At 40.1% G+C, this 144,179-nt stretch overlaps 1 protein-coding gene across 4 annotated transcripts; it reads left to right on the top strand.

Moving 5' to 3' along the window:
• The first annotated feature begins 24,379 nt into the window (after window positions 1-24,379).
• mio (GATOR complex protein mio) lies at window positions 24,380-130,446 on the top strand. Of its 4 annotated transcripts, none has more exons than XM_071661756.1 (18): window positions 24,380-24,471; window positions 30,702-30,870; window positions 35,431-35,634; window positions 43,107-43,278; window positions 49,209-49,339; window positions 53,768-53,865; window positions 60,219-60,310; window positions 62,169-62,365; window positions 68,385-68,569; window positions 71,358-71,503; window positions 72,864-72,959; window positions 86,406-86,629; window positions 94,664-94,794; window positions 102,978-103,116; window positions 107,074-107,212; window positions 111,770-111,983; window positions 117,119-117,375; window positions 122,253-130,446. In XM_071661756.1, the coding sequence occupies exons 2-18, from the start codon at window positions 30,744-30,746 to the stop codon at window positions 122,353-122,355; spliced, it is 2,655 nt and encodes an 884-aa protein (XP_071517857.1). In that variant the 5' UTR covers window positions 24,380-24,471; window positions 30,702-30,743; the 3' UTR covers window positions 122,356-130,446. The 4 variants fall into 4 exon arrangements, with proteins under 4 accessions (XP_071517857.1, XP_071517855.1, XP_071517854.1 ...); XM_071661754.1 differs by having other exon boundaries at window positions 30,698-30,870; XM_071661753.1 differs by having other exon boundaries at window positions 24,393-24,502; window positions 30,698-30,870.
• The last annotated feature ends 13,733 nt before the right edge of the window (window positions 130,447-144,179 follow it).

Raw genomic sequence — 144,179 nt, 5'->3', positions numbered from 1 at the left:
AAGGAGATGGAATGAGTATTTTGAAGGTTTGTTGAATGTGTCTGATGACAGAGTGGCAGATATAGGGTGTTTTGGTCGAGGTGGTGTGCAAAGTGAGAGGGTTAGGGAAAATGATTTGGTAAACAGAGAAGAGGTAGTAAAAGCTTTGCGGAAGATGAAAGCCGGCAAGGCAGCAGGTTTAGATGGTATTGCAGTGGAATTTATGAAAAAAGGGGGTGACTGTATTGTTGACTGGTTGGTAAGGTTATTTAATGTATGTATGACTCATGGTGAGGTGCCTGAGGATTGGCGGAATGCGTGCATAGTGCCATTGTACAAAGGCAAAGGGGATAAGAGTGAGTGCTCAAATTACAGAGGTATAAGTTTGTTGAGTATTCCTGGTAAATTATATGGGAGGGTATTGATTGAGAGGGTGAAGGCATGTACAGAGCATCAGATTGGGGAAGAGCAGTGCGGTTTCAGAAGTGGTAGAGGATGTGTGGATCAGGTGTTTGCTTTGAAGAATGTATGTGAGAAATACTTAGAAAAGCAAATGGATTTGTATGTAGCATTTATGGATCTGGAGAAGGCATATGATAGAGTTGATAGAGATGCTGTGTGGAAGGTATTAAGAATATATGGTGTGGGAGGCAAGTTGTTAGAAGCAGTGAAAAGTTTTTATCGAGGATGTAAGGCATGTGTACGTGTAGGAAGAGAGGAAAGTGATTGGTTCTCAGTGAATGTAGGTTTGCGGCAGGGGTGTGTGATGTCTCCATGGTTGTTTAATTTGTTTATGGATGGGGTTGTTAGGGAGGTAAATGCAAGAGTCCTGGAAAGAGGGGCAAGTATGAAGTCTGTTGGGGATGAGAGAGCTTGGGAAGTGAGTCAGTTGTTGTTCGCTGATGATACAGCGCTGGTGGCTGATTCATGTGAGAAACTGCAGAAGCTGGTGACTGAGTTTGGTAAAGTGTGTGGAAGAAGAAAGTTAAGAGTAAATGTGAATAAGAGCAAGGTTATTAGGTACAGTAGGGTTGAGGGTCAAGTCAATTGGGAGGTGAGTTTGAATGGAGAAAAACTGGAGGAAGTGAAGTGTTTTAGATATCTGGGAGTGGATCTGTCAGCGGATGGAACCATGGAAGCGGAAGTGGATCATAGGGTGGGGGAGGGGGCGAAAATTTTGGGAGCCTTGAAAAATGTGTGGAAGTCGAGAACATTATCTCGGAAAGCAAAAATGGGTATGTTTGAAGGAATAGTGGTTCCAACAATGTTGTATGGTTGCGAGGCGTGGGCTATGGATAGAGTTGTGCGCAGGAGGATGGACGTGCTGGAAATGAGATGTTTGAGGAAAATGTGTGGTGTGAGGTGGTTTGATCGAGTAAGTAATGTAAGGGTAAGAGAGATGTGTGGAAATAAAAAGAGCGTGGTTGAGAGAGCAGAAGAGGGTGTTTTGAAATGGTTTGGGCACATGGAGAGAACGAGTGAGGAAAGATTGACCAAGAGGATATATGTGTCGGAGGTGGAGGGAACGAGGAGAAGAGGGAGACTAAATTGGAGGTGGAAAGATGGAGTGAAAAAGATTTTGTGTGATCGGGGCCTGAACATGCAGGAGGGTGAAAGGAGGGCAAGGAATAGAGTGAATTGGAGCGATGTGGTATACAGGGGTTGACGTGCTGTCAGTGGATTGAATCAAGGCATGTGAAGCGTCTGGGGTAAACCATGGAAAGCTGTGTAGGTATGTATATTTGCGTGTGTGGACGTGTGTATGTACATGTGTATGGGGGGGGTTGGGCCATTTCTTTCGTCTGTTTCCTTGCGCTACCTCGCAAACGCGGGAGACAGCTACAAAGTATAAAAAAAAAAAAAAATATATATATATATATATATTTTTTCTTTTCTTTCAAACTATTCGCCATTTCCCGCATTAGCGAGGTAGCGTTAAGAACAGAGGACTGGGCCTTGAGGGAATACCCTCACCTGGCCCAATTCTCTGTTCCTTCTTTTGGAAAATTAAAAAAAAAACGAGAGGGGAGGATTTCCAGCCCCCCGCTCCCTCCCCTTTTAGTCGCCTTCTACGACACGCAGGGAATACGTGGGAAGTATTCTTTCTCCCCTATCCCCAGGGATAATATATATATATATATATATATATATATATATATATATATATATATATTTTTTTTTTTATACTTTGTCGCTGTCTCCCGCGTTTGCGAGGTAGCGCAAGGAAACAGACGAAAGAAATGGCCCAACCCCCCCCATACACATGTATATACATACGTCCACACACGCAAATATACATACCTACACAGCTTTCCATGCCTTGATTCAATCCACTGACAGCACGTCAACCCCTGTATACCACATCGCTCCAATTCACTCTATTCCTTGCCCTCCTTTCACCCTCCTGCATGTTCAGGCCCCGATCACACAAAATCTTTTTCACTCCATCTTTCCACCTCCAATTTGGTCTCCCACTTCTCCTCGTTCCCTCCACCTCCGACACATATATCCTCTTGGTCAATCTTTCCTCACTCATTCTCTCCATGTGCCCAAACCATTTCAAAACACCCTCTTCTGCTCTCTCAACCACGCTCTTTTTATTTCCACACATCTCTCTTACCCTTACGTTACTTACTCGATCAAACCACCTCACACCACACATTGTCCTCAAACATCTTATTTCCAGCACATCCATCCTCCTGCGCACAACTCTATCCATACCCCACGCCTCGCAACCATACAACATTGTTGGAACCACTATTCCTTCAAACATACCCATTTTTGCTTTCCGAGATAATGTTCTCGACTTCCACACATTCATCAAGGCTCCCAGGATTTTCGCCCCCTCCCCCACCCTATGATCCACTTCCGCTTCCATGGTTCCATCCGCTGCCAGATCCACTCCCAGATATCTAAAACACTTTACGTCCTGCAGTTTTTCTCCATTCAAACTTACCTCCCAATTGACTTGACCCTCAACCCTACTGTACCTAATAACCTTGCTCTTATTCACATTTACTCTTAACTTTCTTCTTTCACACACTTTACCAAACTCAGTCACCAGCTTCTGCAGTTTCTCACATGAATCAGCCACCAGCGCTGTATCAGCAGCAAACAACAACTGACTCACTTCCCAAGCTCTCTCATCCCCAACAGACTTCATACTTGCCCCTCTTTCCAAAACTCTTGCATTCATCTCCCTAACAACTCCATCCATAAACAAATTAAACAACCATGGAGGCATCACACACCCCTGCCGCAAACCTACATTCACTGAGAACCAATCACTTTCCTCTCTTCCTACACGTATATATATATATATATATATATATATATAAAAATGATTATTTTATTATACTTAATCGCCATCTCCTGCATTAGCAAGGTAGTGCAAGAATACACAAGGAATGGTCCAACCCACCCACATACACATGTATATACATAAACGCCCACACACGCACATATATATACAGTTCAACATATATATACATACACAGACATATACATATATACACATTCATACTTGCTGCCTTCATCCATTCCCATCGCCACCCTGACACACATGAAATAGCAAACCCTCCCCCCATGCACACATGCGAGGTAGCACCAGGGAAAGAAAAAAAAGGCCATATTTGTTCACAGTCTCTAGCTGTCATGTGTAATGCACTGAAACCACAGCTCCCTTTCCACATTCAGGCCCCACAGACCTTTCCATGCTTTACCATAGACTCTTCACATGCCCTGGTTCAGTCCATTGATAGCACGTTGACCCCTGTATACCACATCGTTCTAATTCACTCTGTTCCTTGCATGCCTTTCACCCTCCTGTATGTTCAGGCCTCAGTCTCTCAAAATCTTTTTCACTCCATCCTTCCACCTCCAGTTTGGTTTTCCACTTCTTGTTTCCTCCACCTCTGAAACAAATATCTTCTTTGTCAATCTTTCTTCAATTATTCTCTCCATATGTGCAAACCATTTGTGTGCTGAAAAAAGACTGGTGATTGGGAATACCTAGTTTATGAAGAGAGATATACATAAGTATATGTATGTGAGTAGTAGAGATGGTCAAAGTGCATTATTGGATTACGTTTTAACTGATAGGCATGTAAAAGAGACTTTTGGATATTAATGTGCTGAGAGGGGCAGCTGGAGGGATATCTGATCACTATCTTTTGAAGGCAAAGGTAAATATTTGTAGAGGTTTTCAAAAAAGAAGAGAGAACGCTGGGGAGAAGAGAGTGGTGAGAGTGAGCGAGTTTGGAAAGAGACTTGTGTGAGGAAGTCCCAGGAGAGATTGAGTGTAGAATAGCAAAAGGCAGGAGCAAATGATGTGAGGGGAGTGGGTGAGGAATGGGATGTATTTAGGGAAGCAGTGTGCAAAAGATGCATGTGGCATGAGAGAGGTGGGAGGTGGGCAGATTAGAAAGTGAGTGGTGAGATGAAGAAGTAAAGTTGTTAGTGAAAGAGAAAAGAGAGGCGTTTGGACAATACTTGCAAGGAAGGAGTGCAAATGACTGGGAGATGTATAAAAGAAAGCACCAGGGGGTCAAAAGGAAGATGCAAGGGTTGAAAAAGAGGGCAAATGAGAGTTGGGATGAGAGAGTATCATTAAATTTTAGGGAGACTGAAAATATGTTTTGGAAGGAGGTAAATAACGTGTGTAAGACTAGAGAACAAATGGGAACATCGATGAAGGGGGCAAGCAGGAAAGTAATAACAGGTAGTGATGAGGTGAAAATGAATTGGAGTGATTATTTTGAAGGTATGCTGAATGTGTTTGATAATAGAGTGGCAGATATAGGGTGTTTTGGTCAGAGTGGTGTGTGAAGTGAGAGGGTCTGGGAGAATGGTTTGGTTAAGAAGGAAGAGGTAGTGAAAGCTTTGTGGAAGATGAAATTCAGCAAGGCAGCAGGTTTGGATGGTATTGTAGTGGAATTTATCAAAAAAGGGGGTGACTGTGTTGTTGATTGGTTGGCAAAGATATTCATTGTACGTATGGACCATGGTGAAGTGCCTGAGGACTGGCAGAATGCATAAGAGGCATAAGTTTGTTGAGTATTCCTGGGGAATTATATGGGAGGGTATTGATTGGGAGGGTGAAGGCATGTACAGAGCATCAGATTGGGGAAGGGCAGTGTGGTTTCAGAAGTGGTAGAGGATGTATGGATCAGATGTTTGCTTTGAAGAAAGTGTGTGAGAAATATTTAGAAAAACATACGGATTTGCATGTAGCATTTATGGATCTGGAGAAGGCTTATTATAGGGTTGATAGAGATGCTTTGTGGTAGGCCTTAAAGAGTATATGGTATGGGAGGTAAGCTGCTAGAAGCAGTGAAAAGTTTTTACCAAAGATGTAATGCATGTGTACGAGTAGGAAGAGAGGAGAGTGATTGGTTCTCAGTGATTGTCAGTCAGTGGTAGGGGTGTGTGATGTCCCCATGTTTGTTTGATTTGTTTATGGATGGGGTGTTTAGGGAGGCAAATGCAAGAGTCAACTCAATTGTTCTTCCATTTTTAGGGGTTGATTGAAGAAATGGGTACCTGGCTTTTCCAAAAGGAGGAACAGAGAAGGAGGCCAAGTGAGGATTTTCCTCTAAGGCTGTCACCTGTTCTTAATGCTACCTCACTAATGTGGAAAATGGTGAATATGTGTGGTTGAGAGAGCAGAAGAGGATGTATTGAAATGGTATGGTCACACGGAGAGAATGAGTGAGGAAAGATTGACAAAGAGGATATATGTGTCAGAGGTGGAGGGAACAAGGAGAAGTGGGAGACCAAATTGGAGGTGGAAAGATGCAATGAAAAAATTTTGAGCGATCGGGGCCTGAACATGCAGAAGGGTGAAAGGCGTGCAAGGAATAGAGTGAATTGGAACAATGTGGTATACCGGGGTTGACTTGTTGTCAATGGATTGAACCAGGGCATGTGAAGCGTGTGGGGTAAACCATGGAAAGTTTTGTGGGGCCTGGATGTGGAAAGGAAGATTTGGTTTCAGTGCATTATACATGATAGCTAGAGACTGAGTGTGAACGAATGTGGCCTTTGTTGTCATTTCCTAGCGCAACCTCAATGCATGTGGGGGGAGGGAGTTGTCATTTCATATGTGGCAGGGTGGCGATGGGAATGAATAAAGGCAGCAAGTATGAATTATGTACATGTGTATATATGTATATGTCTGTGTATGTATATATATGTATATGTTGAAATGTATAGGTATGTATATGTGCATGTGTGGACGTGTATGTATATACATGTGTATGTGGGTGGGTTGGGCCATTCTTTCGTCTGTTTCCTTGCGCTACCTCGCTAACGCAGGAGACAGGGACAAAGTATAATAAATAAATAAGTAAATGTTAATGAGATGGCCTTGATTAGAGCTGTTTCAGGAAAAAAATAATAGCTATTGGAGCCAAAAATAAACAGAAGTAAAAAAAGGATTATTTCTTTCATGAAACAATTCACTTACATGCAAAATTAGTAGAGAGTACACCAAAGGTATTATTAGTTTTTGTATTAGCCTAGTCTGTTACAAAGTGAGCTTTGGAAAGGATGTGAATGACTCCTTCAACAACTTCCTGATAAGAAAGGAAGACACAGAGATAATGTTTCTTTATTTCTGTTGATTTTTTTCCCACTGCAGGTCTTTGTTTCTTACATGTACACTGATAAATAACAATGTATATAGAAACATTACACTTTTTGCACCGATATTCATTATGAGAGAAATTGGCCGGCAAGAGCAGGGATGATTATGTAGGATGTTTATTCATATTAAACACTTGTTACACATTTATTTCATTCATACTCATATTTCAGGTGTTACAGAACTGCTTGTTTGGGGTTACACATCATGTGAAATGTCACCTTTGGCAAGGCTGTATTATCAGTCGACCAAATAGAGTATGTGCAGTCTTTTCAATGAACTTCTCTTCAAAGATGTCCATCATATCTCTGCTACTGAGTGTATCTCTGGCTTGGAACTGCAGAAGCCCTTGAAAGAAGGGCTCTGGAATAAGACTAGGAACCTTTCAGAAAGGCATCCTCAGATAGTTTTGAATAAATAGATTCTCATTTCATACAGAGGCACAGCATTGGTGGCACATAGCATGAATAAATCTAGAAATATTACACCTCTCATACAAGCATGAGAAGGACATTGTGTATCTGGCATATATTGAGAGGATATTGGAGGTTTTATTTTCCATAGAAATATTCTAGTTCACTTATCATCTCTTATGAGTCTTCAGTTACCCCATGATGACATGCTACAGATGGTATGATTAGTTGGCTGGATACTTAAGCCAAGGTGGGAAAAGTTTAATAGACATGTAACAATGGGAGTAGGTCCTTAAGGATTATTAGATGACAATGTGAGCAGATGAAGGGTTAATGAATCAGAAAAATAAAAGCAATATTTTTTTGCACTGTGGGTTGACCTCCCCAAAACATTACACACTGAAAGGGTTAAATGTATGACTTTCATAATATGCCACAGGCTTTATCAAGTACTTTGGTGAGAAACTTTGGTTAGCAGAGTATACAGCAAAAAATCTTTGGTTGTTGTTTGAAACATGACAATCATTCAAATATTCATATATTTTTCTAAAACTCCCTCTTATGTTTTGCCACAGCTCACCTTCCCTGTGAATTGTTTTTTCCCCCTTAGGTGAGCATGTAAGTACACATTGTCTTCTGATGTGTCTTGTTTTTAGATACATAGGCTTATGTATGTGGGTGTGGTCAAGCTTTTTGCCAATATCCTACATTAAAAATTTCTGAGTTAAGGTTCACATTTATTTTTTTGTGTGTGTACACTGGTTTGATAATATATTAATCCCATACTTACGTGATTTTTTTCTCCTGTAAAGATGTATTACCATAGGCTATTTTAGTCATTCTGAGAGAGATGATGTTAGCTGTTTTCTTAATGGAAATGAATTAATTAATTTTGTAGATTATGCTGAAACCAAGCAGTAGAGCCCGAAAGCCATTACTGAAGAATTGTTTACAATTTTTTTCCTCTGAAATATGAAACATGATTAGTTTCATTCCTTGGCTCTATCAATATTTTTTTTCTGAATTATTTTCAGTGATGAAGATGCAGCTGTATCCATGTATTATGGATTACAGTAAACATTCAAGAAGGCTAGATTATCCATGAGTAAGACATCAAAAAATCCAGTACCTTGAAAATTTATCTAAGAAATTGTGTCTCATTCTCATAAGGATATACAGTAAGCCATTGATCACAAAGAATACTGTACCTGCTATCTGTTGAAACACTGATCTGATCTAAACTTTCTTTTTCGTACAGATTCATGTTTACAGGGAGATTAAGATGCCATTTTACAGTACCCCCCAAAATTCTACAAGGATTTCACCCTTGTCGACCACCAGCTTTAAATAAACATTTGCTGTAAGTTGATGTGAAGCCAGCAAATGCTTATCCACAGAGATGTAATAACTGAACAGCAACATGCCCAGGTCTATGATGTCATTGGCATGGTGCTGAAGTGGCACATTCAGGCCTGCAACTCTCATGATTCAATTATGTCTCTGCAGTGCAAACCTGTTGACCGTTGCTTTCTCTCTGCTGGTTTTGTTTTCACCTTGGTGATATTGCTTTATTATTCTTGTGTGTAACTCCAGAACTGTGTAAATGTTTGCTTTCTTAGTATCCTATCTCTCTGTATTTCAGCTGTGTGGAATTCATTTTTGAGAGACAACTATGGTACCAACAGAATGGAAAAGTGAAAGAAAGGTAGAGTGACAGAAGTTGTTGGAAATGCCTTTAGCTAAAGACCAGAAAAACCCATCAGTGGATGATGAGAGATTATTGCACTTCCTTTAAATACAAGAATGCTTTGCCTGATGAATAACATGCTTGCAATGAGTATGGACAGGGATAAAAGCTGAATGGAAGTCAAAGGAAGGAGAGTTTTTCCAAGCCTGATATTTGTTCACATGGCCAAACTACCCCTAGTATGAGGCACAGTTTTTTCATTTTCTGTACTCTGATTTGGACTCTAGTCACACATGAAAGTTGGATTTAACTTAGATGAGCTTTCCTATGCAAAAGCACTTACAAGAACATAATTCAAATTGGATAGCAATAATAAATTATCAAGTAGATGTCTCTGAAAAGTTCAGATATGCCAAAACTGATTTTAGATTCAGATTCTTTGTGTATATATCTTTAGAGTAAAGAAAATTATTGAAATAAAAAAGGAAATGACATGCCAGCGTGAATAAGTGCTATATTTCTTATTTATTTTGCTTTGTCGCTGTCTCCCGCATTAGCGAGGTAGCGCAAGGAAACAGACGAAAGAATGGCCCAACCCACCCACATACACATGTATATACATACACGTCCACACACGCAAATATACATACCTATACATCTCAATGTATACATATAAATACACACACAGACATACACATATATACACCTGTACATAATTCATACTGTCTGCCTTTATCTATTCCCATCGCCACCTCACCACACATGGAATAACAACCCCCTCCCCCTCATGTGTGCGAGGTAGCGCTAGGAAAAAACAACAAAGGCCCCATCCATTCACACTCGGTCTCTAGCTATCATGTAATAATGCACCGAAACCACAGCTCCCTTTCCACATCCAGGTCCCACAGAACTTTCCATGGTTTACCCCACACGCTTCACATGCCCTGGTTCAATCCATTGACAGCACGTCGACCCCGGTACCACATCGTTCCAATTCACTCTATTCCTTGCACGCCTTTCACCCTCCTGCATGTTCAGGCCCTGATCACTCAAAATCTTTTTCACTCCATCTTTCCACCTCCAATTTGGTCTTCTACTTCTCTTCGTTCCCTCCACCTCTGACACATATATCCTCTTGGTCAATCTTTCCTCACTCATTCTCTCCATGTGACCAAACCATTTCAAAACACCCTCTTCTGCTCTCTCAACCACACTCTTTTTATTTCTACACATCTCTCTTACCCTATTATTACTTACTCGATCAAACCACCTCACACCACATATTGTCCTCAAACATCTCATTTCCAGCACATCCACCCTCCTGCGCACAACTCTATCCATAGCCCACGCCTCGCAACCCAAACCATACAACATTGTTGGAACCACCATTCCTTCAAACATAATCATTTTTGCTTTCGGAGATAATGTTCTCGACTTCCAAACATTCTTCAAGGCTCCCAGAATTTTCGCCCCCTCCCCCCACCCTATGATGCCCTATGCTATGCTCCCTAACCTCCATAAAACCTTCAAAATTAACTGGAATATGGCAATGAAATTCCATATGCAGCCAGCCATCATTTCCAAAGATATGCACAAGTGTGAAATTTCATAGAACTCAATGTGGTCACCCAGGAACTTTTGAGTGAGGCGTGCAAGGAACAGAGTGAATTAAAATGATGTGGTATAACGGGGTCAATGTGCTGTCAATGGACTGAACCAGGGCATATGAAACGTCAGGGGTAAACCATGGAATTGTCTGTGAGGCCTGGATGTGGATAGGGAATGGTGGTTTTGGTACATTACACATAGCATTTAGAGACTTGAGTGGGAATGAATGTGGCCTTTTTTGTCTATTTTCCTGGTGCTACCTATTGAAGCAGGGGGTGGCAAAGCTATTTCCTGTGGGGCGGGATAGCACCAGGAATGGATGAAGGCAAGCAAGTATGAATATGTGCATGTGTATGTATGTATATGTATGTGTATATTTTTTTCATACATATTCGCCATTTCCCACATCAGCAAGGTTGCGCCAAGAAACATAGGACTGAGCCTTGGAGGGAATATCTCACTTGGCCCCCTTCTCCGTTCCTACTTCTGGAAAAAAAAGAATGGGAGGAGATCACTTCCAGCCCCCTGCTCCCCCCCCCCCTTTTAGTTGCCTTCTATGACCTGCATCTTGTCTTTACACAGCTTCCTTAATAACCTTAGACTTTGTTGGGATATTTCAATGGGTTAGATGAAACCTAGTTAGATTTAATGCCTCCAAGACCCATTTCTATCTATCTCTATCGAAAACCCCTCATAGCTCTCGTATCTCTTTTGACAGTTCTGTATTTCCTCCTCTTAACTTACTGAACATAACTGATATTACTGTAACATCCACTCTTTCTTAGAAATCCCTCATTATGGAAATAGCTAAGTCTGGCTGTACGAAATTTGATGTCCTGTTTAGATGTTGAAATTTCATATATTCTGAGTGGTTGCCCTAATATATACAAAGAACTAAGCACTGCTCTTACATCCAGGTTGGTTCTAGCTCTGCATCCTTACTTGACAGAGTTGAGTCGACAGCGGTCCAACTTATAAAGTGTCCCAGGGCAACGTCCAAACTTGACATTCTTGCCCTCCACCACAATGTTGGTTCACTTTACCTCTTTTATGGGTATTACTTTGGTCTTTACTCCTTGACTGCTCATGTGCCCCCATCATTAGCTAGACCCACAATGAGAGGGTGGTGCAAAAGGTACATCATACCTGGGCCCAGGGATCAAAAAGGGGGCCCAGGAATTTCCTTGGATACAAGAAAATATTTGCATATACTGAAGACTAGCATTCTTACCCTCTCTCATTTTCCATGCCCTTTTTGGCCGTACAGCTCATGGCATAAAACTGTAGTGGATAAAAACAGGATGACTAACAAAGACGGGAAGTGGACCTGAAAGAAACTTTGGAACCCAATAAAATTCTCAGAGGCCCTGGCTAGACCACATAATATTCGGCAAGCTGCTGCGTCACATGATTACTGTGGCCGTTGGCAACTCAAGGGTGGGCCGTTTTGATAACTGTTTCTTTCCTCACACCTCGAAGCTTTGGAACTCTAACTTTCCACGTCTTTCCCAATAACTATGGCCTGGTACATTTTAAAAGACAGGTTTTCCACTTCCTCCAAAGTTCTTAAATACTTTCCCTTGTCTTTTCTTTTCATTTTCGTATTCCCCTCTATATTTCAATCATGGCCAGCCTTGATGTGGAATTTTGTCCGTAACAGGAGCCTCCAACATGAATAAAAAATGATCATGAGCTTTGTATGTAATGAATGTACATACATCCACTGTGTTTGCACTACTTTCTAAGTTCTTTCAACCTTTGATGATTCCAAAATCTGTTCCCTAATCTAGTGATTGTGACCAAGCTAAGTGGTAAGCTAAGTGGTTAACTCAATTACGAAAATAATTTTGAGCATCAAGATATATTGATTTATGTTTATATAGAAACTAGTTTTGAGAACAAAAATGTAAAAAAAAAAGTTACTATTCCTTCAACACAGGATTTCATACGTGATACACAAATGAATAACTTCACAAAATGCTTAAAAGTCCGCTTTACAAAATTGTCAGTACTTCCTCTTGAATCCAAGTGACATCTTGCAGTCAAGGAGCTGCAATACGAACACAAGCAAACGTTCCCTTGATGATACAAACGTTCCCTGATGATCCAAACATTTCCCTGGGAAGATGAATGTTCATGATGATGCGAACATTTCCCTAACTAAAACAAAAACGTTCCCATGGTAACACATGCATCGCCATGAATATTGAAACACCTCACAGTTCATTGCAAAATAGACAAAGACACGGTGCATAATTGATTAAACTTGTCTCACAGTGACCCTCATATTTAACACACAAAAAAAAAAAATGCATTTTTTGGAATATTTGGATCAGGGAATACTTTGTAAGCGTTTATTTTTTTCTCATTAAAAGCGAAAGCCGGTGTTGAATGAATGTTATTTAGCATTTACAACTATGTCAATATATTCATATAATCAGTTTTTGGTTAAAATGTCGTAATATCCTAGTAAAGTGCTTAGCCACACAGTCAGAACTTGGGACATGGATAGCTAACAAATGTAAATGATATTCAAAAACTCACGTTGCTAGGTAATTAATTACATGTTCGAACCATCCTTGAAATGAGACAAAAAGATTTGCATTTTCCCGCCTAATATTTGAAATTAAGACAATGACATGCCTGCGATTTTTGACTGGCGCCATATTGTTGGTTCACAGTGGAATGTGTACATAGAAGGCAACTTTCGTAATGAGTGTTCAGTGAGGAATCCAGTGTTGTACATACAAGTGAGTATTACAGAAATGGTGCAATATTCATTTTCAAATCTGTCATTACTAAGCTCACACAACGAAGTAGTTGGTACTTGTCATTATGTAAGGTTACTTCAAGAATTAAGGTTGGAAAACTTATGTCAAACTTACGTCTTGCTTCTGCATTTGTTATTTCTGGCTAAACTCTCATCAAAACCAAAAAAGAAAATAAAAGGGCATGCAACAACTCAAACCTGGTCGAGAAATAAGACTTACAATAGGTGTGCAGTTATAAACCTATCATGTCTATGTAAATATCAGACAGCCGAGGAAATTAGTTGATCCCACTAATAATCATAGTGCACATTAGGACCCAACAATTCATAAATTTAATCAATAATCAAAATGGTGTTCAAGTTCAAAGAACACCATTTCTTTTTCATCCAACCGCTTCGTTAGACCTCGTCAGTTCGTTCCCACGTGCTAAAATACTGAAAATTGCTTCAAAAATCTTGAATTCGTACAATGGCACTGAAGAGATTCTCAGTAAAGAAAATACAAGCCTTTAATGCATAAATCTTTCCTGTGAGACTAGTAGTAGTGTGGAAGAATTGGATCAATATTTTAGCAGGTTAAGGGGAAATGATAGTAGTATATATTACAAAACTTGTCAAAAGACTATAGACATAGATATTAACATGGAGTCTTACTGTACTTGTAGATAGGAAAACATTATTATCACATAACTAAACAGTTTGCGACAGATGTTCACAGACAACCCCAGCTTTACCGTACATACGTAAGAGCCCATGTAAACCATACACAAAACCAATCCGAGGGTCATACATGTAGTGGAGGTCTGCAGTATTTTTGATTGATTACAATTACGATGTTGAGGGTCTATTAAAGTTCTTGATGCTTGGATTGGCTTGAAGCTTGTATGACCATCCCACCAAGTCATTCGTTAGTACAGATAGATGTGTTGTATGCAAGTGGATTTGGTCAAATTGTAATCATTTGGGATTTCTCAAGACTGGTTTGTTAATTTGGCTTGAAGGTCTATTAGTTGCCAGGGTCGCTGAAGCCGTAACCAGATAATAATAGTAACCACCAGATAATAATAATAAAAAAAACTGACACCCTCCTACTACATATATTATCCTTAGTTTTCTCGACATTTGTGACATTATCAAAACTTGGCTCAATGAATGCAGTTTTTACATTCGCTTTTTGTATTAAGCTCCTCCATGTTTCATTGTCCGAGTGTGTTAAAGGAGAAAATTGAGTAAATGTAAATAAATGAAAGGTTATTAGGTTCAGCAGGGTTGAGGGACAAGTTAGTTAGGATGCAAGTTTGAATGAAGAAAAAAAAAAGTTGGAAGAAGTGAAGTGTTTTAGATATCTGGGAGTGGACTTGGCAGCCGATGGAACCATGGAAGCGGAAGTGTCATAGGGTGGGGTAGGGGGCGAAGGTTCTGGAAGCTATGAAAAAAGGGTATGTTTGAAGGAATGGTAGTTCCAGCAATATCATTGCTGGAAGGCATGGGCTTTGGATAGGGTTGTGCAGAGGAGGGTGGATGGATGTGTTGGAAATGAAATGTTTGAGGACAATGTCGTGTAATGTGGTTTGAGCGAATGAGTAATGAAAGAGTAAGAGAAATATGTAGTAATAAAAAAGTATAATTGAGAGCAGAAGAGGGTGTGTTGAAATGGTTTGGACGTATGGAAAGAGTGAAGAAAACTTGACAAAGAGGATATATGTGTCAGAAGGAGGGAACAAGGAGAACCAGAAGACCAAATTGGAGGTGGAAGGATGGAAAGAAAAATATTTTGAGTGATCGGGGCCTGAACATGCAGGAGGATGAAAGGCGTGCATACAATAGAGTGAATTGGAACGGTGTGGTACACTGGGGTCGACGTGCTGTCAGTGGACTGAACATGTGAAACGTCTGGGGTAAACCATGGAAAGGTCTCTGGGGCCTGGATGTGAATAGGGAGCTGTGGTTTCGGTGCATTACACACGACAGATCGTGCATGGATATGGCATTTCTTTGTCTGTTTCTTGGCGCTACCTCGCTGACGCAGGGGTTGGCGATGTTTCCTGTAGAGCAGAGTGGCGTCGGAATGGATGAAGGTAAACAAGTATATATATATATATATATATATATATATATATATATATATATATATATATATATATATATATATATATATATATATTTCTTTCATACTATTCGCCATTTCCCGCATTAGCGAGGTAGCGTTGAGAACAGAGGACTGGGCCCTTGAGGGAATATCCTCACCTGGGCCCCTTCTCTGTTCCCTCTTTTGGAAAATTAAAAAAAAAAAGTGAGAGGGGAGGATTTCCAGCCCCCCGCTCCCTCCCCTTTTAGTCGCCTTCTAAGACACGCAGGGAATACGTGGGAAGTATTCTTTCTCCCCTATCCCCAGGGATATATATATATATATATATACATATATATACTATATATATACACATACATATATATATATATAATATATATATATATATATATATATATATATATATATATATATATACATATACATATATATATATATATATATTCCCACTGCCACCCCGCCACACCTGAAATGACGAGCCCCTCCCCCCGCATGCGTGCGAGGTAGCGCTAGGAAAAGACAACAAAGGCCACATTCGTTCACACTCGCTTTCCAGCTGTCATGTATAATGCACGAAAACCACAGATCCCTTTCCACATCCCGACCCCACAAAACTTTCCATGCTTTACCCCAGACGCCCCACACGCCCCGGTTCAATCCGTTAACAGCACGACGACCCCGGCATACCACACTATTCCAATTCACTCCATTCCCCGCATGCCCCTCACCCTCCTGCATGTTCAGGCCGCAATTGCTCAATCTCCCTCACTCCACCTCTCCACCCCCAACCCGGCCCCCCACCCCTCCTCATTCCCCCCACCCCCGACACACACATCCTCCCTGTCAATCTCTCCTCACTCACTCCCTCCACGCGACCAAACCACCTCAAAACACCATCCTCTGCTCTCTCAACCACACTCTCCCCATTACCACACATCTCTCTTACCCTGTCATTACTTACTCAAACCACCCCACAGCACACATCGTCCTCAAACATCTCACCTCCAACATTGCCAACACATCCCCCCTCCCCCGCACAACTCAATCCATAGCCCACGCCTCACAACCATAAACAGTGTAGGAACCACCATTCCTTCAATCACACCCACCTCTGCCTTCCGAGACAATGTTCTCACCCTCCACACACCTTTCAACGCTCCCAGAACTTTCACCCCAGCTTCTGCAGTTTCCCACCAAAATCAGCCACCAAGCGCTGCATCATCAGCGAACAACTGACTCACATCCCAAGCTCTCTCATCCACAACATACTGCATACTTGACCCTCCCTCCAAAACTCCCGCATTCACCTCCCCAACAACCCCATCCACAAACAAACCAAACAACCATGGAGACATCACACACCCCCGCCGCAAACCCACACTCACCCAGAACCAATCACTTTCCTCTCTTCCCACTCGCACACATGCCCCACATCCCCAACAAAAACTTTTCACTGCTTCCAACAACTTGCCTCCCACACCATATATTCTTAATACCTTCCACAGAGCATCTCTATCAACTCTATCATATGCCTTCTCCAGATCCATAAATGCTACATACAAATCCATTTGCTTTTCTAAGTATTTCTCACATACATTCTTCAAAGCAAACACCTGATCCACACATCCTCTACCACCTCACCATGAGTCATACATACATTAAATAACCTTACCAACCAGTCAATAATACAGTCACCCCCTTTTTTAATAAATTCCACTGCAATACCATCCAAACCTGCTGCCTTGCCGGCTTTCATCTTCCGCAAAGCTTTCACTACCTCCTCTCTGCCCACCAAACCATTTTCCCTAACCCTCTCACTTTGCACACCACCTCGACCAAAACACCCTATATCTGCCACTCTATCATCAAACACATTCAACAAACCTTCAAAATACTCACTCCATCTCCTTCTCACATCACCACTACTTGTTATCACCTCCCTATTTGCGCCCTTCACTGAAGTTCCCATTTGCTCCCTCGTCTTACGCACTTTATTTACCTCCTTCCAGAACATCGTTTTATTCTCCCTAAAATTTAATGATACTCTCTCACCCCAACTCTCATTTGCCCTCTTTTTCACCTCTTGCACCTTTCTCTTGACCTCCTGTCTCTTTCTTTTATACATCTCCCACTCAATTGCATTTTTTCCCTGCAAAAATCGTCCAAATGCCTCTCTCTTCTCTTTCACTAATAATCTTACTTCTTCATCCCACCACTCACTACCCTTTCTAATCAACCCACCTCCCACTCTTCTCATGCCACAAGCATCTTTTGCGCAATCCATCACTGATTCCCTAAATACATCCCATTCCTCCCCCACTCCCCTTACTTCCATTGTTCTCACCTTTTTCCATTCTGTACTCAGTCTCTCCTGGTACTTCCTCACACAAGTCTCCTTCCCAAGCTCACTTACTCTCACCACCCTCTTCACCCCAACATTCACTCTTCTTTTCTGAAAACCCACAGTGCATAGTGTCATTGTACAAAGGCAAAGGGGATAAGAGTGAGTGCTCAAATTACAGAGGTATAAGTTTGTTGAGTATTCCTGGTAAATTATATGGGAGGGTATTGATTGAGAGGGTGAAGGCATGTACAGAGCATCAGATTGGGGAAGAGCAGTGTGGTTTCAGAAGTGGTAGAGGATGTGTGGATCAGGTGTTTGCTTTGAAGAATGTATGTGAGAAAAACTTAGAAAAGCAAATGGATTTGTATGTAGCATTTATGGATCTGGAGAAGGCATATGATAGAGTTGATAGAGATGCTGTGTGGAAGGTATTAAGAATATATGGTGTGGGAGGCAAGTTGTTAGAAGCAGTGAAAAGTTTTTATCGAGGATGTAAGGCATGTGTACGTGTAGGAAGAGAGGAAAGTGATTGGTTCTCAGTGAATGTAGGTTTGCGGCAGGGGTGTGTGATGTCTCCATGGTTGTTTAATTTGTTTATGGATGGGGTTGTTAGGGAGGTAAATGCAAGAGTCCTGGAAAGAGGGGCAAGTATGAAGTCTGTTGGGGATGAGAGAGCTTGGGAAGTGAGTCAGTTGTTGTTCGCTGATGATACAGCGCTGGTGGCTGATTCATGTGAGAAACTGCAGAAGCTGGTGACTGAGTTTGGTAAAGTGTGTGAAAGAAGAAAGTTAAGAGTAAATGTGAATAAGAGCAAGGTTATTAGGTACAGTAGGGTTGAGGGTCAAGTCAATTGGGAGGTAAGTTTGAATGGAGCAAAACTGGAGGGAGTAAAGTGTTTTAGATATCTGGGAGTGGATCTGGCAGCGGATGGAACCATGGAAGCGGAAGTGGATCATAGGGTGGGGGAGGGGGCGAAAATCCTGGGAGCCTTGAAGAATGTGTTGAAGTCGAGAACATTATCTCGGAAAGCAAAAATGGGTATGTTTGAAGGAATAGTGGTTCCAACAATGTTGTATGGATGCGAGGCGTGAGCTATGGATAGAGTTGTGCGCAGGAGGATGGATGTGCTGGAAATGAGATGTTTGAGGACAATGTGTGGTGTGAGGTGGTTTGATCGAGTAAGTAACGTAAGGGTAAGAGAGATGTGTGGAAATAAAAAGAGCGTGGTTGAGAGAGCAGAAGAGGGTGTTTTGAAATGGTTTGGGCACATGGAGAGAATGAGTGAGGAAAGATTGACCAAGAGGATATATGTGTCGGAGGTGGAGGGAACGAGGAGAAGTGGGAGACCAAATTGGAGGTGGAAAGATCGAGTGAAAAAGATTTTGTGTGATCGGGGCCTGAACATGCAGGAGGGTGAAAGGAGGGCAAGGAATAGAGTGAATTGGATCGATGTGGTATACCGGGGTTGACGTGCTGTCAGTGGATTGAATCAAGGCATGTTAAGCGTCTGGGGTAAACCATGGAAAGCTGTGTAGGTATGTATATTTGCGTGTGTGGATGTATGTATATACATGTGTTTTGGGGGTGGGTTGGGCCATTTCTTTCGTCTGTTTCCTTGCGCTACCTCGCAAACGCGGGAGACAGCGACAAAGCAAAAAAAAAAAAAAAATATATATATATATATGGGAGCGTTGAAGAATGTGTGGAAGTCGGGAACATTATCCCGGAAAGCAAAAATGGGTATGTTTGAAGGAATAGTGGTTCCAACAATGTTATATGGTTGCGAGGCGTGGGCTATGGATAGAGTTGTGCTGAGGAGGGTGGATGTGCTGGAAATGAGATGTTTGAGGACAATATGTGGTGTGAGGTGGTTTGATCGAGTAAGTAATAATAGGGTAAGAGAGATGTGTGGTAATAAAAAGAGTGTGGTTGAGAGAGCAGAAGAGGGTGTTTTGAAATGGTTTGGTCACATGGAGAGAATGAGTGAGGAAAGATTGACCAAGAGGATATATATGTCAGAGGTGGAGGGAACGAGGAGAAGTGGGAGACCAAATTGGAGGTGGAAAGATGGAGTGAAAAAGATTTTGAGTGATCGGGGCCTGGACATGCAGAAGGGTGAAAGGCGTGCAAGGAATAGAGTGAATTGGAACGATGTGGTATACCGGGGTCGACGTGCTGTCAATGGATTGAACAAGGGCATGTGAAGCGTGTGGGGTAAACCATGGAAAGTTGTGTGGGGCCTGGATGTGGAAAGGGAGCTGTGGTTTCGGTGCATTATTACATGACAGCTAGAGACTGAGTGTGAACGAATGTGGCCTTTGTTGTCTTTTCCTAGCGCTACCTCGCGCACATTTGGGGGGGAGAGGGTTGTTATTTCATGTGTGGCGGGGTAGCGATGGGATTGAATAAAAGCAGACTATGAATAATGTACATGTGTATATATGTATGTTGACGTGCTGTCATTAGACTGAACCGGAGCAAGTGAAATGTTTGGGGCAAACCATGGAAAGTTCTGTGCACGTGGACAGGGAGCCGTGGACCCAACGCAACGCAAACGACGGCCAGAGACTGTGTGAACGACTGTGGTCTTTCTTGTCTGTTTTCTATATTCCCTTACTTGATCGCCGTTTCCTGCGATAGCGAGGTTCAGTGAGATGGAGTGAGTATTTTGAAGGATAGTTGAGTGTGACTGATAATTATGATGTATGGAAAGTTGTTTCGGTGATGAGGGAAGAGGTGGTGGAAACCTTGTTTAAAATGAAATCCGGCAAGGTGACTAGAAAGGAAGATGCTGGATTTAAATACTTAAGAAATATTGTGACGGTGTTGTTGATTGGTTAACTGGCGGAGTGCAGCAGTCACGGTGTCTTTGTATAAAGGCAAAGGAGAGAAAGCTGAGTGATTGAACTAAAGGGATATAAGATTGAGTGAACCACCTGGTAGAATTTATAGGAGGGTATTGATTGAGAGGGCGAAGGCATGTACAGAGGATCAGCTTGGGATGGAACAACGTGGTGTCAGGAGTGGTAGAGGATGTGTGGATGCTCAGGTCTTTGTTTTAACGAATGTATGTTTGAGAAATACTTAGTAACAAATGAATTAAAAGTTCTTATAAAAGTAGATGGATTTTTATTTGATATTTATGGATCATGAGAAAGTAGAAGAGAGGGTTGACGAAAGAGATGCCTTGTGGATGGTCTGACGAATGGTAAATGGTGTGGGAAGAAAGCGACTAAGAGCAGTGAGTTTTTATGAAGACTGTTATGCGTGTGTGCGAGAACGTAATGTTTTATATTGGGCAGAATGATAAGGATCTCTGTGTTAGACTTAAGCGGCATGAATATACTGTTAGAACAGGACAAGAATCAAATACTTTGTTTAATCATGTTAAAAATCATGACCACGGTATTGGCTGGAGTAACGCTAATTCGATTATCAACTGTAACTCCTTGACCAAGAGAAATATCACTGAATCTTCTCTTAGTAGATACACATAGAATTGTGACATGAATTTTTGTGAAGGTCTATACAACCTGGATAGATTTGTTTGTCGGCAAAATTGATAAACGGTTGCCAGTTCTGTCTACATAATAAAGTTTTATGACAGGGATGGTGACACACACGAACACCACCAATCCGAACACGACCAACCGGAAACGCTTGTTTGCGAACGGCGTCTTCGCTGCGCCTCTTCTTTGTATATCAATTGAAGGTCGTTAGTCTTCTGTCTCATTATTCTCTGCCTCCTCTGACGATAGTGGTAATTTCACGACAGTGCAGTTAGGAACTTATCGTGTTTCATTTTCCTCGAGGTTATCAATAAGTACTAGATCACGCGCACCATTGTGACCTGTTGCAATATATATATATATATATATATATATATATATATATATATATATATATATATATATATATATATATATATATAATATTTTAGGGAGAATAAAAAGATGTTCTGCAAGGAGGTAAATAAAGTGCGTAAGACAAGGGAGCAAATGGGCACTTCAGTGAAGGGCGCAAATGGGGAGGTGATAACAAGTAGTGGTGATGTGAGAAGGAGATGGAGTGAGTATTTTGAAGGTTTGTTGAATGTGTTTGATGATAGAATGGCAGATATAGGGTGTTTTGGTCGAGGTGGTGTGCAAAGTGAGAGGGTTACGGAAAATGATTTGGTAAACAGAGAAGAGGTAGTAAAAGCTTTGCGGAAGATGAAAGCCGGCAAGGCAGCAGGTTTGGATGGTATTGCAGTGGAATTTATTAAAAAAGGGGGTGACTGTATTATTGACTGGTTGGTAAGGTTATTCAATGTATGTATGACTCATGGTGAGGTGGGTGAGGATTGGCGGAATGCGTGCATAGTGCCTTTGTACAAAGGCAAAGGGGATAAGAGTGAGTGCTCAAATTAGAGAGCTATAAGTTTGTTGAGTATTCCTGGTAAATTATATGGGAGGGTATTGATTGAGAAGGTGAAGGCATGTACAGCGCATCAGATTGGGGAAGAGCAGTGTGGTTTTAGAAGTGGTAGAGGATGTGTGGATCAGGTGTTTACTTTGAAGAATGTATGTGAGAAATACTTAGAAAAGCAAATGGATTTGTATGTAGCATTTATGGATCTGGAGAAGGCATATGATAGAGTTGATAGAGATGCTCTGTGGAAGGTATTAAGAATATATGGTGTGGGAGGCAAGTTGTTAGAAGCAGTGAAAAGTTTTTATCGAGGATGTAAGGCATGTGTACGTGTAGGAAGAGAGGAAAGTGATTGGTTCTCAGTGAATGTAGGTGTGCGGCAGGGATGTGTGATGTCTCCATGGTTGTTTAATTTGTTTATGGATGGGGTTGTTAGGGAGGTGAATGCAAGAGTTTTGGAAAGAGGGGCAAGTATGAAGTCTGTTGGGGATGAGAGAGCTTGGGAAGTAAGTCAGTTGTTGTTCGCTGATGATACATCGCTGGTGGCTGATTCATGTGAGAAACTGCAGAAGCTGGTGACTGAATTTGGTAAAGTGTGTGAAAGAAGAAAGTTAAGAGTAAATGTGAATAAGAGCAAGGTAATTAGGTACAGTAGGGTTGAGGGCCAAGTCAATTGGAAGGTAAGTTTGAATGGAGAAACACTGGAGGAAGTAAAGTGTTTTAGATATCTGGGAGTGGATCTGGCAGTGGATGGAACCATGGAAGCGGAAGTGGATCATAGGGTGGGGGAGGGGGCGAAAATCCTGGGAGCCTTGAAGAATGTGTGGAAGTCGAGAACATTATCTCGGAAAGCAAAAATGGGTATGTTTGAAGGAATAGTGGTTCCAACAATGTTGTATGGTTGCGAGGCGTGGGCTATGGATAGAGTTGTGCGCAGGAGGATGGATGTGCTGGAAATGAGATGTTTGAGGACAATGTGTGGTGTGAGGTGGTTTGATCGAGTAAGTAACGTAAGGGTAAGAGAGATGTGTGGAAATAAAAAGAGCGTGGTTGAGAGAGCAGAAGAGGGTGTTTTGAAATGGTTTGGGCACATGGAGAGAATGAGTGAAGAAAGATTGACCAAGTGGATATATGTGTAGGAGGTGGAGGGAACGAGGAGAAGTGGGAGACCAAATTGGAGGTGGAAAGATGGAGTGAAAAAGATTTTGTGTGATCGGGGCCTGAACATGCAGGAGGGTGAAAGGCGGGCAAGGAATAGAGTGAAGTAGTCGATGTGGTATACCGGGGTTGACGTGCTGTCAGTGGATTGAATCAGGGCGTGTGAAGCGTCTGGGGTAAAGCATGGAAAGCTGCGTAGGTATGTATATTTGCGTGTGTGGACGTATGTATATACATGTGTATGGGGGTGGGTTGGGCCATTTCTTTCGTCTGTTTCCTTGCGCTACCTCGCAAACGCGGGAGACAGCGACAAAGCAAAAAAAAAAAAAAAAAAAAATATATATATATATATATATATATATATATATATATATATATATATATATATATATATATATAAGATTATTTGAGGGACATAAGATGATAGATAAGTCAAACTTACTGTATTGGGTAATGTCTTTAACCCAGTTTTTCTTTAATATTAGACAGTATACACTTACTGCCATACACTTAAATACAATTAATTCAGCTACTCACAACTCGATATCGAGTACATTCAACTGTTCATGTATGAGATGTAATATTAAACTTTTAATTTTTTTGCCCAAGTAAAGCATTTGACCACATAATGTGATGGGCAGCATGGTAAGGTAAGACAAGCACAAGAACAACCTACTGACAAGCAAACAAAGAAAAGCATGATGGAGTGAATCGGTTAATAAGAATGAGGAACTATTCATTCTAATGAAAGACACCGTTGAAGATAAACACCAAAGTTGTAATTCTTCTAATGTGTAGAATTTCAGTCATCAGAGAACACGAGACATGTAAGTACAGTGGTACACCAGTAGAGAATTTGACACATGTAACAAACAGGACTTTTTGTGCAGAATTGCACTTCCAAAGCCATGCAGCACAAGTAAGAATACAGGATAATAATAATAATAATAATGATAATAATAATAATAATAATAATAATAATGATAATAATAATGATAATTTTCATTATCATTATTATAATGACAAATTCTAGTAGGTTTAGTAATGCGGAGAAATAAACAGCTTCAAATGCGTTCGTTACATCGTTACAGTACATTAACTAGTTAAGATCCAGCAACCGATGAAGATTTCTCATCCCGACATTTATTATTAGTATTTAATTTGAAATCATAGGAAATTTTGTTTATATATATATTTAAATTCTATGTATCTATACTTGGTGTTTCTTAAGTTGTCATAAAAGTGTCTACAGGGTTAAAGCTATATTTTCTGCTGGATTGGTGACGAGGGTGGAGGAGGTGGTGGAGGAGGAGGAGCAGCTTGTGGGATCAGCTGATCAAATGTAAACAACGGACTTCAAACCAGAAGCGGTCTGTTGCTATTGGTTACAACTTATTTCGGGTACAGTAGAAATTGACTTTTAAAATTTGGTGGTTGATTTACCCGTGTATCGCCGCTGCGTCATTCGTTCTGGATTGTGGAACAGTTTGTTGGATCGGGGCTGTGTTGTGTGTAGAGTGCAGAATGAAGAGGAGCTGCGTCATGAGGGAACCTCGCAATCTTAGGATGATAGATAACTTGGTAGTGACGAGGGTTATAAGACGAGGAAATTGTGCGGTTGAATAACGTCAAAGGGTAAAGTTCCGATTTATTGGCACCCCAGAAATAACTTGGAGATTTGGTTAAAACTCATTTCACAGGCTTTTCATATGGTATTTATTAGGCCTGAACTATAGTGGTGGAGCTCTTGTATTACTGCTCTAAGTGACACAAGGTTATGTATCCACAGAGGGGGAGGGCATGGAAGTGAGGAATATTGTAAGGTTAAGACAAGTAAAGTATATGTATAGATTTAGCACATGTTAATCAGACCATAAATTCTCAAGTACTTTCCCTAGTCCTTTTTTTCCCTTGATCAAGTTCCCTTTATTTCATTTCAACCCCGGCCGTGATGTGGACTTTTCTCCATAACAGGAGCTTCCACCATAAAAAAAAGCATAGTATGGCATGGCATAGCATAGTATAGTATAACAGCATAGCTTAGATTAATCTAAAAAAGATCACGGATTGAATATGAATGGTTGTAATGTCCTGTACAGCTGTTCAACCTGGAGAAGGAAGTGGTGGATTTGGTCTGTAGTATTCTTTTAAGGTCTTTTAAAGATGAACCTTTCAAAGCTTTTTTTATAAATGCACAATATAATGATCCACCTCGAGATCTCTCACTGTGGTCATTCTCATATTACACCTAATTGTAAAGTGTTGTAATCAGTCAAGATTGACACTGGAAGCATATAAGCATGGCAAAAGTTTTATAATTTTACAGCAAGAATGCGGTCAGTTTATCTGGTCTTTTTCATTAGTGTTCTGTTCTGCTCAAAACCCATTGTTTCAAGAAAATAGGTAATTGAATATGAGAAAAGATCATTTACAGGAGACAGTAATTATCCATCAATGAATGTAATATCTTTTTACAGACTTCTAATAATGAAAGAGATTAAGTAACAAGAGATAGTAATTATCCATCAATGAATGTAATACTTTTTACAGACATCTAATAATGACGTGTATGTTTATACATGTGTATGTGGGTGGGTTGGGCCATCCTTTCGTCTGTTTCCTTGCGCTACCTTGCTAACGCGGGAGACAGCGACAAAGGAAAATAAATAAATAAAATAAAATCTAATAATGAAAGATATTAAGTAACAATGATGTCAAATTGTGTACATTTCAGTGACTTCAAACTTAATTACTCCTTTTAGTATTGTCATAAACCTCATTGTTAATCAGAAGAATGTACTAGAGTACATTTCAGGTAAAGCATCAGACCTTACAGCAGAATATTATATATTAAAAACATAATGATATGAACAGTGTTTTAGTTTGTAACTTAATGCAGCTGTATTTTGAAACTTTACCAAACATTTTGGCATCCACTGGATGAAACAAGAAAAAATCCAGTTGGAAAAGAATGTTTAGTTTATGGCCTTATTGCATACAATGGACATAATAGATTATATTTTCAGTAAGTTTCAAGTTTACTGCTGCCACCTTTCTAGAAGATAGAAATCACCAAAATTTTCAGGAATTCATCTTTACAGTGTGTAGAAGTGGCATAAGGTGTGCGATTTCAGGTGTAACACCATCTGTTTCAACCTTTTGTAAAGTGGGCAGGGCTTTGAGGTATAGGGGAATCTTGGGGAAAAACTCAATCAACATTGGACAGTTTGAATGATGCATAGGGGAATCTTAGGGAAAAAACTCAATCACCATTGGACAATTTGAATGGTGCATTCATAACACTTTCATTAAAATCTTGCATGGAATAAACAGTGGCATCCCGACATGATTTTCTAATTGCAGATGGTTGACCAAAAACATTGTCCTGGTGCTTGTTCAGATTCTTTAGAGCATTAATTGGTTCATATAGTTGTATATAAAGCAATTGATGTGTAGCAAAACAGGCAAACTTGCCTGTAGAGTGTAGAAATGCCTATTATCCTTTATCATTTATGCATTCCAGTGAATGCCTCCATGCCGTCTAACATTTGAATCTGAATTAATCCGAGTTCTGCGAATGTGATAGGTGAGTTCAGATGTCTACATTAGTTTAAGGTTCTAAATAATCCTTATGAGACCTGTCCACACAAGTTCCGATTCTTATATCACTGTAGACATCTGTATTTACTACTTACATTGTCAACCAAATGAAAGAACATGGGGATATAACTGGAATACAGGAAAATTTTCAAAGAATTTATATTGATATTTAGATCATCACATGCAGTCATTAAACATTGAAAGTGCATATTATTTGATTTCCATATTTTACAGTTTTATATTATCACTTATCCCCACATTTTCTGTCCCTCATGACTGTACCACTAATGAGTTAATTTGATATCAAAATATAATTTTAAAGGGTACTAAAGCAAAATCCTACACTCTTATATCATTCCTTACCATTACAACAAAGATACCATAACATAAACTAATATATCAGACCTGTTGTAGACTTTTACCATATTTCAAAGGTTATATGAATTCCAATGTTTTCAGGAAAGTTTCATTAATGTCACAGTTTTCCAAATACTCGTATTTTTTTGTTGTTGTTGGGGAGGGGGGTATCTATAAGTTTAGGTTGCTGAAGTATGAATTAGGGTAAAGCATTTCACTTCTACTTGAGGATTTATGGTGGTTATGAAATGGTTTCATTTGGAAGGGTTAAGTTCTTTGGCAAAAGATTGATTATGAGCATATTAAGATTTTATTAGAAGTATTAAGTATTTTTTCCTTGTACAGATGAATGTTCGTGGCTGGTGATTGTATTTTTTCTTTGTACAGATGACTGTTTATGGCTGGTGATTGTTCTCATTGTTTTTTTTTTTTTTTTTTTTTTTTATGATTTGCAGGTGTTGTATTTGCTTTTGGCAGGTAGGATGACCAGTCAGGCGATGCTCAGTTTAAGTAAGAGTAGATGAAGTATTTGTGGAGAATACTAAGGTTTTCTGTCTGTATATATCTCTGGTGCCTGTTCCTTTCTGCAATAGTCTCAATACCTAGTAAACTCTAGTGCCACTTCTTATCCTTTAGTACCTCACCCTTGATAGGCTGCGGCTTCTACCTGTGTTCGTACTGACTACTTCTACCTAATGCTCCTGCCTAATGTTCCTACCTACTACTTCTTATTAATGCTCCTACCTAAATGTTCTTACCTACTGCTACTGTCTGTTGCTCCTATCATTTTCCCAAAAAGCAGGGCTTGCACATAACACTTACCACATTACAAAGAATGTTATGTGTGACAAGGAGAGATTGTATGTTTGTGGAAAGAGTGCCAGTAGTCCTCATGTGGGTAAGGCAGAAAAAAAGACAGCTACTTGGGTTACAGGAATGCAACTTGACAACCAGTGAAGTGCTAACTTACTGCATACCCGTCACTAACCCTCCCAATGCCCAGGCTGGTCGTGGTCATTGGCTGCTTAGCAACTAATACCTACAAAGGTTTTTCTTTTTCTTCTCAAAATCTGGTGCTAATAGGTGTTATGAGGATGTGTAGTTTGTTCATGCAGTTTATGTATGCTCTTATACATGTTATACATGCTAATTTATTTCATACATATTTGCCATTTCCCAAATTAGCAAGGTAGTATTAAGAACAGAGGACTGTGCCTTAGAGGGAATATCCTCACTTGACCCCCTTCTCTGTTCCTTCTTTTGGAAAAATAAAAAATGGAAGGGGAGGATTTCCAGCCTCACGCTCCCTCCCCTTTAAGTTGCCTTCTTCAACATGCAGGGAATACATGGGAAGTATTCTTTCTCCCCATCCCCTAATATTTATTTATTTTATTTATTTTGCTTTGTCACTGTCTCCCGCGTTTGCGAGGTAGCGCGAGGAAACAGACAAAAGAAATGGCACAACCCACCCCCATACACAATGTACACACACACACACACGCCCACACACGCAAATATACATACCTATACATCTCAATGTACACATATATATACACACACAGACACATACATATATACCCATGCACACAATTTACACTGCCTGCCCCTATTCATTCCCATCGCCACCTCGCCACACATGGACTACCATCCCCCTCCCCCCTCATGTGTGCGAGGTAGCACTAGGAAAAGACAACAAAGGCCCCATTCGTTCACACTCAGTCTCCAGCTGTCACGCAATAATGCCCAAAACCACAGCTCCCTTTCCACATCAAGGCCCCACACAACTTTCCATGGTTTACCCCAGACGCTTCACATGCCCTGATTCAATCCACTGACAGCACGTCGACCCCGGTATACCACATCGATCCAATTCACTCTATTCCTTGCCCGCCTTTCACCCTCCTGCATGTTCAGGCCCCGATCACTCAAAATCTTTTTCACTCCATCTTTCCACCTCCAATTTGGTCTCCCACTTCTCCTTGTTCCCTCCACCTCCGACACATATATCCTCTTTGTCAATCTTTCCTCACTCATTCTCTCCATGTGCCCAAACCATTTCAAAACACCCTCTTCTGCTCTCTCAACCACGCTCTTTTTATTTCCACACATCTCTCTTACCCTTACATTACTTACTCGATCAAACCACCTCACACCACACATTGTCCTCAAACATCTCATTTCCAGCACATCCACCCTCCTGCGCACAACTCTATCCATAGCCCATGCCTCGCAACCATACAACATTGTTGAAACCACTATTCCTTCAAACATACCCATTTATGCTTTCCGAGATAATGTTCTCGACTTCCACACATTCTTCAAGGCTCCCAGGATTTTGCCCCCTCCCCCACCCTATGATTCACTTCCACTTCCATGGTTCCATCCGCTACCAGATCCACTCCCAGATGTCTAAAACACTTTACTTCCTCCAGTTTTTCTCCATTCAAACTTACCTCCCAATTGACTTGACCCTCAACCCTACTGTACCTAATAACCTTGCTCTTATTCACATTTACTCTTAACTTTCTTCTTTCACACACTTTACCAAACTCAGTCACCAGCTTCTGCAGTTTCTCACATGAATCCGCCACCAGCGCTGTATCATCAGCGAACAACAACTGACTCACTTCCCAAGCTCTCTCATCCACAACAGACTGGATACTTGCCCCTCTTTCCAAAACTCTTGCATTCACCTCCCTAACAACCCCATCCATAAACAAATTAAACAACCATGGAGACATCACACACCCCTGCCGCAAACCTACATTCACTGAGAACCAATCACTTTCCTCTCTTCCTACACGTACACATGCCTTACATCCTCGATAAAAACTTTTCACTGCTTCTAACAACTTGCCTCCCACACCATATATTCTAAATACCTTCCACAGAGCATCTCTATCAATTCTATCATATGCCTTCTCCAGATCCATAAGTGCTACATACAAAATCCATTTGCTTTTCTAAGTATTTCTCACATACATTCTTCAAAGCAAACACCTGATCCACACATCCTTTACCACTTCTGAAACCACACTGCTCTTCCCCAGTCTGATGCTCTGTACATGCCTTCACCCTCTCAATCAATACCCTCCCATATAATTTACCAGGAATACTCAACAAACTCATACCTCTGTAATTTGAGCACTCACTCTTATCCCCTTTGCCTTTGTACAGTGGCACTATGCATGCATTCCACCAATCCTCAGGCACCTCACCATGAGTCATACATACATTAAATAACCTTACCAACCAGTCAACAATACAGTCACACCCTTTTTTAATAAATTCCACTGCAATACCATCCAAACCTGCTGCCTTGCCGGCTTTCATCTTCCACAAAGCTTTTACTACCTCTTCTCTGTTTACCAAATCATTTTCCCTAACCCTCTCACTTTGCACACCACCTCGACCAAAACACCCTATATCTGCCACTCTATCATCAAACACATTCAACAAACCTTCAAAATACTCACTCCATCTCTTTCTCACATCACCACTACTTGTTATCACCTCCCCATTTGCGCCCTTCACTGAAGTTCCCATTTGCTCCCTTGTCTTACACACTTTATTTACCTCCTTCCAGAACATCTTTTTATTCTCCCTAAAATTTATTCTTCCTAAATTTATATTTTTCAGCTAGAATGCACTTCTGATGATCTATGTACATCGCTGAAGACTTGCTATGAGTAGCGTGAGGGTGGATGTGCAGTGGTCGCCGATTGCGGCTGATCAGTTTCTCACTTGGGGCTCTGATTTGCAGCTGTACCAAGTTCAGGATGTCTCTCCCACAGAAATTGTTGAATTGCCTCGTAAGTTTGTCACTAAAGTCCACAGTTTGCCTTTCCTAATTAATGTTGGCAGAAATGATTATGTTTCTGGCATTATCAAAGTTTGTGGGATTATTAGATGAATGTAACAAATTTAAGTCTAGACTTTGTTGCTGTAAACTGATAGAATTTATTTGCTTTAGCTACTGTAAACTTAAAAAAAATCTGTTTGTAGTTTTCCCTCTGTAAGTGGTTTTTTGATTAACCTTGATAAATTTGTGTTTCTGACTTTTGATCTCAATGAATTATGCTATAGCCAGCAAAATATTATTTTTTTTTTTTTTTTTTTTTTTTTTTTGTCTCCCGTGTTTGCGAGGTAGCGCAAGGAAACAGACGAAAGAAATGGCCCAATCCACCCCCATACACATGTATATACATACGTCCACACACTGCAAAATATACATACCTACACAGCTTTCCATGGTTTACCCCAGACGCTTCACATGCCCCGATTCAATCCACTGACAGCACGTCAACCCCGGTATACCACATCGCTCCAATTCACTCTATTCCTTGCCCTCCTTTCACCCTCCTGCATGTTCAGGCCCCGATCACACAAAATCTTTTTCACTCCATCTTTCCACCTCCAATTTGGTCTCCCTCTTCTCCTCGTTCCCTCCACCTCCGACACATATATCCTCTTGGTCAATCTTTCCTCACTCATTCTCTCCATGTGCCCAAACCATTTCAAAACACCCTCTTCTGCTCTCTCAACCATGCTCTTTTTATTTCCACACATCTCTCTTACCCTTACGTTACTTACTCGATCAAACCACCTCACACCACACATTGTCCTCAAACATCTCATTTCCAGCACATCCATCCTCCTGCGCACAACTCTGTGAATGTTGGGGTGAAGAGGGTGGTGAGAGTAAGTGAGCTTGGGAAGGAGACTTGTGTGAGGAAGTACCAGGAGAGACTGAGTACAGAATGGAAAAAGGTGAGAACAATGGAAGTAAGGGGAGTGGGGGAGGAATGGGATGTATTTAGGGAATCAGTGATGGATTGCACAAAAGATGCTTGTGGCATGAGAAGAGTGGGAGGTGGGTTGATTAGAAAGGGTAGTGAGTGGTGGGATGAAGAAGTAAGAGTATTAGTGAAAGAGAAGAGAGAGGCATTTGGACGATTTTTGCAGGGAAAAAATGCAGTTGAGTGGGAGACGTATAAAAGAAAGAGACAGGAGGTCAAGAGAAAGGTGCAAGAGGTGAAAAAAAGGGCAAATGAGAGTTGGGGTGAGAGAGTATCATTAAATTTTAGGGAGAATAAAAAGATGTTCTGGAAGGAGGTAAATAAAGTGCGTAAGACAAGGGAGCAAATGGGAACTTCAGTGAAGGGTGCAAATGGGGAGGTGATAACAAGTAGTGGTGATGTGAGAAGGAGATGGAGTGAGTATTTTGAAGGTTTGTTGAATGTGTTTGATGATAGAGTGGCAGATATAGGGTGTTTTGGTCGAGGTGGTGTGCAAGAGGGTTAGGGAAAATGATTTGGTAAACAAAATATTAATATTTTAAGTAATTTGCAGACAGCAACTGACTCACCTCCCAGGTACCCCACCTTCAAAAGACTGCAGACTTGCCCCCCTTCTCCAAAACCTTCACATTTATCTCACATTACCCCATTCATAAACAGATTAAACAGCCATGGTGGCATCACACATCCTTGATGCAGATCCACCTTTACCTTGAACTGTTCACCCTCCACTCTTCTTACTTGCAGACATTTCTTATTCTCTTAACAAAAGCTCCTCACTGTTTCTAGTAGCTTTTCATACTCCATATGTTTGTAGCACATTCCTTTATGCATCTCTGTCACACCCATTCTCAAGCTGCCGTGTGCAGTTCACTGAAATCCACAGTCCCCTATCCACAACTAGGCTCCACAGACATTTCCACAGTTTCCATGATTGCTTTACATGCCCTTGTTCAGTCCATTAACAGCATGTTGCTCCCTGTATACCACATCATTCCAGGTCACCTGTTCCTGTGCATGCCTTCACTCTTTTGCATGCTCAGACCCCCTGTTACTCAAAATCTTTTCAGTCCATCCCTCCCTCTCCAGTTTGGTCTCCCCATTCTCTTTGACCCCTCCACGGCTGACAAATGTATTGTCTTTGTCAAATTTGTCATCACTTACTCTCTCCTTATGTCCAGAACATTTCAACACACCCTCCTCAGCTTTCTCATCCATACTCTTATTAACCACACCTCTCTCTTACCCTTTTATTACATTTTCAGTCAAACCACCTCACTCCACATATTGTCCTCAAACATTTCATATCCAGCACATCCACTCTACTCCACTCATCCTAGTTTGTAGCCCATGCTTTGCATCCATACAACATCATTGGAACTACTATACCAACATTATACCAGTGTAACAGTCTTTCAAAGAGGTCTCGGTACCTTCCTGGTATTCTAACAGACTAGGAGGGGTATCTCCACTGTCAAAGGCCTTCACCATGTTATTTGCTCTGTTGATTGGTGAGTGATTTAATTAGCAATCTGCTACAGTGCCATAAAGTCACATTACTGACTGTAGATGATGGCTGCTGTCTGAGTCCCTTGCAAGTGCTTGCTAGCAAGGATGATGCTCTTAAGGTTTCTGTGTGGAATGAAGTAAGCACTGATGCTGATGAATCCCTGCACTCAATGGTAACACAAGTTCAGGGTACTATGGATTCCCCAAGCTCACTTTCGCTAGATCTGGATTCTTATCATGATGAACTTGATCTTGGCTTAGAAGCAGCTCCTTGAGAACTTGTGGTCTTGAAGTTGGTAGTGGGGCTCAAGTGTGTAAAGAAACTGCTTGATGTTGCTGAAGGGTGTGAGATCCTCACTCATGAACATGACTAGCTGTTCTTGATCTTAGCTTGGTAAGGTTCAGATGGCTTGTGCATGTGGGCAACAGTCTTTTAAGATTTGCTAAGGGTTGGAAGGCAGACTTCTTGGACTGGTCATCAGCAGTCTGGCTCAGCAGGCTTTCATGCTTACTTTTGGGGTAAAAGAAGGAAAAAGAAAAGAAAATTGTCTTAGAAAGTTAGATGTGCCACACATTTTTAACTGATATACCAGTGTAAACTGTAGCAGTCATAGAATCAGCATTATGTTGTTTTATATGTATTTAATAGGCTAATTTAAAGTGATATTGTGACATGTTAACTGCATTTTCAGTCTTATGTTGGTTAGTGTTTTGGGCCTATTATTTAATCTTGTCAGTAGTGTGTAATGGCAGTTTTTGTTCAGTTCAATATGGAATAGCTTGTGAGGTGTAGACTGTATTAATATCAGATATTCTAATAGTGGTATGGAGTTTGCCAAGCTTTCATCTTTCAGACACTGATGATGAAACAGATTTAGGTGAGATACAGTTAATATAAAAAGTAAAAATTATTCAGATGAAAATAACAGATGATTGGATGAGATATGGGGAGAAGAGAAATCCATTTCCTTTTATGGCTAATTCAGATTTAAATATTAGCAATGATATTTTGATAGGTGATGTATTAGAAATCTTTGAGTACATTTTGATTAAACAGTTGAGGTGTCAAAGACTATCTGCTCTTCTTGTTATATGAAAGTTATATGAATATTTCCCCTGCTTTTTTTGAGATTATGATTTTTTTCTTTTAGATTTGTGTGACAAAGGAGAAGGTGGTCTTACCATGTTCAGTGACCTTTGTGCCACTCTCTGCACCTTAACTTGAACGTTAGTCTTGTCAATGATATTGCTTGGTAACTCAAAGAATCTTACTTCACTGGATAAGATCCTGCTTTGACGGTTGAGCCACAGCAATTGATTAGTCATACCGGTTCAAAAATCAGTTGATTTCTGCATAAAAAAGTTATCATAAGAAGTGAATTCTTTGGGGATACAGTTTTCCCAGCTCTGCAGTATTTGAAAAAATCTTATCTTTTATCTTCCCTGAAAATTTTCATGCAAAGGATGTATTTTGGAAAAAAGAATTCATATCCTTGAATTTATGAATTTTGAATTCTCTAAGTAAAAGCAGAAGCCAGCTATCATTGAATTCATGAATTTGAAGCCAAAGTCTACAAAACCTGGCTTTGAGAGGCTGAAACGAAAGCCAACTTCCCTTACATCTGTTTCTCTTTGTTTTTTCTCTTTTTGTCTCATTCAAGGCCTAGCTTTAATAAGGACTTCTGCCTGTGCCTGGGGCCTTTGATATTTAAAAGGTGAATGCCTGGTAAATCAGAAGAATTGGATTAAGAGGTATATGCATCAGAGGAGAGTATTGATTTTAGAATTTTTGAAAGTATTTTGAGATCATGATGTGTAGAAGAAACTATGCTCATGCCTTCATACTCTGTGTTAGGAAAAGGCCTAGATAGAGAAATGGACAAACCTTTTGACCAGATAACAATAGTTTTTTCATTATAGAATAGAATTAATGAAACTTTGATGACATAGTAGTGTATAACTCATGTGATTATTGATTGGGGAGGAATTAATGTTACCCTGCTACTGTTTGTAGAAAGTACAGAAGTTATTATTCATTCATGTTAATGAACTTTACTTTAACAGGTTTACGTTTAGGTCCTAAAACTGCTGCGTCTCTTTTGTCTACAAACAATGACCTCCAGTACATCAAGTGTGTGGCTTGGTGCCCTGGACTTGAAACAGACCCAACTAATCAGCTTCTTGCCGTGGGACAAGCCAATGGAAAAGTTGCTCTTACGACTTTCAGCAAGGTTCCTGATCCACGTGGAATAAAGGGGAGAGAATTCAGTAAGTGAATATCAGCACTTTGTTTTGTGTTAAATATTTCAAATATATTACAGTACCCAGTAAGGTATGCCATTGCTTTAAAATGTAACATTCTTGAATGTAAAGTGGTAATGATATTGACACAAACACTTTGGGTATATGGTAGTTTATATGTGTTTTTTCATACTTGATTGCCGTTTACTACATTGGATCGAAGTGATGCAAGGAACAGATATAGAAAGGCCACCATCCATTCTCATCCATTCCCTTGCTGTCTTGTGTAATGCAATGAAATCACAGCTTTCTATCCACAACTAGGATCCACAGACCTCTCCATGGTTCACCATGGATGCTTTACATTTGCTGGTTCAGTCCAGTGACAGTGCATCAACCCGTTTATCACATTGTTCTGGTTGTCTCTATCCCATGCATGCCTTCCACTCTCCTGCATGTTTAAGCCACGATCACTCAAAGTATTTTTCATTCCATCCTTCCATCTCCAATTTAGTCTCCCCATTCTCCTTATTCCCTTCACTTCTGACAGATGTATCCTCTTTGCCATGCTTTCTTTACACATTTTTCCATGTGTTTAGACCATTTCAGCACACCCTTTTCTCTCTCAACCACACTTTTTATTATCATACCTCTCTCTTACCCTTTCATAACTTATTTGATTAAACCACCTTACACCAGATATTGTCCGTAGACATTTTATTTCCAACACATCCATCTTCCTCCACACAAACTCATCAAAAGCCATGCCTAGCATCCATATGATAATGTTGGGACTGCTATTCCTTTAAATATATCCGTTTTTGCCCTCCCAGACAATGATCTGTCTTTCCACACTTTCTTCAGCTCTTCCAGAACCTTCCGTCCGACCCCACCCAATGATCCACTTCCACTTCCATGGTTTCATTCATTGTAATGTCCACTCCCAGATATTGAAAACACCACTTTTTTCAATTCTTCTCTGTTAAAACTCACACCCCCAACTAACCAGGCCTTCAACCCTGCTAATTTTAATAACATTGCTTTTATTCACATTTACTCTCCATTTTCTTCACATACTTCCAAAGAGAAAGGTGCAAGAGGTGAAAAAGAGGGCAAATGAGAGTTGGGGTGAGAGAGTATCATTAAATTTTAGGGAGAATAAAAAGATGTTGTGGAAGGAGGTAAATAAAGTGCGTAAGACAAGGGAGCAAATGGGAACTTCAGTGAAGGGGGCTAATGGGGAGGTGATAACAAGTAGTGGTGATGTGAGAAGGAGATGGAGTGAGTATTTTGAAGGTTTGTTGAATGTGTATGATGATAGAGTGGCAGATATAGGGTGTTTTGGTCGAGGTGGTGTGCAAAGTGAGAGGGTTAGGGAAAATGATTTGGTAAATAGAGAAGAGGTAGTAAAAGCTTTGCAGAAGATGAAAGCCAGCAAGGCAGCAGGTTTGGATGGTAATGCAGTGGAATTTATTAAAAAAAGGGGGTGACTTTATTGTTGACTGATTGGTAAGGTTATTTAATGTATGTATGATTCATGGTGGGTGGGTGATTATTGGTGCATATGCACCTGGGCATGAGAAGAAAGATCATGAGAGGCAAGTGTTTTGGGAGCAGCTAAATGGGTGTGTTAGCGGTTTTGATGCACGAGACCGGGTTATAGTGATGGGTGATTTGAATGCGAAGGTGAGTAATGTGGCAGTTGAGGGAATAATTGGTATGCATGGGGTGTTCAGTGTTGTAAATGGAAATGGTGAAGAGCTTGTAGATTTATGTGCTGAAAAAGGACTGATGATTGGGAATACCTGGTTTAAAAAGCGAGATATACATAAGTATACTTATGTAAGTAGGAGAGATGGCCAGAGAGCGTTATTGGATTACGTGTTAATTGACAGGCGTGCGAAAGAGAGACTTTTGGATGTTAATGTGCTGAGAGGTGCAACTGGAGGGATGTCTGATCATTATCTTGTGGAGGCTAAGGTGAAGATTAGTATGGGTTTTCAGAAAAGAGGAGTGAATGTTGGGGTGAAGAAGGTGGTGAGAGTAAGTGAGCTTGGGAAGGAGACCTGTGTGGGGAAGTACCAGGAGAGACTGTGTACAGAATGGAAAAAGGTGAGAACAATGGAAGTAAGGGGAGTGGGGGATGAATGGGATGTATTTAGGGAATCAGTGATGGATTGCGCAAAAGATGCTTGTGGCATGAGAAGAGTGGGAGGTGGGCTGTTTAGAAAGGGTAGTGAGTGGTGGGATGAAGAAGTAAGAGTATTAGTGAAAGAGAAGAGAGAGGCATTTGGACGATTTTTGCAGGGAAAAAATGCATTTGAGTGGGAGAAGTATAAAAGAAAGAGACAGGAGGTCAAGAGAAAGGTGCAAGAGGTGAAAAAAAGGGCAAATGAGAGTTGGGGTGAGAGACTATCAGTAAATTTTAGGGAGAATAAAAAGATGTTCTGGAAGGAGGTAAATAGGGTGCGTAAGACAAGGGAGCAAATGGGAACTTCAGTGAAGGGCGTAAATGGGGAGGTGATAACAAGTAGCGGTGATGTGAGAAGGAGATGGAATGAGTATTTTGAAGGTTTGTTGAATGTGTCTGATGACAGAGTGGCAGATATAGGGTGTTTGGGTCGAGGTGGTGTGCAAAGTGAGAGGGTTAGGGAAAATGATTTGGTAAACAGAGAAGAGGTAGTAAAAGCTTTGCGGAAGATGAAAGCCGGCAAGGCAGCAGGTTTGGATGGCATTGCAGTGGAATTTATTAAGAAAGGGGGTGACTGTATTGTTGACTGGTTGGTAAGGTTATTTAATGTATGTATGACTCATGGTGAGGTGCCTGAGGATTGGCGGAATGCGTGCATAGTGCCATTGTACAAAGGCAAAGGGGATAAGAGTGAGTGCTCAAATTACAGAGGTATAAGTTTGTTGAGTATTCCTGGTAAATTATATGGGAGGGTATTGATTGAGAGGGTGAAGGCATGTACAGAGCATCAGATTGGGGAAGAGCAGTGCGGTTTCAGAAGTGGTAGAGGATGTGTGGATCAGGTATTTGCTTTGAAGAATGTATGTGAGAAATACTTAGAAAAGCAAATGGATTTGTATGTAGCATTTATGGATCTGGAGAAGGCATATGATAGAGTTGATAGAGATGCTCTGTGGAAGGTATTAAGAATATATGGTGTGGGAGGCAAGTTGTTAGAAGCAGTGAAAAGTTTTTATCGAGGATGTAAGGCATGTGTACGTGTAGGAAGAGAGGAAAGTGATTGGTTCTCAGTGAATGTAGGTTTGCGGCAGGGGTGTGTGATGTCTCCATGGTTGTTTAATTTGTTTATGGATGGGGTTGTAAGGGAGGTAAATGCAAGAGTCCTGGAAAGAGGGGCAAGTATGAAGTCTGTTGGGGATGAGAGAGCTTGGGAAGTGAGTCAGTTGTTGTTCGCTGATGATACAGCGCTGGTGGCTGATTCATGTGAGAAACTGCAGAAGCTGGTGACTGAGTTTGGTAAAGTGTGTGGAAGAAGAAAGTTGAGAGTAAATGTGAATAAGAGCAAGGTTATTAGGTACAGTAGGGGTGAGGGTCAAGTCAATTGGGAGGTGAGTTTGAATGGAGAAAAACTGGAGGAAGTGAAGTGTTTTAGATATCTGGGAGTGGATCTGTCAGCGGATGGAACCATGGAAGCGGAAGTGGATCATAGGGTGGGGGAGGGGGCGAAAATTTTGGGAGCCTTGAAAAATGTGTGGAAGTCGAGAACATTATCTCGGAAAGCAAAAATGGGTATGTTTGAGGGAATAGTGGTTCCAACAATGTTGTATGGTTGCGAGGCGTGGGCTATGGATAGAGATGTGCGCAGGAGGATGGATGTGCTGGAAATGAGATGTTTGAGGACAATGTGTGGTGTGAGGTGGTTTGATCGAGTAAGTAACGTAAGGGTAAGAGAGAGGTGTGGAAATAAAAAGAGCGTGGTTGAGAGAGCAGAAGAGGGTGTTTTGAAATGGTTTGGGCACATGGAGAGAATGAGTGAGGAGAGATTGACCAAGAGGATATATGTGTCGGAGGTGGAGGGAACGAGGAGAAGAGGGAGACCAAATTGGAGGTGGAAAGATGGAGTGAAAAAGATTTTGTGTGATCGGGGCCTGAACATGCAGGAGGGTGAAAGGAGGGCAAGAAATAGAGTGAATTGGAGTCATGTGGTATACAGGGGTTGACGTGCTGTCAGTGGATTGAAGCAAGGCATGTGAAGCGTCTGGGGTAAACCATGGAAAGCTGTGTAGGTATGTATATTTGCGTGTGTGGACGTGTGTATGTACATGTGTATGGGGGGGGGGGGTTGGGCCATTTCTTTCGTCTGTTTCCTTGCGCTACCTCGCAAACGCGGGAGACAGCGACAAAGTATAAAAAAAAAAAAAAAAAAAAAAAAAAATGATTCATGGTGAGGTGCCTGAGGATTGGCGGAATGCGTGCATAGTGCCATTGTACAAAGGCAAAGGGGATAAGAGTGAGTGCTCAAATTACAGAGGTATAAGCTTGTTGAGTATTCCTGGTAAATTATATGGGAGGGTATTGATTGAGAGGGTGAAGGCATGTACAGAGCATCAGATTGGGGAAGAGCAGTGTGGTTTCAGAAGTGGTAGAGGATGTGTGGATCAGGTGTTTGCTTTGAAGAATGTATGTGAGAAATACTTAGAAAAGCAACTGGATTTGTATGTAACATTTATGGATCTGGAGAAGGCATATGATAGAGTTGATAGAGATGCTTTGTGGAAGGTACTAAGAATATATGGTGTGGGAGGCAAGTTGTTAGAAGCAGTGAAAAGTTTTTATCGAGAATGTAAGGCATGTGTATGTGTAGGAAGAGAGGAAAGTGATTGGTTCTCAGTGAATGTAGGCTTGCGGCAGGGGTGTGTGATGTCACCATGGTTGTTTAATTTGTTTATGGATGGGGTTGTTAGGGAGGTGAATGCAAGAGGTTTGGAAAGAGGGGCAAGTATGAAGTCTGTTGTGGATGAGAGAGCTTGGGAAGTGAGTCAGTTGTTGTTCGCTGATGATACAGCGCTGGTGGCTGATTCATGTGAGAAACTGCAGAAACTGGTGACTGAGTTTGGTAAAGTGTGTGAAAGAAGAAAGTTAAGAGTAAATGTGAATAAGAGCAAGGTTATTAGGTACAGTAGGGTTGAGGGTCAAGTCAATTGGGAGGTAAGTTTGAATAGAGAAAAACTGGAGGAAGTAAAGTGTTTTAGATATCTGGGAGTGGATCTGGTAGTGGATGTAACCATGGAAGCAGAAGTGAATCATAGGGTGGGGGAGGGGGCAAAAATCCTAGGAGCCTTGAAGAATGTGTGGAAGTCGAGAACATTATCTCGGAAAGCAAAAATGGGTATGTTTGAAGGAATAGTGGTTCCAACAATGTTGTATGGTTGTGAGGCATGGGCTATGGATAGAGTTGTGTGCAGGAGGATGGATGTGCTGGAAATGAGATGTTTGAGGACAATATGTGGTGTGAGGTGGTTTGATCAAGTAAGTAATGTAAGGGTAAGAGAGATGTGTGGAAATAAAAAGAGCATGGTTGAGAGAGCAGAAGAGGGTGCTTTGAAATGGTTTGGGTACATGGAGAGAATGAGAGAGGAAAGATTGACCAAGAGGATATATGTGTCGGAGGTGGAGGGAACAAGGAGAAGTGGGAGACCAAATTGGAGGTGGAAAGATGGAGTGAAAAAGATTTTGAGTGATTGGAGCCTGAACATGCAGGAGGGTGAAAGGCGGGCAAGGAATAGAGTGAAGTAGATCGATGTAGTATACCGGGGTCGACGTGCTGTCAATGGATTGAATCAGGGCATGTGAAGCATCTGGGGTAAACCATGGAAAGTTGTGTGGGGCCTTGATGTGGAAAGGGAGCTGTGGTTTCGGGCATTATTGCATGACAGCTAGAGACTGAGTGTGAACGAATGGGGCCTTTGTTGTCTTTTCCTAGCGCTACCTCGCTTACATGAGGGGGGAGAGGGATGTATTCCATGTGTGGCGAGGTGGCAATGGAAATGAATAAAGGCAGACAGTGTGAATTGTGTGCATGTGTTTATATGTATGTGTTTGTGTGTGTGTATATATGTGTACATTGAGATGTATAGGTATGTATATTTGCGTGTGTGGACGTGTATGTATGTACATGTGTATGGGGGTGGGTTGGGCCATTTCTTTTGTCTGTTTCCTTGCGCTACCTCGCAAATGCGGGAGACAGCGACAAAGCAATATAAATATAAATATACTTCCAAACTCAGTCAGCAATTTTTGCAGTTTCTCAACAGTGCTGTATCTTCAGAAAACAACAGCTGACTCACTTCCTAAGCCCTCTCTTCTACAGACTGAATACTCACCCTTCTCTGCAAAACTCTTGCATTTACCTCCCTCACCACCACATCCATAAACAAATTGAACAACCATGGTGACATCATGCACCTTGCTGAAGAGCAACCTTCACTTAGAACTATTCTCTCCTCTCTTCATACTCATATATAGGCCTCTTACCCTTCATAAAACTTCTCACTCTTTGTAACATCTTTCTTCCCACACATTATATTCTTAAGACCTTCCGCAAAGCATCTCTTATCAGCTCTATCATATGCATTCCCAAGATCCATAAATGCCACTTACAAATACATCTGTTTTTCTAAGTATTCGTCACACATTCTTTAATGCAAATACCTGATCCACACATCCTCACCACTTCTGAAACAACACTGCTCCTCCCCAATCTGATGCTCTGTACTTGACTTCACCGTCTCAGTCAGTACCCTCCCATTCAACTTACCAGGTATAGTTAACAAACATACCTCTGTAGTTTGAACAGTTACCTTAATCCCCCTGTCCTTTATATAATGGCACTGTACATGCATTCTGCCAGTCCTTAAACACCATAGATACATAGATCCTTATCATTCCATCATTAGCACAGTCCCCCATCTATCTTTTAACTTGAGATGACACAGGCAACTGAGTTGTCAGTGGCATGGTATAACTCATGTGGAGGCATGCAAGCAGCCAGTTTTCAGATGAAGAAACCCATGTAATGTTTACAGAAGATAGAAGGAAATCCAGCAGTATAGAGAAAGTAGGTCAAATTCTGAGGTCAGACTGAGAGAGTTAAAAAGTTGGTTTGCTATAGCATCGGGGGAAACTGTTCAGAAGAGAAGAATCTCTGACACCTTATCAGAACTTACAGTTTTTTAAGAGGCAGCAATAAACATTGTATGTAATTTGAGATTTCCAAGATGGATTTGGTGTTTCAATGATATTTTGTATGTTTATTTTCCTGAGTGATGGAAAGATTATGAGGAGTTTTAGAAATAGACTTTGAGGAGTTTTAGAAATTGAAATAAGGAAAATTCAGACATCAAACTTAAGAATTTTGTTCATTTAGATCTTGCATAGGGGAGTTGAGATACTGTATGTATGTTTTACATATACTGTCACAGTACAAGCAGATGATTTTAGTTATCAAGACTACTTCTCTTTCGCACAGGTCCTAAGCATTCTCGGCCGGTCAACTCTTTGGCATGGAGTACTCAAGAACCTCATCTGCTTGCTGCAGGCTTAGACAAAGCTCGCACTGATCATTCTGTTGTTGTTTGTGATGTCACTCGCACTAGTCAGCCACCTTCATATACTTTTGATCAGAGGAACTCCAGTGCTGGGTTAGTATGATATTTCTTATTAATGTTTGATTTAGTTTTATGAAGTTATGATAATGAAGATGCAATGTGTATATACTGTGTGTACATATCCTGTGTATACGTACACTGTGTATATACATCTCCCAGATATTTGCACTCCTTCCTTTTAATTATTGTCCAAGTGCTCTCTTTTCTCTTTCAGTAACAACTTTACTTCTTCATCCCACCACTCATTACCCTTTCTAATCTGCCCACCTCCCACCTTTCTCATGCCACATGCATCTTTTGCACATACCATCACTGCTTCCCTAAATACATCCCATTCCTCACCCATACCCCTCATGTCATTTGCTCTCACCTTTTGCCATTCTACGTTTAATCTCTCCTGGTACTTCCTCTCACAAGTGTCCTTTCCAGGCTCACTTACTCTCACCACTCTCTTCTCCCCAACATTCTCTCTGTTTTTGAAAGCCTCTACAAATCTTCACCTTCCTTCAAAAGATAGTGATCAGACATCCCTCCAGCTGCCCCTCTCAGCACATTAACATCCAAAATCTCTCTTTACAAGCCTGTCAATTAACATGTAATCTAACAATGCCCTTTGACCATCTCTCTTACTTGCACATGTATACTTAGATGTATATCTCTTTTTATTTTTTCGTCCCTCATATTTGGTCAACTCTCTAGCTGTCTGATGCAATATACTGAAACCACAACTCCATATCCATAACCAGGCCCCATAGACCTTTCCATGGTTTACTCCAGATGCTTCACATATTATTTTTTTTTTTTATTATACTTTGTCGCTGTCTCCCGCGTTTGCGAGGTAGCGCAAGGAAACAGACGAAAGAAATGGCCCAACCCCCCCCCATACACATGTATATACATACGTCCACACACGCAAATATACATACCTACACAGCTTTCCATGGTTTACCCCAGACGCTTCACATGCCTTGATTCAATCCACTGACAGCACGTCAACCCCGGTATACCACATCGCTCCAATTCACTCTATTCCTTGCCCTCCTTTCACCCTCCTGCATGTTCAGGCCCCGATCACACAAAATCTTTTTCACTCCATCTTTCCACCTCCAATTTGGTCTCCCTCTTCTCCTCGTTCCCTCCACCTCCGACACATATATCCTCTTGGTCAATCTTTCCTCACTCATTCTCTCCATGTGCCCAAACCACTTCAAAACACCCTCTTCTGCTCTCTCAACCACGCTCTTTTTATTTCCACACATCTCTCTTACCCTTACATTACTCACTCGATCAAACCACCTCACACCACACATTGTCCTCAAGCATCTCATTTCCAGCACATCCATCCTCCTGCGCACAACTCTATCCATAGCCCACGCCTCGCAACCATACAACATTGTTGGAACCACTATTCCTTCAAACATACCCATTTTTGCTTTCCGAGATAATGTTCTCGACTTCCACACATTCTTCAAGGCCCCCAGAATTTTCGCCCCCTCCCCCACCCTATGATCCACTTCCACTTCCATGGTTCCATCCGCTGCCAGATCCACTCCCAGATATCTAAAACACTTCACTTCCTCCAGTTTTTCTCCATTCAAACTCACCTCCCAATTGACTTGACCCTCAACCCTACTGTACCTAATAACCTTGCTCTTATTCACATTTACTCTTAGCTTTCTTCTTCCACACACTTTACCAAACTCAGTCACCAGCTTCTGCAGTTTCTCACATGAATCAGCCACCAGCGCTGTATCATCAGCGAACAACAACTGACTCACTTCCAAGCTCTCTCATCCCCAACAGACTTCATACTTGCCCCTCTTTCCAAAACTCTTGCATTTACCTCCCTAACAACCCCATCCATAAACAAATTAAACAACCATGGAGACATCACACACCCCTGCCGCAAACCTACATTCACTGAGAACCAATCACTTTCCTCTCTTCCTACACGCACACATGCCTTACATCCTCGATAAAAACTTTTCACTGCTTTTAACAACTTTCCTCCCAGACCATATATTCTTAATACCTTCCACAGAGCATCTCTATCAACTCTATCATATGCCTTCTCCAGATCCATAAATGCTACATACAAATCCATTTGCTTTTCTAAGTATTTCTCACATACATTCTTCAAAGCAAACACCTGATCCACACATCCTCTACCACTTCTGAAACCACACTGCTCTTCCCCAATCTGATGCTTTGTACATGCCTTCACCCTCTCAATCAATACCCTCCCATATAATTTACCAGGAATACTCAACAAACTTATACCTCTGTAATTTGAGCACTCACTCTTATCCCCTTTGCCTTTGTACAATGGCACTATGCACGCATTCCGCCAATCCTTAGGCACCTCACCATGAGTCATACATACATTAAATAACCTTACCAACCAGTCAACAATACAGTCACCCCCTTTTTTAATAAATTCCACTGCAATACCATCCAAACCTGCTGCCTTGCCGGCTTTCATCTTCCGCAAAGCTTTCACTACCTCTTCTCTGTTTACCAAATCATTTTCCCTAACCCTCTCACTTTGCACACCACCTCGACCAAAACACCCTATATCTGCCACTCTATCATCAAACACATTCAACAAACCTTCAAAATACTCACTCCATCTCCTTCTCACATCACCACTACTTGTTATCACCTCCCCATTTGCGCCCTTCACTGAAGTTCCCATTTGCTCCCTTGTCTTACGCACTTTATTTACCTCCTTCCAAAACATCTTTTTATTCTCCCTAAAATTTAATGATACTCTCTCACCCCAACTCTCATTTGCCCTTTTTTTCACCTCTTGCACCTTTCTCTTGACCTCCTGTCTCTTTCTTTTATACATCTCCCACTCAATTGCATTTTTTCCCTGCAAAAATTGTCCAAATGCCTCTCTCTTCTCTTTCACTAATACTCTTACTTCTTCATCCCACCACTCACTACCCTTTCTAATCAACCCACCTCCCACTCTTCTCATGCCACAAGCATCTTTTGCGCAATCCATCACTGATTCCCTAAATACATCCCATTCCTCCCCCACTCCCCTTACTTCCATTGTTCTCACCTTTTTCCATTCTGTACTCAGTCTCTCCTGGTACTTCCTCACACAGGTCTCCCTCCCAAGCTCACTTACTCTCACCACCCTCTTCACCCCAACATTCACTCTTCTTTTCTGAAAACCCATACAAATCTTCACCTTAGCCTCCACAAGATAATGATCAGACATCCCTCCAGTTGCACCTCTCAGCACATTAACATCCAAAAGTCTCTCTTTCGCATGCCTGTCAATTAACACGTAATCCAATAACGCTCTCTGGCCATCTCTCCTACTTACATAAGTATACTTATGTATATCTTGCTTTTTAAACCAAGTATTCCCAATCGTCAGTCCTTTTTCAGCACATAAATCTACAAGCTCTTCACCATTTCCATTTACAACACTGAACACCCCATGTATACCAATTATTCCCTCAACTGCCACATTACTCACCTTTGCATTCAAATCACCCATCACTATAACCTGGTCTCGTGCATCAAAACCACTAACACACTCATTCAGCTGCTCCCAAAACACTTGCCTCTCATGATCTTTCTTCTCATGCCCAGGTGCATATGCACCAATAATCACCCACCTCTCTCCATCAACTTTCAGTTTTACCCATATTAATCGAGAATTTACTTTCTTACATTCTATCACATACTCCCACAACTCCTGTTTCAGGAGTATTGCTACTCCTTCCCTTGCTCTTGTCCTCTCACTAACCCCTGACTTTACTCCCCAGACATTCCCAAACCACTCTTCCCCTTTACCCTTGAGCTTCGTTTCACTCAGAGCCAAAACATCCAGGTTCCTTTCCTCAAACATACTACCTATCTCTCCTTTTTTCACATCTTGGTTTCATCCACACACATTTAGGCACCCCACTCTGAGCCTTCGAGGAGGATGACTCCTTCTTCTGTTTCCCATTTTAGAAAGTTAATACAAGGAGGGGAGGATTTCTGGCCCCCCGCTCCCGTCCCCTCTAGTCGCTTTCTACGACACGCGAGGAATACGTGGGAAGTATTCTTTCACCCCTATCCCCAGGGATAATATACATATATATATACATATACACATACACATACATACGCACATATACACACACACACACATACATATATATACATATGAAAAATGTAAGAAACAATTTAGAAAACTGAAACTTCTAGCTTGAAATGAATGAAAAAATGAATGTCACATAATGGTTCAACCTCTGGCTATGGAAAAAGGAAATGTATAATTTATTTACACAAACGTCAGTAGCAGTTCTCATCAATTTAACCACTGTATCAATAAGCTTCAATGTCTAAGCTACATTTTTCTCCAATTTCACTATTTTCTTGTCAAAACACCATGTATGAAAACTATCACTCCAGTAACACAACTATAAACATTTACTTCCCCTTTAAAAAAGTTCTGGGGAAGTCTGTCTCGATACACTGCGGGAAACTCTACCACCTGGCGAGGTTTGTGTTGCAATGGTTCCCGATTCACAAACGTAGTAGCATCACTGGTGGGCCAAGGTAGTTCCGTTTGCGAAGAGGCGCTTTATATGATGTCTTGACACACGATGATCTTAACGAGGTGATGATAGAGGTCCAGTGGAAGTGTTGTTCAGCGATGGGCAATTTCCTTGCCATGCTGAAGGACACAGTTCCCGTCACGGCGATTCTCTTCCACCGTCTGAGGACCTGCCGATTACTGAGGTGTTGGCAAACCAGCTGTGTATCAGCGTGGAGAAATTCTTCAGGTATGATGGGGTGTGTGTTCATACCGGGGGCGTCATCCTCAGGTTCAGCATGACGATGATGGCAGAACATAAGCATCGCTCACTCACTCACTCGTCTCTCGCGGGACCGACGCGACCACGCACATGTGTCAATTCTCTCTCGTCGAGGTCATCCAACATGCTCAGCGTAGCGTGTTTACCTAAATGTACAACACTGTAATTCCTGTCCTCCATTTGATGCCTTGCTTGGGACAGACGCTTGTGATCATGCCAGTCAAAAACTGAATGTTTACACTTTATAAAATGACTGTACACCACTAGATCTCAATGGTTAATGATCATTACCCATCGTTTTTATAGTCACCGGTATGTAAACATATATATATATATTTTAGCAGCAATTTCATATCTACAGGGGTTTTACTCATCCTATTAAGGAGTAATACTCACATATCTGATGTGGATATTCTTACACTTTCCTTATAGCAAGAGTGGAATTATGAGCCTTCTCTCATTGATTTTTTTGTACATTGCCTACCTTCAACCATCCCTTTATGTTTGTTGTGAAGTTGATGTCCTCTCCCTTTTCTACAGGTATTATTGCAGCTACTTCTCTTGTGAGCCATCTGCATGTGTCTATGCCATCATGGCTTGGACTTAATGCATGCATCTGGCTGGAGCGTCCCATAGTTTCTGTGTGGAGAGTGGCCACTTGAGGATTGACCGTTATGATACCTCCTTCTTGGAAATCCTTATCCTCTTTTCTTTCTATCTGCCTGTAGTCTTTCTACCTTTCTACCTTTAAGTAGAGCCCTGATGAATTTCTTCATTCACTATTTCTTACTTTTTTCCTCTTAAGATGGCCTTGATTGGTGCATGTTTTGCCCGTGCCATGTTGGTCTTTTTAAGAAAGAATTATCCTGTGGCATTACTTCCATGAATGACCCATACCAAACAAGACTACATTCTGCCTATGTCATGTTTATTAGGCATGAATTATGATAAATAAAAAAATGCCAGATTCTGTTATTGAGAGAAAATAAGTCTTATCTGTTGTAGTTATGGTGTGAGACGTGGATGAATTTTATTGCCAGAAATATTTAAGAAATTTTTGCATAATCCCTGTGGACAGATGTTTGACTTTTTTAATGTCATATAATCTGTTACCTCATTTGCCTTATGTTACAGGGATATCATGAAGCCATTGATTGAGTTTGGTCTAGCGGAGACAACTCATAGTGTTGCATTCTCACTGCATGCCAGTCATACACTTATCACAGGAATAAACAACAAACACATCAAAGTTTTTGATCTAAGAGGTAAGTGAAAGTTTTTCTTCTGTTTGTGATGTGCTAAAAGAGGTATACCGTATTTCTCACCATAGTGGATTCTCTGACGTTTTAGACACACCTCTATTTTAGCAGGAAATATCTAGGGAAATAATATTGTTTCCCAATTACACCATGGTACTCTCATCAGTACTGCTTAATCCTAGCTTGCCTTACATATGAAATTACCGTATATAGACAGTTCCATTATTTTTTCATACTAAAGGAACAATGATCATTGAACTGGATGGTTTTATCCATTTTAGCTGAGATTTCATGAAGATTTTATTTTCATACTTTTTGCCACTTCCTGCATTATAGAGATAGCACCAGGAACAGTTGAAAGAATGGCCCCATTCACTCTCATACACTCTCTGGCTGTCATATGAAATACACTGAAATCATACTCTTTTATCCACAGCCAGGCTACACAGACCATGCTGTGATTTCTCCTGAGCACTTCATACACCTTGGTACAGTCCATTGACAGCAAGTCACCCTTTGTATACCACATCACTCCAGTTTACTTTCTCCCATGCATGCCTTACGCCCTTATATATTTTCAGGCACTAGGCACTCAAGACCTTTTCCATTCTGTCCTTCCATCTCCAGTTTGGTGCCCCCTGTCACTTTTTCCCCTCCCCTTTTCACACATATATCTTCATTGTCAACATTTCCTCACCATTCTATCCATTTGTCTAAACCATTGCAGCATATCCTCTTCAACTATCTCAACCATGCTCTTCTTATTACAATGCCTCTCTTCTATCCTATCATTTCTTACTCAATCAACCCTTTTTGCACCACAAATTGTCCTGAAATATTTGATTTCCAATATGTTCACCCTCTTATGTATATTCTCATCCAGAGCCCATGCCTCACATCCATACAACACCATTGGGACTACTGTACTTTCAAACAAGGTTATTTTTCTCCTTCCAGATAGTGACCTTTTTATCCACACATTCTTCAGTGCGTCCAGGACCTTCACCCCCTCACCCACCCTATGACTCTCGTCAGCTCCCACAGTTCCATTTTCTGCCATGTCCACTCCATTCGTAGTGTCCCCATACAACCTGAATCTTTGCGCTGCTAAACCCAATAACGGCTTTTATTCTCATTTAAAATGTATTCTTTTCTTTCATACACTCTTGTGGACTCAGAAGCCAATATCTGCCATTCCAAACTCGAGACTTCCAACAGGTTCATGTCATAAGCAAACCATAACAGACTCTCCTCCTATTTACCCTAACCCCTAATAGACTATAGACCTTTCCCCAAGACACTTATAGTCACTTCCCACACCATCTCATCATAAAAAGATTAAACTACCATTTTGACATCACACACCTTTGCCATTGACCCACCCACACATGAAACCACTTTTCCTCTTCTCTGTTAGCTTGCACCCATGCCTTGCTTTCTTGAATAAAGCTCCATACTATTTCTAATAGCTGGCCTCCCACACCACATATTCATAACATAAAGCAACTGTCAAACCAAGTCATCTGCTGTCTCCAGATCCATGATATTCAGATACAAATCCTTCTGTTTCTATAAGTATTTCTCTCACAAATTCTTTATAGCAAGCACCTGATCCACACATCCTCTGCCATTCTTGATACCACATTTTTTCCTCCTCAGTCTGTTGCTCTGTGGAAGCCCCACCCTCCCATTCATCACTGCTTCCCTAAATACATCCCATTCCTCCCCCACTCCCCTTACCTCCTTTGTTCTCACCTTTTTCCATTCTGTACTCAGTCTCTCCTGGTACTTCCTCACATAAGTCTCCTTCCCAAGCTCACTTACTCTCACCACTCTCTTCACCCCAACATTCTCTCTTCTTTAAACCTCTACAAATCTTCACCTTTGCCTCCACAAGAAAATGATCAGACATCCTCCAGTTGCACCTCTCAGCACATTAACATCCAAAAGTCTCTCTTTCATGTGCCTATCAATTAACACGTGATCCAATAACGCTCTCTGGCCATCTCTCCTACTTACATAAACATATTTATGTATATCTCTCTTTTGAAACCAGGTATTCCCAATCACCAGTCCTTTTTCGGGTTTGTTGAATGTGTTTGATGATAGAGTGGCAGATATAGGGTGTTTTGGTTGAGGAGGTGTGCAAAGTGAGAGGGTTAGGGAAAATGATTTGGTAAACAGAGAAGAGGCAGTAAAAGCTTTGCGGAAGATGAAAGCCGGCAAGGCAGCGGCTTTGGATGGTATTGCAGTGGAATTTATTAAAAAAGGGGTTGACTGTATTGTTGACTGGTTGGTAAGGTTGTTTAATGTATGTATGATTCATGGTGAGGTGCCTGAGGATTGGCAGAATGCTTGCATAGTGCCATTGTACAGAGGCAAAGGGGACAAAGGTGAGTGCTCAAATTACAGAGGTATAAGTTTGTTGAGTATTCCTGGTAAATTATATGGGAGGGTACTGATTGAGAGGGTGAAGGCATGTCCAGAGCATCAGATTGGGGAAGAGCAGTGTGGTTTCAGAAGTGGTAGAGGATGTGTGGATCAGGTGTTTGCTTTGAAGAATGTATGTGAGAAATACTTAGAAAAGCACATGGATTTGTATGTAGCATTTATGGATCTGGAGAAGGCATATGATAGAGTTGATAGAGATACTCTGTGGAAGGTATTAAGGATATATGGTGTGGGAGGCAAGTTGTTAGAAGCAGTGAAAAGTTTTTATCACGGATGCAAGGCATGTGTACGTGTAGGAAGAGAGGAAAGTGATTGGTTCTCAGTGAATGTAGGTTTGCAGCAGGGGTGTGTGATGTCACCTGGTTGTTTAATTTGTTTATGGATGGAGTTGTTAAGGAAGTGAATGCAAGAGTTTTGGAAAGAGGGGCAAGTATGCAGTCTGTTGTGGATGAGAGAGCTTGGGAAGTGAGTCAGTTGGTGTTTGCTGATGATACAGTGCTGGTGGCTGATTCATGTGAAAAACTGCAGAAGCTGGTGACTGAGTTTGGTAAAGTGTGTGAAAGAAGAAAGCTGAGAGTAAATGTGAATAAGAGCAAGGTTATTAGGTACAGTAGGGTTGAGGGTCAAGTCAATTGGGAGGTAAGTTTGAATGGAGAAGAACTGGAGGAAGTAAAGTGTTTTAGATATCTGGGAGTGGATCTGGCAGCGGATGAAACCATGGAAGCGGAAGTGAATCATAGGGTGGGAGAGGGGGCGAAAATTCTGGGAGCGTTGAAGAATGTGTGGAAGTCGAAAGCATTATCTCGGAAAGCAAAAATGGGTATGTTTGAGGGAATAGTGGTTCCAACAATGTTATATGGTTGTGAGGCATGGGCTGTGAATAGAGTTGTGCGCAGGAGGGTGGATGTGCTGGAAATAGATGTTTGAGGACAATATGGGGTGTGAGGTGGTTTGATCGAGTAAGTAATGTAAGGGTAAGAGAGATGTGTGGTAATAAAAAGAGTGTGGTTGAGAGAGCGGAAGAGGGTGTTTTGAAATGGTTTGGTCACATGGAGAGAATGAATGAGGAAAGATTGACCAAGAGGATATATGTGTCAGAGGTGGAGGGAACAAGGAGAAGTGGGAGACCAAATTGGAGGTGGAAAGATGGAGTGGAAAGATTTTTAGTGATCGGAGCCTGAACATGCAGGAGGGTGAAAGGTGTGCAAGGAAAAGAGTGAATTGGAACGATGTGGTATACCGGGGTCGACGTGCAACAAAGTCTTTCCACACAAGGAACATGCCATTGGAGATGATGGACAGCAGCAAAGCATCACAGACAACTTCAGAGTTTATGTTTGTTTTTTCACATTCATGGTTCAACCCATTCACAGGACATAACACACACACACACATGCTCGCACACACACACACACACAACACACACACACACACACACACACACACACACACACACACACACAAACACCAATCTTCCATCTCGTATCCAATATATGCCTCTTACCCTCACCTGTCCTCTCTATGTTTGAACCATTTCAGCACATCATGGTTGGCTCCCTGAGTCGGACTTATGCTTTCTACCATACCAGTCTTTAACAATATAATTTCTTCCATGATCAGCCTGCCTTTTGCCACTTACAGAACTGAATCATTAATGATAAAAGAATAATAGAATGATAAATGAAGGTGATATGGATATGCAGAGAGTGAATGTGAAAGTTATCATTAAAGTTTTTCAGTTAGATGAATGGGAATATGTGCTAGATAAGTCCAGAGGTAGTTGGATAAAAAGAATGAAGGATTGTATGTGTATGAGAAGGATGCGACAATGGAGGAATGTTAAGAAATGTGCATAACCATGGTGTGTATGGTATTTTATGCATGTTCCACTCAACTGCATGGCAGAAACAGGTGATAAGTCTGTCTTAGCTGTTTAGCATACATTATTTTGTATATTTGTGCAATATTTATTTTACCTTTCAGAAAGTAAATTAAGTGCAACAGCAAACACCAAAGCTGTGTATGGAATCTGCACTGACATCCACAATGAACACCGCTTGGCTTCATTTTTTGAAAATCAGGCAAGTTATTCCTTTTGAAAATTGATAATTTAGGGTCCAGTTAGTTTAACCTAAGAAAACCTGTATTGTCACATATGTTTGCTCTTTTGTAAATGACTGGCTAAATATAGTGCACTGTGACCCTACTTATAATGAAAATATGATGGCATTTTTAATGACCTGAATGCTACTTATTTATTCGAATTGAAAAATCTGACTCTTGCACATGAAATACATTATTTTGTATTTTACCATGAAATAACCCATCTTCAAGATCATTGAAATCTGGAAGCAAGACTCATACTTCAGTCTTCAAAATTCACATTTGCTTTTCCCTTCCACCTCAACCTAGTTTCCTTTTACATTATCTTATGACTTCAATTTGATGGCCTTTGTTTTCCCCAATTTTCTTTTTTTCAATTCCCCATTTACCTTTACATATATTTTCCCTGTGATATAGCAACGTTTGTTAGATTAGATACAGTTCATGGATTCTTCAGTTAATGCTACAGATGCATTTCTAGAAACTTCTGTGTTAAATGAAAATGATTTAAACTGAGGAATTTATAGGTGGCCAAGCATTGCGGTACTAGTATTTATTTTCATGACCAGGTGGCAATCTGCTTAATGAACATGGGTTCAGCTACAGACCCTTCCTAATATTATTTTTTTTTTGTTATTATTTTGCTTTGTCGCTGTCTCCCGCGTTTGCGAGGTAGCGCAAGGAAACAGATGAAAGAAATGGCCCAATCCACCCCCATACACATGTATATATATACACGTCGACATGCGCAAATATACATACCTATACATCTCAATGTACACATATATATACACACATACACACACAGACACATACATATATACCCATGCACACAATTCACACTGTCTGCCTTTATTCATTCCCATCGCCACCTCGCCACATATGGAATACCATCCCCCTCCCCCTCATGTGTGCGAGGTAGCGCTAGGAAAAGACAACAAAGGCCCCATTCGTTCACACTCAGTCTCTAGCTGTCATGCAATAATGCCCGAAACCACAGCTCCCTTTCCACCTGTCTGTATTCTACAGAAAATACTTTATCATGCATTTTTATTATTATTAATTTGCTTTGTCACTGTCTCCTGCATTAGCAAGGTAGCGCAAGGAAACAGACGAAGGAATGGCCCACCCCACCCACATACACATGTATATACATACACGTCCACACATGCAAATATACACACCTATACATCTCAACGTATACATATATATACACACACAGACATATACATATATACACATGTACATAATTCATACTGTCTGCCCGTACTCATTCCCACCGCCACCCCACCACACATGAAATAACAACCCCCTCCCCCCCTCATGTGTGCGAGGTATTGCTAGGAAAAAAAACAAAGGCCACATTCATTCATACTCAGTCTCTAGCTGTCATGTAATGATGCACCGAAACCACAGCTCCCTTTCCACATCCAGGCCCCACAGAACTTTCCATGGTTTACCCCAGAAGCTTCCCATGCCCTGGTTCAATCCACTGACAGCACGTAGACCCCAGTATACCACATCGTTCCAATTCACTCTATTTCTTGCATGTCTTTCACCCTCCTGTATGTTCAGGCCCCGATCATTCAAAATCTTTTTCACTCCATCTTTCCACCTCCAATTTGGTCTCCCATCTCTCCTTGTTCCCTCCACCTTTGACACATATATCCTCTTGGTCAGTCTTTCCTCACTCATCCTCTCCATGTGACCAAACCATTTCAAAACACCCTCTTCTGTTCTCTCAACCACACTTTTTATTACCACACATCTCTCTTACCCTATTATTACTTACTCAAGCAAACCACCTCATACCACACATTGCCCTCAAACATCTCATTTCCAGCACATCCATCCTCCTGCGCACAACTCTATCCATAGCCCACACCTCGCAACCATATAACATTGTTGGAACCACTATTCCCTCAAGCATACCCATTTTTGCTTTCTGAGATAATGTTCTCGACTTCCACCACACATTCTTCAATGCTTCCAGAATTTTCACCCCCTCCCCCACCCTATGATTCACTTCCGCTTCCATGGTTCCATCCACTGCCAGATCCACTCCCAGATATCTAAAACACTTCCCTTCCTCCAGTTCTTCTCCATTCAAACTTACCTCCCAATTGACTTGACCCTCAACCCTACTGTACCTAATAACCTTGTTCTTATTCACCTTTACTCTCAACTTTCATCTTTCACACACTTTACCAAACTCAGTCACCAGCTTCTGCAGTTTCTCACATGAATCAGCCACCAGTGCTGTATCATCAGCGAACAACAACTGACTCACTTCCCAAGCTCTCTCATCCACAACAGACTGCATACTTGCCCCTCTTTCCAAAACTCTTGCATTTACCTTCCTAACAACCCCATCCATAAACAAACTAAACAACCATGGAGACATCACACACCCCTGCCACAAACTTACATTCACTGAGAATCAATCGCTTTCCTCTCTTCCTACACGTACACATGCCTTACATCCTTGATAAAAACTTTTCACTGCTTCTAACAACTTGCCTCCCACACCATATATTCTTAATACCTTCCACAGAGCATCTCTATCAACTCTATCATATGCCTTCTCCAGATCCATAAATGCTACATTCAAATCCATGTGCTTTTCTAAGTATTTCTCACATACATTCTTTAAAGCAAACACCTGATCCACACATCCTCTACCACTTCTGAAACCACACTACTCTTCCCCAATCTGTTGCTCTGTACATGCCTTCACCCTCTCAATCAATACCCTCCCATATGATTTACCAGGAATACTCAACAAACTTATACCTCTGTAATTTGAGCACTCACTTTTATCCCCTTTACCTTTGTACAGTGGCACTATGCAAGCATTCCGCCAATCCTCAGGCACCTCACCATGAGTCATACATATATTAAATAACCTTACCAACCAGTCAACAATACAGTCACCCCCTTTTTTAATGAATTCCACTGCAATACCATCCAAAGCCGCTTTCTTGCCGGCTTTCATCTTCCACAAAGCTTTTACCACCTCTTCTCTGTTTACCAAATCATTCTCCCTAACCCTCTTACTTTGCACACCACCTTGACCAAAACACCCTATATCTGCCACTCTATCATCAAACACATTCAACAAACCTCCAAAATACTCACTCCATCTCCTTCTCACATCACCACTACTTGTTATCACCTCCCCATTAGCCCCCTTCACTGATGTTCCCATTTGTTCCCTTGTCTTACGCACTTTATTTACCTCCTTCCAAAACATCTTTTTATTCTCTCTAAAATTTAATGATACTCTCTCACCCCAACTCTCATTTGCCCTCTTTTTCACCTCTTGCACCTTTCTCTTGACCTCCTGCCTCTTTCTTTTATATATCTCCCAGTCATTTGTATTATTTCCCTGCAAAAATCGTCCAAATGCCTCTCTCTTCTCTTTCACTAATAATCTTACTTCTTCATCCTACCACTCACTATCCTTTCTAATCTGCCCACCTCCCATGCTTCTCATACCACAAGCATCTTTTGCGCAAGCCATCACTGCTTCCCTAGATACATCCCATTCCTCCCCCACTCCCCTTACATTATTTGCTCTCACCTTTTTCCATTCTGTACTCAGTCTCTCCTGGTACTTCCTACACAAGTCTCCTTCCCAAGCTCACTTACTCTCACCACTCTCTTCATCCCAACATTTTCTCTTTTTTTCTGAAAACCTCTACAAATCTTCACCTTCGCCTCCACAAGATAATGATCAGACATCCCTCCAGTTGCATCTCTCAGCACAGTAACATCCAAAAGTCTCTCTTTCGTGCACCTATCAATTAACACGTAATCCAATAACACTCTCTGGCCATGTCTCCTACTTACATACGTATACTTATGTATATCTCTCTTTTTAAACCAGGTATTCCCAATCACCAGTCCTTTTTCAGCACATAAATCTACAAGCTCTTCACCATTTCCGTTTACAACACTGAACACCCCTTGTACACCAATTATTCCCTCAACTGCCACATTACTCACCTTTGCATTCAAATCACCCATCACTATAACCTGGTCTCGAGCATCAAAAGTACTAACTAACACACTCACTCAGCTGCTCCCAGAACACTTGCCTCTCATGATCTTTCTTCTCATGCCCAGGTGCATATGCACCAATAATCACCCATCTCTCTCCATCCACTTTCAGTTTTACCCATATCAATCTAGAGTTTACTTTCTTACACTCCATCACATACTCCCACCACTCCTGTTTCAGGAGTAGTGCTACTCCTTCCCTTGTTCTTGTCCTCTCACTAACCCCTGACTTTACTCCCAAGACATTCCCAAACCTCTCTTCCCCTTTACCCTTGAGGTTCGTTTCACTCAGAGCCAAAACATCCAGGTTCCTTTCCTCAAAGATACTACCTATCTCTCCTTTTTTCTCATGTTGGTTACATCCACACACATTTAGACATCCCAGTCTGAGCCTTCGAGGAGGATGAGCACTCCCCGCGTGACTCCTTCTTCTGTTTCCCCTTTTAGAAAGTTAAAATACAAGGGGAGGGTTTCCAGCCCCCCCAGTCCCGTCCCCTTTAGTCGCTTTCTATGACACCTGAGGAATGCGTGGGAATCATGTATTTATATCATATATATATATATTTTTACATAGTAAATACAAGGAGAATGATTTGAATTATTAAAGAGAAAAGTAAGTGGGTCTCTTCACCAGTTACATTTGATACAACACCCAGAAATATACTGAAGTACACCATCCAGATTGTTATTGCTCAGCCTGAGCCATTTTTTTTTTATTAGCATTCCTTACTTGGCCCTTTCTCATGTTCCAGTTTTGTAAATCAAAATATAAGAAGTGAAGGGTTTCCTAACCCCTTTAGTCACCTTCTATGACATGCAGGCTATTTGTGGGAAGTATTCTTTTGTCCTTATCCCAAAAATGTTTAATAATTGAAAATGTTGTATAGAAAGTCTTATTATAGTGATTGTATGCCAAAACAGTCACCACCAATTGATTCTTGGTTAATTTGAAGAATATTAGAGCTTTTTGTTGATTGGCTGAATTTGCAGCTAGTGTTTGAAAGTGTGAAAAGTCAAGCAGCCTGAACTTCTTCAATCATACTTGATCATTGTTTTGGATACTTGCATGCAGTTTCATTATGTTTTCTTTCATTTAGAGTCATCAGTGACCTCACAACACAATGAGTTTGTAGATTTTGTACTCTTTTTTACATAATTTTTGGTGGACTTTTTTGTTAAACTTATTTTTAGTAAGTGCCAGAAAGATATTAATGTTTCATTACTGATATGTTAGAATAACTATTTTTGGAGATATCCATATTTAGAGAAATTGTGTGGTAATTATTTGGTGGAGGAAGGGTATCTGAATTACTCCAAAAGGTGCACACACACACACACACACACACACACACACACACACACACATGAAAGCTGCCTTGATATTATATCTGGTATTTTTTTTTCTCGGAAAGCAAAAATGGGTATGTTTGAAGGAATAGTGGTTCCAACAATGTTGTATGGTTGCGAGGCGTGGGCTATGGATAGAGTGGTGCGCAGGAGGATGGATGTGCTGGAAATGAGATGTTTGAGGACAATGTGTGGTGTGAGGTGGTTTGATCGAGTAAGTAACGTAAGGGTAAGAGAGATGTGTGGAAATAAAAAGAGCGTGGTTGAGAGAGCAGAAGAGGGTGTTTTGAAATGGTTTGGGCACATGGAGAGAATGAGTGAGGAAAGATTGACCAAGAGGATATATGTGTCGGAGGTGGAGGGAACGAGGAGAAGAGGGAGACCAAATTGGAGGTGGAAAGATGGAGTGAAGAAGATTTTATGTGATCGGGGCCTGAACATGCAGGAGGGTGAAAGGAGGGCAAGGAATAGAGTGAATTGGAGCGATGTGGTATACCGGGGTTGACGTGCTGTCAGTGGATTGAATCAGGGCATGTGAAGCGTCTGGGGTAAACCATGGAAAGCTGTGTAGGTATGTATATTTGCATGTGTGGACGTATGTATATACATGTGTATGGGGGGGGTTGGGCCATTTCTTTCGTCTGTTTCCTTGCGCTACCTCGCAAACGCGGGAGACAGCGACAAAGCAAAAAAGAAAAAAAGAAAAAAAAATTTTTAAGGGAAACCTTTAATGATTTAACTTATAATGATCCCCCCCCTCCCGGTTATATTTTCTTTTCATCTCCTTTAGATTAGTATATTCGTGAAGGCATGAAAACAGAAATCTGTTATCTCCTGTGCCTCAAGTTAATGACTTGTCTCTAAAGCGTATGAAACGATAACACTTAGAACACTTAGCCACAAAATTCCTTTTCAATTTCAGGTTTCTATTTGGGATTTACGGAGCATAGAGAGACCAGTACTCTACCTTGATGCAACCAAACCCATTACCAAGTTGGCATGGTGTCCTTCTAGGTAAATGTTGATTGTATTTTTGTAAGATTTTTTCTTTCATGCTTGTTTGCTGTTTCCCGCATTAGTGAGGTAACACCAAGAACAGACAAAGTAAAGGCCTCATTCACTTGCATCCATTCTCTAGCTTTCATGTTTAATGCACTGAAATCACAGCCCCCTATCCACATCCAGGTCTAACAGACCTTTCCATGGTTCATTAATAGCATGTCAGCCTCTGTATACCACATTACTCAAGTTCACTCTGTCCCATTCACACCTTTCACCCTTCTGTATGTTCAGGCCCCTCCTGCATATTCATTCTATTCCATGCACACTTCTGACCATCCTGAATGTTCTGGCTCAGATACCTTATGTCCTCCTTTGCTGTATTCTTCCGTGTCCCCCTTCCTTCCTCTACATCTGAAATGCAGATCCTCTGAGTCAGTCAGCTTTCTCAGTTAGACCACACTTACTACTGAAACCTCTCTTACAGTATCATTCCTTATATCAACTTCCAGCCTGAACGAGGGCACATAATGTTTTCAGGAGAAACCACAGAAAGGTCTTTGGGGCTTGGCTATGAATAGCAGGCTATGGTTGCAGTGCATCATACCTTACTGCATGACAGCTGGAGAGTATATTATATTTTAGCAAATGAGGCCATTCTTTATGTTATTACCACTACTCAGCCAACTTTGGAAAAGGCATATTAGTTAAAAAGAAGTTGACAGAAATTAAGTACAATTTGGTCAGTGTATTATGGGTCAAGTACTTGTTTTTTATTGTGATTGTAGTATTTTAAGGGATTTCATATCAAATGATTTTCTGGAAATATATTAAAAAGTTGATCACCACAATAAGAAAAATGAAGCTTTGTATGAATGAAGCCTGCTATCTTTTTAGATGCATCCATTACAGTAGGACACTTGTAATTTTTTATTTCAGTGAATTTCTGTATCAGAAATAGTTTTGCCAAAGTAGGGAATTGGAACTTGTCATGGATAGAAACCAAAATGGTGGTGTGTGTTGGACCAAAGTGCAAGAGATATCATTAAATGTGTAATACATGACCTTCAGGATACTGCTTTCATCATTTTGACATTTTCTTCAGTATAATTTAGCTTCTTTTCGCTATTACAGTTAAACTGAGGTTAGCTTTCCTGCTTGTGAACAATGTTATTTTATGACATGATTTCAAGTAAAAGTGAAGGTAGTAGTTGATAGGCACCCAACAGCCAAAGAGGTGTATTACCAGTACTACCCACCTGGGTATTAGAAGGGTTACTGATGCCTATGTAGTGAGCCAGCACTTTAGTGGTTGTCAAGCTGCACAACTCTGATCCAGGTAGCTGTCTTTTCTTCCTGCTTCACCCACATGTGGAATACTGGCATTCTGTCCACAAACATACAATCTCTCCTTGTCATACATGACACTTGACAACACTTAACTCATGCAGCTCATTCTTCATAACTAGAATTTCTTGCAGTGAACACTATGCATTTGCCTTGCCTTTTGGCAAAATGTTAGGATCAATAGTCAGCAGTAGCAGGTAGGAACATTTAGGCTGGAGCATTACTTATTGACATTAGGTAGAAGTAGTTGGTAGGGATATTAGGTAGAAGTAGTTAGTAGGAACATTAGGTAGAAGCCTCTACGAACACAGTGCTTGACCCTCTACGAGTGGTCTGTTAAGGATGAGACAACTAAAGGCTAAGAAGCAGTACTGGAGTTCACTGGTTATGGAGACTCTGTTGCCATAGCCACTCCCTTGAGATATAGAGATATAGATAGATAAATAGATATTTCAAGTAAGAGAGAATAATCTTTTCATGTTATAAATTCAGATAGCATCCTTTCTTATTTATAATTTCATTTCAGAGTTGGTTTATTGGCATCATTGTGCAGAGACAGCTCCTCAGTACGAATATATGACATTCTTCACTACACTCATGGTGGAGAAGATCAAGAACCGGCAGTAATTACTCGATCAATCAATCCTGACTCCAGCACTTACATATCTGCATTTTCATGGCATCCCACACATGAGAACCGCATTATTACAGCCTCTTATACAGGTTTAGTATGAGTTTGCTACTTTTTTCTCATGTCTTGTCAGTTTGTGATGACTGATCCATGTAGTGGTCCTTCAGAACTGAAAGTAGACCTAAATAAAAAGTCTCACTTGAGGATGAGTTTTCACTTGCTTTGTCCCAAGCCGTATTCTTAAGCCATCTGAGACAGTTGGATGACTGTTTAAGACACAGGATGAGTTTGAGAGAGATAGAGAGAATGCTTTAAGGAAGTGATTGCTGATGATGGTTTGAGAGTTTCTGAAGGTAATGAAAGCTTTGTTCATTATTCTTGGAACACTTATTGAGAAAACTCGTAGATATTTCATATACCGGGATTTCATCTTGCATAGCTTTAGACTTCTGACTTAGAATTAGGATACATTATGTAGATCTTCAACACCTATTCCTCATCTTGTGACAATTGGAAATAATTTTCTTCCATTGTGTTTTTAATTCTTAAAAGAACCTTTTTGTTAGATAGTGAAATATGTTTGCATTTATTGAGGTACAGGTACTTGTGTATTTATCTTGCATATTTTGATAATGTCACAGCAAAATGCTGTTTGATTTGTATCCTACCACCTGGCAGAATGTATTTGCTTGTGTTTACTCCTCCCCTTTTATATATTACACCTAGAGTAAGTATAGGCTTTTCAGTATATCTGGAAGGAACATTAAAGATACTCATGGGAGTACAGATTGTAAGGCTGTCATTCATGAAGTTGAATTAGAGGTGCTTAGGAGATTTGATAATAGTCTGAAACTCATGACTGTAGTCAAGTCTATAGATCTTTCAGTCTTTTATCATCATATTTTATAATTTCACTATTAGGTGTTGTATGCAATACTTGTGATAAGGCAACATTTGTTGATTCAGATAATTCAGAGGTGATAGAGAATACCTCTGTTCCTTTCTGTCTCCTTCCCAGTACAAGATATTTCCAAACCATTTACCCTTTACCCTTGAGCTTTGTTTCACTCAGACCCAGCACATCCAGGTTTCTTTCCTCATACATACCACCTGTCTCTCCTTTCTTCTCATCTTGGTTACATCCATAAACATTCTGACCCCCAATCTGAGCCTTCGAGGAGGAGGAACACTCCCCGTTTGGGTCTTTCTTCTGTTTCCTCTCTTAGAAATTGAAATACAAGAAGGGGAGGGTTTCCAGCTTACTGCTTTTTTGTATATTCTTAAGACCTTTCACAAGGCATCATTACAACTTTATTGAATTATTTTTTTCCAGATCCATAAATGCCACATACAAATCCCTCCATTTCTCTAAGGATTTTCACATGCTTTCTTCAGTGCAAACACCTGATCTGCACACCCCTTACCTCTTTTGAAACAACACTGTTCCTCCTCAGTCTGATGCTCTTTACATGCACTCACTCTCTCAATCACTTTTCTCCCATACAACTTATCAGACACACTTAACAAACTCATACCTCTGTAGTTTAGGTAATTGCCTTTACCCCCATTGCCTTTATACAGTGGCATTATACAAGCATTCTACCGATCCTCAGTCACTTCACCATGCTCAGTACATATGATGAAAATCCTAACTAGCCAGTCAACAACACAGTCACCCCTTTTCTTAATAAATTCAGTCGCAAAACCATCTGCTCCAGCTGCCTTGCCACCTTTCATCCTTCATAAGGCTTTCACCACCTCTACTCTTTTCCTGAAACCACTCTCTATGACTTTCTCACTTCACATACCACCCCTAGATCTGCCACCTTATTATCAAACACATTCAACAATCCTTCAAAATACTCACTGCATTTCTTCCTTACTTCACCACTACCTTTTACCACTTCCCCTTTTACCCCCTTCACTGATGTTCCTATTTGTTCTTTTGATTTCCACACATTATTAACCTTCTTCTGAAACATCTTATTCTCCCTAAAGTTTACTGATACTTGCTCACCCTAGCTCTCATATTTCCTCTTTTTCAACCCCCTGAACCTTTTCTTGTACATCTACCAATCTTTTCCACTCTTTTCTTGTAAGTACTGCTCAAATGCCTCCCCTTTCTCTTTCACTAGCAACTTTACTTCTTCATTCCACCACGCACTACCCTTTCTAATCTGCCCCCCTCCCACCTTTCGATTGCCATGTGCATCTCTCACATATTCCAGCAGTTTCCCTAAACATCTCCCATTCCTCACCCAGTCCCCTTGCCTCACATACTCTCAACTTTTGCCATTTTTCACTCAATCTCTGCAGGTGTTTTTCACACAAGTCTCTTTTCCAAGATAACTGACTCTTACCATTCTCTTTTTACTGATAGTGTTTCCTATTTTCCTAAAACCTCAACAAATCTTTACCCTCATCTCCACAAGATAGTGATCCAACATCTCTCCAGCTGCCCCTTTCGGTACATTTAGACCCAAAATTCTATGTTTTACACACCTGTCAATTAATATGTAAACTAATTATGCTCACTGACAATCTTTCATATTCACAAATATATACTTGTGTGTATCCTTTTTAAACCAGGGATTCCCAATAGCAAGTACTGTTTTGCACTCATCTTCACAAGCTGTTCACCATTTCCATTCATAATACTGAATACCCCATGAACCCCAATTATACCCTCAGCTGCCACATGATTCACTTTCACATTCAAAGTACCCATCACAAATACCTGGTCTCCTATGTTGAAACTGCCCCTAAAACACTTGCCTCTCATGATCTTTCATCTCATGACCAGGTGCAGAAACGCTAATTTCACCCATCTGTCACCATCTACTTTCATTTTTACCCGTATCAGTCTAGAAGTAACTTCCTTGCACTCTTTCACACACTCCCACAACTCCTGCTTCAGGAGTAGTGCTACTCCTTCCTTTACTCTTGTCCTGTAACCAACACCTGACTTTACTCCAAAGACATTTCCAAACCATTCTTCCTCTTTACACTTGGGCTTTGTTTCACTCAATGCCAGAATATCCAGGTTTCTTTTCTCAACTATACTACTTATTTCTCCTTTCTTTTCATCTTGGTTACATCCACACACATTTAGACACCCTAGCCAGAGCCTTCAAGGCAGATAAGCATTCCCTCCTGGCTTCTTCTTCTGTTGCATCTTTTAGAATTTGAAATAAACGAAGCGGGGTTTTCATTCCCCCAGTCCCACCCCCTTTAGTTGCCTTCTATGACATGGAGGGAATATGGAGGTATAATTCTTTCTCCCTTAATGCATGGATATTTTAACAATATGTATCCATGATTAATTGTGAACCATCTTACTTGAATATCATACTTGGATTAGAAACATTGGATAATCATAATCTAACTTACAGTAGGAAGAGAAGATTCTTTTTGTGTTACATCTTAAATCTTTATTAAAAATGACAGCAAAGTATACTACAGCTTATTCTCCTGAACCAAGAATTGAGGACATGGATATTGTGATTGCAAATGATTAAGTAGATATGCAGATGAAAAATGTGTACAGTGCTGCAGAGATTGCATACAGAACCATAGCTGCATTTACCAAGACTGCTAGCAACTTCATATATTTATCAAGCATCACTGATCATGTTCCTGTTTAACTGCACTCATTGATCAGAATGAATCATACTAGAGACACTCAGTGAACTAGAAAATGAAACAAGGACCCATGTTTTAGATAGAACTGCACTAAACACAGTATCAGAACATTAGGTATGGCTTGAAATATGACAGGAAGGTGACATACTTACCAAACACATATGCATTAACATTCATTGACAATGTTCATGAGCACTGCATGCATTCTAAAGTTCTGACAGCACAGGAAGATTCTCTTGAATGGGTAAAAGCAAGTGGTTCAGTCTATTTTTAGATGCAGAAAAAGGTGTTGTGAAAACATTCTAAATGCAGTCTCAGTTAATATGACCAGCACCTATCTGGCTTTGTGTGTAAGGCTTATATATCCAATGAGGCATCAGCATTGCCATATCCATGACTTGAGTGGCTCCTGTTTACAAAAATATGGTTGAAAAAGAAAAACACTACCATCAGTTGATGCACTCAGAAAACTCTGAACATTCCACATCCAGGCCAGAACACAGGGACAAGCAATCAATGCACAGCAGGAACCTCTTGATCTATGGAGCATGGATATTGCAAGGATACATATGGACACACTGTTACATACATATAACTGCCATCTAGCATCAAAATTGATAGTTGAGATTGTCATGTCCTAGTGCAAGGTAAACTGCACATCACGGAGATATTCATGCTGGCACAAGCTTGTGACTTATCATGCACGGAGCAAAGATATAGTGAATACCAGTTTTGATATGGTGGCTGTTTTGAAATGCACATGGCTGCTCATAACTTTATATTTGCATATCAGAATGTTGAACTTTAGATCTTGACATCATAAACTTTTGAAAATTGCAAGATTTAGCAAACCAACACAAACTTCCAGCAAAACTACATAACATGTTGGACTGAAAGATAGATTTAGAAAAGGAAGAGGGTGTATAGAAGGTTTTAAAGTAAAAGAGTTTGTAGCATTATTGAATTTGAAAAAGATGTATAATATAGTTAAAAGGAAGGTAATTTAGGAAGTTCTAGTTCTTTGGTGTGCTTGGAAGAATTCTGAATGCTTTTAAGAACTATTTTGTCTGTAGAGTTTGTTAGAGTAGTTGATGGTGTGAGTGCATAGAATGAATCATATGGACTGAGTAGGGCTGGGTAATCTCACCAAAGTTGTTTCGGGTGTTCATGGATGAGACATTGTGTGAAATGTTACTTATATGGGAGTGATTATGATTCACTGCTGAGCCAGTGAGGTACAGAATAGAAGGTATCATAGTTGTATGCAATTGTTATTATTTGTTTCTCAATCAAGAGAGAAGGTGGACAGATCTGTGCAACACTTGATATATGTAGAGGGAGGATTCAATGATTAAGTATAAATGAATATAAGACTCGTTTTTAATAGAAATTAGGTGAAGTTATTCAATATCAGTTTGATGGAGAATTAGTTGTGAATGAAATAGGCTATTTTGTAGTTGTGAATGAAATAGGCTATTTTGTAGTGATGATCAGCAAGGATGGCAGTGTGAGAGGAGAGGAGAGTCATGCACTGAAAGCTGTGGTGAATGGAATGGATTTAAATGTAGAGCATGTAAGAAGCTTGATTTATCGATTTCTTGTCTCATCTCTGATATGTTGATGTGAAGCTTTAAGTTTTCTTGGTCAGGATAGGGGAAGAATATAAGCAATAGTAATGGATAACTTATATAGTATATTTGGAATTAAGAAAATAGATGATTACTGATGGTGTGAAAAGGTGATGTGGTGTGTAGATATTGTTTGAAAGATGCATGAATGAAATCCTCTTGAGATAGCCATGAAGGATTGCATGGCATATGGAATATTGGTGAAAATGTGTGATAGGACAGTTGAAAGTACAAGGTGAAAGGGTTTACTACAAAAGAGATAGTTCGAGTGTTTTTTTTGTCCTAGAAGTATTTCAGGTAAAGGCATCTGAGGACTTATTTTTTGATGTGTGCAGTGTTGTAATTTTTGTGTGAAGGTGGAGTTCAGAATTTAGTTTAGATGTTAATCTCTCTAAGAAATCAGCATAGCTTGTAAGATTGAAAAAAAATAAATTTCAAACAATAATGGGGTTACCCATGCTTACCTTAGCTTTAGACTTAAGTTGATAATGAGAATGTTTTGGAGTGAACTGGGAGGATTTATGCACTTGACCATCCCCAAGTAAATGGGAACAGAGTTAGATAGTTAGGTGGAATAATAGATTTTATGAAATGGTAAGGGAATTTGATACAGCACAAAATTAATGGCAGTCTATGCATACTTAAAAAGAGAAGTGCTAATTGAGTGCTGCAAGAGCCTGAGAGAAGGGGATCCTTGGGCAGAGAGGTAAAATAAGGGCATGGTAAAGTAATTTTTAGAACCTGCTCACTATAATCTAATAATCACTTATGCTTCTTATACTTTGTTATGTTTTAGTATATGCTTTTGTGCTGTAAATGTACAGCATTTCATAATTTTTAGGTAAGCTGGTTGACTACAATGTCCATGAAAGAATTACCCTCAACTGGTCGGCAACAAGTGCTTTGGTGTGGACACATGGAAAGAAGACTCTTCAGCAGATAGATTGTCAACACCCTGTATATTCTCACTTTGATGACATTTCAACTGCCATTATGAAACGTGCTCAGAAGAAATATGGTTTACATGTAAGAGCTTTTTAGTTCCTTTATCTCCTCTTAATTTGTTCTGTTATTTTTATGCTTTAGGTGAATTTTTCATGAGAAGCTTTGTTTCTCATCTCCTTCCCACCTCAGATGCTCATAAGTATTCATCACATTCCCATCACAGTTCCGTATCTTCCTTGAATTTCTTGATATCTTAACCTCTTTACCCTCTGGAACTCATATCCCTAATTTATTATGGCAGTTATCAGTAATATCTTGAAATATGCAAAACTATGCCTCTCTGCTTAGAATAAAACCTATAAAGAGTCAGGTTTCATATCTGGAAATACTGAATATAAAATGAAGGAAGCAGTACTCACAATCTGCAATGCCCTGATTAGACCTTATTTGGAGTACAATGTTCAGTTAGGTCAGCACACCTGACAAAAGATGGAGAAAAACTAAGATTGATTCAGACAAGAGCAGCAAAGTTGATTATGTGGCATAGAAATAAGCTTTCTGAGTTTTTTTTTTCATATTCATTCACTATTTCCCATGTTAGCAAGGTAGTGTCTGAAACAGATGAAGAAAAGGCCTCATTTACTCACATCCCTACTGTAGCTGATATGTATAATGCACTTAAACCACAGCCCCCTATCTACAACCAGGCCCCACAAACCATTTCCTGATTTCCCGTGCCTACTTATGTTCCCTGGTTTAGTCCATTGACAGCAAGTCACTCCCTGTGTACCACATTGTTCCAGTACACTCTATCCCATGCACAACTTTCACCTTCCTGCATGTTCAGGCCAAATATTTTTCGCTCCATCCTTTAGTATCCAGTTTGCTCTCACCCGTCTCCTTTAAACTCCATATCTGACACATATATCATCTTACAGACTTAGTGGACTAAAAATTTTCTCTGAAAAAGTGCAGAGCATGGGATCTGGTTGAAGTTTTCAAAATATCTAATAGATGTGACTACACAACATTCTAAAATTTCTTTACATTAGTTTGAGATTCAGTGACTAGAAACAGTGGGATTGAATTAAAATGAAGTATGAAAGCAATGTGGACAAAAGTTTATTCATCCATGGAGAAAACATACAATAGGCTTCTTAGAGTTGCTTTGTAGAAGGTGTTATGAATATATGGTGTGGAAGGAAAGCTACTAGAAGCAGCAAGGAATTTTTATCAAGAGAGTAAGGCATTTGTGTGAGTAGGTAGAGAGGAGGGTGAGTGGCTCTAGGCAAAAAGGTCCATCTGCAGCAGGGGTGCGTAATGTCACCATTGCTATTTGATTTGTTTATGGAGGGTATGGTGAGGGAGTTGAATGCAAGCATCGTAGAGAGAGGGTCAGGTATGCATTCTGTTGGAGTTGAGGGGACTTGGAATTAAGCCATTTGTTTACTGATGGTATGGCACTGGTGGCAGATTTTAATGTGAAACTGCAGAGGTTGATGTTTTAGTTTGGGAATGTGTGAAAAGAGAAAATTGAAAGTAAATGTGAATAAAAGCAAGGTTATTAGGTTAAGCAGTACAATGAGACAAGTTAATTGGGGTGTAAGTTTGAATGGAAAAAACTGGGAAGAAGTGAAGTGTTTTAGAAATGTGGAAGTGGACATGGCAGCAAATGGCACCATGGAAGCAGAGGTGAGTCATAGGATAGGTGCTGGGGCAAAGGTTTTGGGAGCAATGCGGTTCAGATGAGAATGCATGGAAGAGGATGAATGTAATGGAAATGAAATAGAATGTACAGAAGAGGATGAATGTGATGGAAATGAAATCTTTGAGGACAGTTTGTGATGTGAGGAGAGTTGATTAAGTAATGGTAAGGTACAAGAGAGGTATGGTAATAAGTGCTGTTGAAAGATGTGAAGAGGGTCTTCTGAAATTATATATTTTTATTTGTAACTGCCCAGGGCTAATTTCCATGAAAGAATCCTGATGTTACCTAGGACCTTTCTATAGGCTCTTGCTGCTTAAAGCTGTGCCACTTCCAGTAGCAGGGAAATATAGACTCATATTGAGTGAGACTGCACTCCCAGTGAACTGGCTAAACCAAAGGTGACTTTTCACTTACTGTTAATGTACAGCAGGTGGAGGCCAGTAACACCTATGTGTGCTGAAATGGTTTGGATGTATGGAGATAATGAGAGAGAAAAGTTTGGTAAAAAGGATATAAATGTTCGAAGTGAAGGGTACAAGGAATAGGGAGAGACCAATTTGGAGATGGAAGGATGGAGTGAATAAGATTTAAAAGTCTTCAGGGCCTGAACGTGCAGGACAGTGAAAGGTATGCACTGGATAGAGTGAACTGGAGTGAAGTGGTAAACAGGGCATGATGAGCTGTCAATGGACTGAACCAGGCGATGTGAAGCAGACATTGGGAAATGTCAAAAAGGCCTGCAGTTCCTGGTTGTGGATAGGGGACTGTTGTTTCAGTGCATTATGCAAGACAGCTTGAGAATAGATGTGAGCTAATGAGGCCTGTTCTTCATCTGTTGCTGGTGCTACCTCAACAGGAAGAAAAGAAAATTCTTAGGAGATGTAGTTTATGTGACATGTATGTTAGGTACATTCTACATAGGTCACGTAGCTTCATAGTAAGAAATATCGTTTCATATAGATAGTTGAAAGTAAACACTGAAAATATGTTAGATCATGTTTTACCAATTGTGTTCCATTCCTAATATATTTATTTTAAAGAAAATCCGTGTGGTCTACTTTGTCATTATTATGCTGCGTGTCGTTTGTTAAAATGCTTCCTTCATTACATTTTCTGCTTTGCATTGTCTTTCTAGATTCCTCACTTTATTCCATTTTTCAGGTGGATAACCTAGCTGCCAATGGAGAAGTTACAGACAATTTATCGCTCCAAAACTTATGGAATTGGCTGGATGCAGCCAGAGGTTTAGTCATAGCTTCTAACTTCAAGCTACCTGGAGGAATGCCATATAGATACCAAGGTGTCTGGTAGGTCCTTAGTCTTTCTTGGCCAGAATCACTTGGTATGTAATTGGCTGTGACACAGTATCAAAAAGGACTCCTACAGCTCTCACAACAACACACAAAAGCTTGTCATTGCATGCCTTTGTCACTCCGACCTTTATGCTATATTTTATCTTTGAATCTTTAACCATTTATATCGTAAATTCTAATATCCTCATTTTATCAGTTTACCCACATCCATTATTTCTTACCCATATTAAGTCAGCACACTAGCATTTAGGTATTCCCATTTTGTTAATCTTCCCTATTGATTATCTTATAACTTTGCTATATCAATACAAAGTCCTTTTTTGAATACAGTACATCTAGTCCCCACTTATTGATGCCCCACTACCTGGTGTTTCACATGTATGATGCACATGAAAAAATATATTAGATAATGTACATACACAAAAAAATCAAAATTGTTTCAAAAATTTTGCCAACAGTAGTGGACAAAAGTTATCATACACTAAAGTAAACATTTGCTAGCAAGTGACTGTGCCAGCAAATCATATACAGAATTGTTTACATTGTCCATGAAGAAATAAATGAACTAATGTATATCAGACAACGTAAATAAGATGCGATCAGTTCCAAAGATTAGGATAGTTCACAGCAGCAATGAGCAATCACTCTGATGACTGTTTGCTCGCAGCTGGCTGTACCCCTGTGGGAGCCATTCCAACATGTGTGTTACAATGGCTGTATGACTTGAAATGTTTACATTGTGTATTATGTTATATTTTGAGACACCACTTACCTCAAGCTCTCTCCATTCAAACTAACATTCCAAATGATCTGTCTCTTTTCACTGCTTAACCTTACTTTTATTCACATTTATTCTCAACTTTCTCCTCTCACAAGCTCTCCCGAACTCAGACCCTGGATTCTGCAGTTTTTTCATTCGAATCTTCTACCAGCACTGGGTCATCAGCAAGCAACAACTGACTCATCATTCCTTCCTTATCCTTAAGAAATTGCATACCAGCTCCTTTCTCTTAGACTCTTGTGTTCACCTCTTTCTTTACCCCATCCATAAACAGATAAGACAGCCTCAGTGACATCACTCACCTCTGCCACAGACCCATTTTCATATGGAACCACTAATTTCCCCCACCCCCCCCCCCCTCTCTCTCTCTCTCTCTCTCTCTCTCTCTCTCTCTCTCTCTCTCTCTCTCTCTCTCTCTCATTGACATGGGAACTTAATGCCCTCATAAAGGCTATCTCAATTTGTTAAGTAATATACCTAGAAAGTAATATACCTAGATTTTAGATTATTGATATTACAGAACTGTATTGAATTATATCTAAAATATCTAACAGGCATATATGTAATTTGTAGGAGTTTAATGACTGCAGACAACTTAGCATCAGACATCATCAGCAGACCATGGATAGGACCTGAGGGACAAAAATCATTCTTTGCCAAAGTGTTCAGGTAAGGCTACCAGTAATTAACAGTGTATCAAGTTTCCCTTTTGATATTCAAAAGAATGCACATGGAGATTATGAAGATTTTGATACATTAATTGACAGTGTAGAATATCAATTTGCATAATATATGGAACTGATCTCTGTATTTACACTGTCCTGAAGAGTGTTTATAGATTGATCATTTATAATACGTAAATATTAGAAACATTGCAGGGAAAGTGATGTGAAATTATGCACTTGCAAGAGCAATTTTGTTACGCCTAAGGAGATGAATTTAACTTCCATCAGTCTTGGAAGCATTGTGATGGAAGAAATATTTCTTGTCAACGTGATCATTTTTTCCTGTACTTGACAGTGAACTGCAGTGATTTATCTTAATGATAAGCAGGTTGCACTTCCTTGTGAAGGGAAAAGGTCAAGCTCCGTAACAGAGTAATCATATTCCCTTCTGCAATAATTCATTGAATCTTACCAATCATGAGTCAAAATTACCTGAAACCACCACTTAAGCCTCACACCAACTTTGATATGTGTCACTACATCCCTAGCACTAGCCCGCCTAGCTAAAGGGAAAAGGCTATTAGGCTCATCATTTTGCTTGTCTGTTCTGAAGAAGCAGACTGTTGCTGTTTTATGCAAAAAAAATGGTTCACAGCATTTTTTTTTTTTATGTGTATCTAGACTGTTAGAACTATGATAGCTTTTAAGTTTTTGTAGAAGGAAATTATTAGTGCCCTTAGTGTCTTTTATGGTTTCTGCATCTTACAAGTATCTCATGCTTCTTAGAAATTACAAGCTTTATAGGTTTCTTAGTCTGCTCAAACTTCTTGATTCTTCAAGCTTTGTAGATGTCACAAGCTTTCTTTAGTCATTGAAGTAAATTGCAATTATGGTTTGGTCATGCTTTTGTTATGATAGGAGAGCTATATGGAGAATATTTTAGCCAAGTTCTGTTGCTCTTGCCTTTTTACAGTGAATATAACCTTCAGTTTCAGGTGCTTCACATAGATGAAGTAACCCTCTTCCTTTAATGTTTGTTGGCTCAGGATTAGATTGACATACTTCTAATGTGTGAGAAGTTTCTGAGATGTGTATCCATTCCTATTTTGCATTTAGATATATGTTGAGCTTACTGTAAGGCTCAGTAAGTTTGTTTTGTAGAATGTATTATCTTGTTTTACTGAATATTGGGCTTATTAAAGTTATGTATTTTGTATCTTTTCATTGGCTTCCAGAAGAACAAATATATGGATGTAGAAACTTACAGGGAAATAATTATCTGTGTTTGAGAAGGAATACTACTGTATCTCCTGCCAGTTGTAGAAGTAACCAAGTGTGGTAGGAGTTGGGAGCTGGGAATCCTGCCATGCTTTATCATCACTTTCTAAATATCGGACCAAAAGGAGTAAAGTGAGAATTTTCCATTAAAGGTCCTGTTCTCGAGGCTACCTTCCTAAGGTAGAAAAGGCACACATGAATTAAAGAATAAAGATTTATGATGATAACCAGATGACTCTTATATGTAATACTGCAGTTTTGCCTTGTTTGAGGTACTATTATAGATAGTTTAACTTTTTAAGGCCTAGGGTTTAGAGACCAATATCAAATCCTTTAGAGCTTTTCTTCTTGTTCTCTTTTCTCTGCCTCCTTTGGTGGTTAATTTGTGTCCTGAAAGAAAGAATTTAAACCGTATCAGTAGATTTTGAACATATAAATCAAGTGAACATATATTTCTCTTCTAGAAGATGATAAGGTTTCCTCTTTGGAATGAAGAAACAGAATACCTTTAGGTGGTTGAAGTTAAAGGAAATAGTAGCCTGTGAAATTTTCCTTCTGTTTGTTCATTTGGTTTTTCATAGAGCAAAATTACCCAAAGATGGAGATTTCATATATCTTATTCTGGATTACCAGAGGAGAAAATATGTTTGAAAATATGAGCTCTGAGGGAATCTCCATATCTTCCTACTTTATAGTGAGGTTAATGCCTTTATCCTTTCACAAACTACCATTTGGTAGTAGTGGCTAAAGCTTGCTCTGGGTATTCTTCCAGTCAGCAGTCACCCCCGGCAATGATGTCAGTGTCTTCCTGGCTTTCAGACCACATAAACTGACCACCTCATAATTCTCTGGATCTCCAAGCCAGTGAAACATATCCAGACTTCAGTGGCTTTGTCAGACTCCCTTCTGGCAGGAGCCATATACCTGTTGAATGTGTATGGTCTTGGATTTGCTTTGAACAGTTTTGAAGGTCTTTGAGAAATTCAGTTAACAATGGTTTCCCTTGACATGTTGGCATGGTCCCAGGCAGCTAATAGTTCAAGGCTTAAGCCACTTACCATCTTTCAGAATTACTTAGATAGATATTCTTCTGTGATTCAACAAGGCTTTGGATGTAGTCTAATAATGCCCTAAGAATTCCTTCTATTCTTATTGGGCCCCTACAGCACTCAGGAAGCTGGGCCCATTTAATGGGCAAGACCGAGGTCATTAACTGTAATAATGTAGTGTGTTCATGTTGGGAGAGTATGAGGCAATTGAACAAAAAGTCTTCAGTGTCTTAGCTATATCAGTTGCACCATGGGCATGAAGGGTCTTTGGTATGTGTTTGTACTAATGTATGGATGGATGATATTCAAAGCATAGACAGAGAAGTGTGATTTATGTTTGTTTAGGAAGTTTGGTTTTTGATGTGGGGCTGAAGTTTAAGATGAGTTGGATTTATATGTTTTGTCATTGCTAAATATGTTGGGGGTGGGGTGTGAGCAGAGGTTACTGAAATGTGAGGCAGGGTAAGCTTTTTCTTTGTATTTGATGATAGATGGGTTGTTATGGAATGGTTTCAATGGGTGGGGTCTGGTGCTGTTGCAGAGAAGTGAGTGCTGATCATGTTGAGATGGGACAGTATTAGGAGGATCTTTTGTTTCATTGCGAAGGTATTAAGTGTTTTTGGCTGTTTGGCATCCATTGATAGTTCAGTGTGCTATTTTGTGTGGCTTGCAGCACTGTTATACTTGCTTCTGAGAGAATGGAAGGCAGGGTAGGTTAAGCATAGTTTAAAGTGGAGTGGATGAATTGTGTTTAGAGGATGACCAAATCTCATGCCAGTTAGTGTTCTTAGGGCTTTTTTTTTATGTGTTGCTTTTGTGTTGATGTTATTGTAGTGTGGAGTAAATATTTGTGTTGTATATGATGCCAAGAATGGTTGATATTTTGTTTATTTGAAGTGACTTGTCCATTCAAGACCCTGTTTTCAGTGATATCTCCAGATGTCTTATGCCGTAGAGTCTCCTATACCAGCTCATCCTTTGCAGAATCTCAGCCAGAAAGTCCTAGATTCTAAAAACAGTGTGAATGGATTTTCTCAAATACTTGTGCAGGCAGAAGTTTAGAGAATATTTGCCAGATAAAGTTTTACATGACATTTGCCCTTCTAATCAATGACAATACCATTCAATCTGGAAGACCTCTCAGATTTTCCTAGAAGAATTGTATGTCTCAAGACATTCTTCTCTAGCCTTTATCATGGCAAGAGCAGGGGTAGTAGTGCAACTGTGTCTTATAAGTGTGCCTTTCAAGAACCTCTTTCTCAGGATTTAGGTATTAATTATCAGCTCATATTTGGGAGAAACTTTGCAGGTCTATCCTACTGTGGAGACTGCTTGCTTCTCCACCATAACCCAAGTAGGGGCTTACAAACATCTTAGATCTTTTATACTCTTATTTTTTTTCAGAAATATTAGCTCCTCATTATCTTTTAAAGAACACTCTATTCTTGTTGTCTTGGAATCTAGGAGGAGAGGTATTGAAGTTCACATTATATCCAGACACAAGAATCTTCTTGTCTTTGAAGACGGTTTCTTATGGTTAAGATAAACCAAACCAAATAGTTTTGGCTAAGAACGAAATGCTTAGAATAGAGATTTCCCTGTTGTTATCCATCTTGGAAGACTTTATTAAGAGATCACTGTGTCTTATGCCCAGTTAGTTCTCTTAGGGACCTTTGGTACTTCACCACAAGTTGTCACAGGGACTTCTCGTCTGTGTACCCTAAAACCTTTAAATCTCTCTAAGCAATGAATATGTCTTCTTGGATTAAAAAAACTTATTCTGTTGGCTCAAGCTAAGCTTTGCACTAAAGATGTGAGGAGGCCTCTACATAATCCTTCTTAGAGACCCTTTGTTGGAGGAAATCAAAGAAAGGGGCTATTGACTCCATTATCCACCTTCATGAGACATTGCCTTTGTTTAGACATTGTGGATTTATTCTGTATAGGGCTTGGGATTCCTTCCTCAGATTACTTAGATTCCACTGTGCTTGGTTTAGTCTTATCTGAATTTTTTTTTTTCCTAAACCCTTCTTTCTCATATGGGTATGCCTTAATGCTTGCAGAGTAGACCTCAGAAGAGACAAATGTAGTTTTGAAAATTGAAAAACCTTATTATCTGAGACAGTGTGCTGCAAACATTTTTTCATGATTTTCATACTTTGTCATGGCATCCTTACTCCCTTTGCTGTGTGTTTGTGTGTAAAACTTTTTTTCTGTGCAAACTTTAACTGCCTTTGTGTTCTACAAAATGTGAACACCAGTAGGCTGGAAGTGAGTAGGTTGATGATGTTAACTTGGTGATGGTTCCAGATATGCTAAGTATGGATCAGAAATGACTGTGCCACTGTAATGTCATTAAATTGGTTAGTGAAGGCTAGTGCCTCCCTAACAGATATCAGGGTTAGAAGGTCCCGACTCTGATATCCCAGAAGAATAATGTCATCCTTGAGGGACACTACCTCAGAAAGGAAAAGGTTTTCAGTTTTCAAAGCCAATAATTTTGTTCTGAGCATTCCATAGCCACTTGTTTTAATTAAAGGGAATCACTTCAAAGTAGTTCAGCACAAGTCTGGGGTCACCACCAAAAACTTAGATTTTTGGAAATTTGACAGATGGGCCTTTTCACCTGAGGTCTGGCATGATTTGGAAAATTTATTTGACAGTCTCTTAGAAATTAAGATATCATACTCTGATTCAGCATTTTCTTTCACACCTGTTTGCTGTTTCCTGCCTTAAAGAGGAACAGACAAGTGAGCCTGAGAGTAATAATCCTATTTTGGTTCCTTCCTCTGTTCCTTTTTCTGGAAATTGATATACAGAACAAGAGGATTTCCAACCCCTTGCTCACACCTGTCTTAGTTGCATTTTGTGATATGCAGGAGATATGAGGGTATTATTTCTCTCCACTCCCAGCATCTAAAGGACTGGTGTAGATATAGCTAACAGAAACCTGATAGAACCATCCAGTGACCAATTTTATGACTTCTTTTTATGGTAAGAAATATAATTCTAGATCTTTCAATTAAAACAAATAAGAAATTAGGATTTAAGATTTTAAGATGACCTTAGTGGAAAGTGTCTGCTTGCATGGATCAGTTTGTAGGAATTGATGAAGTAGTTTATTAGGTAGTAGTTGGTAGGCAGCTGACAACCAAGGAGGTATATTACCAGCACTAACTTCCTGGGCATCAGGAGGGTTAGTGACAGCTGCTTAGTGAGCCAGGACTTCAGTGGTTGTCAAGTTGCACTCCTGTGACCCAGGTAGATGTCTTTTTTTTCTACCTCACTTATGATTGGACTACTGGTATTCTGTCCATAAACATACAATCTCTCCTTGTCTTATGTGACTCTTGACAACACTCAACTCACACAGCTCATTCTTCCTAACTCTAGATTTTCCTGTGGTGATCACTTCGGGATAACCCTGCTTTTTTCAGAATGGTAGGATCAACAGATAGAAGTAGTTGGTAGGAACATTTAGGCAGGAGCGTTAGATAAAAGTAGTCAGTAGGAACATTAAGTAGAAGCCTCTGCAAACACTGCACTAGAGTTCCCCCTCTGCCAGTAGCCTGTTAAGGGTGAGGTGCTAAAGGTTAAGAAGCAGCACTGGAGTTCTCTAGTTATGGAGAGTCTGTTGCCCTGGCCAGCCCCTTGAGAGAGTTCCTACTGGAACAGGCATCAGAGATATAGATAGACAGAAGTAGTTTATTCTAGCAGTTTTCTTGCATGCAGTGTGCAACATTTGGATAAGTACTTCACTGATATTAAGGATATGTAGTTCACAGTGAAACTGGGAACAACTGCTTTCAGGTGTCTTCTGTCAATAGGAGTGAATCCTTTTGGGTATCACTGTGCCTTGAATGTCATTGCCCTGTGATTACCATACGTTTCTTCAGTTTTCATTCCAAAGGCACCAGGGAGTCACTACCATGACTGTAGATTGGGATTTTTGGACTCTGATTATCTTTTTGTTTTCATAAAAAGCATTGAGAAGATGATTCATAGACAGACTGGTTTTCAAGGATTACTGAGGTTACTGCTGACATGCCAGTTTCCTTGTAGGATTCCTCAGATTTTGTTTGAGAGTTATAGTCATCATGGAGGAATCTAGCATCAAAACTTAGGGTTTGGGTATCTTCATATTTGCATCTTTTCAAGCAGTGCTTAGAAGAAAGCATAGGATACTCATAATAGATTATCTTTTGCATAATGTTCATCCTATTTGCCCTTTCATTCAAAGCAAGTAACAGTCAGTTTGGAACTCTCTTCTCTTCTTCAAGCAGATTTGAAGTATCTGTTTTAGATGAATTGATATTTTTAGAGATTTTTTTAGTCTTTTTAAGGACAAGGATAAAAACAATACTCAGTAATGTCTTCAGTCTGGCATTTCAAACTCGAGTAGCTCTCATGATCTGGCACTTGTAAGGTTTGTGATGCTATGTAAAAACGATTTGTTTTATGTTTGGAGAATTCACTACTGTATTGTTTGGGTGCTGCTCATCCATCTTTATGTCACCACAATTCAATGTGTGCTCCATCTTGAATTGCTAAGCATATCTACTTATGTGAAGCAAATAATGCTGCAAAAACTTTTTGAGATTGTAAGAGTGTCACACATACCCAGGCACAGCAATTCCAGCCCATTCACCAAGCCCTTTGCCCAGTGCTTTCAAACCTGAGCTGTTTGAGTGATCCTCTAAGGACATTCAGACTAGCTCTTATGATGGATGAAATGGAACACCTGCCTCATGCCTTTCCTGAGGCACCAACTTCATTGCACCAAAATGATCATCATGTGTACTTAGCCTCAACCTCAAGTGAGCCATATTCCACCTTCAGCACTTCAATTTATATGAAATTTCTAGTTACTACATTTGTCTACATTATACATTGTGAAATTCAAAACAGTCAAGATTCATTGGTAAGTACAATGCAGGAAATGTTTGCTGTTATTTTTGGTAACTTATATCAACTTTTTATTTGGAAATTAGTACCCCACAAGTTATTTATTTGATTTATTTAGCTTTGTCGCCGTCTCCCGCGTTTGCGAGGTAGCGCAAGGAAACAGACGAAAGAAATGGCCCAACGCACCCCCATACACATGTATATACATACACGTCCACACACGCAAATATACATACCTATACATCTCAATGTACACATATATATACACACACAGACATATACATATATACACATATACATAATTAGGTACAGTAGGGTTGAGGGTCAAGTCAGTTGGGAGGTAAGTTTGAATGGAGAAAAACTGGAGGAAGTAAAGTGTTTTAGATATCTGGGAGTGGATCTGGCAGCGGATGAAACCATGGAAGTGGAAGTGAATCATAGGGTGGAGGAGGGGGCGAAAATCCTGGGAGCCTTGAAGAATGTGTGGAAGTCGAGAACATTATCTCGGAAAGCAAAAATGGGTATGTTTGAAGGAATAGTGGTTCCAACAATGTTGTATGGTTGCGAGGCGTGGGCTATGGATAGAGTTGTGCGCAGGAGGGTGGATGTGCTGGAAATGAGATGTTTGAGGACAATATGTGGTGTGAGGTGGTTTGATCAAGTAAGTAATGTAAGGGTAAGAGAGATGTGTGGAAATAAAAAGAGCGTGGTTGAGAGAGCAGAAGAGGGTGTTTTGAAATGGTTTGGGCACATGGAGAGAATGAGTGAGGAAAGATTGACCAAGAGTATATATGTGTCGGAGGTGGAGGGAACGAGGAAAAGTGGGAGACCAAATTGGAGGTGGAAAGATGGAGTGAAAAAGATTTTGAGTGATCGGGGCCTGAACATGCAAGAGGGTGAAAGGTGGGCAAGGAATAGAGTGAATTGGATCGATGTGGTATACCGGGGTCGACGTGCTGTCAATGGATTGAATCAGGGCATGTGAAGCGTCTGTGGTAAACCATGGAAAGTTCTGTGGGGCCTGGATGTGGAGGGGGAGCTGTGGTTTCGGGCATTATTACATGACAGCTAGAGACTGAGTGTGAATGAATGGGGCCTTTGTTGTCTTTTCCTAGCGCTACCTCACACACATGAGGGGGGAGGGGGATGTTATTCCATATGTGGCGAGGTGGCGATGGGAATAAATAAAGGCAGACAGTATGAATTATGTACGTGTGTATATATGTATATGTCTGTGTGTGTTTATATATATGTGTACATTGAGATGTATTTTTTTTTTTTTTTTTTTTTTTTTTTATACTTTGTCGCTGTCTCCCGCGTTTGCGAGGTAGCGCAAGGAAACAGACGAAAGAAATGGCCCAACCCCCCCCCCCCATACACATGTACATACACACGTCCACACACGCAAATATACATACCTACACAGCTTTCCATGGTTTACCCCAGACGCTTCACATGCCTTGCTTCAATCCACTGACAGCACGTCAACCCCTGTATACCACATGACTCCAATTCACTCTATTTCTTGCCCTCCTTTCACCCTCCTGCATGTTCAGGCCCCGATCACACAAAATCTTTTTCACTCCATCTTTCCACCTCCAATTTGGTCTCCCTCTTCTCCTCGTTCCCTCCACCTCCGACACATATATCCTCTTGGTCAATCTCTCCTCACTCATTCTCTCCATGTGCCCAAACCATTTCAAAACACCCTCTTCTGCTCTCTCAACCACGTTCTTTTTATTTCCACACATCTCTCTTACCCTTACGTTACTTACTCGATCAAACCACCTCACACCACACATTGTCCTCAAACATCTCATTTCCAGCACATCCATCCTCCTGCGCACATCTCTATCCATAGCCCACGCCTCGCAACCATACAACATTGTTGGAACCACTATTCCCTCAAACATACCCATTTTTGCTTTCCGAGATAATGTTCTCGACTTCCACACATTTTTCAAGGCTCCCAAAATTTTCGCCCCCTCCCCCACCCTATGATCCACTTCCGCTTCCATGGTTCCATCCGCTGACAGATCCACTCCCAGATATCTAAAACACTTCACTTCCTCCAGTTTTTCTCCATTCAAACTCACCTCCCAATTGACTTGACCCTCACCCCTACTGTACCTAATAACCTTGCTCTTATTCACATTTACTCTCAACTTTCTTCTTCCACACACTTTACCAAACTCAGTCACCAGCTTCTGCAGTTTCTCACATGAATCAGCCACCAGCGCTGTATCATCAGCGAACAACAACTGACTCACTTCCCAAGCTCTCTCATCCCCAACAGACTTCATACTTGCCCCTCTTTCCAGGACTCTTGCATTTACCTCCCTTACAACCCCATCCATAAACAAATTAAACAACCATGGAGACATCACACACCCCTGCCGCAAACCTACATTCACTGAGAACCAATCACTTTCCTCTCTTCCTACACGTACACATGCCTTACATCCTCGATAAAAACTTTTCACTGCTTCTAACAACTTGCCTCCCACACCATATATTCTTAATACCTTCCACAGAGCATCTCTATCAACTCTATCATATGCCTTCTCCAGATCCATAAATGCTACATACAAATCCATTTGCTTTTCTAAGTATTTCTCACATACATTCTTCAAAGCAAACACCTGATCCACACATCCTCTACCACTTCTGAAACCGCACTGCTCTTCCCCAATCTGATGCTCTGTACATGCCTTCACCCTCTCAATCAATACCCTCCCATATAGTTTACCAGGAATACTCAACAAACTTATACCTCTGTAATTTGAGCACTCACTCTTATCCCCTTTGCCTTTGTACAATGGCACTACGCACGCATTCCGCCAATCCTCAGGCACCTCACCATGAGTCATACATACATTAAATAACCTTACCAACCAGTCAACAATACAGTCACCCCCTTTCTTAATAAATTCCACTGCAATACCATCCAAACCTGCTGCCTTGCCGGCTTTCATCTTCCGCAAAGCTTTTACTACCTCTTCTCTGTTTACCAAATCATTTTCCCTAACCCTCTCACTTTGCACACCACCTCGACCCAAACACCCTATATCTGCCACTCTGTCATCAGACACATTCAACAAACCTTCAAAATACTCATTCCATCTCCTTCTCACATCACCGCTACTTGTTATCACCTCCCCATTTACGCCCTTCACTGAAGTTCCCATTTGCTCCCTTGTCTTACGCACCCTATTTACCTCCTTCCAGAACATCTTTTTATTCTCCCTAAAATTTACTGATAGTCTCTCACCCCAACTCTCATTTGCCCTTTTTTTCACCTCTTGCACCTTTCTCTTGACCTCCTGTCTCTTTCTTTTATACTTCTCCCACTCAATTGCATTTTTTCCCTGCAAAAATCGTCCAAATGCCTCTCTCTTCTCTTTCACTAATACTCTTACTTCTTCATCCCACCACTCACTACCCTTTCTAAACAGCCCACCTCCCACTCTTCTCATGCCACAAGCATCTTTTGCGCAATCCATCACTGATTCCCTAAATACATCCCATTCCTCCCCCACTCCCCTTACTTCCATTGTTCTCACCTTTTTCCATTCTGTACACAGTCTCTCCTGGTACTTCCCCACACAGGTCTCCTTCCCAAGCTCACTTACTCTCACCACCTTCTTCACCCCAACATTCACTCCTCTTTTCTGAAAACCCATACTAATCTTCACCTTAGCCTCCACAAGATAATGATCAGACATCCCTCCAGTTGCACCTCTCAGCACATTAACATCCAAAAGTCTCTCTTTCGCACGCCTGTCAATTAACACGTAATCCAATAACGCTCTCTGGCCATCTCTCCTACTTACATAAGTATACTTATGTATATCTCGCTTTTTAAACCAGGTATTCCCAATCATCAGTCCTTTTTCAGCACATAAATCTACAAGCTCTTCACCATTTCCATTTACAACACTGAACACCCCATGCATACCAATTATTCCCTCAACTGCCACATTACTCACCTTTGCATTCAAATCACCCATCACTATAACCCGGTCTCGTGCATCAAAACCGCTAACACACTCATTTAGCTGCTCCCAAAACACTTGCCTCTCATGATCTTTCTTCTCATGCCCAGGTGCATATGCACCAATAATCACCCACCTCTCTCCATCAACTTTCAATTTTACCCATATTAATCGAGAATTTACTTTCTTACATTCTATCACATACTCCCACAACTCCTGTTTCAGGAGTATTGCTACTCCTTCCCTTGCTCTTGTCCTCTCACTAACCCCTGACTTCACTCCCCAGACATTTCCAAACCACTCTTCCCCTTTACCCTTGAGCTTCGTTTCACTCAGAGCCAAAACATCCAGGTTCCTTTCCTCAAACATACTACCTATCTCTCCTTTTTTCACATCTTGGTTACATCCACACACATTTAGGCACCCCACTCTGAGCCTTCGAGGAGGATGATCACTCCCCGCGTGACTCCTTCTTCTGTTTCCCATTTTAGAAAGTTAATACAAGGAGGTATGTATATTTGCGTGTGTGGACGTGTATGTATATACTTGTGTATGGGGTGGGTTGGGCCATTTTTTTCGTCTGTTTCCTTGCGCTACCTCGCAAACGCGGGAGACAGCGACAAAGCAAAATAAGAAATTAAAAAAAAACATAATTCATACTGTCTGCCATTCTTTATTCCCATCACCACAAGTTAAGTTATAATTTATTCAATCTAGTATCAGTTTCCCTTGGCAGTATCAGTACCCAGAAAAAAGCAAATTTTATAATCCAGCAGTTGCTTGGCCACAGTTTCTGGATTTAATACACTGGAATGTGATGCTCTTGTTTCATATTAAAGGTTCTGTGAGAGAGTCTTTGGTTGTAGAATGTTGAGATCCATTTTTTTGAGGAAGTTATATCTACTTCATCTCAGAGAAAAAGAGGAGCTTATGAAGGTCCTGGAACCTTTGCCATTTCTTCGCCTAACATCAAGTATTGCTAGTGAAAATTTTTTCCTTATATCCTTGGGATCAGGAAGAAGAGGTAGTGAACTTTATGTAAAGTTTGGGCATCAGAATTTACACTACCGAAGTTTGAAGATCATCTTTTATGGGTGTATATCAACCGAAACTTGAGAGTTTCTTGCTGAAAATATGACATTTACATTTAAGAATAAACCTGTTTTGATTTAGTCCAGGAAGAAAGTCAGTCAGATTAATAGAACTATGAAGTGTTTATTTTGTCATTTTAAATGGTACCTGCATCTTACTGGAGAGAACTTCATTTTAGCAATGTTAGTTTTATTGCCTAACAGAGCTGCTTTCTTGTAGAATTATGTTTGTGTGTGTGACTTAATAGTTTTATATTTTTTCCAGGAGGAAAAGTTTTTATGAGGTCATCCCTGAGTTAATAATTTTTTTTTTTTTTTTGGTAGTAACCTTTTCATTTTTGACCTAGTTACTGAGATAAGTATCTTAGAAATAGTTCAAGATGAATGGCTTCCACCTCATATATAGTGTGAATTTCCCTTTGATTAAGCCATTTTTATCTGCAGCTTCCTTATAGGGCTATATGAGAACCTAAAGAGGACAAATTAAGGTTCCAACCTGTCACCTCACCCAACCTATTATTTTACATGCTTTAACAGGCATATTCTAACTTTTGTTGACTTATGTTTGAGGTTTTCATTGCTTATTTTATTTTAAAGAAATAGTGTTTCATTTCAAAATTTTTATATCTAGTTCTTGTTTGTATTGTTAACAAACCATTAAGGTTTGTTAACATTTATAGGATGACACATTTAATATTGCTTTCAGTCAGCTGGAAATATTTCACCTCTTAACATTTGAATACTGAAATGTGTACTTCAGTAGAATATGTGATGTGTTCAGCTAAAAATGTCAGAAACTGCTGAGGAAGTAATTCAGTAAGGGCACATTATGAGAAATGTATCATCAGCATTAGGAAACATGAAAGATAGGAACTTCTCTGCTTTCCCCATACTTCTTCTTTGTTGTGGTTTCTTTGGATAGAAAGGGCCGATAGGTCTATCAGTGTAGCTTTAATCATCAAATAGAATGACCATTTATATGAAGTTTTAGAAGATATCTTAGAACCAAAGTATTTGTAATTTCTTTTTAAGGTTATCTTACTTTAAGTATTGAATGCAGCAAACAGTTGTTTGATGTGGTAAGATGGGTAACTTCATAAAAAGTAACTGCTATTATCACTCTTAACCACAGGTGTGAAGAACGCAGTCGTGCCCTTGAGCTGTGCTCATGGGGGTTTGAAAATGACAGATTGCTTACTAGCTTTTTGTCTCAGTTAGAGGCTGCTGGAAATCATACTCGAGCTGCTGCCATTGCAGTTTTTAACCAGCGCTTAAAGCAAGCAATACACATTTTACAAAGAGGAGCTTCAAGTAAAAAGTTACCTGCTTTGAATGCAACTGCAATGGCCCTTTCAGGTACACCATACATATTTACTCTAATGTTTCCTTGATTGCTTTTCATTGTTTATGCTGATCATTCAGTCTTTGCTAGTCTTTAGACAATACTCTTTAATCTGTAGAGATTTTCTAAATCTCAGTGATATAATATTTAAGTTGAATTTTCAGCTGTATGTTCACACATACCATCACATGATCCATTTGTCTTTCAAGATATAACTAAACTTTAAATCCATTCCTGGTTACATGGAGTGAAACATATGCATCATTTTTATATGTTCATTAACATGTATCCTCAAATTATGCCCATTGTGCTAAAGTGAGGAAAAGCATTCATACGATACAAGTGCCTCATGAGTTTTTGCTTTCATAAAAGTTGCATCAGTCATTGTTTAATGCACCAAAAAACCTGATCACTCTATTTTTTTTGCTGTTTTACTGTTTACTAAATAATTTTCAGTAGTCATGTAAAGGTAAGATAGAACTCAGATTTGTATACCTCAAATGTATTGATAAGTTCCCAGAATCATTTGTATCATATACTTATACATGAAAATTTTTGAGACTTTAAGAGATGAAGTTGATATGTGAAATCCATGTAGTATTACATTCAGAGGCAAATGAGGCCCATATAGGTGTGGATTAGCTGCTCAAGAAATATTGATGTGGCATTTCCAGCTTTTGGGAAGCAGATTTTGCGATGTTTTTTATTTGAGACATCCAGAAGAGAAGGAAGGATATTGTTATGGCCAGCATGTTTATGTTACTGCATTGTTGAATTAAGATGTTTTGGATTTGATTAGTAGGAAAGGAGTTAGATATAGAAAAGATAAAGTTAGAAAGTAAATTTTGGCACTGTTCAATTTAGTCAGGTTACTGCTTCCCCATTCTGCTGTTGCACAGGTCAGAATTAAGAGGAGATATATGTGCATTGTGAACTAAAATGAATACTTGAGTGAGGAAGAAGGGAAAATGAGTCATTGTGTAGATTGGGATCATTGGTATGAGAGTGAATAGGGTTATAGATAGAAGGAATATCATGTAAATAGGGCTAGAGATAGAAGGAATATCATGTAAATAGGGTTAGAGATAGAAGGAAGATCATTTATGGAAAGCACACAAAGGAATTTAAACAGCAGTAGACCACTGGGTCCATTTGAGGCTGTTTGTGATGGAGGAATAGATCTGAAACTCATAGATCAGATTTGCAAGAGTAGAGAGATACAGATATTTCAAAGAGAAAAATGCTGTAAAGTTCATGTAACTAAGGAGTTGCAGATGATGTTAGTTGTGGATTTGAAGAGGAAGGTCTGTTATAAAACTTACAGTGTTCACAAAAAACATTGTCAGCCTCCGTATATTTTCAAAGATAGTACACGGTTGAGGTTTATTGTAAGAACAAGCATATAACAAGTCAGTTGGACAAGTCAGTTAGGAGGCAAGTTTGAATGGAGAAAAATTGGAGGAAGTGAAGTGTTTTAGATATCTGGGAGTGGATTTAGCAGCGGATGGAACCATGGAAGTGGAAGTAAGTCACAGGGTTGGGGGAGGGGCTGAAGGTTCTGGGAGTGTTGAAGAATGTGTGCAAGGTGAGAACGTTATCTCGAATAGCAAAAATGGGTATGTTTGAAGGAATAATGGTTCCAACAATGTTATATAGTTGCGAGCCATGGGCTATAGATAGGGTTGTGCGGAAGAGGATGGATGTGTTGGAAATGAGATGTTTGAGGACAATATGTGGTGTGAGGTGGTTTGATTGAGTAAGTAATGAAAGGGTAAGAGATATGTGAGATAATAAAGAGAGTGTGGTTGAGAGAGCAGAAGAGGGTGTATTGAAATGGTTTGGTCACATGGAGGGAATGAGTGAGGAAAGATTGACGAAGAGGATATATGTGTCAGAGGTGGAGGGAACGAGGAGAGGTGGGAGACCAAATTGGAGGCGGAAGGATGGAGTGAAAAAGATTTTGAGCGATCGGGGCCTGAACAGGCAAGAGGGTGCAAGGTGTGCAAGGAATAGAGTGAATTGGAATGATGTGGTATACCAGGGACGACATGCTGTCAGTGGATTGAACCAGGGCATGTGAAGCGTGTGGGGTAAACCATGGAAAGTTTTGTGGGGCCTGGATGTGGAAAGGGAGCTTTGGTTTGGGTGCATTACACATGGCAGCTAGAGACTAAGTGTGAACAAATGTGGCCTTTGTTGTCTTATCCTAGTGCTACCATGCGTGCCGGGGGGGTGTCATGTGTGGCGGGGTGATGACGAGAATGGATGAAGGCAGCAATTATGATTATGTCTGTGTATGTATATGTATGAATACATTGAGATGTATAGGTATGTATATGTGCGTGTGTGGGCGTTTATGTATATACATGTGTATGTGGATTTGTTGGGCCATTCTTTCGTCTGTTTCCTTGCACTACCTCGCTAGCATGTGTGGCGGGGTGGTGACGAGAATGGATGAAGGCAGCAAATATGATTATGTCTGTGTATGTATATGTATGAATACAATGAGATGTATAGGTATGTATATGTGCGTGTGTGGGCGTTTATGTATATACATGTGTATGTGGATTTGTTGGGCCATTCTTTCTTCTGTTTCCTTGCACTACTTCGCTAATACGGGAGACAGCAACAAAGTATGAAATAAGCTGTGTGGCGGGGTGGTGACGAGAATGGATGAAGGCAGCAAATATGATTGTCTGTGTATGTATATGTATGAATACATTGAGATGTATAGGTATGTATATGAGCGTGTGTGGGCGTTTATGTATATACATGTGTATGTGGATTTGTTGGGCCATTATTTCATATGTTTCCTTGCGCTACCTCGCTAACACGGGAGACAGCGACAAAGTATAAAATAGAAAAAGCACATAACACTCTCAAGGTGAAGTCATCATGCATCTGGTTTTAGATTCATTCCCAACTTTGTATCATTTGCAAATTTTGATATCTTACAATGATCAACATCATTAATATATGAAGAAAGAGAACCAGTCCTAAGGCTGATCCTTGTGGTACACCATTAGGTATATGTAACCATTTTGAGGCTTAACTATTAATCACTTTTCTTGATTAATGGTTAGTCAACCGATTTCTTAACCACTGAAGTACTACCCCATCTGTATCACTTGAACTATATGATAGCCCTGCCCTTTGACTAAATAGTATGAGAAATAGATAGAAGTAGGTGGAAATATTAGACAGGAGCATAAGGTAGAAGTAGTAGGTAAGAACATTAGACAGGAGCATTAGGTAGAAGTAGTAGGTTGGAACTACCTTGAAGCATTAGGTAGAAGTAATAAGTTGGAACATTAAATAAATGCATCAAGTAATAGTAGTTGGTAGGAATATTAGGTGGGAGCCTCAGGAAACACTGTACTAGGGTTACCCTCTCCCAGTGGCCTGTTATGTGTGAGGCACCAAAAGCTAAGAAGTGACACTGGAGTTCACCAGTTATGGAGACATTTACCATGGCCACCCACTTGAGGAAGTTTCCAAAGGGAACAGGTGTCAGAGATATAAACAGTTACCAGTTTTAAAGCTGATACTTGTGGCACACCTCTAGTAACATCTAACCATTTTTAGACTTAACCATGATTACTAATCTTTGGTTATGTCCAGTCAACCATTATGTTAACCACTGAAGTACTGCCCTATCCATATCATGTGAATTTACTTTTCTAAGTAATTTTGATTTGGAACTTTATTATTTGGTTTTTGGAAATTTAAAATGATGACATCACCTGCTTTACTTTCATCATACATGTTAATTATATCATAAAAGAATGCAAAATATATATATAAAACATGAGCAGTTCCATTGAAGCCCAGGCTGAGAATACTTTATTAATTGGTGGTCTTCTAAATGGTTTATTCTTGTATAACAAATGATGACTTCTGTAGATGTAGACAGGCATTAAGCAGACTGGACTGTGATTTTTAGGCAGTGATTTACTGCTACTTCAAAAATTTTTGTTACATTAGGAATTTTTCACTCTTCTGAAACTTCCCCATAACAAGGTAGAAGTAGTAGGAAGGAACATTAGGCAGGAGCATTAGGTAAAAGTAGTCTGTAGGAACAGTAAGTAGGAGCCTTTGCAAACACTATGCTAGTTGCTCTTTGCCAGTGGCCTGTTCATGGTGAGGCACTTTAGGCTAAGAAGCGGCACTGGAGTTCATTAGTTATGGAGACTCTCTTAATGTGGTTAACCCCTTGAGAGAGGTCCAACTTGGAACAAGCGTCAGATATAGATGAATAGCTAGAAGTGACTTATTGAAAAGAGCAGTCGAGGGGTTAACGACCTCATTTTTTGCCACTGTATTGTGCTTGGATAAAACTTGTCTGGGCCTGCCATTGTATTTACTTTCATTCTGTGTAGTGCTGATTGTACATCTTCAATTCTTATGTCAGTATGTCGCAAAATATTTTACTTATCATTGGAGCTGGATTTGGGACATGAGTTGTGTTTTCAGTAGTAAATATGAATTCAAAAATATCATTAAATTATTTGCCATGTTTTCAGAGTCTTGAATCAGATCTCCATTTTCTGTAATTAATAGACCAATTACCTGGTTAATGACTTACTTATAACATAATCATAAAACTCCTTAGGATTTCTTTTGCTGCATAACAGAACCCTAAGGGACACCTCTGTTGCTTCATCAGCTGCTACCACAATGGAATGACTAAAAAGAAAACTGTGCATTAGATAACAAAGAAAAGTAGAAACCCTAAGGAATGAAGATTAGTAATCAAAGAATTGTGCTACTCTGTCAAATACTTTAGAGATGCCAAAGGCCTTGACAAAAGATTCACCAAAATATTTAAGAGAGCAAGACCAAAGATGGATCTCATGAGAGAGAAGCTTAGCATTGAACCTTATACTGAAAGAAGGGAATGAGATTTTAAATGTGTAAGAAAATTAGAGTTAAGAATCACTTTTCTTATGATATTTACTTTCCTTTCCTTCTTCCTGAAGAAACGTCAGGTCCCACTTCTTTAGATCAGAAACTCCTGCCAGGTCCAAGTAAGCCAGGGATCCCTTCCCTGTCTTTATGATTGGAGGATTCTGATTTTTCAACATCATATAATGTGTTAGCTTCAAGGGAGTTTGTATTAGAGACCGATTTGTTATGGAAAGGAATTAGACCTTTGTTCTCCATAAATTTGTATGGTCATTCCTGGTTTCATTTTACTAAAGACAATTTGCTTCCTGAAAGTGCACACACCTGGCACTTTAGGTAATGCCATTCCATTTGTATATAGCCCCACAAAGAAGTTTTGGCCCAGCTCCAAAAACTAACATCCTCCAAATTGATAGTTCTGATTTACTGCAAAGACTTTTCGGTAATTTCAACTGTTAAGGAGTAATCTCCCAGAGGACTTTGAGCCCTGAACATCTTTGAAAAAGTGGTTTTAATCACCATCACAGACAAGTTTATATTTCCCAGTCAGAACTTTAAATGGATAGGAATAGATTGAAACAGTTAAACAGGCACCTTTTATCTCCCTGGGAACAAAGTTTGGAACTGCATAAAGCCTGCATTTGCCATACAGTTCTGAACTTGGTGTCTGGACATCAACAAGGGCAGCATTTGGGGATGTTCAATGTTGCAGTCCCGTACATTGATTAGTGTAAGGCTGCAAACCAGTAAGGTTACTTTCTGGATAAACATATTCTTTCCTGTTGAAAGCAGATATTTCCCAAGAAACCAATTGAATCTTTAGTTTGGTGGACTGACATAGAGAACCCTTAAAAACCCTGCCTTGGTAACCTTCAGCTGTTTCTTTGGTGGTTTTCACAAATGCATCAAGGATAGGGCTTCCAGTTTTTGGAGGACCTTGTAGATGTGGGCCCTTGGATGGAGGAACAAATGTCCTTTCATGGCATGGTAAAGAGGCTGTTAATCTCATGTTTTTCAACTCCCAGAATGACCTGTAGGGTACTCTTTTTTTTTCTGAAGGATATTACTGTGAGTACTTGCTGCTTCATAAGCATAGGCTTTTGGAATTCCTGCCTCTCATAGTTAGTGGAAAAGATTCTCACCTTGGCAGTCTCCATTTTTTCTTTTCTCAAAGGAGTATTCATTGTCTTGGCAGATGCCCTTTGAGATTGGATTTAAGTTTGAACAGAAATGTCGAAAAGGAAGGAGGGTTTCAAGTGGATCCTTTCCTCATGAGTGGCACTACTGACTGTTTCTAAGTGCCACCAAACTTCAATGTATGTTTCTTCTGTTTTAGGTGCAGGGGCAGTTGCAACAGATTCTTTGTCCTTGGATTGGAATCATTGGGAACGATTTACCTTTTTCCTGGTTCATCTTCCAATAAGAATTTTTCTTATACTAGCTGGTTTTCAGGTTTAGCAATGTTGGTGACCCCATGTGAGACAACAGCCTTAGTGCTAGAGACTCCTTCAGCCATGCCACACTCCTCATTAAATACCTCTTGGTCTTGTAAACCACCTTATTTTTTTTTTTTGCAGGACCTGACCTCAGTCATGTATTCTGGAATTTACACATATGGATTATTTGAATCACTTCTGCATACTGAGTTTTAGGGAATGCTTAACAGATGACATTTCACACAACATTTGCCCTTCTACTCAAAGACAGTCAGTCTGGAAGTCTTTTCAGTCTTTCCTAGGAAAATCTTATGCCTTGGATATAACTGAAGCATAATGGTAAGATTCTTCTCTAGCCTCCATCATGACACTAATGACATGAGAGTGCCCATCAAGAATTCCTCTCTCTCTGAGTTTTGGTATTAATCTGATGCCCTGTTAATGATCATTCTTTCTGAGGAGACTGGTTGGTTCTCCACCGCAGCCCAAGTGGGGTCTTTCAAAAGTCTTAGAACTTTTAGTCAAACAGTTTTTCTGGCAGTTTAGCTCTTCAGCATCATATGACAAACTCCTTTCCTTATAGTCTTGATCCCTGGAAGGAGACTTAGTGAATTACATCATATGCCTAGACAACAAATTTTTTTCTTTTTTCTTCAATGATTATATCTTACACATTAAAACAAACCTAAACCTTTTGATTTCTGGCAAAATATTAAATTTAAAAGTAACCCTGTTGTCATCCACTCTTGGAAGATTTCATCAGAAGAGCTTTATGCCTTATATCTTTGAGACCCTTTGAACTTCTTCAGAGATGACCATTTGTAAATCCCAAAACCTTCAGTATCTCTACTTGGACAAAGAAACAGGCTTTACTGGCTCAATCTGAAGGTATTTATTTTTGCCTTTAGGTTTAGTCTTAAAAGAATTTTTTATATAAACTCTTCTCTATGTGGGTTTGCTCTCATCTCACAGAGAAGAGAAGTAAAGGTTTTGAAACCTGAAAAGCCTTTTCTCTTCGATCCATTATCTTCTTAGAACTTTTTTCCAATTTTCTCACACTGCCCTTCTTTCCGTTCTTTTTTCCAACATTTTTTTTTCTCCTATCATGACTATCTTTAGATTGATGTGCATAACCTGTGAATTGTGAGCTTTAATAAGCTGGGAATGAGCAGGTCAAGGACATCATTTTGGTGGCTGTTGCTGATTTGCCAAGGGTGAGCCTAAAACGAATGAGCCACTGCAATAACCATTGGGTGGTTAGGGAAGGGTGAGTGAAGGCTAGCACTTCTTCAGAAATATTGAGGGTTGCAAGGTCCCAACCCTAATACTTCTGGAGAATTTATCTCATGTTCATAGGACACTGCCTTGGAGAGAAAAGCTTTTTCAGTAACTTACTTTTCTTGACACTCGCAAACTCTTTTGTTTGATTTATTGCTATAAGGACTGAACTCTAATTACTTAAGTATATTTATGGATTAAGAAGACATTTTAGTGAGTCTCCTGATAGTTGGTTGGGGACTGATTGGGTTTCATAAGAAGCATCATTTCTTGGAAATGATATCAGAATGTCATCAAAAGTTTGATGAAGATGAGCTTTCTAAGTTATTTATTTACGTTTTGACCTTTACATAATAATGACTAATTACCCATAAAAAAAGAGGCCAATGTTTTGCAATAGTGTAAGTTTTAGTTGTTTCTCTCATTTAGGTTTCACTGATGAGCGAAAGGGTCTGTGGAGAGAAACATGTATGAATCTACGCTCCCAGTTAACGGATCCTTACCTTCGTGCTATGTTTGCATTTCTCACTGATGATGCAGACTCCTTCGAACCTGTACTGGTGAGAATATATAACCAGTCAAAAGTTTAAATGTTTCATCTGTTAATATTCAGTGTACTATATTCTTTTATATAGAAGGGTGCCCATTGTGTGATATGATACTGCACAGTTATAGTATAGATCACTGCACAGCCATAGTATAGATCACTATCTTTCATGCTTGTTCCCCATATGTTGATATAATCCTTTAGTCTGTCTTTCTATCAGATATTTAGTCATATCAACCTTTTCAGCTTATCATGTGGATACACTCCATATATCAAATTTTTTATTAGTCATTCTTGCTGTATTTTTATTGTCCTCTTTTGTCTTTCTTCCAACCTCAGCATACTGAGGCCATGGCTAATGCAGACAGCATAAGTAGATTTAAGCTGTTGTATGATAGTAGAGAATGTTCAAGAAATGGGACCCTTTGAGTTTAAAACTCCCTCCCCATACTTTACAAATATGTAATTACACTGTCCTTTACTTTATAGTACAAATCCTTTAAGTCCACATCTTTCTGAGATTTATTAACAGGTCATTCGGAACTGCATCCTGAAATTCTCTCCTCATGTTTAATGATCCATATGATGTACCTTTTCTTGTCTCTTTGGTGTGACTTTTGCAAACTTATTAAAATTTTATTTGACGGCTGTCTTCAAGATCCTTGATACTCATGCTGCTTTCTTATTTCAGGAACTAGCAATTTATGTGACACTTTGGATTATTTATGACATCATTCTTATCCTTCCGTCTTATAACATTCTTCATACTTCTTAGCAAGGCCTCCTTGTCTTTTCCAAGGAAAAGCTGTCTGAAAAACTATCCAGGATATCATCCACTAGACTTTGTTACTTCTGGATGTATCCTCTAAGTGTGATGTTTTACTTTTCTTAAATATTCTCCTTTTTTAAATCAGTATTATATACTTTCTGCTAGAAAAACTTTTATTAACCATTGTGAATGGTCTGATGAATAACTGAGTGTTGAAATACAGAGATTTCAATAAAAGTGTGTAAGAGGTTTGGAAAATTTGAATTGATGCTCTTAGGGTCAGCATGTAAAGTTATGCAAAATTGTCATTAATTAACTGTAGTTATGGACCACAGGTACAAGTCTGGCTACCACAGTGTAAAATCCACAGTAGTAGCAAACCCCAACATCTTTCCCAAAACGTAAGGGATTAGGCAAGTTAGATAATTAATTTTGGCAAAGTTTTAGCTTACATTACTTAAGTATTATCATTATTTGCTTATCCTGGGACAGGGTAGAAAGAATTCCACTGCATCCTTTTATCTTCTTTGTGTCATGAAAGGTGAAAGATGGGCAGGACTGGAAAGCTAGGATTCTCTGTCTCTCTCTTTCTGTGTCTCTCTCTCTCTCTTTCTGAGTCTCTCTCTCTTTCTGTGTCTCTCTCTCTTTCTGTGTCTCTCTCTCTTTCTTTCTCTCTCTGTCTCTCTCTGTCTCCCTCTCTGTCTCCCTCACTCTCTCTCTCTCTCTCTCTCTCTCTCTCTCTCTCTCTCTCTCTCTCTCTCTCTCTCTCTCTCTCTCTCTCTCTCTCTCTCTCTCTCTCTCTCTCTCCTCTCTCTCTCTCTCTCTCTCTCTCTCTCTCTCTCTCTCTCTCTCTCTCTCTCTCTCTCTCTCTCTCTCTCTCTCTGTGTAATAGCTGGAGAAGGAGTTAAGGTTGAGGCTGGTAGGTCTAAATATTCATGGTTGTAACCAGGATGAAAAGTAGGCTGGAGTATGTATTGTGTATGAGAGAAAACTGAGATTCTGGCTCTTCTCTGGCAATTCTCTCTATACTTCATGTAAGGTCCGGCCTTGATGTGGACTTTTGTCCATGACTAGAACCTTGAACATAAATGAAAAAAGTTCTGAGGATAGTGACAGAAGAGCAAAGGAATGGGTTGTTCTTTTAAAGGAGAATGAGTTGTGGAACTGTATTATGAGTTTTTCTTTTAATAGAGAACTAGCTGTGGAATTGTATTATAAACTGAGTTAGAGTGCAAGGAGTCAAGTTCAAGGCTGTGTGAGTTAAAATGGAGTAAGACTGTGAAAGGTAGGTGATTACTAATGCTTATGCACCAAAGGATAAGAGGAGTGAAGAAGAAAGGAATGCACTTTGTGAGGAGCAGAGTGTGAGCTTTGGTAGTTTTGATGAAAAGGTTTAAACTTTAGAAGAAAGGGATAAGACTGCAGGTGTGGAGGATGTGGAAATTGAAGGAAATTGAGGAAAGCCTTGTCAAGTTGTGTACAGAAAGAGGACTGATGATAGAATGTGATTTAAGAAAATGTGCATGCATAAGTATGCAAGGGTGAATGAGTTTGGATGGTAATAGGCATTGATAGGTTATTTGCTAATTGATGAATGTGCAAAGGAGAGGGTATTGGATGTGAACATGCTGGGGAAGCAGCAAGTGGAATACTTGATAATTTCATGGTGGAAGTGAAAGTTGATAGTGGATTTAGAAAAAAAAAGTGACAGAAAAGTGAAAGAGATGGTGAAAGTGAAACACCTGTATGTGAATGTGCTGAAAGGGTGGTGGTAGGATGGATGAGAAGAGGATGGTGAAAGTAAGTAAGCTTGAAAATGAGGCTTGTGTGAAGAGACAGAGTTTAGAATGGTAAGATATGAGAATAAATGAAGCTAGAGGAGTGGGTAAGGAATGGGGAGTATTTAGAATATTGAGGCTGACGTGTGAAAGAAGTGTGTTGCATACAAAAGGTGGGAGCTGGGTATGTGAGAAAGGGTAGCGAGTTGTGGGTTGTTGAAGTTAAAGTTCCTAGTTAAAGATATAAAGAGAGGTGTATGGGCTTTACTTGCAGGGAAGGAGTGCAAGTAATTGGGCAATTTACAAGAGAGAATGGCAGAGGAAGGTGCAGAGGTTGAAAAAGAGAGCAGTTGAAAGTTGGGGTGAGCAACTATTAGCAAACTTCAGGGGAAGTAAGAAAATGTTTTGTGTAGGAGGGTGATAGCATATTGTGAGAAAAGCAAGAGAACCAACTGGAATATTGTTGAAGGGGAAAATGGGGAAGTGATAACAGGCAGAGATGAGGTGAAAGGGAGATGGTATGAATATTTTGAAGGATGTGTTTGATGATAGTGTAGCAGATTTGGGGAGTTGGGTTGGAGACGTATGTGAATTGAGAGAGTCTCAGTAAATGGTTTGGTGAAAAGAAGTGAGATGATGAGAGCCTTCCAAAAGACGAAATTTGAAAAGGCAGTTGGAGTGGATGGTACTGCAGCAGGATTTCTTAAGAAAGACGAAGACTTTTGTTTATTGCTTGTTTAGTATTTTCTTTGTATATATAGATCATGATGAGGTGCCTGAGGATTAGCAGAATGCCTGTATAGTGCCATAGTATAAAGGCAAAGGGAAGAAAAGGAATGCTCACTTTACAGAGGTATAAGTTTACCAGAATTCACTTGTTATGAAGACTGTTTGCCATGGCCACCCCCTTAAGAGAGTTCCAGTTAGGAACAGGCCTTAGATATATAGATATAATGTACATGGTGAGCTATATGGGAGATAGTGATTAGGGAAGGAGTGCAAGTAATTGGGCAATTTACAAGAGAGAATGGCAGAGGAAGGTGCAGAGGTTGAAAAAGAGAGCAGTTGAAAGTTGGGGTGAGTAACTATTAGCAAACTTCAGGGGAAGTAAGAAAATGTTTTGTGTAGGAGGGTAATAGCATATTGTGAGAAAAGCAAGAGAACCAACTGGAATATTGTTGAAGGGGAAAATGGGGAAGTGATAACAGGCAGAGATGAGGTGAAAGGGAGATGGTATGAATATTTTGAAGGATGTGTTTGATGATAGTGTAGCAGATTTGGGGAGTTGGGTTGGAGACGTATGTGAATTGAGAGAGTCTCAGTAAATGGTTTGGTGAAAAGAAGTGAGATGATGAGAGCCTTCCAAAAGACGAAATTTGAAAAGGCAGTTGGAGTGGATGGTACTGCAGCAGGATTTCTTAAGAAAGACAAAGACTTTTGTTTATTGCTTGTTTAGTATTTTCTTTGTATATATGGATCATGATGAGGTGCCTGAGGATTAGCAGAATGCCTGTATAGTGCCATAGTATAAAGGCAGAGGGAAGAAAAGGAATGCTCACTTTACAGAGGTATAAGTTTACCAGAGTTCACTTGTTATGGAGACTGTTTGCCATGGCCACCCCCTTAAGAGAGTTCCAGTTAGGAACAGGCCTTAGATATATAGATATAATGTACATGGTAAGCTATATGGGAGATAGTGATTAGGGAAGGAGTGCAAGTAATTGGGCAATTTACAAGAGAGAATGGCAGAGGAAGGTGCAGAGGTTGAAAAAGAGAGCAGTTGAAAGTTGGGGTGAGTAACTATTAGGAAACTTCAGGGGAAGTAAGAAAATGTTTTGTGTAGGAGGGTGATAGCATATTGTGAGAAAAGCAAGAGAACCAACTGGAATATTGTTGAAGGGGAAAATGGGGAAGTGATAACAGGCAGAGATGAGGTGAAAGGGAGATGGTATGAATATTTTGAAGGATGTGTTTGATGATAGTGTAGCAGATTTGGGGAGTTGGGTTGGAGACGTATGTGAATTGAGAGAGTCTCAGTAAATGGTTTGGTGAAAAGAAGTGAGATGATGAGAGCCTTCCAAAAGACGAAATTTGAAAAGGCAGTTGGAGTGGATGGTACTGCAGCAGGATTTCTTAAGAAAGACGAAGACTTTTGTTTATTGCTTGTTTAGTATTTTCTTTGTATATATGGATCATGATGAGGTGCCTGAGGATTAGCAGAATGCCTGTATAGTGCCATAGTATAAAGGCAGAGGGAAGAAAAGGAATGCTCACTTTACAGAGGTATAAGTTTACCAGAGTTCACTTGTTATGGAGACTGTTTGCCATGGCCACCCCCTTAAGAGAGTTCCAGTTAGGAACAGGCCTTAGATATATAGATATAATGTACATGGTAAGCTATATGGGAGATAGTGATTAGGGAAGGAGTGCAAGTAATTGGGCAATTTACAAGAGAGAATGGCAGAGGAAGGTGCAGAGGTTGAAAAAGAGAGCAGTTGAAAGTTGGGGTGAGTAACTATTAGGAAACTTCAGGGGAAGTAAGAAAATGTTTTGTGTAGGAGGGTAATAGCATATTGTGAGAAAAGCAAGAGAACCAACTGGAATATTGTTGAAGGGGAAAATGGGGAAGTGATAACAGGCAGAGATGAGGTGAAAGGGAGATGGTATGAATATTTTGAAGGATGTGTTTGATGATAGTGTAGCAGATTTGGGGAGTTGGGTTGGAGACGTATGTGAATTGAGAGAGTCTCAGTAAATGGTTTGGTGAAAAGAAGTGAGATGATGAGAGCCTTCCAAAAGACGAAATTTGAAAAGGCAGTTGGAGTGGATGGTACTGCAGCAGGATTTCTTAAGAAAGACGAAGACTTTTGTTTATTGCTTGTTTAGTATTTTCTTTGTATATATGGATCATGATGAGGTGCCTGAGGATTAGCAGAATGCCTGTATAGTGCCATAGTATAAAGGCAGAGGGAAGAAAAGGAATGCTAACTTTACAGAGGTATAAGTTTACCAGAATTCACTTGTTATGAAGACTGTTTGCCATGGCCACCCCCTTAAGAGAGTTCCAGTTAGGAACAGGCCTTAGATATATAGATATAATGTACATGGTGAGCTATATGGGAGATAGTGATTAGGGAAGGAGTGCAAGTAATTGGGCAATTTACAAGAGAGAATGGCAGAGGAAGGTGCAGAGGTTGAAAAAGAGAGCAGTTGAAAGTTGGGGTGAGTAACTATTAGGAAACTTCAGGGGAAGTAAGAAAATGTTTTGTGTAGGAGGGTAATAGCATATTGTGAGAAAAGCAAGAGAACCAACTGGAATATTGTTGAAGGGGAAAATGGGGAAGTGATAACAGGCAGAGATGAGGTGAAAGGGAGATGGTATGAATATTTTGAAGGATGTGTTTGATGATAGTGTGGCAGATTTGGGGAGTTGGGTTGGAGACGTATGTGAATTGAGAGAGTCTCAGTAAATGGTTTGGTGAAAAGAAGTGAGATGATGAGAGCCTTCCAAAAGACGAAATTTGAAAAGGCAGTTGGAGTGGATGGTACTGCAGCAGGATTTCTTAAGAAAGACGAAGACTTTTGTTTATTGCTTGTTTAGTATTTTCTTTGTATATATGGATCATGATGAGGTGCCTGAGGATTAGCAGAATGCCTGTATAGTGCCATAGTATAAAGGCAGAGGGAAGAAAAGGAATGCTAACTTTACAGAGGTATAAGTTTACCAGAGTTCACTTGTTATGGAGACTGTTTGCCATGGCCACCCCCTTAAGAGAGTTCCAGTTAGGAACAGGCCTTAGATATATAGATATAATGTACATGGTAAGCTATATGGGAGATAGTGATTAAGAAGGTGATAGCTTGCACAGAGCATCAGACTGGGGAGGAACATTTTCAGGAGTAATAGAGGATGTGTGGATCATTTTTTTTTTTTTTCAAGTATATATGTAAGAAATACTTCAAACAAATGGACGGAGTTGTATGTGGCTTATTTGGATTTGGAGAAAGCATTTGATATGGTTAATGAAGATACTTTGTGGAAGGTGTTATGAATAGATGGTGTTGGAGGAAAACTATCAGCAGCAGTGAGAATTTTTATCAAGAGGGTAAGGCATGGTTGTGAGTTGGTAGAGAGGAGGGTGAATGGTCTTAGGTGAACTTGAGTTTGTGGCAGGAGTATCTGATGTTACCATGGGTTCATAATCTGTTTATGGATAAGGAAGGGAAATGTAAGGGTTTAAGGGAGAATTTTTCAGAGTTAGGGGTTCTTAGGAGATGAGTCAGTCACTTTTTGCTGATGACACATTGCTGGTGGCAAATTCAACTGAGAAATTACTGTAGTTGGTTTCTGAGTTTGGGTGGGTGTGTGAAAGGCAAAAGTAGAGGGTGGATGTGAATAAAAGTAATGTTATTAGGTTTATTACTATAAAGAGACAGGTTGATTAGGGTATGAGTTTGGATAAGGAGAATTTGGAGGAAGTGAAATGTTTTAGATACCTGGGAGTGGATATGGCAGTAATGTAACCATTGAGGCTAAAGTGATTCATAGGGTGTGTGAGGGTGGTGCAGGTCCTTGGCCTATTGAGGAATGTCTGAAAAGAGAGGTCACTATCTGTAAGGGTGAAAATGGGCATGTTTGAAGGTATAGTGTCCCAACAGTGTTGTATGGATTTAAAACTTGGACTCTACTTAAGAATGTATGGTAGAGTGTGAATCTTTTAGAAGTGGAATCCTTAAGGGCAAATATGTGAGGAGGATTGATCGAGTAAGAAATGATAGGGTAAGTGAGAGGTGTAGTAATAAGAAACCCCACATAACCAACATCACAGAGTGCTTCCCAAGAGCTAGTGGTGTTGTATAGGTGTCTTGGTTATATTTCTTTTGAGTAGCTAGTTCATATCTACAGGGGTTTTATGTGCTCTTGTATGGAAATACATGCTCTCACATCTGGAATGCTTTTTCCTCCACCCCTCTATTAATTAGAGTAAAACTCATTTCTTCCATCTCGTTGACTCTTCTGGTATCACTTTTCTGTAACCATCCCTCTCTGTATGTTGTGATGTTGCAGCTGTTTTTCTTTTCTACAGGTGTTATTTTTGTCACTTGTTAGCTATGTGCATGTGTCTCCACCCCTGAGGTTTGGATATAAGGCCATGTCTTGCTGCTGTATCCTTCAATTTCAGTATGGAGACTGGCTACTTGAGAAATGATTGTTGTGATATCTCCCTCTTCCTTTTTACAGCAAAGCTTTGGAATTCTCCTCCTCCTTTAGTCTCTCCTTTGTATAGCCTTTCTGCCTAAAGTGTCAGGTGTGCAAACACCTGCAGGGTCATGATTAATTTCTACTTTCTTTTCATCTTACTTTATATCTTTTACCTGAGATGGCCTTTGACAAGGGCATGTTTTATATATCTTTTTCCCAAGATAACCTCTGACTGGGGGCATATTTTGTATTTCTTTCACCTAAGATGGCCTTTGAGTGTGGCACATTTTACTTTTGCCATGTTGGTCACTATTAAAAAGCTTCTATTCGTTATTGTTATTTACATGTGTAGTAATAAAATATACTGTATGTTTCATTACTTGATACTTATTAGTTATTTGTTTCTGTCAGTTGTTATTAATTGGTGTGACTGTCTTTTTGCATAGGGTGAAACTGAAATGGCAATTCAAGATCGAGTGGCATTTGCATGCACATATCTGAGTGATGTGCGTTTAATGGAATACCTAGAGAAGCTGAATGCACGCCTCACAGAGGAGGGAAACTTAGATGGAATCTTATTAACAGGTAAATACATATAACAATTCATTAAAGTATAGTTATGAAGACACATACACACACACACACACACACACACACACACACACACACACACACACACACACACACACACATATATAGAGAGAGAGGAATAAAGGGGGAAACTCCTCCAATGTAGATGGAAGAGCAAAGGATGCATGACTGAGGAGCCTTTTCCAAAGGGGTCGAGATAACCAGTAGAGTGACACAAGGTTTTATTCTAGGACCATTACTCTTCTTTATATATGTAAATAACTTTCCTGAACATATGGACTCATGCTTTAATATGTTTACAGGTGATGCAAAGGTCATGAGAGAAGTGGTGAGGGGGATCTAAAGGGTCCTAAACAGACTACAATATTGGTCAGATACGTGGTTAATGAAATTCGTCCTGAACTAATGTAAAGTAACGGGGATGGGATGAAATTAGATTTTTTTTAAGATATGCTTCATTTTATGAAAAACAGCCTTGCAGTAATTCTAGGCATTTGGGGAAAAAGACAGAGGATGGGTTGTAGGACTCCATCCCAGCTAAGATATCCTCTGCTATGCTTGCAGCACATGATACATCTCAACCAGAGAGGCAAAATCTCTCTCATTGAAAGTCAGTAAAGAAGCTGTGCAGAGATGACCATTGAGCTCTCTTAACGTGCCAAAGTTGGGATTTCAAAAGAGGGATACTAGGTGGGTGTATCCAATTAAAAGTAACAGGAATTAGACTGTAGTCAGAAGACTTAAAGGGGGTAGAAATTGTGCATCACTTATGGAAGGGGGTTGATTTGTAAAAAAGAGGTCAGATGTATTGTAAGAGTGATCTTGATGGTTGGGATCTCAGTTAGGGTGTTTGATTATTTGTTTCATATCTTTGAGGAAGGAAAAAGTAAAAGGTCTGATCCCCACTAGGATTGTCTTGGTTAAATCCTAACCGATCCTTGTGGTATATTTTGCAGTTCCCTGCATAGAGGATCTCAGTTCATAGATGTGATAAGAGTGGAGCTTCATGGCAAGAAGCTAAATAGTTGAAGAGTTTTAAAAGGCTTGGTGGAACTGGGGGAAATAAATGAAACTCAGAAGCAAGAAAATGGAACACATATAGATTTTAAGCCAGATGGTATCAAAATTATGAGTCTCAAGATCCACAAGGTGAGCAATAGGTGTTTTTGTATGACAGTTGGTACATGGTCCACTTTTGATGTGGAAATTATGATAAATATTATGTTTGGAGATATGATAGCTGTAAAGGAGAATCGTCCTTGGACAGTTGGGTTTCAAAAGAAATAAAAGATCAGGGGTAGATAAATAGGTGGTATTATACAGAGGGGAGGTTATATTTTAGGTTGCAAATGTTGTAGAAATTAATGGAGAAAGACTAAGATAGGTGCTGTAACTATGGAAGGTGGGTGGATCCCAGTCACATGATAGCAGCCAGGTGGGACCTGTAATCCATCTACCCCCTCTTAACTACTGGCAGTACTCTGAATTGGTACCATAAAGATATCAGTTAGCAGTGTTGCCTTAGATTTAAGGTGAAAAAGTTAGAAAAGGATATGGTAAGGCACTAAAAGAACGTATGAGTTATGTATTGTCATATGTTGTGTATGAGAAAAAGAGGATGTGAGATTTTGATTGAACACCATCACCCTACATGTAGATGAGGCAAAGGAGGAGTCACCAATCTGGGCCTGAAAAGGGGTATGTGACAAACACCACAGTGCTGGCTCATTATGCCACCACCAGATGATAGTACCTTCCCTGGTCAGTGGTTGCCTGCCACCCACTACTATTACTCCAAGAATACGAGGAGACTGCAAGTTATTTATAAAGATTTGGGGTCTCCATCTTCCCCAGGCCTATTCATTACATGTAGGGGATGTGTGTTTGTGTGGGTGGATGGCTGAAGGGACCCTTGGATTTAAAGATGATGGGAGCACTTATTAGGAACTGGAAGTGTTGTCAGCATCACTAAACTCAAATTTTGAAATACAGTATTTGTTTACTTCAAGGGTATTCAGGCAATAAACAGGGTGAGTAGCTGGCATGAGGTGAGTAAGCAGATGTATTTAAGTATTACTATAAAGAAGGATGTTACTAGAGTTTGCCTGTTTGAGATTATACCACAAGTGAAAGTCACCTTTGGGAGGGGGATGCATCATTGTCAGTTGACATGCTTAGCAGTCAGTTCTTTGCAGCAGCACCTGACACCTCCCACTAGCAGTCAGTTCTTTGCAGCAGCACCTGACCCTTCCCACATAAAGCACTTCATAGGTAACCACCAGCCCCCAAGTAGAAATGGAAAACTTACACCTACTTCACACTTCAGCACCTTTAGTCACAGATCCTCCACCCCAGACCACAGTAACATGAGCAAAACACATGTACACAGAAATAACCTGACTAGGACTAAACATCTGCCCTCCCAACTGTGTCTTAAACATCACCATGCCGGACATGCACTCATCAAAAGCCACACTCTCCAGACAAACATGACTCACACTTTCTTGTCTACTCTTGAGCACTCTGGTCCCACCCAGTAGATGTAGCCAGCTTCCTGGGCACTATGGAAGCCACTCAAAGATAGAAGGGAATGGTGGGGTAGGAAGTTTGTTAGTAAGTTTTGGTCTTTCCTATTTCCTGAGGGTTAATTGCATGATAATGCCCTCCTCTAGGAATGATTGTTGATTTCCTTTAGGCTCATAATAACTGAAAAGCTCTTGCTTTTTTGTCTTCATATTGAATTTCTCTCAAAGGTTTTAACTATGCTGCTCATGCTGCTTATCTTTCTCGCCTGAAGCTGAGATACCTTGCTTTCATTAGTGAATAAGCAGTGGATGGTAAAAAATAGTCTGTACTTAGACTTTCCGAATGGCATCTGCCTCACATGGCAGTGTAAACAAATGCCCTCTTAGAGAGCTGCCCCTATATTTCTCCCTTTCTGTTCATTATGGATCAGCTGAAAGTACTTTCTAGAATTACTGCATCTCTAGGCCCCACTAATTAAACCTGTGTCCCATGACTTATACAGAAGGCTTGTGAAAGCTGTAACTATTTCTTTATCTCCACTGCCCTGCTGCTGCATCATTTTAAACTGTGTATGTACAATACTGGGAAAGTGGTTTACACTTGTGGGGTTCCATCTTGTGTATTTTCTGTATCATCCAGAATACTTTTAAATCTTTGTAAATTGACAGCATTCACAGTCTTCTTGCTTAGACTATTCAAACCATGTACTACCCATTCACCAAACCAGTATTTTTTTCTCAGTCTTTTTACCCATCCTCTTTCTCAGCCTCTGGTAATTCTGCTCTCTTCTTTTTGATACCATCTTGGTTGCTGTTTTGTGGACCTTTTAATCATATAGTTGTTTCTCTTTTTAGGTTTGATGACCATACCTGAGGGGCATATTCCAGTGTTGGTCAAATATATGTGGTTGGTTTACCAAACGTTTCCATATACTTGAATGCAATCTTATCTGTCAGCAGACAATTTACTTCTCTTATATTTTCTCCTGATTTGAATTTATTGAGACACTTTAGGTTTGATGTTCACCAATAGATCTCCATAACACATCGATTCCTGTAACTTATTTCTTGCTAAGTATTATTTATACTTGGGTGTTCTTTTGCTGGATTCCATCCTAATTACTGCGCACTTATTTGGATTGAATCTCATCATCCGTTTGTCAGACCAACTGTGGAGTTTGTCCTGGTCTGCTCTGTAAGTTGATAAAATCATTTTCATTTTTTATTTCTCTCATGACTTAGGCATCAACCACAAAAATGTTTCTTGTGACCTCAGGCAAAAGTTAGGTAGTGGTACATGTCAACATTGGGACATAAGCATCAAGTTTAATTTCCCTACATAAAACAAAGAACCCGTACATTAGTTTAAGCTTGATAGAATAGATTTTTTTTTATTATTTCAAATGTTGTCTGAATTATTTTACAGGTCTTTGCTCAGAGGGAATAGATTTACTCCAGCGTTATGTGGACCTTACTGGAGATGTGCAGACTGTAGCATTGGTCACAATACACACTCTTCAGCATGCTATTACCAAAGATTCTCGTCTTGCAGTTTGGGTTCAGAGGTAAGTCTCTGTTGTGGTTGTTGTCTCAAGTAACATATTTGTCGCTATACGGAATGTTTATTTATTGTGTATACTTTAATTATGAGCTTTGATTATCTTCATTACAATATTTTCCCATGTGTAGCGTGAATATTTTAAGGGATTGTTGAATGTTTTAGATAATGGTAGCAGATGTGGGATATTATGAACATGACGTGAAGGTGTGCAAAAAAAGATGCTAACAGCAAATGGTTTGGTGAAAAGAGGTGGAAAAAAAGATGCTAACAGCAAATGGTTTGGTGAAAAGAGGTGGTGGAAATGTTGCATAAGATGGAGGGTGGCAAAGTGGCTGGAGTTGATGGGATTGCTTTGAATTTCTCAAGAAAAGGAGTAACAATGGCATTGATTGGTTAGTTAGAACATTCATTTTATGTATGGTTGAATGTAATGTGCCTAAGGATTGGTATAATGCCTGTATAATGCCATTGTATGAAGGCAAGAGGGACAAAAGTGAATGTTTAAATTACAGAGGTATAAGTTTATTGAGTATACCCGGTAAGTTATATGAAGTAGGACAGTGGTGATTGAGAGAGTGGTGAGATAGACAGAGCATCAGAGTGGGGAGGAACAATATAGCTTCATGATTGGTAAAGGATGTTTAGATCAGATGTTTGCTTTGAGGAATGTGTGTGAGAAATACTTTAGAGAAAGAGAAGGCATATGTGGCATTCATGGATCTGGAGAAAAGATATGATAGAGATGCTTTGTGGGGGAGTATTACAAATACATGGTGTGGGAGGCATTTTTATCAAGTTTTCATCAAGAAAGTAAGGCATGTGTGTGGGTAGGAAGAGAGGAGGGTGAAGGGTTCCAGTTGAAGATGGATCTGTGGTAGGGATATGTGTTGTCACAGTATCTTTTTAATGTTAATGGAGGGGTTGTTGAGGGATTTGGAGAGATGGGTAGGTTTTCTGTTTGTTAGGGAGGTGAGGGAATGGCTGAAAGGTTTACTGTTGTTATTTGCTGAGGACATACCTCAGGTGGCAGGTTTGAGTGAGAAAATACAGACGCTGCTCTGAGTATGAGTTTCTGTGAATTCTGTATTTTTTTGCTATAAATGTAGTGAGGTAACTGAGTACTTCGCAACATTGGCCATCTCTGTTTAGGGCCATTCATTCAAGATGGTATTGATATTTAGCAACTTTCCATTTAAAGCTCAGGTGCAAAATACAGACTGTAAATATACTTTATCATTCCCTGACAAGCCTTATTTAGGATAAACTTCCTTGATCTTTATTTCTAAGGAAACTGGTTGCCTTCAGAAGTCCAAGACCTCTTATAGTCTTCTTTTTCTGTCAGTTATGCTCCAAGATTCTCTTCCAAGACAAATTTCCTTATATCCTTGAACTTTAGGAGGAGTTAGTGAGTCACATATTATGTCTAGACAAGAATCTGATTTATGAAAGTCTCTTATGGATTAAACTAACTAAGGCCCTAGTTTTTTGGCTAAGAATGAAACTGTTGTGTTAAAAAATAGCCCTCTCAGCAATTGTCCAGTGATTGTTGAGGAGACCATTTATTTGTGCACCTTGAAATCTTGAAACTTCTTTCAGCAAGGAATACCTCTACACCTATTAAGAAAAAATTTTCATTGATTCACCTGTCAGAAACCTTTCATTATAGGGAATCATGAAGGACCCCTTGGCACTCTTTTGACACTTTGTCATCTTGTTTAGGTTTAGATTTAGTTTAGATGTTGTGGATCTACTCTGTGTGGCTTTGGGGGACTCTTGCTTTGTGAGAGATGGATTTCATATTGCCTCTGAAGCACCATTAACGGTAATTATTTTCTCTTCAGGTTTAGTCATCTTATCTGGAACTTGTTCTCTGAATGCCCCTTCTTCATGTGAATATGCAGTATTGCTTAGGGAGCATACTGAAGAAATGTAGGTTTCACAGACTGAAAACCTTTTTTTTTCTGAGACAGTTACCTGCAAGTATTTTTTCATGGTTTTCTTACTCTGCCCTTTCTTCCCCTCTCGTTATTGTTCAAAAACTTTCATTATCCTACCAACTGTGACCTCATTTAGGTTGATGCCAATGATATATGAATTTTGTGAGCTGCGAGTGGCTGGAACAAAGTGGGTTGATGAAATCATCCCTGTGGCAGTCTCTGACTGGCTGAAAGCAGGCTTAGGACAAGTGAACTTTAACCACCACAGCAGAGTGGTTAGTGAAGGATAAGTAAAGCCTGGGAAATACTGAGGGTTGGAAAGTCACAACCTTGATTATCCTTGAGGTATCCAACAGAATATCATGCTTGTAGGACATTACCTTAGATAAGTTTTCTTTTTCATTTCTTAGAGCCTACATTTTGAGTCATTATATGCATCACAAGGTACAAATGGTGCACTATATTTATGAGGAGGATTCATGCAGATGCTCTGTTGGTCCTTTGGTAAGTACATCACAAATATCAGGTATGTTTTTAGAATGTTGGTGATGGTGATGGAATAGTTAGTGATGATATTAGGAATGGAACTACTGTTAGTGATATTGGAAGTGTAGTGGTTGATGATATTGGAGATGGAGTTACTGTTAGTTGAATTAGAAGTGGGATAGTTTTGGTGGTGGACCTTGTGATGGTGGTGTTAGACATGAAGTGGAAGTTTTCCACATCTTAAGGGAAATAAGATGAAATTTTTAGCATCAAGTTCAGAAACCAAATAAGTTTTCACCAAATCCATGAATGCCACATACAAATCCTTCTGTTTCTGTATTTTTCTTACATTTTTCAAACCAGACATCTGCTCCACATATTTGCTGCCACTCCTAAAGCCACATTTTTTTTCTCCCCAATCTGAAACTCTTTGCATGCCACTACCCCTGTAATCTTTACAAAACCATACAACTTTCCAAGTACACTCATCATACTCACACATCTGTAATTTGAGCATTCACTATTGTCCCCCTGTCTTTGTACAGGTAATCCTACCAATCCTCAGGGACATCACCATGAGTCATATGTACACATTAAAAATTGTAACTAACCAATCAACATCACTGTTGGCTTTTTTATTAAGAAATTCTACTGCAAGCCCATCCACAACAGCCGACTTATTGCATCTCATCATATGCAAAGCTTTCACCACCTACTCCCTTTTCACCATTCTACTTGCCAAGACTCTCTCACTTTGCATACCTCCCTGTCCCACATCTGCCTCCATATCATCAAACACATAGAACAGTCCTTCAAATTATTCATTCCATCTATTCTTCACCTCGCCTTTGCCTGTTACCATTTTCCCATTTGCACCCTTCCTCTATGCTCACATTTGTTCTCTTGTTTTCTCACACAGTTAACCTCCATCCCAAACAAATTTGTATTCTCCCTGAAGTTTGGTGATACTCATTCACCCTACCTCTCATATACCCTCTTTTTCAACCTTTTTCACCTTCCTTTTGACATCCCACTGCTTTCTCTTCTACATCTAAAATCTTGCATTACCATTTTTCAAGTAACTCTCGTAAATCTTTTATTTCTCTTTTACTAGCAATTTTATTTCTTCATCTCACCATTCTCTACCCTTTTTCACTAGTCCACCACCAACCTTTTACATGCCACACACCTCTCTTGCACATGCTAGCACTGTTTCCCTAAATACCTCCCATTCCTCACCCACTCCCTTGATTCATTTCCGTTTACCTTTTGCCATTTTATCCTCAGTCTTTCTTGGTATGTCTTCACACAGTTTTTTTTTTCCAAGTTCACTCACTTTCACAACTCTCCTCTCAATCATATCAATTCCTCTTTTCTGAAAACCTCTGCAGACCTTTACCCTTATCTCTGCCATGTAATGGTCACACATCCAATCAGCTGCCCCTTTCAGAACATTCACATCCAGGAGTCTTTCTTTTGCATGCCTATGAATTAGTACATAAATCAATAATACCTGCTTACGATCTTTCCCACTCAACAATGTGTACTTATGTCTATCCTTGTTATTCCCAGTCACCAGTTCTTTTTCAGCACAGAACACCACAGGCTGATCACCATTTTGATTCACAGGACTGGATACCCCATGCTCATCAATTATACCCTTAACTGCCACAGTACCCAGTTTCATATTCAAAATTACTTTTCATTACTATTTGATCCCTTGCATCAAATTTGCTTACACATTGACTCAGCTTCATCCTAAACACTTACCTTTCTTCCCCACTTCTCTTGCTTGCAGTTGCATAAGCACATCTTGTAATGCACCTTTATTTTTTCCCACGTTGATTTAGGGGTCTTTCCCTTACACTTTCGCACCTTCTCACAACTTGTATTTCAATGGAAGTGCTACCTCTGCCTTAGCTCTTATCCTCACACTAACCCTTGACTTTAATACTAAGGCATTTCCAAATCATTTTTTTCCTTTCTCCTTGAGCTTTGTTTCACTCAAAGGAATATAGAATGTAATAATTCTCAAATTATAATGTTATGATACCAGGTATCATATTTTCCTGTTGTGTATAATGAAGTGCATTGTTTGTCCAGTGTACCTAAAATAAAAGAAGTTTCCCTTTATTCAGTTACAGAAACCTGTTGGACAGTTTGCGACTATGGAATGAGCGTGCCCAACTAGATGTCATTATGAATGACAACAAACATGCAGACAGACCTCCTCAACACATATATATTACTTGCAATTTTTGTAAGAAAGGTATTTCAGCTTATATCCAGGCTCCAGGAAGACCAAGAAATCCCTATGCTAGATTTGGAACTGGTTCTGCTAACAAATCAAAGGTAATTATGCTCCTTGCTTCATTAAAAGTACAGAATATACAAACCTATCAAGCTTGTGTTCAAGATTTTTTTTGTTTTTTTTATTCAACTAATCTGTACTTCTTTTAACTTACAGCCTGGGTTAAATGTCTTGTTTGTCCTACCTGTTAATATCTGTTGACCTTATTTTTTTAATTCATATTTTCAAGTGTAATGCTGGTGCTTCATGCCATTCTTTACAGATATAGTTTACCTTTCATTTTTTTTTTGGTATGTATGTCTCAATTTTTATGCTATTTTTTGATTGCCTTTTACCATATAGTAATTTCTATGCTATCACATTGTTGTAAGGCAAGAAAACACATGGTTATGGTCATAGATAAGGCACATAGAATTTGTAACTGCTTTATTGTGAAGAAGGGTATGAAAGATTTGTTCACACTTTTGCTCTAATCATCCACAGAGACATCTTGCTCAGTCTCTCCACATGCCATTGATAGATATGGTCATGGAAAACTGAGCTCATTGTGACTAAGCTTGTTGATGCATAAGTTTACCAGCTCCATAGGTTAGCTTCCGACTAATTTTATAATATGTGGCAATCTTTAGTATTGTAGTATTTTGGACATACTGCACTTTGTTTAGTTTTTTTTCAGGACTGAGCTAGCCTGTCTTTGTGATCAGTCTTATCTGCTGTGTTTGTGTAACTTGCAAAACATATTGTGCTTTTTGATATTTGGTAATGGATGACTGACTTCTATAGAGTCAGTTAGCCAGTCATTTCTTCCCAGGTTTTATACTGCTTTGTACCTGTCTGTCTATTCTCTGATAGCTACTCCCTTTGGGAACTCCCTTAAGGGGGTGGCCACAGTAAAAGAGTCTCCATAATTGTTGAACAACTCCAGTGTCGTTTCTTAGCCTTTAGAGCCTCACCCTTAATAGGCCACTTTAAGAGGGCCGCTCTTGCAAAGTGTTTTCAGAAGCTCCCACCTAATGTTCCTATCAACTACTTCTACTTAGTGTGTCTACCAAATATTCCTGCCAAAAGCTACAACCTACAACTTCTACCTAATGCTCCCAGCTAATGCTCCTACCTACCACTCTACTGTTTCTAGAAAAAGCTTGTGTCTAATATCCCTACATACTACTTCTGTCTTTTACTCCCATCATTTTGCCATAAGCAGGGCTAGCTTAAAGTGCATACCTCCCTGTTCAGTGACTGCCTTCCATCTATATATGGCTTTGTGGCTGTATAGTATCTTTATATATATATATATGATTCATGTGAGAAACTGCAGAAGCTGGTGACTGAGTTTGGTAAAGTGTGTGAAAGAAGAAAGTTAAGAATAAATGTGAATAAGAGCAAGGTTATTAGGTACAGTAGGGTTGAGGGTCAAGTCAATTGGGAGGTAAGTTTGAATGGAAAAAACTGGAGGAAGAAAAGTGATTTAGATATCTGGGAGTGGATCTGGCAGCGGATGGAACCATAGAAGTGGAAGTGGATCATAGGGTGGGGGAGGGGGCGAAAATCCTGGGAGCCTTGAAGAATGTGTGGAAGTCGAGAACATTATCTCGGAAAGCAAAAATGGGTATGTTTGAAGGAGTAGTGGTTCCAACAATGTTGTATGGTTGCGAGGCGTGGGCTATGGATAGAGTTGTGCGCAGGAGGATGGATGTGCTGGAAATGAGATGTTTGAGGACAATGTGTGGTGTGAGGTGGTTTGACCGAGTAAGTAACGTAAGGGTAAGAGAGATGTGTGGAAATAAAAAGAGTGTGGTTGAGAGAGCAGAAGAGGATGTTTTGAAATGGTTTGGGCACATGGAGAGAATGAGTGAGGAAAGATTGACCAAGAGGATATATGTGTCGGAGGTGGAGGGAACGAGGAGAAGTGGGAGACCAAATTGGAGGTGGAAAGATGGAGTGAAAAAGATTTTGTGTGATCGGGGCCTGAACATGCAGGAGGGTGAAAGGAGGGCAAGGAATAGAGTGAATTGGATCGATGTGGTATACCGGGGTTGACGTGCTGTCAGTGGATTGAATCAGGGCATGTGAAGCGTCTGGGGTAAACCATGGAAAGCTGTGTAGGTATGTATATTTGCGTGTGTGGACGTATGCATATACATGTGTATGGGGGTGGGTTGGGCCATTTCTTTCGTCTGTTTCCTTGCGCTACCTCGCAAACGCGGGAGACAGCGACAAAGCAAAAACAAAGAAAAAAAATATATATATATATTTTTTTTTGTGTGTGAGTTCATGTATGCTGGTACATACTGCAAAAAGCTAGATGTAGATACAGACTTATAAGGCTTATAATATTACATGAACCAAGAAAACAAGTTTCTATGATTCAGAACATTTTAAATAGACAGGTCAAGACTGAGTGTCCTAATGCATCTCAGAAAAATTAAACAGCATGGTAGACACTGTGAAGAAAATGATACTCACAATATTGATAAGGTAAACAAGCTTCTCTTCAGAATATACACTGCTGATATGTTTTGGACAGATTGAGAGGATAAGTGAGTCAAGGATAACTAAAAGTCAAAAGTGGATGGAACAAGGGTAAGGGGGAAACCATGGATGCAATGGATGGATGGAGTGAAAAGTTGTTTGACTGTTCAGGTCCTAAATATGCTGTGATTTGTGAGGCCTGGAAGACCTAGAGTGAATTTAAACAATTTGGTGTATGGGGGAGGATGTGCTGTCAGTGGTCAGAACCAGGGTATATGAAAAAGTCAGGTGAAATCATAGAAAGGTCAGCAGGACATGGTTGTAGATAGGAAGCTTTTGTTTTGGTGCATTATACATGATAGACTGAGAGTTAATATGAGCAAATAAGACATATCTTCATCTGTTCCTGGTTCTACCTCAGTAATGCAGGAAATGACAGGTATGAAAGAAAGAAAAAAAAAATGGAAGAAGAGAGTACATAAGGATAAAATACTATACTAGAGTTTGTTTACAAAATAACATTTTAAGTGTAGGAAAATTATGAAATAGAGTTTATTTAGTGACATGATTATGCGCTGCAGTATATACATACATTCATTAAAAACAATTGATACAGTTTTTTTATTTGGGATCTTGGAATGCATATATTGACATCTCAAAACAATTTTCCCAAAAACCTCTTGTTCCCAAGCATTTTACATCTGTGAAGTTTAAATGTACCAAGGATGTAGTTTAGATGCAGTTGAGAGTAAGTTTGCTTGAACATCAGCAAACATTAGCACCACAGGCAAATTGGGAAATTGGTCCATATGAATCACAGATTCGAGAAGCACAGCTAGTGAGATATCTGATGATTACTTGGTGGAGGCAAGGGTTTAGACTTGTAGGGGGTTTTTCAATAGAGAAAATCATGTTGGTTGGAAGAGGTTGATGAAAGTGAGTGATTTTTAAAGTAAGGCTTGTGTGAAGAGTTATTAGGAGAGATTGAGTTTAGAGTATCTAGACACATTAGATAGTAGTTGGTAGGAAAATTAGGTAGGAGCCCGTGAGAAAACTACACTAGAGTTGCCGTCTGCCAGTGAGGGTTTGGCACTAAAGGCTAAGAAGGGGCACTGGAGTTAACCAGTTATAGAGACTTTTGCTGTGGCTGTCCCTTTGAAGAAGTTCCCGAAGGGAATAAATTAGAGATATAGATTTATAGGTGGATGGAGTATAGAGTGGCAGAAGGTGAAACTAAATGAATCTGGAGGAGTGGATGAAGAATGGGAGGTATTTAGAAGCATTACTGATATATGGAAGAAGTGTGTGGTATGCAGAAGATAGTGGATGGGCATGTGAGAAAAGGCAGTGAGAAGTGGGATAATGAAGTTAACTAGTTAGTGAAAGAGAAATAGAGGTTAATGAGCATTACATACTGGGAGTGAGGGCAAGTGATTGGACATGCACAAGAAGAAGTGGCAGGATATCAAGATGATGCAGGTGATGAAAGAGAGGGCAAATGAGAGTTGGGGTGAGTGAGCATCAGCAAACACAGGGAGAAAAAGAAAATTATTAGGAAGGAGTTTGATAGTAATAGAAAAACAAGAAAACACTGGTGCATATTAAGAAGATGGCAAATGGGAAAGTGATAACAGGCAGAGATGAGGTGAAGAGGAGTTGGAGATTGTATTTTGAATGACTGTTTAATGTTTTCGATGATTAGGTGGCATAATGGGGTGTTTTGGATATGGAGGTTTGCAAGGTGATGTACTTTATAACCAGGATATGGAGTCCTTGGAGAATTGAGCCATGTAAGAACTTTAATGAGAGAAGAACCTCTGATTTTTTTTTTTAGAGTTATTTGGTAATGTTTCTTCTTTGAGTACATTCAGATACTTTTCTTAGTGAGTAAATCGTTCATCCTTGCCAATTACTTTATCAAGATCATGGTGAGGTCAGTGAGGAATTATTCTTAAAAAACTGTGGTAACATGCAAAGAGCATATTTTAAGCTTGACTTCATGAATCCCCACCTCATTGCCTAGCACATTTACAGCTATGTAGTTTGGTTCACTTTTTAGTGACCTTTTGGGGTCTGACATGGGAATGTTTGCTCACTGAGTTTAGGGAATTTTGTTGGTTTAATGTCATAGTGAGTCTTATGAGTTCTTATGAGTTGGTTACACCTCAGCTCATGACAGTAGCATTGTTATTAAGTAATTCCTCAGACTGCCTTTAGGATACATTGTAGCTAAGCGTTTTGCATTCATTAGCCCATTCACAGTGTTATGTTTAAACCTTTGGTTATCCGCTATGTGGTGTTTTAAAAGACGTATCCTTTCAGTATTACCAATACCATTATGGATAAGTATAAGAGCACTGTAAAAACTAAACTTACAAGTGAGATGAGCCATCACTCTTGAGTTTTAGGGAGGTAGGTGCTGCATGGCATGTAACTGCATGTAACTTTACCCATTTATCGGTAAAGTGTGACTTTGTTCTTCTTTGCTTAGGGCACTCCAATGGTATACAAATTAGCTGCATGAAAAGGAAGTCAAGTGAAGAGTCTGATTTAAGATGCTGTGTACTTTTTCAAAGCCAACTTCTGTCATTTGCCTTGCTCCTTATTAGTCACATTGTACTTCTTGTCTTCAAAATGGTGAAATTAGATTGAGATGTGATTAGTTATAAGAATTTGACTGTTTCACATATACTTTTCCTAACAGATGCAAGCTTGTCCAAACTGCCGGAAGCCTCTTCCTCGCTGTTCTCTTTGTCTGGTGCACATGGGGACTCCATCAGGGTGGGGAAGCTCAGGACTTAAGAATTCAGGTGGAGAAGAAGGTGTAGATGGTAATCCCAGTACTCCCACATCAGTGACCAACATAACCAAGAAAAAACTTAGCAATTTTACATCATGGTTTACATGGTGCCAAACTTGCAGGCATGGAGGTCATGCACATCACTTAATGGAATGGTTCAAGTAAGTATATAGCATAGTTCCTTTTGTGAAATTTATGAAATAGTCAAGGAAAATCAAGATCATTTTAACATTCTGCAAAAGTATATCTGATATTTGTGGTCTTGCTCAGAATTCATGCTTATCATATACATTTTCTCGTAATGAAATTTACATCCTGCTCTTGAAGCACTAATCCTTACCCTTTCTCCCTCTCATATGAAGCAGTGAAAAGATTTTATCGAGGATGTAAGGCATGTGTACGAGTAGGAAAAGAGGAAAGTGATTGGTTCTCAGTGAATGTTAGTTTGCTGCAGGGGTGTGTGATGTCTCCATAGTTGTTTAATTTGTTTATGGATAGGGTTGTTAGGGAGGTGAATGCAAGAGTTTTGGAGAGAGGGGCAAGTATTTAGTCTGTTGTGGATGAGAGGGCTTGGGAAGTAAGTCGTTGTTATTTACTGATGATACAGCGCTGGTGGGTGATTCAGGTGAGAAACTGCAGAAGCTGGTGACTAGTTTGGTAAAGTGTGTGAAAGAAGAAAGCTGAGAGTAAATGTGAATAAGAGCAAGGTTATTAGGGACAGTAGGGTAGAGGAAGTGAGTGGATTAGGCAGCTGATGGAACCATGGAAGCGGAAGTGAGTCACAGGGTGGGGAGGGGGCAAAAGTTCTGGGAGCGTTGAAAAATGTGTGGAAGACGAGAACATTATCTCGGAAAGCAAAAATGGGTATATTTGAAGGAATAGTGGTTCCAACAATGTTATATGGTTGCAAGGCATGGGCTATAGATGGAGTTGTGCGGAGAAGGGTGGATGTGCTGGAAATGAGATGTTTGAGGACAATATGTGGTGTGAGGTGTTTTGATCGAGTAAGGAATGAAAGGGTAAGAGAGATGTGTGGTAATAAAAAGAGTGTGGTTGAGAGAGCAGAAGAGGGTGTTTTGAAATGGTTTGGTCACATGGAGAGAATGAGAGAGGAAAGATTAACAAAAAGGATATATGTGTCTGAGGTAGAGGGAACGAGGAGAAGTGGGAGACCAAATTGGAGGTGGAAAAATGGAGTGAAAAAGACTTTGAGCAATTGGGGCCTGAACATGCAGGAGGGTGAAAGGTGTGCAAGGAATAGAGTAAATTGGAACGATGTGGTATACCAGGGTCGACATGCTGTCAATGGATTGAACCAGGGCATGTGAAGACTCTGGTAAACCAATCTGGTAAAAGTTTTGTGGGGCCTGGATGTGGAAAGGGAGCTGTGGTTTTGGTGCATTACACATAACAGCTAGAGACTGAGTGCGAACGAATGTGACCTTTGTTGTCTTTTCCTAGCACTACCGCGCACGCGCCTAGGGGAGGGGTGTGCTATTTCATGTGTGGTGGGATGGCGATAGGAATGGATGAAGGCAGCAAGTATGAATATGTACATGTGTATATATGTATATGTTTGTGTTTGTATATCTATGTATACGTTGAAATGTATATGTATATATATGTGTGTGTGTGTGTGGGCATTTATGTATATACATGTGTATGTGGGTGGGTTGGGCCATTCTTTCATCTGTTTCCTTGCGCTGTCTCGCTAACACTGGAGACAGTGATTAAGTATGATAGATAAGATATATATGATTGGCTTATTTATTCTATGATCTCATACTCATGTAAAAATTATTCAGAAATGGTTGGAGCCCCCATATGTACATGTCTTGATTTGTGGGTGTTCTTGCTGAAGAGGACACTTGCACTGAAACAGGTCCCTTTAGGAAACTAGTTTGTTGGAGCAATGTATTGCTGAACTATATCATAGATAGGGAAGGTCCTTGATAATGAGAAAGAAATATGCAGTGAGATGCTAAGGCAGATAAAGTCATTCAACATAACACAGGCTGTACACAATGATGTGCAGTTACTGCATTCTACATATGAAGTGTGGGTATCATGAGCATGAAGCATATTGTTGCAATTTTAGAATTCACATGTATATGATGAATTAGTATCAACATGTGTCTGCTTGAGCACATCCTTGATCATGAGATCTACATCCAACACTAGGTAGATCAAAAATGTACCTGTGGCAAGGTGCTGAAGGTGAGTCAGGGTAGGAATTAGGGTTAGGATAAATAGGAATATGGCATACTAGAAGTGACAGATTGGTAATATTTTCCTAAATGAACTGTATGAGACTTTTCAAACTGCTGTACTGATAATTTTGAAAAAGATACCTACCTGGACACTTAGATTTGGTTGGATCTCAAGTGGAGCTAGGTGTGACTTCAGACAAGAAAGAGGACTCACAGAAAAAGAAAGATGAAGTATTTTTACCCCATGTCACAATTACCTTATTCCAAATATAATCATTTATGGGTTTTCAGAAAAGAAGAGTGAATGTTGGGGTGAAGAAGGTGGTGAGAGTAAGTGAGCTTGGGAAGGAGACCTGTGTGAGGAAGTACCAGGAGAGACTGAGTACAGAATGGAAAAAGGTGAGAACAATGGAAGTAAGGGGAGTGGGGAAGGAATTGGATGTATTTAGGGAATCAGTGATGGATTGCGCAAAAGATGCTTGTGGCATGAGAAGAGTGGGAGGTGGGTTGATTAGAAAGGGTAGTGAGTGGTGGGATGAAGAAGTAAGATTATTAGTGAAAGAGAAGAGTGAGGCATTTGGACGATTTTTGCAGGGAAAAAATGCAATTGAGTGGGAGATGTATAAAATAAAGAGACAGGAGGTCAAGAGAAAGGTGCATGAGGTGAAAAAGAGGGCAAATGAGAGTTGGGGTGAGAGAGTATCATTAAATTTTAGGGAGAATAATAAGATGTTTTGGAAGGAGGTAAATAAAGTGCGTAAGACAGGGGAACAAATGGGAACTTCAGTGAAGGGCGCAAATGGGGAGGTGATAACAAGTAGTGATGATGTGAGAAGGAGATGGAGTGAGTATTTTGAAGGTTTGTTGAATGTGTTTGATGATAGAGTGGCAGATATAGGGTGTTTTGGTCGAGGTGGTGTGCAAAGTGAGAGGGTTAGGGTAAATGATTTGGTAAACAGAGAAGAGGTAGTAAAAGCTTTGCGGAAGATGAAAGCCGGCAAGGCAGCAGGTTTGGATGGTATTGCAGTGGAATTTATTAAAAAAGGTGGTGACTGTATTATTGACTGGTTGGTAAGGTTATTTAATGTATGTATGACTCATGGTGAGGTGCCTGAGGATTGGCGGAATGCGTGCATAGTGCCTTTGTACAAAGGCAAAGGGGATAAGAGTGAGTGCTCAAATTACAGAGGTATAAGTTTGTTGAGTATTCCTGGTAAATTATATGGGAGGGTATTGATTGAGAGGGTGAAGGCATGTACAGAGCATCAAATTGGGGAAGAGCAGTGTGGTTTCAGAAGTGGTAGAGGATGTGTGGATCAGGTGTTTGCTTTGAAGAATGTATGTGAGAAATACTTAGAAAAGCAAATGGATTTGTATGTAGCATTTATGGATCTGGAGAAGACATATGATAGAGTTGATAGAGATGCTCTGTGGAAGGTATTAAGAATATATGGTGAGGGAGGCAAGTTGTTAGAAGCAGTGAAAAGTTTTTATCGAGGATGTAAGGCATGTGTACGTGTAGGAAGAGAGGAAAGTGATTGGTTCTGAGTGAATGTAGGTTTGCGGCAGGGGTGTGTGATGTCTCCATGGTTGTTTAATTTGTTTATGGATGGGGTTGTTAGGGAGGTGAATGCAAGAGTTTTGGAAAGAGGGGCAAGTATGAAGTCTGTTGGGGATGAGAGAGCTTGGGAAGTGAGTCAGTTGTTGTTCGCTGATGATACAGCGCTGGTGGCGGATTCATGTGAGAAACTGCAGAAGCTGGTGACTGAGTTTGATAAAGTGTGTGAAAGAAGAAAGTTAAGAGTAAATGTGAATAAGAGCAAGGTTATTAGGTACAGTAGGGTTGAGGGTCAAGTCAATTGGGAGGTAAGTTTGAATGGAGAAAAACTGGAGGAAGTAAAGTGTTTTAGATATCTGGGAGTGGATCTGGCAGTGGATGGAACCATGGAAGCGGAAGTGGATCATAGGGTGGGGGAGGGGGCGAAAATCCTGGGAGCCTTGAAGAATGTGTGGAAGTCGAGAACATTATCTCGGAAAGCAAAAATGGGTATGTTTGAAGGAATAGTGGTTCCAACAATGTTGTATGGTTGCGAGGCGTGGACTATGGATAGAGTTGTGCGCAGGAGGATGGATGTGCTGGAAATGAGATGTTTGAGGACAATGTGTGGTGTGAGGTGGTTTGATCGAGTAAGTAACGTAAGGGTAAGAGAGATGTGTGGAAATAAAAAGAGCGTGGTTGAGAGAGCAGAAGAGGGTGTTTTGAAATGGTTTGGGCACATGGAGAGAATGAGTGAGGAAAGATTGACCAAGAGGATATATGTGTCGGAGGTGGAGGGAACGAGGAGAAGTGGGAGACCAAATTGGAGGTGGAAAGATGGAGTGAAAAAGATTTTGTGTGATTGGGGCCTGAACATGCAGGAGGGTGAAAGGAGGGCAAGGAATAGAGTGAATTGGATCGATGTGGTATACTGGGGTTGACATGCTGTCAGTGGATTGAATCAGGGCATGTGAAGCGTCTGGGGTAAACCATGGAAAGCTGTGTAGGTATGTATATTTGCGTGTGTGGACATATGTATATACATGTGTATGGGGGTGGGTTGGGCCATTTCTTTCGTCTGTTTCCTTGCGCTACCTCGCAAACGCGGGAGACAGCAACAAAGCAAAAAAAAAAAAAAAAAAAAAATGTAATATAGTGAAACACTTAACTTGAATTACTTTTTTATTTAGTCCTTTTTATGTACTAAGTAGTTTTAATTATGTAATATATTTGAAGTACAAAAATTTTATCAATACCAGTTCAATCAGTTAGTTATTTCTTTGTCTTTCAGGGAGCATACTGAGTGTCCTGTAACCTCCTGCACTTGCAAATGTATGTCATTAGACACTGTGAGCAAGGTATCCTCTTCCTCAGCACCTGTCATAACTAAGTGATCTTAGGATTCCTAAGCTTGGTCATCTGGAACATACTACCAAGTTTAGTTTAACAAAAGTGTTGTGTCAGAACCATTAACCCACTAGAAATGAACTACAATACCTTAGATGCTGTGGATCACCATGCGTACTATAACAGTAACTGTGTTTGTCAAACATAGCAGGGACTGGTGCTAACATCCAGAGGGAGAAGTTTCGTTTATGGATAGCAGAGAGAAAGCATCACAATGTAAACTAGACTGTGATCATGTCTTTTATCATACTTCATAGTATACATTTACAATTTCATTTGAATCATAGAATACATATTTACTTGCAGTAAGATACTGTTGTGATCAGTTGATATACCAGCAACCCTTGATTTTCACTGGGATCATGTTCCTAGAAACTAATGCATTTATTGAAATAGTAAAAACCAATTTGACTAGTAATGGAAAAGTAGGAAAATCATTTTGGTCTCAGGTTTCTGCTCCATAGCCCTTTGATTTTAGCATTAAGTTAATCTAAACTACCCTATAGTTTTACTTTGATTTAAAAGAAGACTATACATGCCGTCCTGTCAGCAAAAGTCAACCTGGATAGAGAATCAGGCTACCCAAAAAAAGGTTACCACCTGACAAGGAAGTTTATGGAACTGGTCAGGCCATAATGTTAACAAAAATAGTAATCTTACCAGCAGTGAGAGGGGCCACTCTTGAAGGTCAGAACATTTATTATTTTCTTATATGTAGTAACTTTTCCTACCATGACAAGAACCTTTATTTTTTCTTATATCATGGAAAGGTAACATTAGGAACTAAATCTTCAAGTTAGTGTTGATATTACAGTTTATGAGAAGCCTGATAATACAAAAGTCAATTACAGTATTTTCATCTCAGCAGTAAACATAAGTAAAATGTAAAAAACTGGATAAAACAGTGTACAGATTGTTTGAAAATATAAGGCAACTTCTGCCGTATTGCCTCTATTCACCTAAGCTGTGGGTGAAATATCATGTGTTGAAATTCGCTAGATCAAGTCTAGCATAGATTCTTTTCAGTGATAACCTGCTCTCAGACGTGCAATTACTGACATAGTTTGGTTGTGTGTTCTCAGGGTGCCATTATTGGTAAAGGTTGGCCCCTGTGTGTCAGCAAGTGTATAGGCATTTTCAGGTTGATGTGTTTATTATTGAATTTTAGGGAGAATGAAAAGATGTTTTGGAAGGAGGTAAATAAAGTGCGTAAGACGAGGGAACAAATGGGAACTTCAGTGAAAGGGGCTAATGGGGAGGTGATAACAAGTAGTGGTGATGTGAGAAGGAGATGGAGTGAGTATTTTGAAGGTTTGTTGAATGTGTTTGATGATAGAGTGGCAGATATAGGGTGTTTTGGTCGAGGTGGTGTGCAAAGTGAGAGGGTTAGGGAAAATGATTTGGTAAACAGAGAAGAGGTAGTAAAAGCTTTGCGGAAGATGAAAGCCGGCAAGGCAGCAGGTTTGGATGGTATTGCAGTGGTATTTATTAAAAAAGGAGGTGACTGTATTGTTGACTGGTGGTTGGTTGGTAAGGCTATTTAATGTATGTATGACTCATGGTGAGGTGCCTGAGGATTGGTGTAATGCTTGCATAGTGCCATTGTACAAAGGCAAAGGGGATAAAAGTGAGTGCTCAAATTACAGAGGTATAAGTTTGTTGAGTATTCCTGGCAAATTATATGGGAGGGATTTGATTGAAAGGGTGAAGGCATGTACAGAGCATCAGATTGGGGAAGAGCAATGTGGTTTCAGAAGTGGTAGGGGATATGTGGATCAGGTGTTTGCTTTGAAGAATGTATGTGAGAAATACTTAGAAAAGCAAATGGATTTGTATGTAGCATTTATGGATCTGGAGAAGGCATATGATAGAGTTGATAGAGATGCTCTGTGGAAGGTATTAAGAATATATGGTGTGGGAGGCAAGTTGTTAGAAGCAGTGAAAAGTTTTTATCGAGGATGTAAGGCATGTGTACGTGTAGGAAGAGAGGAAAGTGATTGGTTCTCAGTGAATGTAGGTTTGCAGCAGGGGTGTGTGATGTCTCCATGGTTGTTTAATTTGTTTATGGATGGGGTTGTTAGGGAGGTGAATTCAAGAGTTTTGGAAAGAGGGGCAAGTATGCAGTCTGTTGTGGATGAGAGAGCTTGGGAAGTGAGTCAGTTGTTGTTCGCTGATGATACAGCGCTGGTGGCTGATTCATGTGAGAAACTGCTGAAGCTGGTGACTGAGTTTGGTAAAGTGTGTGAAAGAAGAAAGCTGAGAATAAATGTGAATAAGAGCAAGGTTATTAGTTACAGTAGGGTTGAGGGACAAGTCACCTGGGAGGTAAGTTTGACTGGAGATAAACTGGAGGAAGTGAAGTGTTTTAGATATCTGGGAGTGGATTTGGCAGCGGATGGAACTATGGAAGCGGAAGTGAATCATAGGGTGGGGGAGGGGGCGAAAATTCTGGGAGTGTTGAAGAATGTGTAGAAGTCAAGAACATTATCTTGGAAAGCAAAAATGGGTATGTTTGAGGGAATAGTGGTTCCAACAATGTTATATGGTTGTGAGGCGTGGGCTATAGATAGAGTTGTGCGGAGGAGGGTGGATGCTCTGGAAATGAGATGTTTGAGGACAATATGTGGTGTGAGGTGGTTTCATCGAGTAATAATAGAGTAAGAGAGATGTGTGGTAATAAAAAGAGTGTGGTTGAGAGAGCAGAAGAGGGTGTTTTGAAATGGTTTGGTCACATGGAGAGAATATGTGAGGAAATATTGACCAAGAGGATATGTGTGTCAGTGGTGGAGGGAACGAGGAGAAGTGGGAGACCAAATTGGAGTTGGAAAGATGGAGTGAAAAAGATTTTGAGTGATCATGGCCTGAACATGCAGGAGGGTGAAAGGCGTGCAAGGAATAGAGTGAATTGGAACGATGTGGTATACCGGGGTCGACGTGCTGTCAATGGATTGAACCAGGGCATGTGAAGCGTCTGGGGTAAACCATGGAAAGTTGTGTGGGGCCTGGATGTGGAAAGGGAGCTGTGGTTTCAGGTGCATTATTACATGACAGCTAGAGACTGAGTGTGAACGAATGTGGCCTTTGTTGTCTTTTCCTAGCGCTACCTCGCACACATGAGGGGGGAGGGGGTTGTTATTTCGTGTGTGGCAAGGTGGCAATGGGAATGAATAAAGGCAGACAGTATGAATTATGTACATGTGTATATATGTATATGTCTGTGTGTGTATATATATGTATACGTTGAGATGTATAGGTATGTATATTTGTGTGTGTGGACGTGTATGTATATACATGTGTATGTGGGTGGGTTGGGCCATTCTTTAGTCTGTTTCCTTGCGCTACCTTGCTAATGCGGGAGACAGCGAAAAAGCAAAATAAATAATAATAAAGTGTTTATTATTATTATTTTTTCTTTTTTTTCATACTTGATTGCTGTTTCCCTCATTAGCAAGACAATGCTGGTAATAGACGAAGAAAAGCCACATCTGCTCACATCCATTCTCTAGCTGTCATGTGTAATGCATTGAAACCACAGCTTCCCATCCACAGCCATGCCGCACAAACCTTTTCATGGTTTACCTTGGGTGCTTTGCATGCCATGGTTCAGTCCATTGACAGCTTGTCGACCCAGTATACCTCATCGTTCCAATTCACTCTATTCCGTGCACATCTTTCACTCTCCTGCAAGTTCAGGCCCTGATTGCATTAAATCTTTTTCAATCCATCTTCCCATCTCCAATTTGGTCTGCCAGTTTTCCTTGTTCCCTCCACTTCTGACACATATATCCTCTTTGTCAACCTTTCCTCACTCTTTTTCTCCATATGTCCAAACCATTTCAGCACACCCTCTTCTGCTCTCTTGGCTACACTTTTTATTACCACACATCTCTCTTACCCTTTCATTACTTTCTCTTTCAAACCACCTCACACCACATATTGTCCTCAAACATTTCATTTCCAACACAGCCACCCTCACATCCATATAATATTGTTGGGACTACTACTATTCCTTCAAACATACACATTTTTATCTTCCTAGATAACATTCTCTCTTTCCACACATTCTTTAGTAATTCCAGAATCTTTGCCCCCTCCCCAACCCATTATGACTCACTTTCGCTTCAGTTGTTCTGTTTGTTGCCATTTCCACACCCAGATATCTAAAACACTTCACTTCCTCCGCTTTTTCTCCGTTCAAACACATTATTTTTATTATTTTTCTTTCTTTTATACTTGATCATTTCCTGCATTAGCAAGATAGTGTCAGGAACTGATGAAGAAAGGCCACATCCACTCAAATCCATTCTCAAGCTGTTATGTGTAATTATTATCATTTTTATTATTATGATTATATGTAAACAACTTGCAATATGGATCAAACTCTTACCTGATCATGTTTGTGGATGATGCTAAAGTCTTTAGAGGAGTAAAGGATAATGATTATTACATCATCTTACATGGGGGCCTAGACTAGACAAACTCCAAATTTGGTTTGATAATTGATAGATGTAATTTAGCTTGAGATTGTGTAAAGTAATGAGGATGAGACATAGTTTAATTAGGTTAGGCATGATTATTACACAGTTGGAAAAAGTTTTAGAAATCTATCTGAAAGAGTCTAAAACACTGTGCATAATCTGTTATGACAGCTCCACCTGAAAAATTTATCAAAGTGACAAAGTGTCTGCCTTCAAATTTTTGAACTCACACCAATATATGGATGAAAAATTTTTTGGTGACCTGATTACAGCATTCAACTTTTTAATGTAGTCATTGTTGAAATGAATAGTTCTCTATGAGATGTAATGACAGAGTAACCAGAGATCATAACAAGAAGTTAAACATAATGCCCGTTAGAAAGGACTTGAAGAAGTACTGTTTTAGTGTAAGGATGGTGGATAGTTGGAATAGACTAAGTAATTACATTGTAAATGCTGGCAGTTTACAGGCATTTAAAAAGCTACTAATAATAAGGGAGGGTTTAAGAAATAGTTCCCCTGAGGGTAGGACTCTCCCCATACAGTACGAATATTAGATTACAGACAGCCTTTCGTAACACTAGGATTTCTGGATTGATAGACCATTTAGGGGCATCAGCTCGTATGATACGTCCAGAAGCAGGGAGACAATGGAATTTTTTGGAATTGAAAATTTATTTGGTGAGACTGTACTAGCGGTGATACAGCTTTGCCAAAGGTGACTTTTCAGTTTTGGCGTAAACTCATGCAGGTGGAGTCTGTTGACACCAGACACTAGATATAGATGCTAGTTCTTTAGCATGCCTCAGAGCATAACCCCCTTGCCACAACCAATTATCATTACATTAGACTCCTCAGGTCCCCACCACCAGTGAAATCATAGTGCATCATCAGGTTATATCCCCTGAAGTTGGTGGAGGGATAAGTGCAGATGCTCTGTGGGACCTTATTGGTAAGTACAGTACAATTATTGGTTATGTTGGTATGATTAGTGTTGGTGATGGAGGTGGAGTGAGTAGTGATTGATGGGATTATTGTTAGTGATGCTAGAGATGGAGTTAGTGTTAATGATACTGAAGGAGTGGTGGTGATGGTGATAGAGCAAGTGTTTTTAAGCAGTATGACAAAGAAAACAATTCACATTTTTATAGATGTAAAAATCTGTAAATTACATGTGTATAGAATTTTTCCACATCTTTAGGAAAAAGAGACTGTAATGCAAAGCTTTTTTATTTTTTTGTGCAACTTATGATAGGGAATTTATTCACAAACATAATATATGTAAAAACATTGTACAATGAAAAACAATATGAAAAACAAAAAATCTACGTAAACATCCATATGGTGCTCACCTCCACTGAGTTTATTGTAGGTTAGATGGATGCACAGACCCCTGGGAACATGAAAGTGTTGATGCTGCATTATGCAAAGTATGATGCCTTTTAAACCTCTCAGACCTATCAATACAAGTTCCCATTTCAGAAATTTCACCATGTTCACTCTTTAGGTATTTGTATTAACCTTTCAGCTTCTCCTGAATGACCTTTGTATTTATTGACATATTTCATTGATTTTGGACTTTAAATCAGACACTTATTATTCTTCTATTTAAACATTACTGTACATCACTTCTGTGGTGAGTCAGTTATGTTGCACTTGTAATGATGTAGTGGCTTGATAATTGGGTTTTATTTTTATTGGGTTTCATTTTTATTGTCATGTATTATTTCCACTATCCATGGAGATAGGGGACAAGAATACTGTTCATGTATTCCTCGTGTTGTAGAAGGCGACTAAGAGGGTTGGAAGTGGAGGGCTAGAAATCCTCCCTCCTGTATTACTTTCCAAAAGAGGGAACAGAGAAGGGGGCCAAGTTAGGGTTTTTCCCTCTAAGAGTCAGTCATCTGTTCTTAATGCTACCTCACTAGCACTGGAATGGCGAATATGTATGAAAAGAAAAATATGTACACTGTAGATATAGCAAGTCCTAACTCTCAGAATTTTGATATTTTCACTTAATTCAAAGTGCCTAAATATATCGAATTTTACATCTAAAGTCCTCAATTTTTTTTATCTTTTTTTCACCTTTGCTGTTATGCTGTTATGCCCTTTTTCCATTATTTTGACTTACAACTGGACTACTGTAGTTATAGTGTTAAAAAGGATGAAATACAGTTAAAAGTGAGATATTCACAACACATTATGTCAGTGGCCACAAGAAAGCCTGGGTTGTGCACTAGAATAAAGCAATAAACCTGAGATGGTATAAAATGCATGCAGGAGCAAGTGATAGAATCATGAAGAATTGAACACAATACATAATTTGATTCTGGCTATGAAATCTACAAGTTAAAAATTCAGAATTCGGTAAAGAATTTTAAGAATTGATAATGGCCATCACATTAGAAGATGCTTCCCTTATTTTTAAGTTACATTAAAGTGAATGTTCTTATAATGGGCATCTCTACGACAAGGGATGAATGTATACATAAAACCTACGTTGACCAGAGGTGTGCACCACTATACGATATTATGGTATACTGTCTATTGTGCAAAGCAGTTTGATGTTTAGGAAATATTTCTTTAAACCAGTTCCATTGAGCTGTGCTAACCAAACAAATATTATCTAACCCAGAAAGTTGAAACAATTTTGATAATGTTACTGTGGTTGCCTCAAGTGATGATGCTGGTCCATGTGGCTCACTTTGTGTTCCTCAAGCTTGCTAAGAATGCAAAACTGATCATTTATGTAGGCCTAATTGCTGTTACTATGAAAACTTACCTCGATTATGGCTCTTTGTTGAATACATGTTGATTACTTTGTACTGGTGTAAGTACAGTACTTTGCAGCCAGAGATTATAATGTACAATAACATGAAGTTGCCTCTTTTGCGGTGCCAGTGCAGTAATGATATTGATATAAAAGTCTACAAACTTATGAATGACTCTTTCAGGCAGTGTTTTGATATGTAGAAGAAGGAGCATGGGGGTTGCCAGTTGTGATGTACAAATGTGGCTTAAACATAAATGATACTTCTCAGATTGTTTCCAGTTTCTGTTTGATGGTTTTCATGTTTAGCTAGTTTTGGTATCTAATTGTATTACTATTTCATGAAAAATTGTATTAGCATTGCAAAATTTGAATTTTAAGGGTAAGATTATTTTTTTTTTACATATATTCATTATGTACAATACTGAAAACATTCTTGACACTTATCAAAGGGAAGAAAATGTCTAACCCAGATTGTTTTGTTTTAACATAAACTGAGATGAATTCTTACAGTACTGTAATTCTTTCTGACTATTTTTCAGCTTTTATTACAGAGGCCTGATTTTCAAGAGGGATTGAAACTCATGTCAAATAGAATAAGTGCTTACAACTTTGAATTTTTGGCATTTTCCATGAAATCAGTGGTGACAAAGCAAATGTCATTCACAAAAATTTTTGAAAGTATGTGGTGCAGCATATCAAATATGTGAACATGAAATCAATATATCGAGGGTTCGGTGTATTTCTTTGTTTTCCAGTTAACACATCAATGTACCATAATGTATTTGGGAAATTTATGATTCTCATTAAAGTCTTTAGTCTCTTCAAAATTTTTTTTATTGAATTATAAACCCCTTTTACTTTTGAAAAGTGTTTTATGCAGATTCTTTTTCAGATGCACTGTTCACTGTATATTTCCAGAAATACATGTATTCAATAGCTATTTCAAACTCCTGCAGAGGGATTTTGCTATATAGTTTACCTATGAGGCAGCTACCAACTGTCTGAAATGAGGAGTTATAAGAAAATTAGTGCAAAGGCTACCTTTTGTGACAATAAAAGACTAACTTGTGTACTTAAGAGAAAATAAGTAAGCATGCAACAAAAATAGAGTAGTGTGAGACAACAATATAGGATTGTGTGTGTAGTTTAAGTGTACTGTATACAACCTTCAGGTGGAAGAAAAAAGGCCATGGCTACCCATATACCTCCGTTTTACTAAAAAAAGAAGTATTGATTTTAAGAAACCAACAAATATCGAGTGAATTACCCTGTAAGAACTTTAAGCTACGGTTGTGTCAGTTCGGAGTAAGAGTTACTTCTTGTTACTTGGTAATAATTTTTGCAGAAGTATCCAGTGATTTTGTAATATTTTTCATGTCAGAAAAAGTATTTTAGATGTTTGTTTTGAAGAATGATGAACTCATTATCTGGGGCAGGACGCTGTTACTCTTAAGAGAATCCTTTGGAACCCAGGAAGTTGAACTTCTAATCCTGTGATATGGTGAGTTAGCTGCCTTTCACCCTTCTCTAAACAACCTACTAGTGGTTTGCTTGCTTAGTCCCAGATCCAGTCCTGACCTCCCATTATCAGTGACATCATTGTCCCACTCACTACCAAGGGCATAAATGACCTGTTGCCGTATGGTTCTTAAATCACAGTTTTAAACAAATGATGGTTACTGACATTTAAGAAAAATATTTATGCAGAAAATAAAGAGGAAGGTAGGGTAGAAAATAGCAACCTGAAATTTTTTTTCATGGGATACTGTCCTGGAGAGAATGAGTTTTTCATTTAAAAATAAAAAGCTTATGTGTCTTTCCAGAGTTAGAAAGTCTCATTAGAATGAGAGCATACCAACATGAAGGAACAGGGTTAGAGAAAGAGCCTTTAGATAAGCATATCAAAAATAGAAAAGTTAACCCCATCTGTCCTGATGGAAGGAACAACACTACTTTAAGTCCTTCTTGTCTGCCTTAAGCTTTTATCTGATGAATGTGTTTGAGGATTGTTAAAGACCCCTTTTATTGATTTTCCTCCAAGATATTGTTTCTCAGGAAGCCCAACAAAAAACTACCTAAGTTGATGCACTCTTGCATACAGGCCAGGTTGAGCCAACAGAACAATTTCTTCATCTTGAAAGAGATGTTCCTTGCTGAGAGGGGTTTTAAGTTTCCTAGAGAGAGAAAATATTTTTCCCCTCACAGACTCAAAAGGGTTACCTCAGATACATCTGCCTTTAGTAGGGTTGGACTTAGAAAACTGAGTGCTCATGTCTTTCAGCAGAAAAGAGGGAAAACTGAATGCTCAAGTCTTTCAGCAGAAAAGAGGAAATTGTGATGTCTTCAAGGACTACCCCTTTTTTTTATTAGGAGTAAGAGAGTTCTAACTGATTCCTTTTATCTTTCTCAGAAATACCGTTTTGCTAACAATAAATGATCAAGTATATCTGATCTAGTGACACTTGCAAAAGCATGAGGACTGAAACAATTCCAGCTGCTCTCCTTTACCAAGACAAGGCACAACCTGTGTATAGGTAAGTTTATAAGAGTAAGATCCATGACATTCCCAGTAAGAATTAACTTCAATTGAATACTCTGTAAGAATAAGAGAGGTTTTACAAAGATTATATACATCACTAGAGATTTTAGAGCTATCTTAACAGATATAAAAGAGGAGAATTCAGTCATCAAAATGGATCGGCAGCTGCAAATCCTGTCTAGTTTGGCCAGCTCTGGGTAAATTTCATGTTGCTTAAACAAAGGAATGTCCATTCTTTTCTCTCTATTGAGCATTCTTATTCAGAAAGAATGGAAAAGGCAAAATCTGGTCTTTGAGGTGGGAGAATGATATCTCACTCTGTAAACTGGGCCTAGTTAAATTTGGGAATTTAACTAGGAAGGATTTTGGGTAAGTACAGTACATTAATTTTCTTGACTGTACAGAGAGTTTTATATGTTTCAAAGATTTTTGTTCTCACTCCTTTTGTGTTTATTTCACTTGGTAGAACATTAAATACTAGAAGTTTGCAAAAGAGCCTTTGTCTCTGAATGCTGTTTTTGTTAAATTGGGTATATCCAAAAATTCATTAGAAAAGTCACATCATGTGATGGATCTCACAGGTTACTTGCTTAGTAAATTGTCTCCTTAGGGTATTGCAAAAGGAGCAAAAATTCAGATTTTCTTTGATGTGTATCTTATAAAAGTCATCACAATTATCTCACCATGGGCCTCCCTCCACCACAGTCAGTAACTTCAGCAGAGGACATATTCCGAGGGGCTACCGTCTGCCACAGTCAATGAGGTGATCAAAGAAAAGTGTCATAGGAACCAACGTCTGCCACAGTCAATAAGGTGAGTGGAAGACAGTGTCCCGGGGGCCACCCTCCAACACTTTCAATAAGAAGAACAGAAGACTGTCCCTGGGGCCACCCTGCACCAATTTCAATAAGGTAAGCAGAGGACAGTGTCCCGGGGCCCACCCTGCACAAAATTCAATAAGGTAAGCTGAGGACAGTGTCCCGGGGGCCACCCTCCACCAATTTCAATAAGGTAAGCAAAGAGGACAGTGTCCCGGGGGCCACCTTCCACCAATTTCAATAAGGTAAGCAGAGGAGAATGTCCCGGGGGCCACCCTCCACTGCTTTCAATAAGATGAGCAGAAGACAGTGTCCCAGTGGCCACTCTTCACCACCGCCAATGAAGTGAGCGACGGAAAGTGTCACGAGCCACCTTCTGGCCCAGTCGATGAGATGAGCAGAGGGCCGTGTCGCAGGAGCCATTCTTCCCCTCAGTGAATATGGTGAGCAGAAGACAGTGTGCCGGAGGCCACCCTCTGCCACAGTCAATAAGGTGAGCAGCGGATGGATTGTGTCGGGGGCCATTTTCGGTAAGGTGAGCGGAAGACGGTGTCCCTGGGGCCAGAGTTAGGAAGGTAAGCAGTGTGCCGGATAGTTGCAGCAGATACTCCGATAATTACATAGGAAATTGTTCATGCATCCCTTAAGCATGAGCGTACGAGTCTTGAGCATAATAGCAAGACTCCTGACCACGATGATACAATTCTGTATTACAATTCTAGGACAGATTTTTGAACCATGAGTATGATAACCTAGCCAGCATACCTATGATCACACCGTTGTACAAGATGAGTTAGTGGTCTAGTCTATTATTATAAGTAGCGATCACAAGATCGATAGATTTATAGGTAGAAATCACCTACACGGTCGGCAGAATACCAGCGAGGCTCCGTTTCTCTATTGTCGTTTGTGTAGTATCATTTGTAGCATTAAGAAAATTTATTTTTTTTGCGAGATTCAAAGCATTTTTTAATAACGATAAAAAAGTTAGATTCACAATTCTTGTTATTCATTTATTTCGAAATAAAGATTATCCACAATTCCATAAATACGATCAATTAATTTTGGTGTGGTTGTCAGCGGACTGCAAAATTTACGTCGGTCAAAAGGTGGAGCAGCAGCAGTCTTGTCAGCTGGAAGTAGGGGTGTAGCGGCAGCACCTGCTGACCCGGCCAGTCTCCCTCCTCCTCCTGTAGGGCAGGAACGCTCCGCTTGACGACCTCCTTCCGCGTCAGCAGCGTTGTCTAGGTGCAGCGCTCTCACGACTGGGGTGATATGTATGTCAACTGGTAACCTGTTCGTTATATAATGGTATTAAGACACGACATTATTATTATATTCAGCCTTACATCAATAGTTTACCAGTTAAGGGCAAGGGTGAGGTTACAGGACCGCCATACTTGCTTAAAACCACCTTGATACGACTGCCTGGGATACTGGCCAGCCTGGCTTACCCTCCATACATCGTGCCACCTGCTCCCTATGCCAGCGACTTTGCTCTTTGGGGGAAATCGTCCAGAACAAATGATTACGAATGTCACCGACAGATTACAAACCTTGAATCAACACATTTGGATAATATTTTGGATTATTTCGAAGTACAAGTGTAAGGGTTTATTATGCTTAGGTTACTAGTAAGATCTAAGTTTGGTTATGCCATCAACTTGTTACTATAGTTTACTGCAGGTGTGATCATGTACGTGTCCTTCCTTAATGACCCAGGCTGATGGTGATACTGCCTCCTGCTATGGCCCCGCCTGGTGAACTTGGCTGGTTTCCTGAGCGCTGCAGGAGCTCTAGAAGAATTCCTAGGAGAGTAATATATGTATATATATATATATATATATATATATATATATATATATATATATTTCTTTTCTTTCAAACTATTCGCCATTTCCCGCGTTAGCGAGGTAGCGTTAAGAACAGATGACTGGGCCTTTGAGGGACTACCCTCACCTGGCCCAATTCTCTGTTCCTTCTTTTGGAAAATTAAAAAAAAAAAAAAAAAAATGAGAGGGGAGGATTTCCAGCCCCCCGCTCCCTCCCCTTTTAGTCGCCTTCTACGACACGCAGGGAATACGTGGGAAGTATTCTTGCTCCCCTATCCCCAGGGATATATATATATATATATATATATATATATATATATATATATATATATATATATATATATATATATATGCCTAGCTGTAGTGTTCCCGCCTACCACGCATAAGGTCCCGGGTTCGAGCCTGGCGGTCGGAGTTTTTATGTTCTGTGGAAGTGCGCGTTCATACACACTATATTCTTATATAAAGATTTGTATATTGTGTAAAATTATTATTATTATCATTATTATTAATTATTATTATTATTGTTATTGTTATTATTGTTGATTCTCATTCTTGTTAGCCATTCCCCTCTTTAGTGAGGTAGTGTCAGGGAAAGACGAAGAAGCTTCATTTGCTCACGTCGGTTTTCTAGTCATGTGTATTGCCCCGAACCCACAGACCACTGTCCACAAGCAGGCCCCACAGATATTTTGTGGTTATCCCCGGTTGCTTCATATGCCTTGGTTCAGTTGATTGACAGTACGTCAACCCATGTATACCACATCACTCCTTTGATTTTTTCAAGGCGTTTTTTTTTAGAGGCTCCTGCAGCGCTACTTCCAGTGACAGGGAAATGTGAACTCCATTGGAGTAAGAAGTTCTTTGACGAAACTCCACTCCACTGATATCAAAAATGACATTTGATCGTCGATGTATCCTCGAGGTCGTAGGCTAGGCTAGGTGCAATGGACGAAAAGGATGACAGTCTTTTTGAGGAACTTCTCACTCCAAATAAGTTCATGGTTTCCCTGCTACTGCTTGTAGCTGAAGCCCTATAAATGGAAGGAGAGGAAATAGAGCACTGCTCACGTAATTCCTGCGTGTCATCGAAGGCTTAGTAAAAGAACAGAAAAAAAAGGGGGCTGAAAATCTTCCACTCCTGTGTTATTGAAGAGAGATAGATAGATAGATAGCGAGAGAGAGAGAGAGAGAGAGAGAGAGAGAGAGAGAGAGAGAGAGAGAGAGAGAGAGAGAGAGAGAATCGAGCCATACGAGGAGCAGTCCTCTGGGACTCAGTAATCTTTAATTGGCACTACCCTTTAGAGGCAACGAATAGATATCTTATAATAATTTCAGATGCTTGTGCGTACATTTGTTTTAAGGCCGTGCTACTATGGCACCCGATTTTGCGTGCAGGAACTACAATGTGGGTCATATTTTAGGCTATTTAAGGCCGTTTTGAGGCCACTAAGGGCCACCCAAACCTTTCAAATTAAACTTTGTTTACCGCATTAAATCAAAATAGGTGACCTATCAGCCTCAAATTGTAATAAAGGTGCTTCAGGATGAAATATAAGATTCAAAGGTACCAAATCCCAACTTCTAAAGCCACCTTTTCAAGGTTTAGAATTCTTTCTTTTCTTTTCTTCCATACTATTCGCCATTTCCCACGTTAGCGAGGTAGCGTTAAGAACAGAGGACTTGGCCTTTGAGAGAATATCCTCACCTGGCCCCCTTCTCCGTTCCTTCTTTAGAAAAAAAAAAAAAAAAAGGTTTAGAATTACTACAGCTTTATATAGCACGTAGAGGCTGTAAACTTTAGGTGTAGGTACATAAGAATCTAGGCAAGGTTTAAGGCTACCGCACCCTGGCCATGAGGGCCTATTTCAGGCCACTCCAACCTTATATCACTGCACTTATTCAAAATAGGTGACCTACCAGCCTCAAGATATGACGAGAGCACCTCAGGATCAATGGTAGAATGTGGCTATAAAAGGCCAGCAAAAGCCACCTTTCAAGGTTCAGACATACTGCAACTCCCTGTTACTTTTTTCTTTTAACTCAGAAGATACCACACAGTTCAACTATTCAGCAATCGGACTCAAAAGCCGTTGGGAGGCAAGCAAAGGCCATTTTCATATGATTGATTTGATAAGTCATTTTATCCCGTGCATCGCCGGATAACCCAGCCAGTTTAATATGAAAATACTTCTTCACATCTTCATTATCAAGTTTGTTGCCTAATTTCAAGTTATGTCCTCTACTACTTTGTCCCCCTCGAGGAACTGTTCTCAGCTTACTTTAACAGTTTGTTTTAGAAACTTAGACGTTGTGTTAGTCACTCCTCGCTCTTCTCTCTTCCTTGGTGGGCAAATTTAAGGCCTTTAGCTTTTCCCTGTACCTCAGCTCTGTTAATTCTAGTATATCTTTATTGATCTCCTCTGTTAGCTCCTTGTGCTTCTTTAAGTGTGATGACCAAACTTGAGAGGCTTATTCTTATGTGCGGTGTAAACAGGTAGCTAAGTGTTTCCTTATCGTTCTTGAATGCAGTTCTGAGATCTGCCAACAGACTGTTGATCTTTTTTAAACTCCCTTAAGGTGGGGGCTAGGGACCCGCCCTTCGTCATGGCCACTTTGACTCCTATTTGTCAGGGCCACAATGATTCCTGTGTCAGGGTCATGCTGACTTTCTGTTCCAGGGTCACAGTGGCTCTTGTGCTAGGATCACAGTGACTCTTGTGTTTGGGCCACTGTGACTCTCTCGGATCAGGTTAACAATGCCCCCCCCCCCCCCCCTCCTGTGTAAGACACAATGGCCCCCGTGTCAGGGCAACAGTGACCTTCATCTGTCAGGGTTACAGTGACCCCTCTCGTGTCAAGGCTATAGTGCCCCTCCCGTGTCAGGGCTACAGTGACTACCATGTCAGGGCTACAGTGACTACCGTGTCAGGGCTACAGTAACTCTCCCGTGATCAGGGCTCCAGTAACCCTTCTGTGTCAAGGCTACAGTAACTCTCCCGTATTAGAGCTACAGTGACCCTTCTTGTGTCAGGGCTACGGTAACTCTCCCGTGTTCAGAGCTACAGTAAATCTCCCGTGTCAGGGCTACATTAACTCTCCCGTGTCAGGGCTACAGTAAATTTCCCGTGTTAGAGCTACAGTAACTCCCACATGTTAGAGCTACAGTAACTCTCACATGTCAGAGCGACAGTAACTCTTCCGTGTCAGGGCTATATTTGAAACTCCCATTTCAGAGCTACAGTGATTCCTGTGTTCAGGGCTACAGTGACTCCTGTATCTTCAGAGCTACGGTAACTCTCCCATGCCAGGGCTGCAGTGACCCTCCTGTGTTCAGGGCTACAGTAACTCTCCCATGTCAGGGCTACAGTAACTCTCCCATGTCAGGGCTACAGTAACTCTCCCATGTCAGGGCTACAGTGACCCTCCTGTGTTCAGGGCTACAGTGACTCCTGTATCTTCAGGGCTACAGTAACTCTCCCATGCCAGGGCTGCAGTGACCCTCCTGTGTTCAGGGCTACAGTAACTCTCCCATGCCAGGGCTGCAGTGACCCTCCTGTGTTCAGGGCTACAGTGACTCCTGTATCTTCAGGGCTACAGTAACTCTCCCATGCCAGGGCTGCAGTGACCCTCCTGTGTTCAGGGCTACAGTAACTCTCCCATGTCAGGGCTACAGTAACTCTCCCATGTCAGGGCTACAGTAACTCTCCCATGTCAGGGCTACAGTAACTCTCCCATGTCAGGGCTACAGTGACCTTCCTGTGTTCAGGACTACAGTAACTCTCCCGTGTATAGGACCACAGTAACTCTCCCGTGTATAGGACTACAGTAACTCCCGTGTCAGGGCTAAAAGTGGCCCTACCATGTCAGGGCTACAGTGACCTTCCTGTGTAAGGAGTACAGTGACTTCCGTGTTTAGGGCTACAGTAAGTCTCCTGTGTTAGGGCTAAAGTAGTTTTCCCGTGTTAGGACTACAAGAGGTTCTCCCGTGTTCAGGGCTACAGTAACTCTCCCGTATCAAGACTACATTAACTCTCCCGTATCAGGGCTACAGTAGCTCTCCCGTGTCGGTACTAAAGTAATTCTCCCGTGTCAGGGCTACAGTAACTCTCCCATGTCAGGGCTACAGTGACCCTCCCGTGTCAGTGCTAAAGTAATTCTCCCGTGTCAGGGATACAAGTGACCCTCCCATGTTAGGGCTACAGTAACTCTCCCGTGTCAGGGCTACAGTGACCCTTCCGTGTCAGGACTACAGTAATTCCCCGTGTCAGGGTTACAGTAACTCCCGTGTCAGGGCCGCAAGTGACCCTCCCGTGTTTAGGGCTACGGTAACTCCCGTGTCAGGGCTACAAGTGGCCCTCCTGTATCAGGGCTACAGGAATTCTTCAGTGTCAAAGCTACAGTGACTCCCATGTTAGGGCTACAGTAACTCCCGTGTCAGGGCTACAATGACCCTCCCGAGTCAGGGTTACAGTAACTCTCCAATATTGGGACTATAGTAACTCCCGTGTCAGTGCTACGTGACTTATCCATGTCAAGGCTACAATGACCCTCCCGTGTTCAGGGCTACAGTGAATCCCGTGTCAGTTACAGTAACTCATTTGTAAGGGGCTACATTAACTCCCGTGTCAGGGCTACAATACTTCGCCCGTGTCAGGACTACAGTGAACCTTTCGTGTCAAGGCTACAGGGACCCTGCTATCTCAGGGCAACAGTGACTCATGTCCCGGCCATAGATAATCATGTTTCAGGGCCACAGTGACTCCCACATACCAGTCTCACAGTATTCCTCTCTGTGTCAGGGCCACATTAACTTCCCTGTGTCAGGGCCACAGTAACTTCCCTGTGTCAGGGACGCAGTAACTTCCCTGTGTCAGGACCACAGTAACTTCCCTGTGTCAGGGACGCAGTAACTTCCCTGTGTCAGGGCCACAGTAACTTCCCTGTGTCAGGGACGCAGTAACTTCCCTGTGTCAGGGCCACAGTAACTTCCCTGTGTCAGGGACGCAGTAACTTCCCTGTGTCAGGGCCACTGTAACTTCCCTGTGTCAGGGCCACAGTAACTTCCCTGTGTCAGGGACGTAGTAACTTCCCTGTGTCAGGGCCACAGTAACTTCCCTGTGTCAGGGACGTAGTAACTTCCCTGTGTCAGGGCCACAGTAACTTCCCTGTGTCAGGGACGTAGTAACTTCCCTGTGTCAGGGCCACAGTAACTTCCCTGTGTCAGGGACGTAGTAACTTCCCTGTGTCAGGGCCACAGTGACTCCCTTGACCTATACAAAATGACCCTTCTGTGGCAGGGGCACTTTAGTCTTTCTGTGTCTGTCATGGCCACAGTAGCTCCCTCCCTATGTCTGTCGTAGCCACAGTAGTCCCTTCCTTGTTTGTCATGGCCACAGTAACCTTTTTATTATGGCCACAGTAGTCCCTTCCCTATGTCATGGCCACAGTAGTCCCTTCCCTATGTCATGGCCACAGTAGTCCCTTCCCTATGTCATGGCCACAGTAGTCCCTTCCCTATGTCATGGCCACAGTAGTCCCTTCCCTTCGTCTCATGGCCACTTAGGCCCCGTTGTGAAAGACCCACTGTGACCCTCTCTCTTTTTCAGGGCCAGCTACAAGGACCCCATCGCCATGAGAGGTTACGAATGGGTCCCTTCCGCTGGGTCATGGGGTCACCATTTCTCCTATGGTCTACGCCAGCATACGAACATTAACACCTACCATATTTACTCGTATTTTCTTTTACCTCTGAGTAATGTTATTCATGTTGCGTGAATCGCTGCGAAACAGAACACACCATGTATTATGTAACTAGCTTTTTTTTTGGATATTTTTTTGTCCCCATTAATTAGGTATTTCATATTACTATGACTCACAATTAATCAGGTGAAATAAAAACACCTTTACAACATCACTGACATAGGTGAATGAAGCAGGTATAAGGGAGTGCCAATTATATTGTTTCTTAATATGTCGTTTCTACAGAGAGAACAACAATGTTTCAAAATTTCAGTGACTAGTCTTCCCACAGTTATTAATGGTCTTATATGATTAGCCTGCAAATAACGGATGGATACGGTTAGATTGAGGAAAGAAATGGGTGAAAAGCGCATAACTGGCACCTACACCCTACCACTTTCGGAGTGGGTCCGTTCAACCTCAACTTTGATTCATTTCATCTGTTCATATGATTACTTCTGACTTGTCAAGAAACATGTTACTCATGAGAGAGTAAGGACATGTGCAAGTGTCACGAGCTACCGGCTTTGGACGTCATTGTACGATAGATAGATTAACAATCTTAAACATGATTCCCGAGTTGAACATCATGTAGATATGTTCACTAAATCTCGGTTCCCTTGGCGTTACAGAAGCCATGGAGCAAATCAGAAGCTGTTCGACCCAAGATCTACCTATAAGAGGCCACTATAGGTGAATGTTGCCTCAGGGTATCTCGGCTACCCATGTTTGGGCATCGTCCTTTAGACTACGCCTTATTCCGTCCTCAAGGTGTAGCCAGAAAAAGAGTAGCCTCATTCATATAAGAGACGCCTACTCGTAGGTTTAGATGTGTTCTGCAGGTAAAGGATCACATAGAAAATAACTGTATGAGAATAACGGTGCATCAGGTGAGGCTAAGTCCGGCGCCTCCTGCTCGTGACGTCATATGACAGGTGCACCATCTTCTATAGCTCGTCGATTCCTTTCTATGCGTGGTTGAATTCAGTGTCGGTTATAAGGACATATCTGGAAAAATAATGAAGCCAACTCATGAGGAGTCAACAACTGTAATCTTCAAAAGGCTGAGTCTGTTCCGAGTCAGATTGTACAGGCAGTAGACTGGTCTGCACCAACGAGAGCCTACCTGAGACCAACCGAGTTCCAATATTATTTATACTCAGCCGAATGTTTTTGTCTAGCAAACCTCAGTAAAACAAATGTATCCTACGTACAGCACGTACAGAATATACTCCCTGGTAATAGTGAGACGACCAGAGGTAATTCCGCAAGGGAAATAACAATGGTTGATATTTTTCACAAGATTGTGTGTTGATGGTGTGGACCAATCAGCGCGCGCGCACTGAGGTCACCGTTCAGGAATCGAAATGAGTCGGCCATCTTGAGCTGTGATATGTGTAACCCTCGTACTCTCGCATATACGTGTATTTGCTGCAAGAAAACAGGATTATTTTGGTCATTATGACATCCGTGTGAAGAGTAAAGACGTGATCTTCCCTATGTGCAGTTTGAAGTGGCTAGAATAAGAATTTAATGAATATTTAATCTAAGGCAAAATCAGGTGTGTCCCCATGAGAAGGCGGGGATAGGCGTGGATTTTGGGAGTATTCTTCAAATATTACGACAGCAGGAATCAAGGTGAATGATTTTCTCTATCTCTTATGTATTTTTACATTATCTTATGCAAATCAACGTAAGTAGGGGTTGATATGTGCTGTATATTCAAGGAAATGTTCCAATTATGTCGAGAAGCACTTCCATTGACTGCCCGTCAGGGAGCTCAGCCCATCAATTTGACTGTATTTTCATCATGTATCGTCGGCCATCAGTGATTATGAGATTTTTGTTCAACTTTTTGCTAGAATTAGTAGATTATTTGGTCAACCATTGTAAATACAGTTTAGTATAGGCGAAAATTGTATATGTGAGGGAGGTGGCGGCCGCAAGCAGTTGACTATTTTTCTCGGTTTACTGTCAGTTGGCGAGCCGAGTCCTCATTAGGGTTGTCTAGCTTTGTCTGAACTGCTGGTGGATAAAGTGTAATTTGACGCATTCTTATGGTTGGCGAGAGAGGTTTTGCAAAGTGGTGTGGTGTGGGTTCAGTAAATGCGGTAGGTTCATGTGGAACTACTTTGAACAACCTGTTTAAAGAAGTGTAAGTCGACCTTACCAGGAGCCTGTCATAGGCTTACCGCTGAGGAGACATCCCGACTTCATGCTGTAAATACTGGAGAAAAGAGAAGCTTGTATTGATTCGTGTTATAATAACTTAGCTGTCTAGTCTTTAAGAGTGTTATGGATTGGTTTCATAATTCCGGTCCATTATTACAACAGTTGTGAATGAAAGGAAGATTTGAGTGTGACGAGAGGGAAAACTTGGGCTTAAGCTTAAGCTTGCAGTGTTGCTGTGGAAGTTTCTTTTGTGGGGGAAACATGGCTTGATATGAGGCATTAAGTTGTAGGCGTCTCAGCATTATGATACTTTTCCCTTAAGTTTGATCATCATGTGTAATGGCATAAAATTGTTGATGTGAGTTTTGGGTGGCAAGTTTTCATTGGAAAGTTTGAATTTTTTGCTTTAGTTATGTAAATTCCAGAGAATAACTAGGTATATTTTATGTTTCAAAATTGAGCATTCGTTGAATACACATAGTGACACCGTATTATCATGAGTAGGCTGCATCATTGTTATGTTGGCAGTGGTTATTTTGCCGACCAGGTGGGTTATGTACTATTTGGCCGATCAGTGTATAATTCTTTTCACTTTATTACAGGGTTAACTATTTCCTCATGGAAGAAAAATTATAGCAAATGTTGTTTTATACAGATATTAGTTCTGATGAATGTAAAGATGAACTTCAGTTGAACTAGCCCTACTTTGGAAGAGTTCATACCCATTGACATCTTGGTATTTAGGTAAAGTGGTGGGTTAAAACAGTGAAACCAGTCATCCTTATCTTATCAGCAACTGGCATTGATGGGTGATTTACTATTGTTATGATGTATATTTTTTTCACTTTATTACAGGATTTATCTTTTCCGCACAAAAGTTATAGCAAATAATGTTCCATACAGGTAGTTCCAATGAGTGAATAAGTGAACTTTTATTGCACAAACCCCTCCTGGTTTATGGAAGAGCTCGAACTTACCAAACCGATCACCTTTACTTAATCTTCAGTGGAGGGGTTTGGTCTCTAACCCTATCCTACCTCAACGTACTTGAAAAATATTTTGTTTGATATAAAGATATCTAAGAAATATATGGCAAAACTGAAAATAAAAAGTCTATCCCCACTTAATCTAAGAATTCCCTGCAGTGATACTCAGATGTTACGTAATAAGTGAACTTGTATCCTGCACTAATGTTGTCAAGAGTTTTGGCTCCTGGAAATGAATGAAAACAGTTGAGGCTGTACTCTTTAGAGCACAGACTGAAAGTATGTAAAGTGATTTATCTTGAAAACCTTGGAAATTGTGGTTTCCAGCTTGCACTTAAAAGGAAGTGATCTCTTGGCAAGAACAGCTAAATAGAAGGTGCATGAAGTCCATCAAGGGAGAACACTATAGACGTGCCCTAGATGGTGTAATACCTTAATTGGATTTAGTAGAAACACCGGTCTGCACAATGG

Source organism: Panulirus ornatus, chromosome 5 (genome assembly GCF_036320965.1).
Source record: "Panulirus ornatus isolate Po-2019 chromosome 5, ASM3632096v1, whole genome shotgun sequence".
NCBI classification, from domain to species: Eukaryota; Metazoa; Arthropoda; class Malacostraca; order Decapoda; family Palinuridae; genus Panulirus; species Panulirus ornatus.
This window is presented reverse-complemented; position numbering and strand designations above follow the sequence as displayed.

Coding starts and splice junctions, on each gene's coding strand:
- mio (XM_071661756.1), top strand. CDS start 30,744: ATGAGTAGCGTGAGGGTGGATGTGCAGTGGTCGCCGATTGCGGCTGAT. Junction 86,630..94,663: donor AACTGCAATGGCCCTTTCAG/GTACACCATACA, acceptor TCTCTCATTTAG/GTTTCACTGATGAGCGAAAG. Junction 111,984..117,118: donor GTTCTGCTAACAAATCAAAG/GTAATTATGCTC, acceptor TTTTCCTAACAG/ATGCAAGCTTGTCCAAACTG.